Genomic DNA, 144179 nt, shown 5'->3' with positions numbered 1-144179 from the left:
TTTCCTTCCTTATCTCTTTTAATTAGATCAATTTTTGCTTTTGCTTGATCTGAGATAAGGAAAGCTACCCCTGCTTTTTTTACTTCACCTGAAGCATAATAGATTCTGCTCCAGCCTTTTACCTTTACTCTGTATGTATCTCCCTGCTTTAAATGTGTTGCCTGTAAACAATATATTGTAGGGTTCTGACTTTTGATCCAGTCTGCTATCCACCTCTGCTTTATAAGAGAGTTCATCCCATTCACATTTATGTTTAAAATTATTAATTCTGTATTTCCTGCCATCTTATTATCCCCAGATTATGCTTTTCTTTTTCTTGCCCCCCAACCCTCTTTCCCAGTTTTAACTTATGTGCCCCACTTGTACACTGCTCACCCTCTTTAAGATCCTTCCCTCCCCCCTTTGAATCTCTTCCCCTTTCTTGTACCCTTCCTTATTACTATTTTCCTTTTCCCTTTTCCTCTCCCCCTTTTTAATGAGGTGAGAGAAGATTTTCTATACAGCAAGTATGTCAATTATTTTCTCTTTGAGCCAACTCTGATGAGAGTAAGATTCATACAATGTTCCTCCTTCTCTCTAAATTCCCTCAGATATGTTAAGTTTCCTTTGCTTCTTCCTGGGATGTAGTTTTCCTCTTTTTATTCCCCCTCCCCACTTTCCCCCTTTTCTGACATTATCCCCTTTCCATTTCTGCTTCCCTTTTTTATATCAGTAAAATCAAATTATACATGTAGTTTTTTGGTATATCCTCAACAAAAATACAATTCTCAAGAGTTCCTTTTACCTTTTCTGTTTCTCTTGAGTATATGGTTGGAGATCAAATTTTTTGTTTAGTTCCGGGTTTTTTCTTAGAAACAAATGAAATTCATCTGTTTCATTAAATGTTCATCTTCTTCCCTGGAAGAAAATGTTCAGCTTGGTTGGGTAGTTTATTCTTGGCTGCATTCCAAGTTCTTTTGCCTTTCAGAATATCAGATTCCAGGCCCTTCAATCCTTTAATGTGTAGGCAGCCAGTCTTGGGTGATCCTTATTGTGGCACCTCAGTATTTGATTTTTTTTTTTCTGGCTGCTTGTAATATTTTTTTTTAATCTGATATTTCTGAAATTTGGCCACTTCCTTGGAGTTTTTATTTTAGGGTCTTTTTCAGAAGGTGTTTGATGAATTCTTACAATGCCTATTTTACCTTCTGATTCTATTACCTCTGGACAGTTCTTTTTGATGATTTCCTGTAAAATAGTATCTAGGCTCTTTTTTCCATCCTAATTTTTGGAAAGTCCAATAATCTTTAGATTAACTCTCCTAGATCTATTTTCCAGGTCTGTCATTTTTCCAAGTAGATATTTGATGCTTTTCTCCAATTTTTCATTTTTTTTGGTCTTGCTTGACTGATTCTTGATGTCTCAATGAATCATTGCTTTCTATTTGTTCAGTTCTGATTTTTAATGAGTTATTTTCTTCATTAGCTTTTTAATTTATTTTTGTATATGTCCAATTGAGTTTTTAAATGAGTTGTTTTGCTCTATGGAATTTTTTTCCATTTCACTAATTTTTTTTTTTTTTAGTGAATTATTTTCTTTTTCCAATTCACAAATCCTACTATCTTGCAAATTCTTTATCTTTTCCAATTCACAAATCCTACTTTCCTGGGATTTTTTTACCTTTTCCAATTCACAAATTCTGTTTCCCTGAACTTCCTGGGAAATTTTTGCCTTTTCTAATTCATATGCCAGGAAGTTGTTACTTTCTTGCAAAGGTTATCTTTCCTTTCCCCATTTTTCTGTTAACTCTCTTTTGAGACTTTTAATGGTCTCTTCTAGGAGAACATTATGTAAAGGAGGCCAGGTAACATTCCCCTTTGGGGTATTGTCTGGAGACTGTTTGCTATTAGTCTCCTCAGGGTTGCAAACCTGTTCTTTTTCTGTATAGAAGCTATTGATCTTCCTTTTGATTTTTTTCCTCATTTTTTAAAGCCTTTAGGGTCTGCCTTCAGGGAGAGAGGGTTACTAGTTTCCTCTGCTGCTTTCAGGCTGTTTTGTATCTTTGCTTTGGGCAAAAGTTCCTGCCCCCCACCAAATGGAAGTGATTCAGCATAGGCTGAGCTACAGAAGTGCCCAGTGGAGAACTCTGCTGTGTGGTTTAGCAACTGCCCTAAGGCTAGAGACTAAGCAGTGAAAGTGTCACTACCCCAGGCCAAAGCCCCCAGTGGGCCTGTGGGTATTAGCAGCTGACCAGCAAATAGCCCCGCTCAGACTGGAAGTGTCTCTGCCCTGGAAGCAAGTTGTGCTATGGCAGTTCTATTGCTCTAGGCTGAGACCCCACTGTGCAGATTAGAGGCTGCCCCGGGCTGTGCCCTCCTGTTGTGCAGGTTCGCAACTGCCCCAAGGAAAACCCCAATACTGCAGGTTGGGGCTGCAAGGTTGTGCTGTGATCTGTGCTGTCACTTTCTGTTTTGGGTGTGTACAGCCAGATCCTGTTAGGTTCTGGCATTTTTTAGAGTGGCTTTGATTTCTCTGCTGATCTACTATTTTGCAGAACAATCAGTCTATGCCAGTGTCATCTCTGTAATTTTCTAACCACAGAAACCACTCCCGCCTGGTCTGCCCAATATGTTAGCCTCTAGTTCTCTCCCTGCTTACACTGATCTTCTCCCTGGCCCCTCAGGACAAACCTTTTCTGATGAAATTTCAGATTATCTTCAGCTGGCAAGTTGTTGTACTTCTAGTCTTCGTGGGTTTTACCAGTGAAGCACTATTTTTGAGGCTGAATTAAATAATTGGTCGTGAGTTTATGAGAGAGCTTAGAAAGTCACGTGTTCCTTCTCCACCATCTTGGCTCTGCCCCACCTCTATTTTGTATTTGTTAATAGAGATGATAGAGTATCACTGGGGTTTATTGAATGAGTGAAGAACAGGGGAGTGGGACCCAATAGTCCTTTATTTCAAGAAGCAAAAGTCTCATTTTAAATATCATCAGGCTGCTCAAGCTTTATGTTTACAATTTGGAATAACAAGAGAGGAAGCAAGGAGCAGAATAAAAATCTGTACAGCTTGCCTTCCTTTCCACGTTCCTACACTACCTCCAGGGAAAAACCCTTGTGGTTTGAGACCCAATGAAATTTGGCAAATATATGTGATCCATCATAAATTTTTTGGTCATCTGTCTTTTATCCATGTTGTGGTAGACACTTTTTCAGGATTCACTTTTGCCATAGCAGCAGCAAAAGAGACAGCCCTAGTGGTCACTGAATTCCTTATACAAGCATTTGCAATTATGGGTGTGCCACCAGCAATAAAAACAGACAATGGACCTGCACATACTTCTAAACATTTTGCACACTTTTGTGCACATTATAAGATTTTACACACCACTGGCATACCCTTTAATTCTCAAGGACAGGCAATAATAGAGAGGAGAAACAGAGACATTAAGATGCTTCTCCAAAAACAAAAGAAAGGGGGAGCCACAGGTAACCCTAGAAAATTTCTAAATCTAGTTCTTTATACTATTAATTTCTTGATTTTTGACAAAGATGCACCAACTCCAGCAGACAGGTTTTATAACCCAACAGAAGGGCAGTGTCCAATGTGAGCAGCTCCACTATCTTTAGATAATCGCCAGGTGATGTGGAGAGATCCAGAAAGTGGTGAATGGAAGGGACCAGATAGGTTAACTGTTGGGGGAGAGGGTTTGCTTGTATCTCCACAGATGGAGAAGAAACCAGATGGGTGCCAACGAGCCATATTTGCTTTGTCCATCAGAGAGAGACAGTGCAGACCCTTGAAATGAAGGAGAAGACCCAAGAAACATCAGGTGGTTCTGTTGCTGACTGTGCCCACCACTGAATGAGTATGGCAGTTATGGCATTTGACTCATGGACATCAAAAAATTGTTGGACTTCATAATCCTCAGGAATCATTGGCTTCTCAAAAACATGATAAGATTGTTGTAAGACTTCATAACCCTCAGGAATCATTGGATTCTCTGAGACATGATAAGATTGTTGTAGGACCTGAAAACCCTCATGAATTTTTTTATTGGATTTTCTGAGAAATGATAAGACTGTTGCAGGACTTCAAAATCTACAGGAATCATTGGATTCCCTAACACATAAAAAGACTGTTGCAGGACTTCAGAAACTTGCAGGGATCATTGGATTCCCTGACATGGGAAGCAATGGACAATAAATTGGTTTTGGACTATCTCTTGGCTGCTGAAGAAGGTCTATATGTGACTGTTGTTTACATACCCTCCTTCTAGGATTTCTGGAAATCTTTTACAATACCATGTTGATTCATATTGTTTGTTATATCACTACTTGCACGTACAATTCATGTTTGTTGTAATACATTGAGCCTGCACTGGTTGTGGGGAGAATCATCACTAATAGTCTGTGTATTATTGCTATGTGCTTATGTACTATCTCCCATGCTGATGGGTTTGTGCATACCTGTTTCTAATAAGACCCTTCAGCCCAGAAACCCCCTCTAACAATCCCCACTTCCCTTTGGTGTTTTTCATCTCCCTTCCTGAGATGTAAGGGAGGGCGTGGTCTTCTCCTTTTCAGTGTTTTCACCTCATTTCCTGAGAAGTCAGGGATGGCATGACTAACTGTGTCCTAAAACAAAAGAAAGTAGGAGATATAGAGGGCTGAAACTCTTGAGTTGTTGCACTGAGGCCAGTTCAAGCACTTAGGGCTAATTACCAATTAGACAATACTCTATGGGCATGTGCTTAGAAAAATGGCCCTTCCCCCCATCCTGTGCTGCCTTGATGATTGGTGTATACCGAGGATTGTAGGAGGCACTAGGGGATTGAGTAAGACTAGCCAGAATCACTTTGATGGTGGACAAGGAAGAAGGAGGTTGTGGAAATCCTGCTTCCATCCCCTTCACTTCTACCCCTAAAGACCAAGAATAAAGACTAAGGATTTTTGCTTATCCTGACTCTGGCTGATTCTAAGGTATCCTGAGTGCTAACACAGTTATCACAAATATACTTAAGAAATACACTTTCCTAATAATAGTTATTCATATGTGATTTATTTATGACTGAAATTAAAAGTGAAAACAGAATTATTTATTTACAGTAATTATTTATTTAGGCAACTCCACTTCAGCAAACATAAGTTCATCATCATGTTGATTCTGGATAATAATTAAAGATTCAAGAATTTTCATATATTAACTTGTTTTAGAAAACAGGTTAGTTCTTTTTCATTTATCTCTCCTTTGATCTTGACAACAACCATGAGTGGTAGATGCTATTATTTCCATTTTATAGGTAAAAAAATTAAATCTAAGAAATTAGGTGATTTGCTGAGGTTATGCAGCCAACAGGTGTAGTAGTTTATGAGTCTTTGTTCATCTGAAAACAGTGAGTAATCAAGGATGCTTTATAGAGGCCAAAAATTATTGATATGACCAGTGGGAAAAAGGAAGAGGGCCTGAGGGTCAGAGTGGAGTGGATAGTCTGTGTTCTTTTTTAGTGATGAGTTTCTTTGAAATAAGCTAGGCTGGCCCTTATATGACAGACATATAGTTCACCATGCACATGAAACCTTTCTAGCCACATTAGAACTACAGATTCAGTGCAATGGTTGTTGAGAACCTCTACTCAAATGATCAGTGAGAGTTAGTGAAAACTTTGTTGCTGTTAAATTATTTTATTTTCTCTCTGCAGTTATGCTAGGTTTCAACACCATGGAGTGAGATGACCCTATGACCAGTTCTTCATTGTTTTATAACTGCAGCACTTGAAGAATATAAGCTCTTAATAAATGTTTGTTTAATTGAATTGAATTCAAGCTGCCTATCATTGTTTATTAGCATCCCAGAACCTAGCAAAATAAGCTGAATTCTTTGTAAATGGATATACCATACTATCATAGTACCAGTGCATCATGAATGGTACCCCCATGTATTGCAGTCACTTCATTAATGGTTATTGCAAAGTTTGGTTTCACTTGGCTTGGCTTTGCTGAACATAATTTGGTTTAATTTAGAGTGGACTAAATTGAAATGCCAAACCTACATCCACTAGGTTGTTGGTAGCTATATTTTGGTCTAAATCAAGTTTTGGATGAATAAAAGGGGGTTCTTTTTGTCATTTTGCAAGTCTAAAATCTTTCCTTGCAGGATTGTTTTTTATCAATAAAATCATTCATTTTTACAACTATGTGTCAGATTTCACAATATTTCTTCTCCTTAAGAGAATATATGTGCTCTTTTAAAATAGCACCTTTTCTCTGTTCTAAAATTCTAGTCAGTTGTTTATGTTATTTTTTGTATAATGGTGTTCAAGTGTTTTGTCTTGTCATGTTTTTTACATGAATACTTTAAGCCTTAAACTGAAATTACATGTCCTGGTTTTAAGAACATTATTTTTTTTTAATCACTTTCTGAGTCTTTCATCTTTGATGCTGTTTTCCCACATGTTGGATCTCATTAAAGTGCTGCTATCTTCTCTATCACTTTCCTTCAGGCTTGAAGGTATACCCTACAGCCACACATATCAGTCTAGTCCCCGTTTCTCTTTCTCAAGTGTCTGGCTAAATTGTTTTGTGCCACAGAGTGAAGTCATATTGTGCATTCTGTGCAAATTTCAGACCTTTGGATCTCCTGTGGACTAAGAATAGGGGCAGCTGAGGAGGATTTGTACTTGACTTCTTTTGCACTTTGCTACTTGAAGAATCATGGGTGGTGAAGAAAGGGATGTTGAGGGAGTCCATTAAAATCTAGAAATATTCCTCCATTGTTAATTCATTGGAGTTTTTTTTTTTTTTTTTGAGTTCTTGGTGTCATAGACTGTGGAGAAAGCTAAAATAGCCTTATCTCTTGAATATAATACCTAGTTTTGAAAAGTTTATGAGAATCTTTTAAAAAATCCCTATTCCTAGGGAAGTAGCTTCAAAGTTATTGGCAGCTTTTTTGTATTCTTTTTTCTAGAAAAGATAGAAAGGCTTCAGTGAAAAGAAAAATCAAAAGGAAGGTATTATGGTAATATTCTTATAATCTGTATTACTGAGAAGGCTAAGGCAGTTGGGTCATTTGAGCTTGGGAATTCTGAACTGCAGTAGGATTAAAGCATATTGAGGGTCCTCCTTAAGTCTAGTACCAACATGGTGAGCCCTTGTGAATGTGTTGGCAGGAATGGAAGAAGGTACCAAGCTCCTAAAACATGAATGGGCCTAAATCAGAAAGGGATCAAGTCAAAGATTCTATACTTATCAGGACTGATGATGAGTGACAGTTGCTTTTAGTATGAAAGAGATTTCAAGTTTCAAAAAAAAAAAAAAAGAAAGGAAGGAAATGAGCATTTTATAAAGAACCTACTCTGTTCCAAATACTGTCCAAAGTTCTTTTTACAAACATTATCTAATTTGATCTTCACAAGAAACCTGTGAAATAGGTGCTGTTATTATCCTCATTTAGTTAAGGAAAACTGAGTCAAAAATGTTTAAGTGACTTGCCAAAAATCCCACAACTAGAGTCGGAGTTTGGAGTTGAACTCAGAATTTCCTAACTCTAATCTTAATGCTCTATCCCTTGTACCACCTGATGACTCTGGAGAGAGAAGAGAAAGGGAAAAGGAAGGGAAAGGAAGAGGAAAGACAAAGAAAAATAAATGGAATCTAATTTTGATTTTATGAAGTTAAAGGCTGAGTTCATGAATAAAACTCAAAAATAGCAGAAGCAACTAAGGATTAGAAAAAGATCTTCAAAGTCTGGAATGGTCCCATGTTGAAAAATAAAATAAATCATTGCAAGTTGGTTTTTGTCCTCTTGCTCTCCCACATTCTACCCTTTACAACTCTTTTATTAATTGACATTTAGGTAAGACTGAAGAAAACCCAACAATGAATGGACCTAGAGAGCTGATCTAGACCTTAGACTTCTTCCACAAATACAAATCCATAGAATGTGTCCCTGTGGTTTCTTAAGTATAGGATTTTTCACTGTCTTACTGAAATTATACAGACAGAGAAGAGCAATAAAGATTGCCTTCCTTGTAACTTCTTCCCATTCCCCTTATTCCCTCCCAAAGAGGGAATGCATTAGAGAAAACAATCTCCACAGTCATTGAAAGGATTCCCTAAAACTGAATTTTGGTGAATTGGACCATGAAAACAATGGCTCCCTATGCTAGAATGTCATTTGTGAGGGTGGTTTTTGGTGGAAGAAGAAATACAATATCAAATTCACGAGATAAAGAAATGGTCTACAATCTTCATATCTGAATCTATGGGCTGATCATTCTGCACTGTGCTTTCCCAAAAGATCAGGCAAAGCTTAGACACTCCACAGTTATCTCATCTCAGACATTTCTCTAGTCTACCAACATTTCATTATCCTGACAATCTCTGTTGCCCATCTCATAATAGGTATTCGTCTCTGAGTGTGATTCCAAAGAAATGCCCTTGAACATAAGTAGAAAATAGAAGAAATGCCTCTTCTCTATTATATTTCAGGTTCTAAATTATTTTTCTGGTTGTTTCCAAGTTTGCTTACTAAACAAAATTTTAAATTGCCACCATTGACCTGGGGGGATTTATCTGGCTGTAAATTATGAGAATGTTAGTAATATTTCTTCAAGTACCAAAGAAAATAACATAGCATAACCAATAACAAACTGGACTTGGACTTTGATTCAAATCCTATCTTAAACATTTGCTATCTGTGTGGCCATGGTTAAGTCACTTAAACTTTCTTAGCTTCATTTGATTTTTTTAGAAATGGGGGCAATAAGGCCAGTGGTACTTACAAAATTTTGAAATCCATTGATGTTAATTTTTGTTAACAAGAGAGTCACTGTAGGCAATTACAAAAAGGGTAACTGTGAAAGGAAAGAGGATTTTTTAAAAGGGTCAAGGAAATTAAGGAGAGAGAATTTTCAGGACAAATTAGAAAAAAACCAATTATTCTACCTCTCTGTTTATCTCTGTTACTCTGTCTCTATTTCTATTAGGTCTGTCTTTCATTGCTCCGGAAGGAACCCAATCTGCTGAAGCACCTTCCTTAAGGATGATTTTACCTCCTTATTCCTCAAACTATAGATCAAAGGGTTCAGCATGGGGGTGACTAAATTATTCAGGATCTGAACAGTAGCATTCAACCAAGGATTGGGGGTAGGCTGTAGGTAGATGAGAACTACAGGCATATAAAATAGGAGGATGGCTGTTAAGTGAGCACTGCAAGTGGAGAAGGCTCTACGTCGACCCTCTGCTGAACGTATTCTCAAGATGGAGCAAACAATGCGACTATAAGAAGTAAGGATGAGGAGGAAACAACTGAAAGGCATAAGACCCACACTTATGAAACCTACCATCTCCAGGGCTGAGGTATCTGCACAGGCTAATTTCAACATCACTGGGATATCACAGAAGAAATATTCCACTTTATTGGGTCCACAGTAGGGCAACTGGAAAGTGAGGGCAGTGAGGAAAGTGGCCTGAATACAGCCAAAAAATGAGGTCCCCATGGCCAAGATGGCACATACCTTATGGCTCATAATGACTGTGTACCGTAAAGGGTAACAGATGGCAACAAAACGGTCATAGGCCATCACAGTGTATAGGAAACACTCAGTGCAGCCAAGAAAATGATAGAAAAAGAGTTGGCATACACAGCCTCCATAAGAAATGGCATGGCTATATCCAGAAAGAAAGAAGAGCATTTTAGGAGAACTCACTGAAGGGAAAAATATATCAAAAATTGACAACTTGCACAGAAAGAAGTACATGGGAGTGTGAAGACGAGAGGAGGAAATAATAGCCAAGAGAATGGTCAAGTTCCCTAGCAAGGTAAAGAAATAGAAAGATAAGAATACAAAGAAAAGTTCAATCTCCATCCCTTCTGTGTGCGGGATTCCTAGAAGGATGAATTCAGTTACCACTGTATGATTCTTCATCTCCATGAAAGCTTAGTATTGGTGTATAGGACACCAAAGAATGGACACAGACATCAGAGATGCAAGATGAAGTTCAATAGGCCTGAAGAAAATATACCTGCCAAAAGATACACATAGACATATAGATAAAACCACTTTTGGCTTTGAAAGTAGATTTTTGACATATGACTGATATACTATAGTGCATAACTTAAAAGGGAAAAATTGCTCTCATATGGCATTTCATGTGAGAGGGAAAATGGAATTATGGGTTCTGGACTTAAGAGAAAGAAAGAACATTTAAACATTGCTTCAGATGCTTATCAATTGGACAAACTTAGACACAATCTTTCTCATCTGTAAAATAAGGATTATATCAAAAAGTCATTTTGGGGATCAAAAGTGCTTTGTAAACTCTAAAGTGTTATTTAGTTAATTCTGTTATAATTGTTACTATAATCAATCTTCGTAAGAGTTTTGTGATGGAGGTAGAATGATACTATTCTCAATTAATAGAGAAGGAAACTGAAGCTCAAAGAAATTCAAAGATTTCTTCAAGTTTACTTACTTGATAAGTGGTGAAGAGGCCATTGAACCTATGTTTTATGATACTGATATCAATGTTCCTTTCAATACCCAATGGGTAGGTTCACAATGGAGTGAAATCAGTTATCTCTGCAGAATGGGCCTTCCATTGATGAATTCTATTGGCACGTTTTTTATGAGTTGTAAAGGTAGTCAGTTTTCTTCATAGTTTTCTCTATTAAATACATAACAAGACAAGAAATATCACTATGGGTAAGAACCATTCAGGCCAATAGTTTGCTTTTGACAGTGAGATCAAGGATGGTTTGTGGTAGAGCATGACTGTGTATAATATGACTATCAGTCTCAAAGGCTTAGAACTGTGTTTGATTAAACAACCAGAAAAGATCTGAAACCCCAAAGAAGTGGAAAAAATTATTATACATTCAGAAGGAGTGAAAGGTATCCTGAGTCTGGAGGAATTACTCAGATAACCAGATCAAAACAATACACACCCTTCTATGTCACTGAAGAATAGTACTATCTTCTAAGGTAAATAGGTCTGTTATTATGACTTTACTCAATATGTCAAGAGAATTTTGACTTTATACATTTTTATATTAGATTCTGCTCACATCTCTTTTCCAAGATCATTCACAGTCATCATAGTTGCAGTTCTTTAAATTTTGTTTTTTTGTTACTCTTTCTATTTTCATTATGACAATCTTCATTCATATTGTTTCCCTGGTTCTGTTTATTTCACTCTTAATATCTTCCCATTCTCCCCTATGTTTTTAAAATTGTCTTTGCATTCATGTACTTTGTTCAATAGTTCAACAATCAATAGATGCCCATTTTGTTATCAGTTCTTTGCAATGACAAAAAGGGATATTACAAATACTTTGTAGTATATGTAATGTGACATATAAAAAGTTCAAGAGACAATTTCTGGGTAATTAATCATTTTATTAATCATATTAGCATATAATTAATAAAAAGGGTCAGTGTCACTCAAATGCCAAGGATCTCTCTTAGAATCACTCAATGCTAATATGCCCTTAAAAAAGTAGCTATTAATGAGGATGGCAAAGTCTGATTGATTAACAAGTAATAAAAGAGAATGAATATTAGAGATGGATGAATTCTAATGAAAGACTGGGTCATTTACTTCCAAATCACCTCCAGCCTTGGGCACTCTAGACAAAGGAGCTATATTACTTTCCCAAAGCTGCCAGAGTGGAACACAAAGAGCTGGGATTCACCTTAGCTTAAATTATTTTTAAGGTTCTCAAGTTGAATAGGGCAACAACTCCATCTAAATAATGTGGTAAGTGGGACAAAATTTTGGGAAAGATCTTGGATCTTCTCAATAATTTATTATTTAGTAACACTTTTTATTATTTAATAATTTATTCATATATATAAAATTTATTATTTAATAATCACCATTTGATTCTATTGAAGACATGTCTCCTCAATAAATCACTAATTGAAAAAACAAACATTTTATCTGGAATTTCTAATTATGGGCTTATAATAGAAACCAATTTGAGGTGGAAGAGGAAAGAAATTGATGGCACTGACAAAATCAAAGAGGGAAGTCCTCTTTGTTAAGTAAAACTTTAAAAATACATAGGAAAAAGCAAATTTTTTTAAAATGTGATCATTTACGTTATGGAATATTATTGTTCTGTAAGGAATGACCAGCAGGATGAATACAGAGAGGACTGGCGAGACTTACATGAACTGATGCTAAGTGAAACGAGCAGAACCAGGAGATCATTATATACTTCAACAACGATACTGTGTGAGGATGTATTCTGATGGAAGTGGATCTCTTCGATAAAGAGAGCTATGTCAGTTTCAATTGATCAAGGATGGCCAGAAGCAGCTACACCCAAAGAAAGAACACTGGGAAATGAATATAAACTGTTTGCCTTTTTGTTTTTCTTCCAGGGTTATTTATACCTTCTGAATCCAATTCTCCCTGTGCAACAAGAAAACTCTTCGGTTCTGCAAACATATATTGTATCTAGGATATACTGTAACCTATTCAACATGTAAAGGACTGCTTGCCATCTAGGGGAGGTGATGGAGGGAGGGAGGGGAAAAATCGGAACAGAAGTGAGTGCAAGGGATAATGCTGTAAAAAATTACCCTGGCATGGGTTCCGTCAATAAAAAGTTATTTTTAAAAAATGTGATCATTTCATGGAAGTCTCATCTCAAACAGCAGTTTGCTTTTCTGGAAACATCTGGTGCAGCTCTCTATTTTAGGTGTAGTCTCAAAACAGATTCCATCTGACTGGATTCTCTGGTTCAGGTCACTTGTAGAGATGCCCTCTAATAAAAAAAAATCTAAAAAATTTTCTTAACAAAATTTTAAATTTACTTTGCCAATAACCAGGTCAAATAGTGAAAGTTAGCTCAAACTATTTCTCTATCATTAGAAAATTAGTTTTGGAACCTTTTATACCAGAGACTTAACATTTTCAGGTTACCCAATTGCCACATTAATACATCCAAGAAACTAAAAATTAGAACTCAATTTTTATAGTTAGCATTGTGCATTCCACTATTTGGAAGATGAAATTCCATTAAGGAATTAATAATGGAACACATTTTTTATAAAACAAATGGACTCTAATACAAAAATGAATTTATTTAAAAGTTGGCAGATTAACTTCAATTGCAACAACTGTTTCCAGGATGGTTCCAGGTTTTTTAATTCAAAAAATCCTTCTTGAAAGTATTTCTTCTTTTAAAGTAACTTAAAATTTTTCCTAATGTTAAGATAAGCACCAGACTTGCATAAAGTAAAATAGTTAGAACCTTCTAAACTGACAGATTTTTTTATTCAACTATTCAAGCAAAAATAAATCACTAAAACTAGAATTTATCAAAACTAAGCTAATGTAAACTGAATTTGAATATCATAAGTAAATTCCAAAAGTACCATAAAAATAAAATAAATTTCTAGTTATCACAAATTCCTAATTACCACCCTCCTGTAGTCAAAAAGTATTCATAATAGGGAGAAGATTCAGCTTTTCTAAATGAAGCAATGCTAAAAAATATCTAATTTAATAAATGATAAAAACAATATAAATTAGCCTTATTACCATCATAAATTTTACCAGGCCTTTAATTTTTTATTCAATATATTTTTATTCCTTTTGTCTTCAGATAGAATATAAACTCATCCTGGTATAAAAGATTCACTACGAATCAAGAAAACAGTTACTGAAATCCTACATGAAAAATTCATTTAAATCCCTAGAAAAACAACACTGGACATATTAACTCCATATTAACACACATACATACCTTAGATGATTTTACAAAATCTTTTCTTTGTCCCTTTCCCATACATTAATCAATTATCCATTTTCTTTTTAAAACGCCTATGTAAATGTTTGATAGGTTTTAACATTATGAGAATAACTCCAAATATCTTAGTTAATAATCTCTTAATTTTCTAAGTGATAATCAAATAATTTTAGATAAAACTTCCCTCTTACAAGGCAAACTTGAAAGTTTATGCTTTCTTAATTAGACTACTTTAGAGTATTATAGCACATAGTCAGCAGGGCTAAAATTACACAATAGCTTTCAGGCTTTTTTTTTCAATCAATAAAATTCTTAATCTAACAGCACTGAGGTTATAAGAGAAGCACTTTTCTAACAATATTTGATACAATTGTTTACTGAATTTCACCCTATAAGAAAATTTAGAAACATTACAATACCATAAGCAATTTTATGGATTTGAAGCTTAAGTGGCTTCAATTCTGTAGAATGTTTCCAAATTATAATGCAGAAAATCATTCATCTCATCACCCTTGACTGTTTATCTTGATCACATCTAAAACTCCATATACAATTATTGAGTATGGAAGTAATTACATCTAATTAAATAAATGATAAAAACAAACAAAAAAAGTTAATAGCATCTGTCCTATACCAGGCAGTGTGCTAAGCACTTTATATTATGTAATCCTGACAACAACCCTGAGAAATGGGTGCCCTCATTATAATCTCACAAAACAGTAAACTAAGATAAACATATATAAGTAAACTTGCTTGAAGTCACACAGCTAATAAATTTCTTAATGCCAAATAGCTAATGCCTTTTATATTAGATTCAGATTTACCAAAATTATCCCAATAGTAGATCACACTCAGCATTGTTCCTTCAGGAGAAAGTTTGTATTAAATCAAATCAAAATAAATCCAGATTTATAGTTATTGATTGTAACATTTAAATCTCCAAGCATCAGTTACTGTTAACAATTCAAAAGAAAAAAGAATTTTTTACATAAATTTTAATATGTTATACATATGTCTGTATATGTATATACACATTATATATGTATATATATTGTATGCAATTTGTATTATACACACATATACAAGGTCATGACAGTTTCTAGCTCTGTATATTCTTTTCCCCTACTTCTTCAAAGATCAATTCTTAATCTGCTACCTCCTTTATCTGTCTTTGATACTTTCATTTTGCAAACAATTTAAATTCATACCTGTTATTATTAGATTAACTTAAAGTAATCTGGGCTAAAATATTGTAAGATTCTGAGAACTAAGGTATTTTTTCAATTTTTGATTTTAATTTATATTACATTTTATAGAAGGACTATTTAATATATTGTATCTAGGATATACTGCAACATATCCAACATATAAAGGACTGCTTGCCATCTAGGGGAGGGGGTGGAGGGAAGAAGGGGAAAAAAAAATCGGAACAGAAACGAGTGTCAATATAAAGTAATTATTAAATAAAAAATTAAAAAAAAAAGGACTATTTATTCCAAGGATTTAATATTATGAGATTCACTGATTCAGCTAAATCATTGTCAAAGATTTTTTTAATGACATCATATAAGATGCTTTAATTATCACAGTTGTTCATTATCACACATTGCTCATCAAATTTCTTCTAAGCCTCAATAAAATTATGGGGCTTTCCTATTTCCTAGAGACATGAAAGACAGAAGCAACCAACATACTGCAGCAGAAACTTGTCAATCTGATCTCCTGACACTTTCAACAATTCCCAGGCTTATAACAGCTAAGTGAATTGAACTAGATGCTACATCCCTGTTTCTGTCATGCTAACTTTGGTTCTGTATGCCACTGAAAGATCACACAGCTTAATGTCCCTTAAAACTTAGGAACTACCTCTACAGAACTCAAGAATAACTATATTGTCCCCAAAAGACTGTTTGCATGGGCTTACTGTAAGAGCAGTTTACTCAAGACTTAAAAATGACTGAATTGGTCTCACATTTTTGTGGTTTTCATGAATAAAAACCCTACCCCTACTACAAACCATAAGTCCACTTTCTCAAGTGGACTTTAATTTTCAAGCCTATTTTTCTCACTTTGAAATTAAACTTCTGTTTGATTCCTGATTCTCATGTCTCTAGCATGCTTTGTTTGGCTCCAATCATCCAGAGGTCAAAGACTGATTCCAATCTGGTTGACAACACAAATTTCATTTCTTATAAAACTTAATAAATATCTTATAAATTCATTAGCCCCTTAAAGATGAGCCAAACTGCATGGTACTAAGCTTTTTCATGAATTTCAATGCCATCATACATATTCTTGAAGCTTTCCAAGCAGGGATGATTTTTCACCATGTTGCCGTTAGTTTTGTGAACTCAGGGTTACTTAAACTACAAAGAAGCATCAGGGTAGCATTAGCTTGACCACTTCTGATTGATGTTTTTTATAATACCAGAGAATAACAAAAGGGTAGACTTTTTACTTCCACATTTTTTTTAATAGCTAAAACAGAAAGGAGTCTTCATCACCAGCATCTACAGTATTTTCCTTTTGTAAGATTAGTATGGTGTTGATGCCTTGATAAATTGTAGCAAATGGCAAGCCTAATCCAGATGAGAAGTGAGAAGTTCCTTTGATCATCACTGTATAAAATTAGAATCTGTGATATGATATACTGTTGATAACAATTTGGATTCAGTTTGACTCTCATTAGCATTCCTGAAAATGAATTCTAAATATAGCATTCCCTTATAAACAGTAGACTAAGAAATGTGTCACAGCTTCCTCATAGCAAATCTCACATACATGTCTATAAATTATACTTTCTCCTCAAAATTCATGACATCTTTCTTCATGTGAATTTATTTAAAAGTTGGATGGAAGGATAGTATTTAAGTACAATGGAAATAGAAGTACAATATGTAAGCTGTAGATATGTATGTAGAACATATCAACTATGTTCCAAACAGAAAGTTTAGGTAGGAACAGATGATCCTTTGTAGAACAAATAGACAAAAACAAAAACAACAAAAATACCTTTATGTTTTTATTTTTGTTGCTAATCCCTCAAAATCCCAGGATGCTCAAATATAATTATGCTTATTCCAGAAGCAATTGTTATTTGACTGTGATAGCTATGGAAAGTGGAGGTGGGAAGGGGTTCTTAATGAAAGACTGAGTAGAGGATAATCACAAAAAAATTATAAATTTGATTACATGAAGTCAAAACCATTTTCAAGAACATGTTACAATCAGAATAAAAAGGGCAAGTGTAAAATTAGGGGATTTAATTTTTTTTAACATCAAATAGACCTGATAAGGGTCTGATATGCAAGATATATAGGAACTTAATATTAACAAATATATAAGATTAAGAAATATTTCAAAATAAATCATAGCAAATCAACAGTTTGTTTTTAGGAAAATTACAGATTATTAAAAAGTATAGAAAAATTATCTAAACTACTAATAACAAGAAAAATGCAATACATGCATATACATATAACCCAAACTTTATCTTTACACTCAGAAAATTAACAAAGATGATAAAAAAATTGGAAAAGTCATTGCTGATGGGTTGTAGAAAGACATATACTATTGAAGGAGCTGAGTTGGTCTAAATCATTTGGGAAAATATTTTGGAATTATAATAAAAAGAGGGGCTTGAAAGTCACATTGCTAGTCACATAGCTCAAGCACATTAAAAACATAAAAAAAGATTGTGTATACCAAAATAGTCATAACCATAAAACTAGTATGGCAGATACACACCTAACACTATATACCAAGATAAGGTCAAAATGGGTTCATGATCTAGACATAAAGAATGACACTATAAACAAATTAGAAGAACATAGGATAGTTTACCTCTCAGATCTGTGGAGGAGGAAGGAATTTGTGACCAAAGAAGAACTAGAGATCATTATGGATCACAAAATAGATAATTTTGATTATATTAAGTTAAAAATTTTTGTACAAACAAAACTAATGGAGACAAGATTAGAAGGGAAGAAATAAACTGGGAAGACATTTTTACATTCAAAAGTTCTGATAAATGTCTCATTTCCAAATTATAGAGAGAATTGACTCAAATTTATAAGAAATCAAGCCATTCTCCCATTGATAAATGGTCAAAGGATATGAACAGACAATTTTCAGATGAAGAAATTGAAACTATTTCTAGTCATATGAAAAGGTGCTTCAAATCACTACTGATCAGAGAAATGAAAATTAAGACACTCTGAGATGTCATTACACACCTGTCAGATTGGCTAAAATGGCAGGAAAAGATAATGACAAATGTTAGAGGGAATGTGGGAAAACTGAGACACTGATACATTGTTGGTGGAACTGTGAACAGATCCAATCATTCTGGGGAGCAATTTGGAACTATGTTCAAAAAAATTATCAAACTGTGCATATCCTTTGACCCAACAGTGTTTCTCTAGGAGCTCTAGGAGCTCACCAATAACAGATAAAATCAATAAAAAAATTTATGGAAAAATGAATTGATTTTGTACCAAAATGACCAGTGATTTCATATCGGACATTCTCCTTCTTTCTATCAATACAGATCACAACTTGTCTAAAAGTTAATTGAAGGTTTTAACTTTGTTGTGATCAAAAATTAATCATCATTCCACAAACCTAGGGTTATCTCTTCTATTTTGTCTAAGATATTGTACATACAATATAATACTACCATGGCACTCAAAGGTTTCCTGACTAGGTAGGATCTCCCATACTTTACATTATATTAGTACAACTTTTAAGAAATCATGGTAACCTTTGTACTCCATACAGTAAAACATAGGAGAATGATATGCTTATTTATTCATGTAACTTAGTATTGTTTTATGATTTATAAATCATTTTGTGGATATACTTGGTAACTATGAATCAATTCCCCCAAGATTGATCACCTCTAAGTGAACTGATAATATCAAATCCTTGAACTTTCAAGGTTATGAATAAAATCTCTGAAAGACTGATAATAAAAACAACTACTAGGCATTTGATCCAATACACTCTGTAGATCTCCCCCACCTAAGAGCAAGGAAGCATCTATCTACTAAAAGCTAATGCACCCTAGCTCTTAAACCCCAGTGATTCTCAAGAAGAAAGAAGAGATTTCAATTTTCATCATATTTGCTTCCTGATTTCTCCCAGGCCTTACATTCATTCAGCCGTTCATTAGTGATTATTTTTACATGTCACACAGCTCTGATTACCTGATGGAGTGAATTCTGATTATGACTCCAAGTATTATAGGACCAAATTTTATGTGCACATACTATGAAACCAAAATGACATTTTAGGGTCTATGTAAATTGTTATCATCTTGGTTGTTATGGTTATTACCTTAAACTATTTTCAACAGAAATGTCTAGGACAATTTGACTCACCCTATGGTACTTATATTCTAATTTCCTTCTGTTCCCATGCCCTCTCCAAATAGTCAGAAAACATGCAATTGTAGTCATCATCACATATATGTAATCACTTGGGCAGAGGGGTGGGAGGTTGGTTGAAGTGTGGAATAGTAGAGAGAATATGAATTTCTATTGGCTCTGCATTCAAATTTGCCTATATGCTACAGGACAATAGGCAAGTTCTTTAATCTTTAGAAGCCTTAGGCAGCTCCCTAGAACTGTCCCCTTGAAAGGCATAATAGCATAACAGAGAAAATTCTGCTGTTGGCATCAGGAAAAACTAAGTTCAAATCCTGCCTCAAATATGTGTTTTCTGTAACCCCCTATAAAATCATTTAGCTTTTGTGTCTTATTTCCTTAGCTATAAAATAGGTATAATATCACCTACCTTACAGAGTTATTAAAAGGATTGGATCACAGCAGTGTTTCTATTGGGCTTATATCCCAAAGAAATACTAAAGAAGGGAAAGGGACCTGTATGTGCCAAAATGTGTGTGGCAGCCCTGTTTATAGTGGCTAGAAACTGGAAATTGAATGGATGCCCATCAATTGGAGAATGGCTGGGTAAATTGTGGTATATGAATGTTATGGAATATTATTGTTCTGTAAAAAATGACCAGCAGGATGAATACAGAGAGGCTTGGAGAGACTTACATGAACTGATGCTAGGTGAAATGAGCAGAACCAGGAGATCACTTTACACTTCGACAATGATATTGTATGAGGATGTATTTTGATGGAAGTGGATTTCTTTGACAAAGACTCAGTTTCAATTCATAAATGATGGACAGAAGCAGCTACACCCAAAGAAAGAACACTGAGAAATGAATGTGAACTATTTGCATTTTTGTTTTTCTTTCCGAGTTGTTTTTACCTTCTGAATCCAATTCTCCCTGTGCAACAAGAGAACTGCTCGGTTCTGCAAACATATATTGTATCTAAGATATACTGCAACATATCTAACATATATAGGACTGCTTGCCATCTAGGGAAGGGGGTGGAGGGAGGGAGGGGAAAAATTGGAACAGAAGCGAGTGCAAGGGATAATGTTGTAAAAAAATTACCCTGGCATGGATTCTGTCAATATAAAGTTATTATAAAACAAAATAAAATATTTTTCAAAAAAGGATTGGATCAAAAATCATTTATCTTTTGTGTCTTATTTCTTTAGCTATAAAATAGGTATAATATCACCTACTTTACAGAGTTATTAAAAGGATTGGATCAAATGAAATATTGTAATATGTTTTGTAAACTTTATGTTGCTGTTCAATCCTTTCAGCTGTATCAGATTCTTTGGGACCCCATTTGGGATTTTTGTGGCCAGAATTATAGAGCTGGTAAGTGTCTGAGGAACAGAAGTCATCTAGACTCTGGGCTTGATGCTATATCTATTGCACCATGAATTTTAATGAGCTATAAAAATGTAAATTGCTATTATTAATACTAAATCATAAAATGGTTGTAAACTGTATTGGAAATAAATTCCTATATCAGGAGTTATTCCCATTGACAAAATCCCACAAAGTCTTTTACATGCTTATATCTTTGCCCAGGGAATAAAATACACATTGGAAAACAAAAAGATCCTTGGAGTTAGGAGAGAATGTGGTACAAATCCCATCTCTGATACAATATTTCTGTGACCCTGGGCATGTTATTTCCTTTTTCTAAGTATTAATTTCCTCATTTGTAAAAGGGCATAATTATTCTTATATTACTTCATAGTGTTATTAGGAAAGTATTTTATGAACTTTAAAGCAATATACAAATTTTTATATTTGAAGCCTAGAAATGCTTCTGACATATACTCATTGTGTGACCTACGCAATTCAATTAACTTCATAATAATTCAGGATGGCAACTCATAAAAACTATAAGTTTTAGAGAAATTGTCAACCTGCATTGATAGAAGGAGTTTTCTTATCTGAAAATTCTCCATAATAATCAATAATGAATTTACTATTTATCTTAAACACATATGATTTTAAAGTTGGAAAAGATGTAAGTCTAAAATTAAATCATTCTATGTCAAAGAATATATAAACAATATTGTTCCTCACTATATTCAGTATCAAGTAGATAGAAAAATTGGGACTATATTGATCAACATATCCAAAGTAAAAGTTGTTAGAAGTCCAATATCCAAGTCCAGGGAACTCACCCAGAAGTAACTCTGTCACCCATTCCAATATCACTATGGACTTTTTGTATTTTATCAGACTTCCCTGCAGGAATGAAAGTTCTAAAAAATAGCACAAAAATCGTACCCTTCTTAGGACAAAGGATCATCCAGTAGCCCTTTTATTTATGGTTATGTTCTTTCATGTGAGAATGTAGGAAAAATAGAAGAACAAGCAGTTCAGATACTTACTGTGGTCATGGGTAAATGTGGCAGACCTTGGTGAAGGGTTACATCCCCCACCTAGTAATCTAAGAATATCATTTATAACCTAAGGTTCATTGACACCCAGAAACTGGAAAGAGGAAGGCTGTGCTCCCACCAGTGGACCTGCAGTGCTATCTTTATTGATCAACAAATGAGTCTCTGAAGTATTACAAAAACAAGATCCGTCTCTGGCCATACACTCCGAATCGCTTCCTCAGAGACTTCAATAAAGTAAAAAACAAAAATCAAACAACAACAACAACAAAAGAAACTTTGATTTCCTGGTGAAGCTCTTGGGACACAATAAATCCAGTAACTACTCTGAGGGAGCAATTAGCTCAAAGTATCTTCTCCTCTCCCAACACACAGATATTGGATAACAGCAATGGTGAGATCATAGGAAACAAGGATCTAAAATAGGAAATATCTGATCTGTCTTCTAGGTCTGGCTGAATTTCCTTCTACCCTGACCATAATTCTTATAAACTGTACTCTGGCTCCTATTCTATTTTATTTTTACAATTATTATGGTTTATCTCAATTCCACTTCAAGCTGCATTCCTACATCTTGGGTTAGCATAGATTGCATTTATATTTAATGTAATGATTGTCTTGACTCAAGAATGGAAAAAAGAAAAAATGTATTAGAAACCAAAACAAACTATGTTGTTTATAAGAAACACACTTGGAAGAGAAAGATACAAAGACAGTTGAAATAGGAGGCCAGACAACATTAACTCTTTAACTATTCACATCTAGTACCTTCAAACTTTTTTGGAAAATCTTGCTTGTGTTCTGCGTTCATTTTGTGTATATATACACTTTTATGTGTATGTGTGTATGGTAGTTTTACAGAGATAGATTTTTCTGAAAATTGGACTTAGTTAAATCTTAAAATTACTGATTGGTTTCATATATTTCATTTCAATTTGCTTTATTTAGGAAGCAAGTTCAGGAAGCAAAATACTCTTTTTATAGATGGTCAATTTACTGTCTGTTGACCTAAGAAATGCAGGACTTTTTTAGGACTTCAATTATAAAATTTAGCTACAAAACATTAAAATATCTTAAGTTTACTTAAATATTACTGATACATATGTAAACTAGACAGAAAATAAATGAGGAGATGATTGGGTCAAATTCTTTACCTCTTTGTCATTGTATTAAGGTCATAATTGGAATAAAAAGAAAATCTCCTTTTACTTATGGGTAATTGAGAACAACATACCTAAAATTTTAAGTCTTTTATTCAAATTATTTTTAATCCAATGCAGTCATATATAGTATCCTTGAAAAGGAAGAATTTTTTATTGTTTTTCCTACTTCAAACATATCAGATATTTATATTTTCATTCTCATGATCTAAAATATATATTATAAGAATGAAATTTTAAGAGATCATTATTTCTTTATAAAGGTGTTTCATAGTTAAAAATCAATATTACAGTTCAGAATGAAACTTATTCAATTATGAATGTTAACTTCATTTATTTGAAATTAATTCAGTAACATTAGACACTGGTTTTAATATATTGGAGAGAGAGAGACACAGAGAGAGACAGAGAGAGAGAAAAAGAGAAAGAGAGAGACAGAGACAGAGACAGAGATGGAGAAAGAGAGAAGAGAAAAAAGAAAAGGGAGAGGGAGGGAGGGAAGAAGGGAGAGCTTCCTCCAAATCATCAATATTAGACTAATTTAACTAGTCTTCTGTACAATGTAGGTAATTAATAAATGTTTGCTGAATTTAATTAGACTCACAACTTATTTTTCTGTGTGAAGTAAATGGATTTGTGGGAATTCTTCAAATATTTGAATTCATCATCATGTACAATAGTCCAATCAATTCTGTATTCAGTATTTAGAAAAAGGTGTAACTTAAGGGACTCCTTTTTTGAAAATAAATATATTATTATAATTATTTTAAAATCAGTATTAGGGTGGGTATGATTTAGAAAATTCATAATATGCATATAAACGCTTGCATCAAATTGGCCAGTCTCTTTTTATTAACCATCAGATGTTAATGTTCAGATATTTTTTATATCTTGTTGCTGAAAATATTTTTTAGCATTTTAGCCCATCAAGTTACAATAAAATTATTACTTATACAGAAAAAAATTGGGGGTCAGAGCAGAATCCATTATTTTTCAGGTAAAATACAAAAAAGAGAAAAGAAAAAAACAAGGGCAGCAATCATAATCTCAGACAAAATAAAAGCAAAAAAAAAAAAAAGAGATCTGATTTACAAAAATAATCAGAAAAATATCATCTTTGTTAAAAGATACCATAAACAATGAACTAAAATCATATTGAACAAAAATGTGTCAAATGATATAGCATTCAAATTTTTAGAGATGGGGAAGTAAAAAAAAGAAATAAAATTATACTAGCGGAGGAACTCAATTTACTCTTCTCAGACACAGATAAATTTAACAAAATAAACAAAGAAATTAAGAAGAGAATTAGAACAGTTAGATATGATAGACTCTGGAGAATATTGAATAGAAATGAGAGTATAATTTTTTCTTGGTTGTACATTGTACCCTCCCCTAAATTGATCATGTATTAGGATATATAAATATTTCACAAACAATTGCAAAACAGCAGAAATATTTAATGTATTATTTTCAAACCATAATGCAATATAGAAACATAAATTAAAAATTAATGGGGAAGTAAATAATATAATGCTAAAAAATTAGTGAGTCAAAGAACAAATTATACACAATTAATTAGTCACTAAAAATAAAGACATCTATGAAATACATGCCAATTTCATTTCATTGTTGTTGTATGTGATGAGCCATTTCATTCACGTTCAGCTCTTTGCAATTCTGTTTAGAATTTTCTTGATAAAGATATGGGTATAATTAGCTATTTCTTTTGTCATACTTCCCGATGAAGAACCAGACAATAGAGTTAAGAGACTTGCACAAGGTTATATAACTAGTTAGTATCTAAACCCAGATTTGAACTAAGGAATATGAGTCTTCTAACTTTAGACCTGGCACACGATCTACTTTGTCACTAACACAGTACTAAAGGAATTATCTGTGAATGCTTACATCAATAACTAGCAAAGAATTGAGCGTGCTACTAAAAAAAATTGGGGAAAACAAATTTTAAAAATCTTCAATTACATGCAAAAAATAAAAATTGTAAAAATTATGAGATCAATAAAATTCAAAGTTAAAAAATAAATTAATAAATAAAATTAGAAGCTAGTTTATTTTTAAAACTAAAGTAAGTCATTGGCTTTTTTATTTAAAAAGAAAGAAGAAAAACAAATTATCCATGCAAAAATTGAAAAAGATAAATGAACAAACATTGTAGCTTAAACAAAAACAGTTGTCAAGAGCCATTTTTTCAAATTCAATGTCAATAAAACTGACAATTTAACTGTAAAGAATAAATATTTATAAAAATACAAATTACTAGAACAACAACACTGAAAAAAATTATTTAAATAATTCCATCTCAGGAAAAAAAAAATACTCTGAAAAATCCATAAATGAACTCCTTAAGGGGAAAAAAAAACAGGTCCAGATGGACTTACAGGTGGATTTTAAGAATTATTTTTTTTAATTAATTCCAAGAATATATAGAATGTTTTTAAAAATAGATACAGAAATCTAGCAAAATTCATTCTCTGATACAAATATGGCTTTAATACCTAAATCAGGGAACCCAAAAGAGAGAGAAGGAAAGTTATAAACTAATTTTCCTAATGGATATTAATGGGAAAAAAATTAAATAAAATACCAGCAAGAAGCTTATAGCTATATTGCACAAAGATTATACACTATGATCCCTATTTCTCCAGACATGTCAGAAATATAGAACTGCAAAGCTGTGGGATTCTGCTGAGAGGGAGTACTGAAGCCATCTCAATCCCTGAAGCACAATAAGTTTTCTGCCATGTTGTAGAAACGCCCTTGTTGAGCAAGGAGCATTGATTTGTGATTGTGGGAACGAATGTAAGCTGGAGGGTCACAGCCAGTGACTAAATGAACAGGGATGCCTGAGCTGTTTAACTGCTGGATTGGCTCTCCTCCCACAGGCAGATGCCATGCATATGCAAAGCCCATAAGATGCTTCCCTGAATGATGATTGGGGATTGCCTGCTGTTCACCGGCTGATCATACTTGCAAAAATGTGTATCAACAAGGCTGTATGGCATAACAAACTGGAGCTCTTTTCACACTCTGTGAGTCTCCCACCTCATTCATCTCAAGTCTGAGATCAAAGGACTCATATACCATGATTTATCACAATTTATCATTATCCATAACAAAAAAAAGGAAAAAAATTACATTATACCAAAGTATGCATAAAAACCATTTGACAAAATGTAACACTAATTCCTATTTAAAACACTATGAAGCAGAAAAATAAATCATAATTGTTTTTATTTATTATCACAATAAAACCCAGGAGAAAGAGAATGAAAGAGAAACTGAAAGAAAAACTTTGTTTAAATGATTGCAGACAATGTACAACACTGCCAAAATAGACACAGGAACATATGAGCACAATTATAAACCATCATTACACAAATAAAGACAGATCTAAATAACAGGAAATTTATCAATTACTCATGGATAGGTCAAGTTAATATAATAAAAATTATGATACTACCTAAACTAATTTACTTATTCAATGCTATGCTAATCATATTAGCAAAGAATTATTTTACAGAGCTAGAAAAAATAATAACAAAATTCATCTGGAGAAACAAAAGGTCAAAACTATTAAAGGAATCAGTGAAAAACATTTTGAAAGAAGGGGACCTAGCAGCACCATATCAAACTACATTACAAAGTGATAATAATTAAAACAATGTGGTACTGGTAGATACAAAATATAGAGAAGCAAATAAGCACAATAACATGTTTGATAAACCCCAAATCCCAGTCATTTGGACAAGTACTCTTTATTTGACAAAAACTATTGTGAAAAACTAAAAAGTGGAGGATAAATTAGGCATAAACCAATATGCCACAGTGTTTATGTCCAAATAAGAGATGGAAAGGTTTCCAGAGGAGGTAAAATGAATAACTGTGATTATATAAAATTAAAAGATTTTGCACAAACAAAACCAGTGTAGTCAGAATTAGAAGAAAATAGAGGAGGAAACAAAGGAAGGGGAAATTGACAGCAAATTTCTGATATAGGTCTCATTTCTCAAATAGAAGAAGAACTGAGTCAAATTTATAAATATTAAGAGTCAATTTCCAATTGATAAATTACTTAAATGATATGAATAGGAAGTTTTTAGAGGAAGAAATAAAAGTTATCATCATTTTTAAAATGCTCACTATTGATTAGAGAAACGAAAATTAAAACAACTCAGAGGTGCTACCTGATACCTATCAGACTGACCATGATAACAAAAAAGAAAAATGGCAAATGCTATAGGGGATGTGATGGGAATATAGGTTCACTAATATACTATTGGTGGAACTGTGACCTAGTCCAACTATTCGAGTAAGAAATTTGAACCTGTGCCTAAAAGTTTTTAAAACTGCATATAATCCTTGACCTGTAATACTGCTACAAACACTATATACCCAAGGAGATCGAAGAAAATGAAAAAGAATCCATATATATATATATATATATATATATATATATACACACACAAACATATATATATATACATACATACAAATATATTTATAGTATCTCTTTTTTGTAGAGACAAAGAATTGGGATCTGAGGGGATACTCATCAATTGGGGAATGGCTGAACCCTAATTCTTAGGGTTTAATAATATGATGGAATACTCTTATGGTGTAAGAAAGGATGAAAGAGAAAGTTTCAGAAAAGCCTGGGAAGATTATAAAAATTAATGTAAAGTGAAATAACCGGAGCCAGGAGAACAATATAAATATGTATATTTATAAATGCAAACACACCATATCTCTGTCTCTCACTTCTCAGAAAGGAATCCAAACTGCTGCAGCAACTTCTTTAGGGATGCTTTTACTTCCTTGTTCCTCAGGCTGAAGATCAAGGGGTTCAGCATAGGAGTGACCAGATTATTCAGGATCTGAACAGTGGCATTCAGCCAAGGATTGGGGGTAGGTTGTAAGTAAATGAGGACCACAGGTATGTACAAAAGAAGAATGGCTGTAAGGTGAGCACTGCAAGTGGAGAAGGCTCTATACCGTCCCTCTGCTGTGCGGATTTTCAAGATAGAGTAAACAATGCGGCTATATGAAGTAAGAATGAGGAGGAAGCAGCTAAGTGGCATAAGTCCCACACTGATAAAACCCACCAACTCCAGGGCTGAGGTATCTGCACAAGCTAATTTCAGCATCACTGGGATATCACAGAAGTAATAGTCCACCTTATTGGGTCCACAGTAGGGCAACTGGAAGGTAAGGACAGTGAGGAAAGTGGCCTGAATACAGCCCAAAAATGAAGACCCGAGGGCTAATATGACACATACCTTATGGCTCATGATGACTGTGTACCGCAGAGGGAAACAAATGGCAACAAAGCGATCATAGGCCATCACAGTACACAGAAAACATTCAGTGCAGCCAACAAAATGATAGAAAAAGAGTTGACATACACAACCTCCATATGAGATTGCATGACTTTTTCCAGATAGATAGGACAACATTTTGGGTGAACTCACTGAAGGGAAAAAAATGTCCAAAATAGATAGCTTACATAAAAAGAAATACATGGGTGTATGAAGGCGAGATGAAGAGATAATGGCCAATAAAATCATCAGGTTCCCCAGCAGGGTGCAGAAATAGAAAGATAAAAACACAATAAAAAGTTGAATCTCCATTCCCTCAGTATGAGGGATTCCCAAGAGAATAAATTCAGTCACCATTGTATAATTCTTCATCTGTGTGAAAGAAAAATCAACCAATCCCTGGTAGGGAGTACACTGGATGCCAAAGAGTGGGTTCTAGTGTCAGAGATTGAAGGCAAGATTCAATGCACATAATACAAATATACCTGTAAAAGGGGAAAAAAACTCTATTGGTTTTAGAATAGAAGACTTTGGGCTGCTTTCTGACAGAGCAGGTATTTGTAGTGCTATAAGTTACAAAATGTTGTCCTATTTGCTACCTTATATGAGAGACAGTGTAGCATAATGGATAGTGTTCTGGAGGAAGTAAGATCTGTGTTTCAAAACTGCCTTAGACATCTAATGCTAAGCAAGTCAATTATTCATCCTCATAATCATCATTTTCTTCTTCAACATCCTCATTACCAATATCTTCGTTAACCAATTATGCATCTCCAAATATCTCTTTACAAATTGTCTAATCCTAGACAAGCCAATTATTCATCATCATAATCATTATTTTCTTCTACAACATCATCTTCACCAACATCATCATCCAGTTATACATCTCCAAATGTCTCTTAGAACTCTCAAATTGAATGTTTCATAGGCATCTAAAACCCAATGAGTCAAAACATGACTTATTATATTTTCTTTAAAGCCTCCTCCTTTGTGGACTACCCTAATAGTATTTAGTTCATCATCATTTTCCTAGTCATTAGGCTTACAAACTTTACCTCTCTGTCACCCTATATATATAACCCATTGTTAAACTTCTCTTGTACCTTGTTTGTTGAGCTTCTTGTTCCCTTTTCTACACCCACACAGTCACAACATTAGCCCAGGCACTTAACATCTCTCACCTAAACTACTGATACTGTCTTGTATATAGTCTCTCTGGCTTATATCTATCCACTCTAAACTGTACTTCACTCAAGTGTCAAATATTCTTTCAAAAGTAAAGGTCTAGGGGGAAGATTCTGGGAAAGTGTTAAGAGTTGCTCAGTAAATTTGAAGTTCTCCAGATTTCCCCTAAAAATGGAAAAAAAAAAAAATGAGCTTCAGGGAAAACATAGACTGGTGAAAAACAGAAAACTTGGGCAGAACAGGAGTTCTTCTGGAATAACAAAGACTAAGCTGATGATTAACTAGTGTAAAGTGCAAACACCTCCAGGATAGCTCCACAGAAATAGCAAGTGGAGAACTTGCTGGGTTTGGCTGGAGCCTCAGCCACAACCACAGTAACTTTTACCCCCAGCACAGTAGGGGAAATCAAGGGTCTGAGTCCAGAAAGACTGAAGGAATCTTTGCTGAATAGGAACACTATTCCCAGTTGTGCTGAAGAGATGTAACCCTTGTTGAAAAGTTACCAGCACTCAGTGAGTGCAGAAGCAGTAGGGCAGAAATGCTGCTAGCTTTGGTCACTTAGAGGAATGCAGAGATTTTGGTTTGAGGTTTGGAGAGGAGACCCAAGTGAAGCTAGAGGCAACATTTTTCAATCCCATGTTTAGAGGTGCTTATATTAATATTTCTCATTTAAAAAATCAGCAAAGAAAGAATCCAATTGTAGAAAATCACTATGGGAAAAGGGAAGAGCAGGAGGTTAAAAAAAAAAAGTTTTTTCTACCCCAAAGATTAACATTAAATGATTACTTGTCCTAAGAAAATGAATAGAAGAACACAAAAATAATTTTAAAAATTAAATGAGAGAGATTGAAGAAAAAATAAAAATGGTCCAAGAAAAACAATATTATGGGAGAAAAGTTAACCAACTAGAAAAGGAGATCCAGAGTCTTAAAGAAGAAAACAATTTTTTTAAATCAGAATTGGGCAAGTGAAGCCAGTGAAACTTTAAGAGAACAAGAAATAACAAAATGAAATATAAAATATAAGAAAGACAACATCTCGTCAGATCAAAAAGAGAAAATAGTAAGAATAATCAGACTAGCTGAAAGCTGTGACCAAAAAAAAAAAAAAAAAAAGAATCAACCTAGTTGTGTGACCCTGGGCAAGTCACTTAACCATAAATGCATCAGGAAAAAAAAAAAAGAATCTAGACACAATAACACAAGAAAGGAATGAAAGGGTGGTGTAAGATAAGATGAGGTACAGAAGAGTGTTTAGATTAACAGTAGTAGCATGAGGTATGTAGAAGAATGGGGAATGTAAGGGTGGGGGGAGAAGATAAGGGAGGGAATCTATATGTGAGAGAAGTTAAGTAATAGTAAGGCAAATTAAAGAGCAGAATTCAAGTAGAAGAGTTAGCAGAGATTGGAAATAAGAGATATACAAAGACACTACAACACAGACAAGGAATAGAATTTGTTAGGGAAAAAAAGGGTTTGTAATCATTGATCTTAGACAAACAAACTTAAAGATTTACTCGAGAGGAATTTATATTGTATGTCAACTATATTTATATTGTTTTAGATGCATGTTTACAAATGGGTAAACGAATATGCATATATGTGTGAGTATATATGTGTATGTGTGTGTATATGTATATATATGTGGGATATGGGTAGACATGAATACATATATATGAATATATGTGTGTGTATAAATGTATGTCTGTATATGTATAAATACATATACGTATGTATATGTCTGTGTGTGTATGTAACTGTGCTTAACTACAGCCTGCTTGGGGAAGGTTGGGAGGATGAAAGGGGGAAAAAGAATAAAGTAAAAACTGCACAGCAGAGAACAAAAGAATAGCCTACAAGGAAGCAAAGGAAAGATGGACCCTCACAAATATAATCTCTTCTATTATTATATACGCTTTATTGATATGGAAATATATTGTTATATATTTTGAATTCTCCCTGATGTTCTGCTGGGCACAGGACAATGTTTTGTTTTATTTTCCTGTTCTTTCTTTTTCTATTTTGTTTTGTTTTGTTTTTATTTTCTACTTAGTTCAATAAAAAAAGTAAAGTTCTAAATGTTATCCTTTCATCCACTGAGCTCTAGTAGCTCCCTATTATTTCAAGGATCAAATCTAAAGTTAAGTTTGGAACTTACATTTTTTCATAACCTGATCAACGCTCATCTTTCCATTCTTCTTACACCTTAAATACTTCTTACTTCTATTATCTCTATTGTTATATTTTTAGTTTCTCTAACAAGACACTCCAACTTCAATCTCTATGCTTTTTCATTGACTATTCTTGCATGCCTGAAATTATCTGCCCCTCTCATTTTTGCCTGTCTGGATTCCTTCAAAATCCAGTTCAAATTCTGCACTCTGTACAAGGCTTTCTTTCCATTACTTAGATGTTAATATTTCTTTTAAAGTTATTGTTGGGTCATTTCATTCATGTCTGATTCTTCATGACTCTATTTGATTTTTTTAAGCAAAGATACTGGAAGGGTTTGCCATTTCCTTCTCCAACTTCTTGCAAATTGATTTCATCTATTATGTATATATCTTGTAAGTATCTGGTTTTTTACATGTCTCCAACATTCAAATATGTACTCCTGAGTGCAAATTGTTTGTCCTTTTTTTTTGTATTTCTAGAACTTAGAAAAGACAGTAAGAAATTAATGAAAGCCTATTTTTAATTAATGTCTAGGATTTATATTGAGTTTGAACATTTGTCAAGAGATTTGCATGTGTTATCAAATGACTATTTGATACAAAAATTCTGTCTCAATGGTCTGAATAATCAGGTTTCTTGCTAAAGTACCTACGGCAAATTCAGTGACAAGAGAGTGTACAATATTACTGGTTCTAAGGACAACTGAACCCTGCAAGAGTATCTAGAAATTATCCACTGAAAAATCTGACGTGTGCTCCAACAGATGTTTGTGGTAAGTCTTGGGTCCCGGAAGAGAAGCCCTATGGAAAAGGGATCATAGAGGTGTCATGTGAGCAGCACAGATTAGCATTGTACTTTAAGTTGAGATCTGAACCTGGCAGTCACTGCACTAAAAAAAAAAATAATAATAAATTCCTATCGTCATACTCTGGAAATGCTTCTTCTTTGTCAAAGCGATGGAATAAACCCTAGCTACCTCTCATTATTTTTAGTTGTGGTTTATAGGCCTATTCTTTCCCTTCCCTATTCCCAACAGATGATCTAATGATTGGAGACAAATGAAGTGTGTGCAATACAGCTTAACTGTTTTAACAGATGCAATGAAGCTAAAGTTTGGCATTCATGCACAATGGGCAGTGGGAATTCTGAATGAACAGCAGCCATGTCCTAGAAACATTGGTTAAATATGAAGCCCATAGTATAAAAAAAAAAAAATTTAAAAACAGGGAAAGAAATATCCCTTCAATTTTTCTTTTTCATTGCTAAAACTTATCAAAGCTTAATGAAATACAATCACCCTGAAATGAAAAGAAAGGGTTAAAAGTTGATTCCGTGGCATCATGAATACTCTCTAAAACAGGATACACAACTTCACTATATATGTATTTTGCCTCTGCTGATATAAAAGATAACATGTTACATAGCAAATGGTTTCTGAGTTTGCTGTGGCCAGAAATTTCAATATCCTGAAGCCAACTGAGATTAAAATCTATGTAAACTTAGCAAGGCAAATTTTATGTACAATAACTTGACATCTGAAACCTTTCCATTTTGAAGGGATCTGCCAAATCTTACCCTCCTTTAGAACCATTTTGATAAAACCATGGTAATCTCCACACTGGGCAGCCAGGTGACACAATGGATGGAATATCATGCCTGGAGTCAAGAAGACTCAACTTCTTGAGTTTAAATCTGCCTCCTCACACACTTACTAGTTGCACGATCCTGGGCAAGTAACTTAACCCTGTTTGCCTTAGTTTTCTCATCTGTAAAAGGACCTGGAGAAGGAAATGGCCAATCACTGCAGTACCTTTGCCAAGAAAATCCTAAGTAAAGTCACAGAGAGTTGTATGTGACTGAAAATTACTGAAAAGTAACAGATTTTACTACCATTGGGGCACAAGAATATGAGGTCATTATTATATATGTTAATAAAACATTGTTATTCTTACATATAAACCTATTTTAACCTGGGTTAATGCACATTTATATCCCCAAATCTGATTGGTAAATTGATCAAATACAGTAAGCATACAGGTATAAGGAGCAAATGCTGGAATTCCAGTGATTTCTCCATATGCTCAACTGGACTTGTAGTTGCCAATTGTTTTCACTCTTGGCAACCAACTTTACTGCAATAGGAAATAATTGATCTTTAGAATTCTGCCATACTCATCTTATCAACAAGCCTGATTTTCAGATCAACCTGACTGAACATTAGAATGGCATAAATTATTTCATAGTAACTCATTGCCTTAAAAATTTGTAAATGTCTATTATACAGACTTTTTCTTTCTTCGGCCTAGTCTCACTATGCACTAAGGAGGGTATTTCTATTCAATCAATAGTCAATGATAGCAAAGTTTTAGAGCAAACAAAGTTAATAAAGACACATTTTCTACAGCTCCTCAAGACTTTTAATAATTTCATGAGATAAGCAGTACAAATATCCATATATTACAAATGAAAAAATTGAGACTCAAGAAAGTTAAAGGTCTTGTTCAAGATTTTACAAATGGCAAGTATAAGAGTAGAGCTTGGAATAGAAGTTTGTCCTGAAATCAGAGCTAGTACTTTTCCCACTCTGCCATACTACTGATATCTAATTGTGTGGGCTCTGAGGGTAGATCCAGCCTCCTCCTCCTAGGTATATAATGAAAACCTTCTCTGAATTGTGGATGACAATTATAATGTATTCTCTGTGTTTGACTAAAGGGCAACATATGCTTCCTATTGATTACACTCACTCTAAGGCCAATACCCATTCACTGATTGCAAATACACTCCTGGGTGTTCAACCCCAGAGAGTTTCAAGAAAAATTAAGAGATTTTGCTTTTTATCAGTATACCTCCTAATTTCTCTCAGGTTTTCTGCACATTGATCAAGATAATTTCTATGTGTGTTGCAGCATTGATTTCCTGGTATAATGGGTTCCGATTCTAACTCAAAATATCTGTTACATAGCTCCATAAGAGGTCCTCAAACACCTGCTATATGCCATAAAAACATACACATTCTTGAAGTACTATACAGATATGTTCTTTGTGTTGTCAGTATTACTTCAAGCCATTTTAAACAGAGATGTATTACAAAACAGTATAGTTCATTGTATTCCCATATTTTGTAGTCCTACTACCCTCAGGACATGAAGAGGTTACAGCTTCTTGAAATTCCAGAAATACATTAAAGACTGGCTTAAAAGTACCTTCTTCAAGAAATCTTCCTGATTAATCTGTCCCAATCTCCTTCTATCTTTATGTCCCTTCCAAATAGACATAAAACATGAAAGTCGAGTTGTCATTAATCTTATAGCTATAGCATAATATAATATTGTCTTGAGTTTGGAGTTAGGAAGTCAACAATTCAAATATTCCTGAAAAGTGCCTATTGACACAGGTAAGTCAATTAACTACTATGTACTTAGGCAATTCTAGGATTTACGTTCTCTCAAGGAAGCATGACACAGTGAATTGTGTTGGTTTTGGAAACTTAATTTTGAATCTTATCTCAGATCTTTATTAGTTTTATCAATCTGGGCAAATCATAGAATATCTCTGTTCTTTCCTCAGCTATAAAATGAAGATAACATTAAGGAGCAAATGTGTGAATTAAAAGGTTCCAATGCTAAAATGTTGTAAAAATGCTTGATTTTATAATAACTAAGTTAAAAATTAGCTTGAGCTATATTAGAGTGGAATAATTCCCATGAGTTCAACTCCTGGAAAAAATCACATTTTTTGGTCATATTTGTCATTATTCATGCGATAGAATCAGTGTGGAGTAATAGAAAGGTCTTTGTAGTAGGAAATGAATTTGACTTGACTCCTAGCTCTGACATTTACTTTCATTCTTTAAAATCAGTTTTAGTGTTTGTAAAATGGCAAGAATTAACTTAAAATTGTTTAACTTGACACAGCTGTGAGGAAAGTATTTTATAAACTTTACAATGCTGAACAAATGATAGATGCCATCATTAATTTTAAAGCTAAAAGGAACTAAACTCCTCTAATGTTATGATTCTATGGAAGGGTTTATTTAGAATATATTCCTCATTATATTCAGTCAAGGGAACAAGGGGAATGAGATTCTCTAGACCAGGATATCTAAGATAAAATCCTTCTAACAGGTAGGAGAAGTAAGGACTAAATTTATTTCTCTTGCAATATTAAGTGGCTTTACAACGATTAAAGATTCAGGTGTAAAGAAGTCAACCTTCTACTCCCTGTACTTATGAACCAACCTACTGCCCACTTTAATAGATCTGTAGCTTTGCTATATTGCAGTGGACTTCCCAGTAGGATGGAGTCCCTCCATAACCTTTAAATGATCATATGTTCATCTCCTTCTCCTTCTTTCAATAAGTGTGAAAGTAGGGAAGACAGATGGACAATTAATCCAGGTACTTACACTGTTCATCTGTGATTTTGGCAAATCTTGGTAGAAGGTTGTTTCCCCCACCAAATGATATAATACTCTCCTCTGTACCCTAACATTCATTCATTCCTGGCTACTGAAAGCAGGGAAGGTTATGATCTCACTAGAAGAGTCCCAATATTATTATTTATCAGTCAGAGAGCCTCTGAGGGATTGTATAACCAAAACATATCCTATGAATTGATTCCTCAGAGGTTCCAGAAGCTAAAAAGTTCTTTGGATTCCCTGATGTAGCTCTTGGGATATGATGAATTCAATAAATCCTCTGAGGAAGCAATTAGTTCAGAATTTCCCTCTTCTTATCAATCACCCATCCCTTGGGCAACAGTAATAGTGAAATAGATAAAAAGGAACTTCAAAATAGAAGACAGGATCTGAAGAAATGGTTCAAGTATGAAAGCAAAAGAATATAGAAGGAGATGAGCTAGCAACATGATTGAGAGTTTGGATCACTTCACTTAGACTTTCTTACTATGTAACTATAGATAGTCATTAAAAATTCCACTTCAAATTTACTATAAACTATATAAAATACTTGGGATGATACCTGCCTAGACAAACCTAAGAACTATATGAACACAATTACAAAACACTTCACGCAAAAAAAAAAAAAAAAAAAAAAAAAAAAAGTCAATTTTAAATAATTGGAAAAACATTGATTGCTCCCAGGAAGGCTGGGCCAAAATAATTTGAATGACAATTCTGCCTATCTAAATGAATCTACTTATTCAATGCCATACCAATCACTCTAACAACCAAGTAATAGAAATGGAAAAAATAATAACAAAGTTAATCTGAAAGAACAAAAGAACAAGAAAGAACAAGAACATCAAGCAAACTGAAAAAAAATTGTTGAAGGAAGGTGGCTTACTAGAACTAGACTTCAATTGTTATTACAAAGCAGAATCATCAAAACAATCTGGTACTGGCTAAGAAATAGATGGATGGATTAATAAAATATATTGTGTGCACAATACACATTATTAAATGACTATAATAATCTAGTGTTTAACAAATCCAAAGGCCTAATATTTTGGGACAATAAATCACTATTTGAAAAAAAAATTACCGAGAGAACTGAAAAACAATTTGGTAGAAACTAGGTATGTAGACCACCAATTCAAACATCAGAATAATTAAATAAATGCATGTCTAAAATGAAAGTCCTAAAACTTGTAAAGGAACATAACCTTGCTTTCTCAAAAAAAACATATAAGACTTTTTTTTTTGACTTTTGAAAGTAAAAGGAAATTAGACACAAACTTAATAATTTAATCAAACATGTTTAACTCCCTTAAACAAGAGTAGAACCTTCATAAATCCTTGGACAAACAAGTCTTAATTTAAAAAAAATAATAAATAAGGTCATTCAAGTTGTTTTCCCATGCAAAAAAATGACTGTTTTAAACTGGGAGTAAAAGTAGTGTGATAATCAAGTCTTCCAAAAGACAAGAGATAACAAGTGGTACATTATTCTAATAGCAGTCCATATCCAAGGAGCTTCTTCACTCACTTCAGAATCTACTAACAGCCTCCTTTTTTCCTTTTCCTTTTATTTTACTTCTTAAACCTTCACTTATCTGACAAGAAACTTGACTTTTGTTCAGATATGTTCCTAAGGAGAAATAGGAAAATGAATATGAAAACTCTACAGATTAAGGAAAATTATAACCTCCTAAGTTAGCCTGATTCCACAAAAGGAGAGCATGAGTTTCACCTCTCCCTGGATGATGTAGTCCTACCATCCAAAAAAGACACTTCAGGAACCAAGGTAGAGCACAGTGATTTCTTTCCCAAGAAAAAATGAGCCCATAATATCATTTTTTGCTGAATTGAATTAATTTGCACCTCAAATATAGCTAGGACAACTCTCAAATCAAGGCTAGAAATTTACAGAGAGAGATGTTTATTGAAAAAACTGGGCTGACCCCACTGATAGTGTTAGTTCCTCCCTTGATGCTTTGTCCTTTATACCATTTAACTCTAATTACTTCCCCTTTCAGTTCCTTCTGACTTCATTTGAGCCCTTCTCATCCAAACACAGTCATCTAAGTGTTTAACAGTGTTTGACACATAGTAGATATTTAATAAATGCTAATTAGTACTTTTTTCTCTCCCTTCTCTTTTAATAGATATGAATATACAGAATGGAAATATACTTCTATAATGGTATTCAGTATACCTTAATATTTTTCTCCCACATAAAGTAGCTTCTCAAAATCACAAAGGCAGTGGAGGATGAAAAACCTGTTTTCTTATCCCAAGCTCACAGTTGTTCCTCCTGTTCTTGAATAGAATCTTAATTTCCCAAATATTTTCTCACAGTACCCCAGAAGCTAAAATCCTGTTTTAAACTTGCTCATTTCCTTAATGTCCTGAGTATTAGGATTTGCTTGTAGCTTCTATATTAATATCATTTGATAGTTAGCTGGTCTCCATCTCTTAAGATTATTGTAGAAACTACTTTCTTAAAATATTAGGAATATTTCATATTACTTAGTCTTAGGAAAGTTTTTAAAGTCAAGATAATTTTGATATTTTTGTTGGGATTTAGTCATTACTCACTTCATTGTGATTTAATGAGTATCAGTGATTGTTAGGGAATTAAGAAAAATGGGATGAAGTATTAGTTATGTTAGTTAATGCTATAAAAATGAGTTATGATTAATCATATCTTGACTATATTAATTGCATTTGATTTATAAGATAGCCATGCTGTATAGTTAGAACTGTTCTAAGAATATGTATTAACTTGTGTTAAGTATTTGAATTTGCCCCACTCATCCCTAGAAATCACTACTGCCGCTCTTAAGTGACCTTGCTTTAAAAACCGTAATCTGTTTGGTTCACTAAAGTGTGATGGCTTGTGGCAAGTCCTTGCTGTAATGACTTGTAGTTGATGACTTGTGAAAAACCTGTTGACAAAAGTGGTTCTGGTTGACTTAGACATTGTTCTTAACAAATTATGAGAAATCCCATCCTCCCTCTTTTCTGTCAACCCCATCAACCTTACCCCATTGCCCCCAACACAAACTTATTAAGATTATTCTATTATTATATTAGGAGTCTCCACACTTCTGAAGAAACTTCTCAGGGACTAATATAGAATTTATAAGAACCTTCATCCTGTGAGCATCAAGGTCCTTAACCAAGAAGATTTTAGATCTAATTTCTTAGGACCCGCAGACACCCTAAAAAAATTTGAAAAGTAAAAAAGAAAGGTTAGTCCAGTTGAACTCAGGATTGTATATCTTCAACTAAATAGAGAATGTTTCTCCAATATGAGATAACTAGAAAAATATTTTTACAAATGCTAGATCATTCCATTGCTCTTTCTCCTCTACCAATGCCATGAATTGCAGGTTTATCTTGATATTCCTGGAAATTCCTGCCAACCAAAGGTATCCTGAAGCTAAGGGAACTGGAGCTTCAGGATGAATTAGAGAGTGCTACCTAAAAGATTAGACAATTTAACATATAGAGAGGAACAAGAGTGGGAGGAATGAGGTTTCCCCAGTGGGAAGAGCAGGCAATCAGGAGAGCAGATTATGTGTGTAAGGACCAAAATACTGTTAACAGGTAGAAAAAAATACCAGATACCACCAAGAGCAATAATAGGCAAATCATTTTATTCTTGTTACTAGAATATTTGCAGAAAATAACATGGACTGAAAAACTCAAGTACTCATAGCAAGGCAAGTAGGGATATTAGGGCCAACATGCAAACACATTTTCCTTCATATCATAGAGAAAGCTGTTTATTTCTATCGCAGATTTACTTTTATTGCTGTTCAGGAGAGAACAAGGCAAAAGAAACAAAGGGGCAGCAGTCCATAATCATGCACATACATACACAGAGAAATCTCTGTATCTCCAATAGCTTACATCGGTGACATGGGGTGCTCATCAGTGCTTCTAGATGTAGAGGATTTAAAATCTACACAGATAGAATCAGGCTGATCCAGTGCAGTTTGGGTATCTCTTCCCAACCCCATCCCTAGGCACTGAGTAAAGAGAAACCTAATGCCTGCCTTCACCCTCAAGGTCTCCATATTTGGAGTCTTTACCTGCTCACCAAGATTTACCCATGCAATGTGGAAGATAAAGTATTAGAAAAATTTTTAAAGTCATCTAATACAAATAATTCTAGTTCTGCTATACAATTACATATGTTATTGTAGATACATGTCCTATCTTCACCTAAATTTTCACTCTCTTCAAAATTAAAATCTCTATCTACACATAGATTAAAATGGGGGGAAAACACTATTTAATATGCTTTGGGATAATCTAAAAAGGGCAAGGGGAAAAGCTAAAGTAATTGTCAGTTAAAAACAAAGAATAATTTGGTTTAAAGTGTTAATAGAACTGAAAGAGGCCTTTCTTGATTCCCCTAGTTGTTGCTTCTTCCTAGTTCTCCTCCCCCCCCCAAAAAAAATAGTATTTTATTTATTTCAAATATACTTTTGAATGTATAATTTGTATACTTGATGCTTTCCCCAGTAGAACGCGTGGTGCTTGTATGAGAAGGTTATTACTTGTGACTTCATAGCATTAGCTCCTAGCACATGCCCAACTCACAACAGGGCCTTTAATGAGTACTTGAATTGAACCAAATAGAATCTGATTGACCAGTTTCTATGGGGAATGAGTCAGAACAGGGAAGAAAGGCACATGCAGTGAAAGATTTTAGCAGCATAGAGGATAAGGATCAGCAGCCAAAGACAAACATTTTCATTTCTGGTCTCACAGACCAAAGACAGCAGGATCCACAGATGATTTCAGGAGAGAATTGGCAGCTTTGACGTATTCACCCAGGGAAGAATCTATAAACACAAGAAGATGGATAAGAAGAGAAACTAGGAGAAGCAGGAACATAGATTCATTTCATAACTGTATATCCTATTCCCTTTCATATCCCTTGATTTATTCATTCTTTCTTTTCCTTCTAGTAATTCAATATTATTGTACAATTCAATATTATTTAAAACTATAATTCAATAGTTTCAGTAATGTGTGACTGCCAACCAAACCCATTGGCATCACAAAGACACTAGAATGATTGGCCATTCTTTTCTCCAGCTCATTTTATATAGGCAAATAGTTAAGTGGCTTGCCTAGTAAGCATCTGAGGCCAAATTTGAATTCTGATCCTCCTGATTCCAGTGCTAGTGCTCTTATACAACCTAATTAGCCATATTCCCATTCTGCCCTGCCCCAACCATTTCTACTTCCAGCAAACATTCATTAAGTATTTATTATGCATAACAGGAGGCACTATATTACACATTCATTAGCCATTTATGCTTAACAGGAGGCACTGTATTACAGATTCAATAAGCATTTTTATGCTTAACAGAAGGCACTGAATTAGACACTGCTCTATCACCTCCAAGAATCACATTCTTTCTTGTTTCACATTCCTTTAATTCCCCTTTCATTTTTCCTGGCCCCAGAAATACTTCTAGGGTACAATATACTTGAAACCAGAGGAGAGAATAGCTGGTTAGATCAGTCTCAGGCTCACCCTGGGAGCATTGGTGGGACTAATATGTGATTGATGCTAGCAGTCTGGCAAAAGGAAGGAGAAGAGAGCCAAGACTCCTGTGTCTTGATATCTTACCACCCTTTCCCATAAGCATTTCCAACCTTCTTGCATCCCCTTTATGTCCCTCACTACTTGTGAGTCTTTCCTCTGTGTTAGAGATCAAAAAGTGGGACAGAAAGGAATCCGGCAATCAATCCCTCCATCTCCCACCACAGAGAGGAAAATGAGGTAATATCTGAGGGAACAGTAAGTCTTCTGATGTATGAGGAAAAGGTTCTCCAGGCAGATTCCTTACCAGATCGAGCCCGGATCCATGCCACAGCTTTCCTTTCCAGAAGTTCCCATTCTTCTTTCTGGTCCTGACTGAAGTTGTGCATCCACAGCACAGCCAAGATAGTGGCCCAGATTGGAACATCTTTACTCTAGAGAACACACAGAACACAGACCACAGTGTAAGGGTATCCCAGAAATGGGAAGACAAACCTTTGGGTGGCTCCTAATCCACCCAGGACCACAGAAATATTAATTCCAGACAAAATTACTACTTTTCCTTCAGTTTCCTGCCCTTATTGCTTTCCTCCATGTTTCCAGAGCACCTATGTATGAGGAACTACTAAGCTTGCTTTAAGGCCTAAAAAGCATTTCCATCAACCTCTCAGTCATAGGTCACACTAATGGGTAATGACACCCATCCTCTAACCAAAGGCAGATGGCTCTCCCTTGTTCTTTCCTCTGCTACAAACCCCCACCCTCTGCCCTCTTCTCTCTGGGTTCTCACCTGGTCAGGCAAAGCAGCCAGTGCACTCTGAACACTCACACCCAGGACTGAGGCCAGAGCTTCATCCAGTTCCCAGGAGCCATCTGCCTTTTGCAGGGAAATCAGCTGCAGAAGTGGGGACTCTGTAGGGGATACCTCTGGGGAAATAAATTGTAAACTTCAGCATCAATCACACCCCAAAGGCAGCTGAGTGAAATGTCATTCTGTAAAGACTAGAAGATACAAAAGAGAATACATTAGGAGGGGGAAATGGACCCGTCTTCTTACATTAATTCCAGTCTGAGAGCCCCTAAGTTTCATATTCAAGGGGTCTCAGTCAGCCACACAGTCCCCAACAATTCCCCCAAGCCCTTGCTGAATCCCAGAGAAATCTACTAAGTAGACCCCACAGCAGTGCAAACTAGGAATACCAGAGCAGCAAGATAGAAAGGCCCTGATTCCAATGCAGGCTACCATTTAGGCCATGTCCCCATTGCTGATCTGTGGCAATGATCCCCAAACTAGCAGCAAGGCCCTCCCAAAGAACAAGCCAGCTGGAAGACATCCCCATCTAGTACAAGAAAGCAGTTTGGTCCTGAGATCCACTGCAAGTCAGTAGCAAGGACCCAGAGCCAAAGCACCGAGAGTGTAAGAGCAGAGTCCAACACTCTATAGAAACATGTTTTGTCCTCCAAATATTTTAGTAACAAAAATAAAATGACTTGCCCATTCCTGCTCTTTGTTTTACCTAATTTTTTCTGCCTATTCACAATTTAGTTCTTACACCTTTAATCTGCTGACATGATTTCCCACTTTACCAAGTCATGAAATAGATAGAAAAAATGAGCAAAAGAAGAATCTGATTATATATTACTATAGTAACAGGGCGAATCAAGGTATAAACTTAGATGAGAACAACAGTGTCAAAATAATTACATATGAATGAAAGAGTGTTCCAAATCACTATTAATCAGAGAAATGCAAATTAAGACAACTCTGAGATACCACTACACACCTGTCAGATTGACTAAGATGACAGAAAAAGATAAGGATAAATGTTGGAGGGGATGTGGGAAAACTGGGAAACTGATATATTGTTGGTGGAGTTGTGAACAGATCCAGCCATTCTGGAGAGTGATTTGGAACTACGCTCAAAAAGTTATCCAACTGTGCATACCCTTTAATCCAGCAGTGCTACTACTGGGCTTATAACCTGAAGAAATCTTAAAGAAGGGAAAGGGACCTAAATGTGCAAGAATATTTGTGGCAGCCCTTTTTGTAGTGGCTAGAAACTGGAAACTGAGTGGATGCCCATCAATTGGAGAATGGCTGGGTAAATTGTGGTATATGAACATTATGGAATATTATTGTTATATAAGAAATGACCAGCAGGCTGAAAACAGAGAGGCTTGGAGAGACTTGCATGAACTGATGCTGAGTGAAATTAGCACAACACGGCAACAACAATACTGTATAAGGATATATTCTGATAGATGTGTATATCTTCGACAATGAGAAGATCCATTTCAGTTCCAACTGATCAATGATGCTACACTCAATCAGCTACACCCAAAAAAAGAACACTGGGAAATAAATGTGGACTACTTACATTTTTGTTTTTCTTCCCAGGTTATTTTTACCTTTTTGAATCCGATTTTTCTCGTGCAACAAAAGAATTGTACATATCTGTACAAATATATTGTATTTAAGATATACTTTACCATGTTTAACATGTATGAGACTGCCTGCCATCTAGGGTAAAGGGTGGAGGGAAGGAAGAGAAAAGTTGGAACAGAAGTGAGTGCAAGGGACAATGTTGAAAAATACCCATGCATATGTTCTATCAATAAAAAGCTATAATTAAAAAAAAATTAAAAAAATAATTACATATGAAACATCAAAGAAAAATGCAAACTAGCTGAAGTAGAATAGAAGAGTTTGCAGGGATAAGAAATAAGAAATACACATGAACATAATAGTAATGATCAGGAGTAATATTTATTAGGGGAGAAAAGTAGGAATATTAATCATTGATCTCAAAATCAAACTTAAAAAACAATTCAATCAAGACAAAATCTACATTATCTGTAAGTCAAATTAATGTTATTTTAAATGTATGAATGTATTCATGGATATGTAAATATAAATGTCTGAGATATGTATGTGTGTAGGTGTATTATATCAATATATTTGTGTATCTATGTATGTTTGGGTGTATATAAATATATGTATACAGAAATATATCCATGTTTAACTGCTTGGGGGAGAAGGTTGGAGGAGAGGGGAAAAAAACAATAAAATAGACACGACATGGCAGGGAACAAAAGAAAACCTACAAGAAAGCAACAACAACAAAAAAAAAAGACAGTCCTTGAAATGCTTCCTTGAAATGAAATTTCAAAAAACAACAAAAAATTTATTGTCCCATATTTTGAATTCATCCCCTGATGTTCTTCCAGGCACATAATTTTTTTTTAAAGGAGATGAGTTCTTTTTTTTTCTAATTTTTTAAACTATTTTTGCATTGAAGTTTTAAATAAATAAATACATAAAATGGGAGTTGGGGAAGGGAAAGAAAAATGTAAACTAGTAACAAGCCGAAAATGAATTAATGGAAGAACTCAAAAATGGATTTTTTTTTTGCTTAATGATTATTTTTAATACTATTTTTAAATTATATGTCAAGACATTTTTTAGTGTTCATTTTAATAAGATTTAAAATGGATTCTTAAATGCAAATTAGAGAAAGAGAAGCAAAATTGGGAAAATAAATCAGTAATGCAAAAGAATGATTAAAAAGAAGAATCAACACCTTGGTAAAATAAATTTTTAAAGTGGGGAAAATTATATACAAAAATTCCACAAAGAAAATAGCTCCTTTCAAAAAACAAAAGAAAACAAAACAAAAAATTTAATTGACCAAATGGAAAAAAAAAATTGTACAAAAAATGACTTAAGAAAATAAGTGCTTAAAAATAAGAACTGGGCATGTGAAAGCTAATGACTCCATGAAATATCAAGATATGAAAAAACATAGCTAAAAGAATAAAAATTAAAAATGTGAAATTTCTCATTGGAAAAGAAATTAATCTGAGAGAGATAATTTAAGAATTACAGGATTACCAGAAAATTATAATTTAAAAAAATCCCCTGGACATCATATTTCAACAAATTATTATAAACAGGATAAAACAGAATTGGAAAGAATCCACTAATCACTATCTGAAATAATCCCAAAATGAAAACACTAAGGAATGTTATTATAGGCAGAACTTTAAACTTGAAATAAAGGATTCTTACATGGTACTAAGGTACTAACTCTTATTAAAATGAATACTAAAAAATGTCTTGACATATAATTTTAAAATAGTATTAAAAATAATTTAAAATAATAAGTCAGTGGAATTGATAGAGAAAATAGTTACTAATTTAGCATGGTTCAGTATGATTGATTTACTCCTACAAGTAAATGTTATGGGCCAAAACTTGAAACAAGGTACTAAGTGGAATTGAGGAGACAATGGTTATATCTAGTTTAGCAAAGATTTAATCCTACAACAAATAATGGTTTTCTAGTGATATAATGATTGTTGTATACTCAATGTGGGGCATATGAGCAAGAAGCTCTCAGGACCAGAAAGGACAAGCGCACTAGAAGCTGTTGGAGGCTGAGGCAGATTCATTCCATCTTCCACCTTTGTTGTGGCTGGAAGCTGAAGCACAAACCCTTGGAAGTCGGGGAGATTCAGAAGCAGAGAAGACAAAGGATTGGCAGCAGGAGCTTAAGCTCTCGGAAGAAGAGAAATAGGCCTCTAAGAAAGCTAACCGGACCACAAGAAAGGAGACAAGACTTGGAAAGAGGCAATAAAGGATTTGGACTTTAACCCCTGGCAATTCATGTGGCGATTACTGAACTGAAACAAAGGCTGCCTCCAGAGACACTAAGAAAACCCCAACAAGAGAATATTACATTTTAGAGAAGAATATTACAGAATGTGATAGCCAAATTCCAAATGTCCTAGGTCAAGGAGAAAATACTACAAGTAGACAAAAAGAGACAATTAAAATATTGTGGTGACAAAGCAAAACAGTTAGGATTATAATCAAGAACCATCTACCCAACAAAAATGAGTATTAAATGGGAGAAAAAAAGGATATTAAATGTTATAGAGAACTTTCAAGACTTCCTAATTAAAAGACCAAAAATTTTTTAAATTTGTTTCTTTCCAAGACTCTAGAGCAACAGAAAATTAGGAAAGGGAAATAATAAGAGACTTAATAAAGCTAAACTGTTTATGTACATGGGAAAATAATACTTGAAACTCACACAAACTTTCTCATTACTAGAGCATTTAGAAGTATATATAGACAGCACAGATGTTAGGTGAATGTGAAATCAAAATAGCTAAAAAATTCAAATTAAGGGGTGAGAGAGGAATGTTCTGGGAGAAAAGGAAAGGAAGAGTTAGAGTGGGGCAAATTAGCATACATAAAACAGGCAAGAAAAACCTCTTATATTGGAGACGAAAAGGACAGAGGTGAGTGAAGCTCAGAATTGGCTCAAAGAAAAAATAAGATACACACTCACTTGGTACAGAAACTGGGTATAGAGATCTATCTTCCCTATGGGAGAGAAAGAGGGGAGTTGTAAAAATTGAGGGAAATGGTAGTCAGAAGCAAAACACTTTTGAGGAGGGACAAAATGAAAGAGAAGAAACATGGTAAATATAGTTAGCAAAAGTAATTGTGAAAAAACAATATGATGCAAGTTTCTCTGATAAAGATCTCATTTCTTCCTGAGAACTGAATCAAATTTATAAAAATAAAAAGTTTTCAGAGACAATAATCATAGCCAGAATCTATAGCCATATTTTAAAAATTCTTTAACTCACTATTGATTTGAGAAGTGAAATTAAAACAATTCTGAAGGACTACCACATATCTATTAGATTGACTGATAGAACAGAAAAAGAAAATGACAAATATTGGAAGGAATGTGAGAAAAACAAGACATTAATACATGAATGGTGGAATTATGAACCGATTCAACCATTTTGTAGAGCAATTTGGAACTATGCTAAAAAGCCATGCATACCCTTTGACCTAGAGTCACTACTGGGTCTATATCCCAAAGGTGCTGAAAAACAGAAAGGAAAAGGAATTACATGTACAATGGGGGCAAAAAGTTAGAATTAGAGGGAATGCCCATCAGTTGGAGAATACTTGAATGAATTGTGAAGAATATTTATCATGAAATCTATAAGAAATAAGCAGCATGCTCTCAGAAAAATCTGTAGAGACTTCCATGAGCTGATACAAAGTGAAATGTACTATATACAAAGTAACAAAAATACTGTAAGATCATCAGCTGTGAATGTCATAATTATTCTCAAAAATGCAAGGATCCAATTCAACTCTGAAGGAGTTAGTATGAAAAAATGCTATACCTATCCTGAGAAAGAACTGATAGTGTCTGGATGTAATTCAAATCATACTTTCTTATTTTCTTTATTTTTCTCTTCAGAGGTAAAGGGGTGTTTATGTTTTTCTTCACAACATGATTTTATTATGGAAAACATTTTGCATGACTACAAATGTATAATGTATATTCAAATACTGAATTGCTTGCATTGTCAAGAAAAGATGAAAGTGGAGAATCTGGAACTCAAAGTTTTTTAAATGAATATGAAAAACTAAGGATACTGAATGCAAATCAACACACTTATTTTTACTGTTTTTTTTTTTTAATCTCTCCCATGGTTTTTCCCTTTTGCTCTGATTTTTCACTCCCAACATGATTCATAAAGCAATGGGTATTAAAAATAAATTTACTATAATAAAAAAAAATCAAAAAATGAATGTGAAAAATCATTTTTATATGTGTGGGAAAAATAAAATACTAAATAGAAAAAGATTTTTTTTTTACAATATGTTGTTTACATGAAACACATTTCACAGACACACAAAGTCTTTACTAAAGTCTTTTTACTAATAAAAAAATAGATATAGTAATCATGATCTCAAACAAAACAAAAGCAAAAATAAACCTAATTTAAATAGAAAAGGATCTAATTATTTAATTAGAGATGAGGAAACTAGAGTACTGAAAGATACCATAGATCAGGGCTTCTTAACTTTTTTTCCACTCACAATCCTTTTTCACCCAGATAGTTTTTAAACAACTCCAGGTATACAAAATAGGCACACAAATAAAAAAAAAAAAAAATTCTTATAATTAATCATAATTTTGTTACTTACCTATTCAGTTATATGAGGTCACAACCCACAGTTTATAAACTTTCACAATGAAGTAATATCAGTACTAAACATGTATGTACCAAATAGTAAGGCATCTAAATTTTTGAAAAAGAACTTGAACAAATTATAAGAAGAAACAGATAATAAAATTATAGTAGTGGGGGACCTCAACTTCTTTCTCTCAGAACTAGATTAATCAAACCACAAAATAAACAGAAAAAAAGTAAAGGAGGCAAACAGAATTCTGAAAAAGTTAGATATGATAGCTCTCTGGAGAAAACAGAATAGAAAGGATTATACCTTTTACACATTAGTACATGATGCCCACACAAAAAAATGACCACATATGAGAACATAAAAACCTCATAACCAAATATAGAAAAGAATAAATAGAAAATATAAGCTTTTTAGATACTAATGCAATAAAAATTACATTCAATAAAAGGTAGTGGAAAAAGAGATTAAAAATTAATTGGCAACTAAATAATCTAACTCTAAAGGAAAAGTGGGTCAAAACATAAATCATAGAAATAAACAATAATTTAATTAAAGGAGCAACAATGAGATGACATACTAAAATAGGATGCAGGACAAAACTGTTCTTAGGAGAAATTTTATAGAACACATCAATGAATTGGGCATGAATATTAAAAAAAAAAAAAACTAGAATAAATTCAAAATCCTCAAACTCCAAATTGGAAATCCTGAAAGTTGAGAAACTAATAAAATTGAAAGTAAGAATACCACTGAGTTAACAGAAACATTTAGAAACTGGTTTATAAAGAAAATAATGAAGTCTATAAACCATGGGTTATTTTAATTTAAAAAAAAAGAAACCAAAAAAATCTACCAGTATCAAAAATGAAAGGGGAATATTTGAATGTAAAAGAAATTAAAACAATTAGATGGAGTTATTTTGTCCAATTATATGCCAATAAATCTGACAATCTCAATGAAATGGATGAATATTAAGAAAAAAGAAGTGGTACATGAATGTTATGGAATATTATTATTCTATAAGAAATGACCAGCAGGATGAATACAGAGAGGGTTGGAGAGACTTACATGTACTGATGCTGAGTGAAATGAGCAGAACCAGGAGATCATTATATGCTTCAACATCAATACTATAGAAGGATCAATTCTGATGGACACGGCTCTCTTCAACAATGAGAGGAGCCAAATCAGTTCCAATTGATCAGTAATGAACAAAACCAGCTATACCCAGTGAAAGAACACTGAGAAATAAGTGTGGACCACATCATAGCATTTACACTCTTTTTATTATAGTTTGCTTGCATTTTTGTTTTTCTTTTCAGGTTATTTTTATCTTCTTTCTAAATATGATTTTTCTTGTGCAGCAAGATAACTGTATAAATATATATACATATATTATATTTAACATATACTTTAACATATTTAACATGTATGGGACTACCTGCCATCTGGGGGAGAGGGGAGGTGCTAATAGGAAGGAAGGGAAAAATTGGAATAGAAGCTTTTGCATGGGTCAATGTTGAAAAATTACCCATGCATATGTTGTGTCAATAAAAAGCTATAATAATATTTTTTTAAAAAGAAAAAAAAAAAAGGATAACAGGGTCCAATAGAAAAAAAAAAAAGGAATGGATTAATATTTACTAAAATATAAATTGCCCAATTTAACAGAAAAGAAAACAGAACACATAAATAATCCCATTTTAGAAAAAGGAAATTGAACAAGCCATAAATGAACTTCCTAAGGAAAAATCCTCAGGGTCAGATAGACTCACACATGAATTCTACCAAATATTTGAAAGAACAATTAATCTCAATACTATATGAATTATTCAGGAAATATAGCTGAAGGAACCCTACCAAATTATAATGTTGATACCTAAAGCAGGAAGAGAGAAAAAAGAAACTGTAATTTCCCTATTGAATATTAGTACAAAAATTTAAACCAAATACCAAATTTAAATAAAAATACCAATAAGGAGATTACAGCAATATATCATGAAGATGATATACTATGAATAGGGAGGATTTATATCAGAAATATACCAGGACTGGTTCAATAAACTAAAACTATCACCATAACTCATTCCATCAATGACAAAACCCAACAGAAATCATATAATGATCTCAAGAGACGCAGAAAACAGCCTTTGACAAAATATAACACCAATTCCCTATTTAAAATACTAGAAAGCATAACAATTCAACCTTTCTTAAAATGATAAGTAATATTTATCCAAAACCATCAGCAAATACTAACTGTAATAGGAATAACCTAGATGCCTTCTCCAAGCAAAAGAGATGAAGAAAGGATACCTATTATCACCATTATCATTCAATACTACACTAGAAATGTTGATTATAACAATAAGAGAAAAAGAAAATGAAAGACTTAAATAGGCAACGAGGACCAAAAAAAAAAAATCACTCTTTGCAGATGATATTTTCAAATACTTAAGAGAGTCCTTGAAATTGACTAAAAAACTAGTTGAAATAATAAACTTTAATAAAGTGGCAGTATACCAAATCAATCCACATAAATCACTAGTATTTCTATATATTATCAACAAAGTCCATCTTCATAACCTCTACCAAACTGATTGTCTGCTCAGTGAAGTGGGTGGGGAAGGAAGAAGAGAATTTGAAAATCAAAATTTTAAAAAACAAATGTCAAAAATTATTTTTACATAAAACTAGAGAAAAGTAAAAACGCCAAATTAAAGAAAAATAACATAAGTAGACATGCATGGGGAGGGCGGGGGGAGAGGAAGGGAGTTTCCCTAACAAGACAAACGCAGGAAAAAAATTACAAAACACTTTTCATATTTGACTGTATTAAGTCGGAACTAAACAACAGAAAAAACTATTACCGTATATACTCGAGTATAAGCCGAGTTTTTCTGTCCAATTTTTGGGCAGAAAATCCCCTCCTAGGCTTATACTCGAGTCACTAGATAAAACATGTGTAAATATCCCTTTGAATGCCCCCCTGCTGTGTAGTATACAGTGCGATTTTGGGGTTAAAATTAGGGGCCTCGGCTTATATTCAGGTTGGCTTATACTCAAGTATATACGGTAATTGTTTATGGTTAAGTTGAGCCAATATGCTAAAAATGACAATTCTACTAAAATTAATCTATTCATATTCAATGATATACCAATTCAAACACACACACACACACCCCACATATTTTTTTTACAAAGCTAGAAAAAATGTAATTCAACTGGAAGAATGAAAGGTGAAAAATATCAAGGTAATGAGTGAAGAAAGATATTTTAGCTGTGTCAGATCTCAAACTGTGCTAATAAAGCACTGATTATCAAAATAATAGGGTACTGACAAAGTACTGAATTCATAGAGGAGATTAGGTATACAATATATTATAGTATAATTTTAAAAATGTTTTTAATATGTAACTGGAGAAAAACATTTTTTTTTAAAAAAAGATATACAAAAAAATAAGTTTGATAAACCTCATAATCTAAATTTTGAGAAAAAAAATCATAATTTAACAAAATGTGCTAGGAAAACTAGAAAACATAATGGCAGAAACATAGTTACAAACCAATATCTCATACTGTATGCCAAGATAGGATCAAAATGAGTACATGATTTAGAAAGGCGATATCATAAGCAAAGTAAGAGAGCAAGGAATAGTCTGTCATACTTAAGTATATGAGAAAAAATTAGGATCAAATAAGATATAAAGAGCATTACAAAATGTAATATTTTTGATTACATAATATTTAAAAATTATACAAACAAAACCAATGTAACCAAAATCATAAGGAAAGTAGAAAATGATGAGAAATTTTTCATATCAAGTTTCTCTGAGAAAGGCCTGATTTCTCAAAATGAGAAATATATAGATATATAAAGAACTAAGTCAAACTTAGAGGAATTTAAGACATTCCTCAATTGATAAATGTAAAAAGAATATGAGCAGTTTCCAGACAAACTGATTAGAGTTATCTATAATCATATGGGAAAATGTTCTAGTTCCAAGTTCAGTAAAGAAGAGAATCAGCTACACCCATAGAGAAAACTATGGGAAATGAGTGTGAACCACAACATAGCATTTCCACTCTTTCTGTTATTGTTTGCTTGCATTTTTGTTTTTCTTTCTTTCTTTCTAGATCTGATTTTCCTTATGCAGCAAGATAACTGTATAAATATGTATACATATATGAGATTTAACATATACTTTAACATAAAAAAATTTATTTTCCATTAAAAAAATGTTCTACATTGCTACTGATTAAAGAAATGTGAATGGAGACACCTCTGAGTTACCACTTCATACCTATCAAATTGCCTAATATGGCAGAAAAGGAAAATGACAAATGTTGGAATAGATGTGAGAAAACTGAGATGATAATGTACTCTAGGTGAAATTATATAGCGAGTCAATCATTCTGTAGAGCAATTTGAAGCTATGATCAAAAGCCTATAAAACCATGCATATCATTTGATCAACCAATACTACTATTTGGTCCGCATTCCAAGGAGATAAAAACAATATGCAACCAAAAAAATAATTTTGTAGTAGTTCTTTTAAAGATGATAGAATTAGAAATTAAGAGCATATACATCAATTATACTATCTTAAGACAATGCTAAAATGGATTCATGACGATAAATACCGTCTGCTTCCAACAAAAGAACTGATGCTGACAAAAGCATATTATTTTTCTTTTTTTTCTTTCAAGTTTTCTTACACAAAATGACTAATATAGAAATGTTTTCCATAATTGTATATAGATATAATTTATTTAAGTTTCTTCCTGTTTCAATGCGGCAGGAAGGGAGGGAGGAATAAATTTTGGAATTCAAAACTTTTTTAAATGTTAAAAACTGTTCTTACCTATAATTGGGGAAGCATTAAAAGGCAAACAGAATAAAGAAAAACAGAACATTATTCAAGAAGACAAAATTTTTACATACATACAGGTGAAAATAATACTTGTAACTCTTGAGAAATGTATCTCTATCAGGGCAGTTGGAAGGAGTATATATAAACAGAGGGTATGGGTATAAGCTGATTTGAATGTGATGACTGTACTGGGAGAAGAGGAAAGGGGAAGGCAATACAGAGTAAATTATAGAGGAAAATAAAAGAAGAGGTGAGCATTGTTTAAATCTTACTTTCATCAGATTTGGCTCAAAGAGGAAACAACAAATGTACTTAGTTGGGTATAGAAATTTATCTTATCCTATAAAGAAGTAGAAGGAGGAAAGGAAAAGAAAAAGAATATATAGAATGATAGAAAGAAGGCCAGAAGTAGGAAGGGAAAGAGGAAAGAAAAAAGAGAATGCTGATAGAAGGAAAGAGAGATTGAAGGAGGTGATGGTCAGAAGCAAAACACTATTAAGGAGGAACAGGATGAAAGGAGGGGTGTGGTGTTCTTCTTTTTCTATAATATGATTGTTCTCTGTGGGCAGGTTTCTTGGGAAGATTTTCTGGAGGCAGCCTTAGTTTCAATTCAGAGTAATAATCACTTCAAATGCAGCCATCTGATAAAATCCAAACGTTTATTTTCTCCTTCCAAGCCTTATCTTTTTCCTTGGGCTCGGTTAGCTTTCTTAGAGGCCTCTCTCCCTCCTTGGTTCCGAGAACTCTTGTTGCTAATTCTTTGCTTCTAGCTCTGCCAGCCTCAGCTTCTAGCTCAACTCTGACTCTTGGCGATCTTCCGAACTGACTGACTGACTGAAGCTCTAAGAGCTTCTTATATATGATCTCTTAAAGGTGTGAACCCAAAGGTTGACTCCTCCTCTAAGAGAGTGGGATTGTTGTGAATTTTCCAAACTTGTGAACTCCAATATGTAAGCCAATGTGTGAACTCTCAAAGGTGCAAACACAAGCATTGTTTCTATCAATACTAGTGACTTAACACCTTGTAAGGATTTGCTCTAATGTGTGAACCAATAAGCATTGTATCAATTCCACTGAGCAAACACTAGGTTTCTAATGGAGGGGAAAAAAGCATAAATGGGGAAAATGGAATGGAGGGAAATACACAGTTAGTAATCATAATTATGAATGTGAATGGGGTGAACTCTCCCATAAAACAGAAACAGAAAACGGTGAATTAAAAACCCAAATCCTACAATATGTCCTTAACAAGAAACATTTTTGAAGCAGAGAGTCGCACATGGAATAATGATAAAAGGCTGGAACAGAATATATTATGCTTCAGCTGAAGTTAAAAGAAAAAAAGAAATGAATAGCAAAACCATACTAATGGGTGACCCTCCTCTCTCAGAATTAGATAAATCTAACCACAAAACAAACAAGAAAGAAGTTAAGGGGGTGAACAGAATTCTAGAAAATTAGATATGATAAATCTAGGCAAATAGGCAGTGAGGAAAGAAAACTATCACTCTTTGCAGATGATATAATAGTATACTTAGAGAATCTTAGAGAAACAACTAAAAAAAATTAACAACTTTAGCAAAATTGCAGGATATAATAAAATAAACCCACATAAATCATCAGTATTTCTATAAATTATTTACATAGTCCAGCAAAAATAAATAGAAAGAGAAATCCCATTTAAAATAACTGTAGATAATATAAAGTATTTGCTAAGACAAACTTAGGAACTATATGAATACAATTATAAAACAATTTTTACACAGTCAAATCTAAATAATTGAAAAAATATCAGTTGCTCATGGGCAGACCAAACTGAAATAATGAAAAAATTATAATTTTGCCTAAATTCATTTATGTATTCGGTGCCATATTTATCAAAAGATTAAAATATTTTGTATAGCTAGAAAAATAGTAACGAAATTCATCTAGAAGGACAAAAAGTCAAGGATATCAAGGGAATTAATGAAAAAAATACAAAGGCGGGTGGACTATCCATACCAGACCTAAAAGTGTATTACAAAATAGCAAGCATCAAGGCCAATTAGCTATGGCTAAGAAATAGAATGGTGAATCAGTGGAATAGGTTAGGCACATAATTTATAGCAGTAGATGACTATAGTCATCTACTGTTTGATAAATCCAAAGCTTCTGAGATAAGAATTCATTCTTTAATAAGAACTGCTGGGAAAACTGGAAAGCAGTTTTTCTATAATATGATTGTTCTAGAAACTAGACATAGAACAAAATCTCACACTGTACAGTAAAATACTTTATCTTACTAAAGTCAAAATGAGTATGTGATTTAGACAAAAAGGGTGCCATATGCATATTAGGAGAACAAGGAATAGTTCACCTGTCAGAACTTTGGAGAAGGGAGGAATTTATAACCAGACAAGAAATACAGAATACCATAAAATGCAAAATGAATAATTTTTTTTAAGTTTTTGCACAAACAACACCAATACAGTCAAGATTAGAAGAGAAATAGAAAGTAGAAAAACAATTTTTATTGCCAGTGTTTCAGATAAAAGACTTATTTCACAAATATGTAGAGAACTATGTCAAATTTATAAGAACACAAGTCATAATTGGTAAATGGTCAAAGGATATAAACAGGCAGTTTTCAGATGGAGAAATTAAAGCTATCTATACGCATATGAAAAAATGCTCTAAATCACTACTGACTAGAAAAATACAAATTAAAAAAACTGAAATACCATCTGACTTCCATCATATTGGCTAATATGATAGAAAAATAAAATGATAAACGTTGAAAGAGGTTTGGGAAAACTGGGATACCAATCCACTGTTGGTGGAATTGTGAACTGATCCCAACCATTCTGGAAAGCAACTTGAAACTATGACCAAAGGACTATGACACTGTGCATATCTTTTGATTCACTATATACCAATAATAGGTATACATCTGAAAGAGATCATTAAAAAATTGGGGGGGAAGGGAGGGAAAAACCTATATGTACAAAAATATTCATAGCATTCTATGGGGGCAAAGAACTGGGGATGTGGAACCAAGATGATGGAGAGGAAACACATTTCTTTCTGACTTTCTCCCATGACCCTCAAACTAAATACCAAATCCAGCCTCTGAATTAGTTCTGGACTGGCAGAACCCACAAATATTGGAAGTATAACAAATTACCAGCAGAAGATAATTTTGAAGACCACCAGAAAGGTCTGTTTCAATTGGGCACTTAAGGAGACGGGCCAAGCACAAGCAGGCCAAGTACAGAAGCCAACTCAGGCAGGCAGATCTAGGACACCCTGAAGAATCTACAGGAAGGAATCTATAGCAGTATTGGCTACTCTTCCCTGGTTGTAAGCCAGTAGATCAGCAGAGAAGTTATAAAACATCCAACCCAAACACAAAAGGTAAACAATGAACCACAAAACACCAGAATCTCATGGGACCTGGACACTCCACTAACTCAGTGCAGTTAGTGTAGAGGAAGCTTGTAGAGGAAGCTTAGACAATCCCTCTTGCCCTAAAAGCAGATCTCAATTTTCTTTAAAAAATGAATAAAAAAGCAAAAAGAACTCTGACCATAGATAGTTTTTATGGTGAAAGAGAAAAACAGACTTCAAACCCTGAGGAGACTAAAAGCAAACTGTCTCCAGATAAAGCCCCAAAGGGAGATATAAATTGGTCCCCCATTACAAAAGGCTCTCCTAGAAGAAATAAAAAAGGATCTTAAAAGAGAGCTAGAACAAAAATGGGGAAAGGAAATGAGAACTTTGCAAGAGGGTTTGGCAAAGGAAACACAAAAATTACCTGAAGAAAATTCATTACAAAATAGAAATAGAACAAATATATAACTTCTTAAAAGCAGATTTGACAAAATGGAAAAAGAAAACAACTCCCTGAAAAACAGAATTTGTGAAATGGAAAAAGAGAATAACTCCTTAAAAAACAGAATTTATGAAATAGAAAAAAAAATCCACAGAATAAAACAACTCATTTAAAAATTCAACTGGGGAAATAGAAAAAGAACTAAAAAAGGTAACTGAAAAAAATAATTCACTAGAAATCAGAACTGAACAAATGGAAATGATTGACTCAATGAGACATCAAGAATCAATCAAGCAAAATCAAAAAAGAAAAAATAGAAGATAATGTAAAATACCTACTTGGAAAAACAACAGACCTGGACAATAGATCTAGGAGAGACAATCTAAGAATTATTGGACTTCCTAAAAATCATGATGAAAAAAAGAGCCTACACATTATTTTTCAGGAAATCATCAAAGAGAGCTGCCCTGATGTTTTACAATCAGAAGGTAAAAGAGCCACTGAAAGAATTCACCAAACACTTCCTGAAAAAGACCCCCAAATTAAAACTTCAAGGAATATTGTGGCTAAATTTCAGAACTATTGGAACAAGGAAAAAATATTGCAAGCAGCTAGAAAGAAACAATTCAAATATTGAGGAACTACAATAAAGATTACCCAGGATCTAGCAGCGTCCATCTTTAAGGATCAATGGGCCTAGAATCTGATATTCCGAAAGTCAAAGGACCTGGAAATGTAGCCAAGAATAAACTACCCCACTAAACTAAACATTTTCTTTCAAGGAAAAAAATGGACATTCAACAAAACAGGTGAATTCCATTATAGATGATGAAAAGACCAGAGCTGAACAAAAAATCTGACCTCCAAATACAAAACTCAAGAGAAGCAAAAAAAGGTAAAAAGAAAAAACGCTTGAGAACTATATCTCTGTTATGGGTATACATAGAGAGTACATATATAATATGATTTTACTGTTATAATATAAAAACTAGAGGTGGAAAAGGGATTGTGCCAGAAAAAGGGGAAAGCGGAGGTAAAATGAGGGAAATTACATCTCACAAAGAAGCAAATAAAATGTATTATAACTGAGGGAAAGAAGTGAGGTAGATGAACATTGTGTGAATCTTACTCTTAACAGATTTGGCTCAAAAAGAGAACATTAGACAATATTTGGTTTCACAGAGAAACTTCTCTCACCTTATAGGAAACTGGGAGGGGAAAGGAGAAAAGGGAAGGAGTAAGCTAATAGAAGGGAAAAACAGAAATAGTAGGGGAAAGATATAAGAAAGGGGGAGGGCACTAAAGGGTGAAGGCTGCTTGATGCAAGTGGTACTCATAAGTAAAATATAGGGGAGGAGGGAAAGGGGAAAAGGATACATACAGTGATACATACAGAGTAAAGGTAAAAGGCTGCAGCAAAATCAATTATGCTTCAGGTGAAATAAAAAAAGCAGGGGTAGATATCCTGATCTCTTATTAAGCAAAAACAAAATTGCTTCATAACTAATATTTGGGAATCTATCTGCCAAGGGAAAGTCAGGAACTATATGAGCAAAACTACAAAACAGTTTCCACACAAATAAAGTCAGATTTAAACAACTGGAAAAATATCAAGTCCTCTTGACTAGGTCAAGGAAATATAATAAATATAATAAAAATTACAATACTATATCAACTAATCTATTTATTTACTGGAATACCAGTCAAACTCCTAAGAAACTATTTTACTGACCTAGGAAAAATAATGACAGAATTCATCTGGAAGAACAAAAGGTCAAGAATTTCAAGGGAATTAATGAAAAAAAATGCAAATGAAGGTAGCCAAGCTGTATCAGAGTTAAAACTATATATAAAACAGTAGTCATCAAAACCATTTGGTCCTGACTAAGAAACAGAGTAGTCAATCAGTGGAATAGGTTTAGGTTTACAGGACAAAACAGTTAATAACTATAATAATCTTGTGTTTTGACAAACCCAAAGACCCCAACTTTTGGAACAAGAATTCACTATCTGACAAAAATTGCTAGAAAAATTGGCAAGTAGAATGGCAGAAACGAGGCACTAACCCACACCTAATACTTTATAGCAAGACAAGATCAAAATGTTTCATGATCTAGACATTAAGAATGACATTATAAACAAATTAGAAGAGCATAAAGTAGTTTACCTCTCAGATCTGTGGAGGAGGAAGGAATTAGTGATCAAAGAGGAACTAGAGATCATTGTTGATCACAAAACAGATAATTTTGATTATATTAAGTTTGAAAGTTTTTGTACAAACAAAACTAATGCAGACAAGATTGGAAGGGAAGCAATAAAGTGGGAAAACAGTTTTTACATTCAAAGGTTCTGATAAAGGCCTCATTTCTAAAATATATAAAGAATTAACTCAAATTTATTAGAATACAAGCCATTCTCCAGTCAACAAATGGTCAAAGGATATCAACAGACAATTTTCAGATGAAGAAATTGAAACTATTTTTAGTTATATAAAAAGGTATTCTAAATCATTACTGATCAGAGAAAGACAAATTAAGACAACTTTGAGATACCACTACACATCTCTCAGATTTCACTAAGATGACAGGAAAAGATAATGATGAATGCTGGAGGGGATGTGGAGAAAAAGGAACATTAATACATTGTTGATGGAACTGTGAACGGATCCAACCATTCTGGAGAGTAATTTGGAACTATACTCAAAAAGTTATCAAACTGTGCATATCCTTTGACCCAACAGTGATACTACTGGCTTTATATCCCAAAGACATCTTAAAGGAAACAAAGGGACCCACAAGAGCAAAAAATATTTGTGGCAGCCCTCTTTGTACTGGCAAGAAACTGGAAACTGAATGGATGCCCATCAGTTGAAGAATGGATGAATAAGTTATGGTATATGAATGTTATGTAATATTATTGTTCTATAAGAAATGATCAGGAGGATAATTTTAGAGAGGACTGGAGAGACTTACATGAACAGATGCTGAGTGAAATGAGCAGAACTCGGAGATCATCATACATAGCAACAAGAAGATTATAAGATGATCAATTCTGATGGATATGGCTCTCTTCAAGAATGAGATGATTCAAACCAATTAAAATTGGTTTTTTTTTTTTTTGCTTGCTTTTCCTGAGGCAATAGGGGTTAAGTGACTTGCCCAGAGTCACACAGCTAGGAAGTGTAAAGTATCTGAGGTCAGATTTGAACTCAGGTCTTCCTGACTTCAGGGCTGGTGCTCTATCTACTGTGCCACCTGGCTGCCCTGTTAAAATTGTTTAGTGATGAAGAGAGCCATCTACACCAGAAAGAGGACTGTGGGAAGTGAGTGTAGTTCTCAACATAGCATTTTCACTCTTTCTGTTGTTGTTTCCTTGCATTTTATTTTGCTTTTTTTTTTTTAAACTGGTCTGATTTGATTTTTCTTTTGGGACACAATAATTGTATAAATGTGTATGCATATATTAAATATATATTTCTACTATGTTTAACATATATTGGACTACTTGCCATGTAGGGAAGGGTATAAGGGAAGGGGGGTGGGGGGACTGGAACACAAGATTTTGCAAGGACTAATGTTTAAGAATTGTCCATGCATATGTTTTAAAAACTAAAAAGCTTTAATAAAAAAAAAAAATGGGGATACTCATCACTTGGAAAATAGCTGAAAATGCTGCAGTCAAATGGATGTAATGGAATATTATTGTGTTAATATATATTAATATAATATATAATAACTTTATATGAAGTGATAATAAGTAAAAGAAGTAGAAAGCAACATTATGTGATGATCAACTATAACGTACTTAGCTCTTCTCAGCAATAGAGTAATTTAAGAAAATTCCAAAAGATTTGTGATGAAAAATGTCATCCATATCTAGAGAAAGAATTATGGAGTCTTTATACAGATTGAAGCATAGTATTTTCACTTTAAAATTTTTTTTCTTTCCCATTTTTCCTTTTCATTTTGATTCTACTTTCACAACATGACTAAGATAGAAAGATGTTTAACATGATTGGACATGTAGAACCTGTATCAAATCATTTCCTGTCTGGCAGAGCAGGGACTGAAAAATTTAGAACTCAAAATCTTAAGATAATGTTGAAAACCATCTATACATGTAATTAAAATATATTTACATTATTATTATTAAAAGAAAAAAAAAAGAAAGAAAAGGATGGGCCTTAAAGGATTCATAAACAAGATTATTCTCCTTTTACTGGGAGTCAAACTTTTGATGAAGACTGGAGCAGAAAAGAGAAAACAAAGAAATGATGCTTAGCTATCAGGAAGAGTATATCTTTGTGAATAAATTATGTAAGTGACTAAAGAACAAGGCAGGCAAGAAAGGTCCACAGGAGCAATTTGAAAACAAATCAACTCCTTTCACTTGCCTGATACTTTTCTGAGATAAAACTTCAAAGACACTCAAAAGTATAATGACTCAAAGCAGAGTCCAGTCCCTCTTTCCTCTATGACAGACTCCTCTGAAACCATGAGATGGGACCTACTTTGGGATGAAGCCATTTTAGAAGAAAGCCCCTCTGATTTGTACAATTATGGCAGTTTTCTGTTTTTTGAAGAGAAAGCAGCCATCTAGAAACTCCTATAGGAAGACCAAATGGAATCTTACCTCTGGGAGGCATGTCTGTGGAAGAGTCAACTTCACAGAGAAAGTGATTTTCGCAGTCACCAATAACAAAACAGAAGTCTACGGGAGATGTACTACATAAAGGTGTAGCCCAAAAAGATGCTTCTGAAACTAGAAAAACAGAAGTTAAGATCAGAACAGCTTCAGTATCCTTGGGTCAGACAGGAAATCCAGAGGAAGGATAACTATTCTTCAAAACTATGTATGATCCCTGACATACTTTCTCTTTAGCAATAAGATCCTTTCTCAGGAGTCTCAGTCACTAGGTGTGAAAAGTAGTCCCCACACTAGCTGTTAAATGAGTTTCTAAGATTTTCTTGGTAACTAAACCTATTTTTGGCACCCATCTATATAACTTTAAGGGATTCAGGAATAAAATGGCTATAATTTTAGTAAGCATGTCTTTCTTAGTCTATAGGATTTGTGTTTCTTTAATATTTATCCCCTCTCCACATTTTTATTTCTTTCTTCTCTATGATTTTCTATCCCTCTTCCACCCAAGAGATGATTTCACTTCCCCCTTTCATATGGCAGCAGGAAAGCTACTCCAATAAAGAAACTTAAAATTTCACCCAGGATTTCCAGATATGAAAAAGACATTGATCCAACCTCTTTCTTCCTAAATAGTGAGACAAGGAGCTCACATCCACTTTACCTGGCATAGATAAAGAGTGGCAGACTGGAGCCCCCCAGTAAGAAGCACTCAGTGGAATGTCTCTCCGAGTCAGGGGCCCTTGAATGGGTTGATTGAGCTCCTTATTGATAGCAATATAGGCAGTGTGAGAGGAGACAACTCCTGACTGAAGGCTGATATCCACCACTTTTTTCTTGTCTTTTGCAGCATCCTCTAAGTTTCCATCAAGGGTCTGGATCATGGACTTGGCAGCCAAACGGTGAATGGTAAGTCTGAAAAGAGACAATCTTCTATGCTACCCATGAGGACCTGGGAAGACAGTTCTAACCCCCAAATCCAAGGCTTCCCAATACAGATAGGGAAAAGAAGGATGTGTCAATATGAGGGAAATTAATGAGAAATTAAAGAGATTACTGCCTCAGGAATAGGCAGGTAATCAGAAATGCTTGGAAAGACTTGTACGAATTGATACTGAGGGAAGTGAGCAGAACCAGGAACACTCTGTACATAGAAAAAGATTATGTAACGATCAACTATTAAACACTTAGCTTTTCTCAGCAACATAATGATCTAAGACAATTGGAACTTGAGATAGGAAATGTTATCTGTACATAAAAAAGAACTATAGAGAATAAAAGCAGATTGAGGCATGCTATTTTCACTTTTTTTGTTTGCATTTTTTTTCTCATGGTTTTTCCCTTTTGTCCTGACTTTTCTTTTACAACATGACTAATATGGAAATATGTTTAGAATGGTTATACATGTATAATCTATACCAGATTGCTCACTGTCTAAGGGAAGGGGAAATGAAAGAAGAGAAGGAGAAAAAAATTTTGCAACTCGATACCATATGAAAAATGAATGTTGAAAGTATCTTTACATGTAATGAGAAAAATAAGCTACTTCTGAAATTAAAAAAACAAAAAACGAATAAACAGTAAAAAAAAAAAAAAAAAAAAAAAAGAGGCAGAAATCACCAAGGATTCTTACTTGTCATCTGCTTTGAGATTCAGGGAGAATGGCACTGTGTTCCTGAAGCCTTCACTTTGGATCTTGTATTGAAGACATACCTCACCTGCTGCCTCTTTGGACTAAAATAGTTTAAGTAGAAAGGTCAGGTAGTAGATAGCCCATTAAAGGAAGTGTCTAGGTCTAAAACACAAGCATAGATATTAATTCAAGAACTTGCAGTGATCTAAGAGGCCAAAGGAGATCAAGTTCTAGATCATAAGTCATAAGCATCTGAGATGAGATTTAAACCCATGTCCATAGCCATTACTCTGTCCCATGTACCATGCTAAATCAGAATGGAGTAATGTTCAGGCAAAAAAAAAAAAAAAAATTTGGAACCAGGTACCCCACAAGGGAAAAGAAATTAAAACATCTGTTCATCCCTTATACATGCTAATTTCTAGATAAACCATAAACCCACCCACTAACAAAAAAAAAAAAAAAGCCTAAAATAATGTTTAAACATTGGCTGCTATACCCATGGAATCCAAAAGTAGAATGAAGACTTACTGCATTTGTCCCTTTCAACTGGGCATAGACAATTAACCTCTGACCCTGGAAGATGACAGCAGGAGCCAGAGAGAGTAACGTAGTCTCCAGCCCAGGGGGGAGAGTCCAGGTCAGGGAGACATCCTGGACCACCGGCTGCAGGGCCCGCTTTAGAGACCGGAGGGCCTGAGGGAACAGTGTGAAAGCTGCAGAGATGGAAATAGAAGGGACTTCTAGAAAAGAAGGGTTTAGAAGAAGGGATGGGTCTTGAAGGGAGAAAATAATTAAGGCTTGAAAAGATATTTCCTCCTCCATAGTCAGGTGAGAAATCAGGCTTCAGTCTTCCAAACAACTGAATACATCATCGCTCTTTCTTTGTTTTCCACAGTTCTTTTTTGTCATTTCAAGGGATACTAGGATAGTGGGATTTTTACAGTTGAAAACAATGGTAAGTCTAAGTGGCAGAAGCAGAACCTCCAGGAAAGCAGGGAAAGGTCCTGGTCTCTGAGGTCTTTACACTGGTCTTTATACGTTTCAATCCCTTCATGTTTATTTCCCTTAAGCATTCATCTGTCATGACCAGAGATTTTTCCAGGGAATATCTTTGATCCCTTTCAATACACAAAATGAAGTCAACCCTGCTCCACACTCCAGAGCTCTCAGATCTACATCTATAAAGTCCCAAGGCCCAGAAAGGGAAAAAGTTCCATTTCACCCGTCCCAGGCACATTTTCCAAGCACCTAAATACACAAAAAGAGCTACAGCCCAGAACATGGGGATAAGGACATATCCGTGCTCTGGTAGCTATTGTGGTGCCTCAGTCTGAAATAAGTGCTTTTGAAGGAAAAAAATAAAATAATCATGCTACCTTGGGCTGCATTCTGTCCTTGCCTGTGATGAATTCTGCAGTACCTCCAGCTGCTCGAGCAATGCCTTTAATAAGGCTGGTGGAAGCCCCTTCTCCAATTCCAAAAGAGAAACATCTGCAATGAGAAGACAGCAGGTGGCCAAAGGAAGTCTTGGGGAAAAGTTCCTGACTCCTACTTAGTGGGGAATTAAAGGGTAAGTGTCTTAGGAGGGATTAGAGTCATTTTTTTAGATACCCAGGCAGTTCATCATCATAGAATCATAGTCGGCAAATAAGAAAGAACCTCAGAGGCTCTTTGGCCCCAATCTTTCATTTTATAGAAGAAACTGAGGAACACAGAAATGATAAGTATTTGTCAAAGGCTAAATCCCAAAAATCAAACCTGTGATTCTGGTTGTTTTGCTGAACTTCAGCAATGACCTTCCATGTATCACATACTTCTCCATCTGTGAACACAAAGAGCTGCAGAGGGAAACAAGAAGTTAGACTCTACTAAAGCCACTGCAGGTTGCTCAGCCCAGAATCTCCCATCGTATACTAATATTAACAATATCATTATCATTTATATATCATATATATAATTTCACATTTATATCGCAATGACATAAATCATAATTAGATCAATATATCATAATATAAAGTTTTAACTATTATTGTAGCACCAAGTGCAAAGGATGAGACTCACCTTCTGGGAAGGGAAACTATTAAACCTCTCCAGTGTGTTGTTACTATTGATTTAAAATGAGGCAGTTACATAGTACAAGTCCTGGAGTCTTTTGAAGAAGTTCAAATCTAACATCAGGTACTTATTAGTATGTGATTCTGGGCAAATCATGTAACCCCAATTGCCCCAGAAAACCAGATCACTCCTGACTTCAGACAGAATTAAGTGCTGAGGACATATCAACAAAATTTGTGTCTTCCTTGCTCCCAGTCTAAGTTCCTTACCTGCCGAGGGTGGCCTGGCCTGCAGGATTTTCTATAAATGTCCTTCAGTGGCTCTAAGATTTCAGTTCCTCCCAGGTCAGCATCAAGAGCTTTTACTCTCTTCATGGCTTCCTCCATAGACTGCTGTGTGTATACCACACTCTCTCTGAGATACATACATAAGAGTTCCATGAGAGACATTTTCTAACAATGTTAGAAATTTAAACCTATTGTCCAATTCTTATGGTCCCCAAAGCTCCAAAGACAGATTTTATACTACCTCTTCACAAATTCTGGGATTATATTGTTTATAATATCTCCCTTAAAACTGTCCTATTTAATCTCCATCCTCTTCCTGACCTCTGTGACTCTAGCTAGACTCACGGAAAGAATGAGTCAAAGGATGATCCAAATCCATAGATATTAAAAAAACAGCCAAGGGGTAAACTCTTCAGCAGCAGGACCAGAGTTTCCTGAGTGAGAAAAAAGGTAGAGAAGATTTTTTTTTTTAAATAGTTTGACAATTTTCACCTTTATGATATTTCAGTTTCACCTGTTCTCCCTCCCTTCCAGGATTTCTATCCCAGTGAAATGACCCTTAGTCACATTCACATTTAGCCCACCAAAAGGAAATAGTAGTAATTTAATTAAGTAATTTAAGATTAGTTTAATCCTATAAATTTCATTTTTACTCCTGAAAAAAGTATATCTAAAACGAGTATAAAAGGAAAAAGAATCTGGTACCTTTGCACTCTCTATGCGCGACTGGACACCTCCTTGATTATGCATTGGACAGGACATGCTCCCTGAGCGGTCCATGAGGAAGATAAATTCACCAGTGCTCTCGCCCTGAGACTCAGGGATGCTAGGATAGAAACTCACCATCACAGCTGGATCTCCCATCAGGGAACCTACCCAGTGGTAAAAATAAAGGCGGTCATTTGGAATTGAAATTTACAAATCTGCCTGACTGCAGAAGACAGTCTTAAACTTTTTCTACTAGTGAGTCATTTTCACCTGAGAAATTTCTATGTGACCCTGGGTATACAGCTATATAAAATACATATATAATCAAATATATATTAATAATAAATCATAGTTTTGCAATCCCCACATTCAGTTATGCAATCCCATAAAGGATCACAACCCACAATTTAAGACTCAATGAATGGATAATACTTTCTGAGGAGTCAGGTCAATATAAAGAAATAAAATTCCTTTTAAAACTGTCAAGTAGAACAGGTACCCTAGGAAATAGTGTGATTGTCCCTTCTGTGGATAACTATTTGTTGGAGTTGTTTGCTGTCAAGGGATCATGAATAACTTGTTACTGATGGCCTCCATGAGTCTTTCTAGTGCTGAGATTCAGTAATAAATACTAGATATTTAAAGAAAAATAGCTGAACAGCTGGGTCAGTGATCTCTGAAAAACCTTGGCAAATAGGACAGGAAAGACATAGAATGATAGATCAGAGAAATGACATACAATTCTTGAATTTGAAGAAGATATTCAAAGCTTATGTTATTGCTACACAAAATAGTTATACAGGCCATGATAATAGTGATAGGCATTCCTAACTGCTTACTCCCTACGTGTAAATCCTATGAATGATCAGCTCCCAACTGTGTGCCCAATGTACTCATCTTAAATAAAATGTGGATAAAATGTAAGATCCTAACAACAAAACAAACCATATAAGCATACAACAGGGAAGTTATAGTTAGACAACACCTTCTATAAAAAAATCCTGCATTAGATAATAGCATCTGGTCTTACAATTCTGGGATCCTGAGTTTGTGATTGTATTCACATTATGATTTTATATTAAGTCAAAGGACCAGACAATAATATTCAACAATCAGAACAGTCTCTCTGTTCTTTAAGCCTTAGCATTTCTACATTTAGTATAATTTTTATTATACTAAATTTTCTCTTTTAGTAAGCTAATGAATCTCCTTCTTTGCATTCCTGAGAGCACCACCACATCCCATAGTTACAACCATCCTATTTCAATATTTCTCTGAAATCTTTATTTCACAAGAAGAAGAGTAACAGAAAGTAAGACACAGGACAAATGTCAGCATGCCTGGGAGGCATATCCTCAGCAAGGTAACAACCTCCTGAGATTGGCTCACCTGGTTTAGCATCAGCCTGGCCCAGCTCCACAGAGACACTGGGTGTGTTCACCTCTCTGTAGTAAACCAGAATCTCAACATCCCGATCAAACTTATGCCCTTCAGCCAAGGAAACCTGAATGAGTATGGGCCAGAGAAGAACAATGATGGGAAAAGAAGGAAATTCCAAGAGTTTTTTCTGGGTTTCCAGATGAGAGCAAGGGGCTGGAGAGTTACCTTCCCATTGTTGAATGACACTCTGAGATGGAGTTGGTATGAAAAAAAAAAAAAGATTTAGATCTAACAGAAGGGGAAAGGGTACAATATGTCCATCTTGTGGGTAAAGTTCAGGACAATGGACAGTAACTACAAACAAAAGGGAAGGATTCAGGTTTGGAAGTGGGCAGAGGCACCAAGGCAATGGTATTGCCTATCCACTTACCTGGGCAACTGTCTTGTCATCTTCCAGGTACCGCAGAGGACTCAGAGGACAGTTGGACTGGACTTTCTCAATGCCATGGGGAGAGCAGACATTGACACTGACGGTAAATGTGTAGGGCAGCTCCTTGCCAGGAAGTCGGGGAATTTGAGAGGTGATATTGTCTGCCTCAGCTGACTCTGCAATAAGTCATCAAATATTTTAGTAAGCGGTGATTGTAACAGGAATTAAGGTCCCTTTTCTTACCTAGGCCACAGGATCCAGGTAAAACCAGATGCCCCCAGTGTTCTTCCATCCCCAATCTGCCAACCCCTTGTTACCAGAGGAGGCCAGGGTTCTTCACCTTGTAAGAGATAGCGTGGATTCAAGACAGCTGGCAGGACAAAGCGAACAGCCCCATCTGCCTCCAACGATAGCTCTTGAACATAGCTCAAAGTAACAGCAGCCTTTTGATCAGGGGGCAAATTTCCTATACTGCAGCTAAAGATGTCACCAGAGCTGCTATCCTGCTCCAGAAGGAAGGCTTCCTGACCTTGGGAGATAGCATTCTCATAATTCTCCTGGGCCTGAGGGGCAAGAGAAAAACCAGGAATGAGGAAGTCCTAGGAACAAATAAAAGAGGAAAAAATAGTTTTGGAGAGAAAGCCAGAAGGAGAAATAATGAAAGGGGTAAGGCAGTCAGAAAGAAAAAAATCACAAAGTTGAGGGTAGAAGCAAGAATCACTCAAGTTGACTTCTCTCCAAATAGTTTCAGTGAAGATACAGAGACTTAGGGTCAGAAAATGATGACTACCTAGTTCAACCCCTTCATTTTTCAGAAAAGAACACTATGAGAAAAACAGCAGTTCAAATGAGGACAAAAGCAACTCAATATTTCCAGAGGAGACTACAATAAAACATACTGAATTAATATGATGAATGCAAGAGGGGAGCCCTGTTGACCCCTAATACCTGCTTCTTCTCTTGTATTTCTGCCACTATACTCTTCCCATCCACCTGTGCCTGGAAGCTATAAACAGCAGAGTCTTCATCCATGGGAAAGACAAAGAATGCTTCCACAGGTTCTTTTTCCTCATTCTTGTAGTCCAGGGTTGCACAAACATCTGCCACGAACTCATGGACAGACACATCCACAGAGATGCTCTTAAGAGGCACTGGAGAAAGGAAATGAATATCAGCCCTCAATTCTCTGCACCAGACTCCACAGAAGACCTATAGGGATTTCAGAAGACCTCTCTCCTTTCTTTTGTCCTTGTTTGACTCGTAGTAGATTTACTTACCTGGCTGTTTGGAGTTGGTGAGAAGACCACAAGGGGTCATGATGAAACTCTATTTAAAAAGAAAAAGAAAAAAGAAAAGATAAATCCCAAAGAAATCCATAGATGCTGTTCCAATGACACTGTTAATTCAACTTTTAATTGAAACTAGAATTCTCTGCTAGAAACAATCCACAAGTTTGAAGATAGGCAAAAATGGCAGGAAAAGGGAATGACAGGATCAAAGAAAACAGGAATGTCTCCATTCAATCTGAGAGCCCAAAGTCCAAGTTCCTCTAGCCTCAGGTCAGTGACTCCCATACTTTCTATACTTTCTTGACGACAGTGAACCTTAATTAGTGATAGAATTGTATGAACGACTACATATAATAAATCTACAAAAGGCTAGAAGAAAAGTTGTGGCTTCAGCCCCAAACTTTTAAATGAAGTGATGATTAATGACAAGTGAACATTCCCTCCTTTATTGAAGCAAGAACTATTAAGTCAACATAAGGGTCTGTAGGTAGGGGTTGTAGGTGTTTCCAAGGAAGGAATTATTGTTATTGCTGAACTACCCTCTCTAAGTCTTATCAAGTTGTGACCTAAACCCTAAAGAAAGCTCCAGATTCTTTTTTTCCCCCTCTTTGGTTGCTTTCTTTTCAACTTAATCCATATTTCAGCATACTTGAATATTACTCTTATAAGACAAAGGCAAGGTTTTGAATTCATCCTTCATTATCTGACCTTGCTTTTACTTTCTTAGTAAAGTTAGAGTTTTTCTTAGTAGAGTTCTTCAAGCATTCATAGAGATTTTTCTTTACTTTATCCCTCTTTCTCTTCCTCATGGGAATCATTTTTGAGAGCAGTCTTGAACTGAGGTCAACAATAATGACTGGTTGAATAACAAAAAAATTCTTAAGCACTTAGGAAGTATGATACAAGTTTAAAAAGAAAGACAGTTCCAGTTTTCAAGGACCTCACAGATTAAAATTAATCTCCAATAGATTTAAGAGATTTCCTACAGCTCTGGAAAATTTGTAGAAATCTGGGACATAAAATTCAACTTTTCTGCCTCTTTAATCCTTGAAGTCTACTCTTAAAATCTAAAGCATGTGTCAAACTCTGCCTTGTCTTCCACTTCTCTATCAAAAATTCTAAGCTAGCATGATCACTTCTCCACCAAAGTTTCTGTTCCCACCAAACCCACAAGCAGTTCTTCCTTATTAGTGAGCATCTGATTAAAAAATGGAATTTCTCCTGTTGATTGTTCCACTTTTTGAAGGATGAAATTGTCACTAAAGTTTAAAAAGGATGAGTTGTTGGGTTGGAGAAGGGGAGGGAGAAGGAAAGGATTCCAGCAGATTTTTATATTACTGAAATGTCTGACTCAAATTAGTGATGTGACTCAATCTCCCCATTTATATTTTCTTTAGGATTTGCAATATTCTTTGAAGACAATATTCCCTGCACCTTTTTCTGTTACCACTAGATACATTCCTACTCTTAGAAGACTGAGCCGAACTATACTTTTAATCCCCAACCAGTCAAACTGAGACCTGTTGAAGACTTTAGCTAAGAAAGGCCAAAGTCTCCCATTTCACCCAGGGTCATCTCCAGTGTTCCTGAATTACATCTTGCCACTGCACCCAGAAAGCTCTGGAAGGGAAAATGAAGCTGGGGATCTTGCACAGACCTTCTTACCTCAAATCCAATTCACTTACAATTCATGACATCACCTTACTGATGTCATGATCCTCTCGAGAACAGACAAACAACAACAATTTAATTAACATTTTAAAATATTTTAATAAATAACTTCTAGGTAACTGCCTGTTTTCTTTTCTCCGATACTATGAGCTTATTGAGAGCACGAATTGCTTTTGCTTTTCCTTATAAACTCAACGTTCAGCATAATGCTTGGCCCATTTTTTGTTGTCTTTCAGATTCCCATCCCACTCTTCCTGATCCTACTTGGAGTTTTCTTGGCAAAGATACTGGAGTGGTTTGTAATTTCCCTCAGTGGTATGTGACTTGCCCAGGATCACATGTATTTGAACGAGATGAGGTGAGATCTTTCAAGACAGTTGTGAAAATGGAGTAAGGCTTCATCTACTTCAGAGTTTGCATAGGCTCGCAGGACTTTGAAGATTGAGTGCAGGGCATACCTAAGTCCCCTTCCTGCTATCCTCTCATGACATCATTTTCTCCCTATTTCAGTCAAATATGGGCAACTATGTCAGCCAATAACAATGAGGGTCAGAGGTGGGAGGGGATATTTGCATTAGGGATTAAAAGTGTTAACCCTGTCCCGGAAGGTGCTTCTTCCCTTCCACTGTCGGCTGGATGGGTGGGATGCCCTTCTTGCCAGAATGTATAATAAACTTTGCTTTGCTTCTAGATATCTTCCTCACCATTTCTGAACCACATATATTTAATAAATTAGCTAATTATTGCTGCAAATTGGTTAAAGCCCAGACTCACGCTGAGAAATCAGCTACAGACGTCCACATTTACTCCACATTACACCCCCAAGTCAGCTCTATTCAAGAAGCCTAGTCAAGTTTCCATAAGAATGGGGAAGAATCCGGCAAATCAGAACTAAACTTGGGTGGGGCCTGCACAAAGTTATCAGCACTGGGAGAGGCCAGCAGAACACCAACTTTAGTAGATTGGGTTGGAACCAGAACTGCCCCCAGGGCAGCTCTAAGCAAAGAATAGGAAGAGACAGAGAAATAACCAGAGCTAAGAAGGGCAGTTTTCTTAATGGCAGAGTGTTAGAATTGGAAGGTTCCACAACAAATACACCCTTTTCATTTTAAGAGAGGAACCGGGTCCAGAGTTGGAAAGTGAGGATTCCTAGATCACACAAAAATAACGACAGAAATTGGATTCAAATTCAGACCTTTTGAATCTTGATTCCAAGTCTGGAGTTCTTCCAACACTCAACTCTTCCACTCAAACTTAAGAGATTAGGAAGCGACTGAAAAGGAGGTTTGTCAATAACAGTGGGCGCCAGAGTCTCAATCCTTAAAAACGAGTCCAGACTCGGAGACTCTCCCCTTCCAGGTTGGTGACACACCCTCCCTCCTTTGCATTGGAGGTCCCAGCGGGCCAGAAGCAGCCAGGGTCCCGTAGTACACAGGCCCGTGTTTAAGGGGGACCCCACAGCCGGAGACAAGGGTAAATGCAGGTCCAGGAGACCTGGCGCTCAGGACTAGGAAGGGCCAGACACCGTGTAAATGACTCATGCCCGTGAGCAGCACCAGAGCTCAGCAGCAGGAAGAAGGAGACTGCACCCTTTAGTCCCAGCGCAGATGGGGGAGTAGAGGGAACGGACACAGGAGGGAGTGAGCCATCAGGAAGAAATGGCCTGCCCTGGGCCCTGCTCCTGGGGTTCCCATAAAGGGGCAGAGACAAATCTGAACCCCAGAACCTGAACTGGAAGCCCGACTTACTGGGGGGTCACTTACGCGGGGTGACAGTAGGGACGGGGGGGCTGGAGGGAAACTCACGCACGCCGTTAGCTGAGGCACCAATATCCTGGGGGAGAGCGTAAAATCCCAAATTATGGAGAAGGAAAGTCAATTACCAGCCAGTTCCACAGTATTTACCAACAGAAAGCTTGGCTGCAAAGTGAAAGCATCTGTTTGGGCTTTCCGAGAAAGCCCCGCCCTCCGCTAGGCTCCTCCGGTAAACTAAGCGCAACATTCAAGAGATTGTCTGCCCCGCCCTCCTCTAGGCACCGACTGCAAACATGTGCTACGTTCAAGGGACTGTCTGCAAATTCATTACACCACATTTAAACGTTTTCCATAAATGGCTCCTATAGTCCGGCAGAAGCCTAACAGGTGTGTTCTACGCCTGGGGTTCTCTAAACTCTTTTCAGCATGTCCTCAGGGATGCTCTTTTCATGATACTAACAGTACTTCTCCCTTGTCCAATTACATCGCCATGGAAAGCTGGATTTTCTTCATAAACTTCCACCGAAACAAATTCGGATTGAATGCAGAAGCTGATAGGAGAATCTAGCTGACAGACATGAGAGATTTGCACTCCGCCCCCCCCTCCCCCGCCTCCAACAAAAAAGCAAAATAATACCATTTTTCTTCTTGTTTTTGTTTTGGAAAAGAATTATTTCTGTAAAATTATGTCATTTGTTAAACTTGTGTGTTTGTTATTGTTATTTTATGAATTTATATATATATAAATATATGTATATATAAATTTACGATAAATTACATACATTTCAAATCCCACATTCTACAGGAAATCTTGACAAACCCCTTACAGGGCAGTATTAGCCCTTTTAATTATTTCCTATTTATTCAATGTATAACTAGTTTTGTGTTCATTTGTTTGCTTGTTTTAAGAGCAGGGACTATCTTTTGCCTCTTTTTTGTTTGAGAATGGCTTAGCACAGTGCTTTGCACCTAAGCAGGAGCTTAATAAATGTTCATTGATTAAACAATGAATTTCTAATAGTCCATAAACATTTATTATATTGACCACTTCTCTAAGAGTAAACACACAAAAAAAGAAGCTCAGTCCTTGTCCTCAAGGAGTTTACAATCTTAAGGGGGAAGAGGGAGTTTTAAAAATGAGGAAGCTGAAAGGCAAGGAGGAGAGGAGAGGAGAAAGTATGGCAGAGATGGAAAAGATCATCTTGGGCAAATTAAGAATTGATGGCCCTGGGAGGATTGGGTAGGAAACCTTTGCTCTCCAATGAGGAGGCCTGATGCTGGCTCCTGATGGATAAGGCTCCTGACTATTAAGTTCCTGAAAGTGTGATGGAAAAGGAAAGCAGCAACTATAAACTATAAACAAAGTATCTTGGAGAGACTCAATCTTCTAAATGTAAAAGAGTGCTTAGATCATAAAGTTTGAAACATACTGCCTTAAGCCAATCCTGAAGCAAGGAGGAAGATGAGCAGCAAGACAGCAAATTATGGAGTTGGACAGAAAAACAAAATCTATAAAAGTAATAGTCTTGATTTGTTTGTAATTCTATAGTCTCTCTTCATCACCTGTATCAACCTCTTCCCCTGTGATTTACATTCTTTGGTCTCAGGGGTGAAGGGAGAGAAAGAGAGAGCAGGAGGACAGTCAGCCAGAATTTGCATTACCAAGAAAGCTCAAATTGCACAGCATAGCAGAGTTTATGCCATGACTCTACTATGTGTTTCCTCTGTATAAAATTATAAGGTGTGTTTCCTCTTACAACTGATAAAGTGTCACAAGTCTTATAACGAAGAACATTTCTGGTCTGGGATTTCCTTGATATAGGGACCTCTAAGGCACTATCAGAAACTGCTTATAATAGCTTTCAATCAGGCCTTTTGGATCAGGAAGGCAGTCAATAAATATTTATTACATTCTACTGTGTGCCAGACACTAGCCTAAGTGTTGGATCATAAACAGGTTTAAGATCCTGCCATTTTGGAAGATGTATATCTTAGTTTTTGTTTTCTCTACTATTGTTTTTTTATTTCCTCTGTATAAAATCATAAAGGTGTGTTTCGTATTAAAACTGATAAAGAATAACATGCCTAAAATTTAAAAAGTTCTTTATTCAGATTATTTTATGCCAATATAATCAGTCATATACAGTATTCTTTTTGTCCATGGATAATTTAACAACCTTGACCCTTGCATAATCTTGTGTTTCAGATTTTCTCTTTCTTCCCCCAGCCTCTCCCCTAGATGATAATCCAATATATGTTAAATATGTTAAAATAAATGATAAATCCAATATGTATAAACATATTTATACAATTCTCTTGCTGCACAAGAAAAATCAGATAAAAAAAGAAAGTAAATGACTAAAAGTGAACAACAACAAAAAGAGCGAGAATGTTATATTGTGATCCACATTCAGTTCCCACAGTCCTCTTTCTGGCTATAGATGGCTCTCTTCATCACAAGATCATTGAAACTGGCATCAGTCATCTCTTCGTTGGATGGAGTCACATTCATGAAAAATGATCATCATATAATATTGTTGTTCCTGTGTATAATGATCTCCTGGTTCTGCTCACTTAATTTGTATCAGTTCATGTAAGTCTCTCCAGGCCTTTCTAAAATCATCCTCCTGATCATTTCTTATAGAAAAATAATATTCCATAACATTCATATACCATAACTTATTCAGCCATTCTCCAGCAGATGGGCATCTACTCAGGTTCCAGTTTTTTACTACTACAAAAAGAACTGCCACAAACATTTTTGCACATGTGAGTTCCTTTCCTTCTTTTACGATCTCTTTGGGATATAGGCCCAATGAAACACTGCTGGATCAAAGGGTATGCACAATTTGATAACTTTTTGAACAGAGTTCCAAATTTCTCTCCAGAATGTCTGGATCCATTAACAGTTCCACCAACAATATATGTGTCCCAGTTTTCCCACAACCCCTCCAGCATTTGCCATTATCTTTTCCTGTCATCTTAGCCAATCTGAGAGGTGTGTAGTGTAGTATTTCAGAGTTGTCTTAATTTGCATTTCTCTGATCAATTGTGATTTAGAGCATCTTCTCATAAGATTAAAAATGATTTTAGTTTCTTCATCTGAAAATTGTCGGTTCATATCCTTTGACCATTTATCAACTAGAAAATGGCTTGAATTCTTGTAAATTTAAGTCAATTATGTTTTAGAAATGAAGCATTTATCAGAACCTTTTAACGTAAAAATGATTTCCCAATTTATTGTTTTCCTTCTGAACTGATCTGCATTTGTTTTGATTGTACAAAAACTTTTTAACTTAATATAATCAAAATTTTCTATCTGGTGTTCAATTATGAGTTCCAGTGAGTCTTTGGACACAAATTCCTTCCTTCTACACAGATCTTATGTTCTTCTAATTTACTTATAATATCACTCTTTATGTCTAAATCATGAACGCTTTTGGATCTTATCTTGGTATATGGTGTTAGATGTGGGTCAAGCCCTAATTTCTTCCATACTAATTTCCAATTTTCCCAGCAGTTTTTGTCAAATAGTGAGTTCTTATCCCAAAACCTGGGGTCTTTGTGTTTGTCAAACCCTAGATTGCTATACTTATTGACTATTTTGTCCTATGATATTAATCTATTCCACTGATCGACTACTCTATTTCTTAGCCAGTACCAAATGGTTTTGATGACTGCTGCTATATAATATAGTTTTAGTTCTGGCACAGCTAAAGCATCTTCATTAGCATTTTTTTTTCATTAATTCTCTTGAAGTTCTTGAACTTTTGTTCTTTCAGATGAACTTCATTATTATTTTTTCTAGATATGTACAATAATTTCTTGGGAAATTGATTGGTATGGCACTAAAAAAGTAGATTAATTTAGGTAGTATGGTCATTTTATTATATTTACTTGGCCTATCCATGAACACTTAATATTTTTCCAATTGGTTAGATCTGACTTTATTTGTATGGAAAATGGTTTGTAGTTTTGCTCATATAGTTCCTGACTTTCGTTTGGCAGACAGATTTCCAAATATTTTATACTATCAACAGTTATTTTAAAGGGAATGTTGAAAAGGCTGAAACTCTGAGTTGATGAACTGGGGTCATATAACTGAGCATTTAAGGCTAATTGTGTAAAAGGGATTACACGATCAATCAGCCAGGAAGCAACCTGATGGGAGAAAGGGATTACAGTTGGAGAGAATAGAGTTGTTGTATGCAGCTGGGACAACTGAGATACCTCCTAGAGAGGTGAAATCTGTTCCTCTCCAACCTATAGATCCCTCCATAGGCACAGTAGGCTTGACCATTTCACCTCCTGAGAGCAGTTACAAAACAGTGTCCACCCATACACTGCTGTGGGAAACTGGGGAATGTGCAGATAATATCCCAGTCACTAATACAGGTAGACAATGAGTGACTTATCAACCAGGAGAAGTAGTAGCATCAGGTTTACTGATACAGATTCCCAATAAGCAATCTGTTGATAGTCTCCCAGATTCTGACTCCAAGCAACAAAATCCAGGAATATATTTGACAGCGGCTGTGACAGCTGACCAACCTATGCTCACTATCTATATAAATGGCATACCATTAGAAGGATTGGTAGACACTGGTGCAGATTGTACAGTCATTAGAGGTGCCAACTGGCCTAGTCTCTAGACAAAAATTAAGGCAGACACCTACATGTCTGGCATAGGAGGATCAATAGCAGCTGAAGTTAGTGCTATCCCTTTGAGATGGACTTTTGAAGGCAAAACAGGAGTTTTTACTCCTTTTATAGTTGAAAAAATCATCATCAATCTGTGGGGAAGAGACATTTTAAGACAATTAGGATTACAAATGAGCACTTTGGTTTTTTAGGCAGGGCTGCTGTTGAAGGCCTGCCAACACTTTCCCCTGTTCGTATACAAAGGAAAACTGATATACCAGTGTGGATAGAATAGTAGCATTAGCTAGCGATAAAATTCAGGCCTTATTCTAGTGCAAGAGCAACTTGACCAAGGACACTTATAACCTTCTCTAAGTCCTTGGAATTCCCCAGTAGTTGTTATAAGAAAAAAAAATTGAAAAATGGATGATGTTGAATGATTAAAGAAAAGTAAATGAACAGATGGAAACTATAGGAACTCTTCAGCCTGGACTTCCAAGTCCTACTCAATTGCTGAGAGAATGGCCTCTTTGGGTTATAGATATTAAGGATTATTTCTATTCTATCTCTCTAGATAAGGAGAATATGAAAAGATTTGCCTTTTCAGTGCCCAGTGTTAATTTAGATTTAGGTCTTTATACAATTAACTTCTTGATTTTTGATAAAGATGCATTGGCTCCACCAACAGGTTTTATAACCCACTGGAAGGACAGTGTCCTGTGCGAGCAGCTCCACTATCTTCAGATAATCACCAGGTGATGTGGAGAGACCGAGAAAGTGGTGAATGGAAGGGACCAGAGAGGGTAACTGCTTGGGGGAGAGGGTTTGCTTGTATCTCTACAGATGGAGAAGAAATCAGATGAGTGTCAACAAGCCGTGTTTGCCTAGTCCATGGGAGAGAGACAAAGCAGACTCTTGAAATGAAGGAGTAAACCCAAGAAACATTGGGTGGTTCCATTGCTGACTGTGCCCACCACTGAAAGAGCATGACAGTTATGGCATTTGACTCATAGACATCAAAATTGTTGGACTTCAAAACTCTCAGGAATCTGTGGAATCCCTGAGACATGAAAAGATTGTTGTTGGACTTGAAAACCCTCAGGAATCATTGGATTCTCTGAGACATGATAAGATTGTTGTAGGATCTGAAAACCCTCAGGAATCATTGGATTCTCTGAGACATGATGGAACTGTTATTGGGCTTGAAAACCCTCAAGAATCATCGGATTTTCTGAGAAATGATAAGACTGTTGTAAAACTTCAAAATCTGCAGGAATCATTGGATTCCCTAACACATAAAAAGACTGTGGCAGGACTTCAAAAAATTGCAGGGATCATTGGATTCCCTGACACATGAAGCAATGGACAATAGATTGGTTTTGGAATATCTCTTGGCTGCTGAAGAAGGCGTATATGTGACTGTTGTTTATATACCCTCCTTCTAGGACTTCTGGAAATCTCTTACAACACCATGTTGATTTATATTGTTTATTATATCACTACTTGCATGTACAATTCATGTTTGTTACACCACATTGAGCCTGCACTGGCTGTGGGGAGAGTCATCACTAACAGTCTGCGTGTTATTGCTATGTGCTTGTGTAATATCTCCATGCTGATGGGTTTGTGCATACCTGTTTCTAATAAGACCTTCAGCTCAGAAACCCGTTAACAATATCTGGCTTGACTCCCCACTTCCCTTTGGTGCTTTTTATCTCTCTTCCTGAGAAGTTAGGGAGGGCGTGATCATCTTTTTAGTGCTTTCACCCCCCTTTCTGAGAAGTCAGGGGAGCATGATCACCTCCTTTTTGGGGTTCTCACCTCCCTGAGAAGTCAAGGATAGTGTGACCATCTTTGTTCTAAAACAAAAGAAAGTGAGAGATGTAAAAGGTTGAAACTGAGTTGATACACTGGGGTGGGACAACCAAGCACTTAAGGTTAATTACTGATTAGACAATACTCTCTTAGCATATGCTTGGAAAATGGCTCTTCCCACTATTCTGTGATGGTTCAATCTTTTGGTGTATACAGAGAATTGTGGGAGGGATCAGGGGGTGGAGTAAGACAAGTCCGAGTCACGTTGGCAGTAGGCGAGGAGAAGGAAGGTTGTAGAGATCCTGTGTCCATTCCCTTCACTTCTACCCCTAAAGGCCAAGAATAAAGACCAAGGACTTTTGCTTATCCTGACTCTGGCTGATTCTAAGGTATCCAGGGCACTAACTCGGTTTTCACAGAATGTGTTTGTATTTCTTACAGCTGCACATTGTTAGTAATATATAAAAATGCTGATGATTTATGTGGATTTATTTTGTATCCTGCAAATTTTCTAATGTTGTGGATTATTTCTAATAGGTTTTTAGTAGACTCTCTGGGGTTGCCTAAGTATACCATCATATCATCTGCAAAGAGTGATAATTTGGTTTCCTCATTACCTACTCTAATTACTTCAATCTCTTTCTCAACTCTTATTGCTGAAGCTAGCATTTATAATACAATATTGCATAGTAATGGTGATAGTGGGCAACCTTGTTTCACTCCTGATCTTATTGGAAATGGTTCCAGTTTATCCCCATTACATATGATGCTTACTGATGGTTTTAAGTAGATGCTACTGACAATTTTAAAGATAAGTTCATTTATTCCTATACTCTCTAGTGTTTTTAATAGGAATGGATGTTGGATTTTATCAAATGCTTTTTCTGCATCTATTGAGATACTCATATGTTTTTTGTTAATTTGGTTATTGATATAGTCAATTATGCTAATAGTTTTTATAACATTGAACTAGCCCTGCATTCTTGGTATAAATCCTACTTGGTCATGGTGTATTATCCTGGGGATGACTTTCTGTAATCTCTTTGCTAATATTTTATTTAAGATTTTTGCCTCAATATTCATTAGGGAAATTGGTCTATAATTTTCTTTCTCTGTTTTCATCCTACCTGGTTTAGGTATCAGTACCATCTCTGTGTCATAAAAGAAATTTGGTAGGAGTCCTTTACCTATTTTTTCAAATAGTTTATATAGTATCAGATTTAATTGTTCTTTAAATGTTCATGTAAATCCATCTGGCCTTGGAGATTTTTTCCTTTGGAAGTTGATTAATAACTTGTTCTATTTCTTTTTCTAAAATGGGATTATTTAAGTAATGTATTTTCTCTTCTATTAACCTAGGTAATGTACAGTTTTGTAGGTATCTCTCCATTTCAATTAGGTTATCAAATTTATTGGAATAAAGTTGGGCAAAATAACTCATAATTATTGCTTTAATTTCCTCTTCATTGGTGGAAAGTTCTTCTTTTTCATTTCTGAGACTAACAATCTGATTTCCTCTTTCCTAATCAAATTAACTAAAGGAATATTTATTTTGTTATTTTTTTCATAAAACAAACTCAATTTATTTATTAATTCAATAGTTTTATTTTCAGTTTTATTAATCTCCCCTTTTATTTTCAGAATTTCAAATTTGGTATCTGAGAATTTTTGATTTGTTCTTTTTCTAATTTTTTTTTTAAGCCCAACTCATAGATCTTCTTTTTTCTGTATTTTATGCAAGTAAGCATCTAGAGATATAAATTTTACTCTCATTACTGCTGTGGCTGCATCCCACAAATTTTAATATGTTATCTCATTATTGTCATTCTCTTGGATAAAGTTGTACCAATCATTTGCTGTGTCATCCATTCATTCTTGGATTAGATTATTTAATTTCCAATTAATTTTTGGTCTATTTTCTCTTTTCCTTATATTGCATGTGATTTTTATTGATTATGATCTGGAAAAAATACATTTACTATTTCTGTCTTTCTGCATTTGATTTTGAGGTTTATAATGACCTAATACATTGTCAATTTTTGTATAGTTCCATGAACTTCTGAGAAAAAAATAAACTCCCTTCTGTCTCCATTCAATTTTCTCCAAAGATCTATCATATCTAATTTTTCTAACATTTTGTTTACTCCTTTAACTTCTTTCTTATTTATTTGGTGGTTCAATTTATCTAGTTCTGAGAGAGCAAGATTGAGATCCCCCAGTAGTATAGTTTTGCTGTCTATTTCTTCTTGCATCTCTCTTAACCTTTCCTCTAGGAATTTAGATGATATACCATTTGATGTATATATGTTTAGTATTGCTATTGCTTCATTATCTATGGTACCCTTTAATAAAATATAGTTTCCTTCCTTATCTCTTTTAACTAGATCTATCTTTGCTTTTACTAGATCTAAGATCAGGATTGCTACCCCTGCTTTTTTTTTTTTCTTCACCTGAAGCATAATATATTATGCTCCAGCTCTTTACCTTCACTCTTTATGTATCACTATACTTTAAATGTGTTTCTTGTATACAATATATATGGTTCTGGTTTTTAATCCAGTCTGCTATCCACTTCCATTTCATCCCCATTCACATTCACAGTTAATTAATTCTGTATTTCCTGCCATCTTATTTACCCTCAGTTATGCTTTTCTCTTTCCTTTCCCCTTTCCCTTCTCCCCAGTATTTTGCTTTTGAGGACCATCTCGTTTAAACAGCTCTTCTCCTTTACAGCTCCTGCCCCTTTTTTGTACCTTTCTCCTAATAATTCTGTTTTCCCTTCTATTCGTCTTTCCCTTCCTTTTCCCCTTTTTCCCTCTTACTTCCCTATAAGGTGGGATAAGTTTCTCTGTGAAACCAAATATGTCTAATATTCTCTCTTTGCGCCAAATCTGATGAGAGTAAAATTCACACAATGCTCATCCCCTTCTTTTCTTACCCTCAATTATAATAGGTTTTCTTTGCCTCTTCATGAGATGCAATTTCCCTTATTTTACCTCATTTTTCATCTTTTACCCCTTTCTATCTCCAGTTTCTTTTTCATATTATCATAATAAAATCAAATTATACCTGCACTCTCCAAGTATTCCCATAACAGAAATAAATTCTGAAGTTCCTTCCTTTTTACCTTTTTGTTTCTCTTGAGTTCTGTGTTTAGAGATCAAATATTTTGTTCAGTTCTGGTCTTTTCATTAGAAATAGGTGAAATTCATCTTTATCATTGAATATCCATCTTCTTCCCTGAAAGATAATGCTCATTTTAGCTGGATAGCTTATTCTTGGCTGTAATCCAAGTTCCTTTGCCTTTTGGAAAATCAGATTCCAGACTCTTTGCTCCTTTTAAATTGGAAGCTGCTAGATCCTGGGTAATCCTAATTGTGGCTCCTCAGTATTGAAATTGTTTCTTTCTGGCTGTTGCAATACCTTTTCCCTGATGCAATAGTTCTGCAATTTAGCCACAATTTTCCTTGGGGATTTAATTTGGGAGTCTCTTTCAAGAGGTGATCTGTGAATTCTTTCAATGGCTATTTTACCTTCTAATTCTAAGATATCAGGGAAGTTTTCTTTTATGATTTCCTGTAACATAATGTCCAAGTTCTTTCTTTCATCATGGCTTTCAGGAAGTCCAACCATCCTTAGATTTTCTCTCTTAGATCTATTTTCCAGGTCAGTTGTTTTTCCTAGGAGGTATTTCATATTTTCTTCTATTTTATAATTTTTTTTGTTTTGTTTGACTAATTCTTTGAAGTCTTATTGAACCATTTGTTCAATTCTTATTTTTAGTGTATTATTTTCTTCAGTTACCTTTTTTAGCTCCTTTTATATTTGGCCAATTGAATTGTTTGTTTGTTGCATTTTTTTTTCCCTTTCAGAAATTTTGTTTTTCAATGAATTGGTATCTTTTTCATATCTATTTTGTAGAGCATTATATGCTTTTCCCATTCCTTCTTGCAATTATCTCATTCTCCCCCTCCACCCTCCCCTTTTTTCTTCTAACTTTCTTTTAAGATCCTTTATGCAATCTTCCAAGAAAGCCTTGTGAAATGGGAACCAGCTCATATCTCCCTCTGGGGCTTCATTTGGAAGTGATTTGCTTTTAGGAACTTGACGTCTGTTCTCGCTCTCTGTAAAAGCTGTCTATAGTTCTTTTTGTTGTTTTGTTCATATTTTTTTAAGTGTTGAGGTTTGCTCTTAACTGAAAGGAGTAACAGCTGTTTCAGTTTGCCCAGGTTGCTGGTTGACTTCAGGTGCTGGGTAATTGCAACTAGGTCTCTCAGTCTTCCAGGGCTCAGTGGTTTACAATTTGCCTTTTGTAGCAAATCCACCAAACTACCTGCTTGTAACCAGGACAGAGTACTCTAAGAGGCTCACAGAACATTCCCAGATACATGGAAGCTGCAGTGTTCTGACTTCCTGTCCCAACTTCTTGTCCCATCTCCCTGTACTGCAATCTGGGTTAAGCTGACTGTCCCCTTGCTCGTTTGAAACAGACCTGTTCTGAAATTCTTCCAAGGTATCTTGCTCTGGGAATGTAATGTACTCCAAATATTTGTGAGTTCTTTGATTCCAAAACCAGTTTAGAGGATTAGTCTACTTGTTGGTTTGAAAGAAAGTCAGAGTTGGTTTGAGAGAAGGTCAGAGGAGGGCACAGAAAGTCCTGTCTGCTCTCACCATCTTGGCTCCTCCCCCCTAATATGCAGTATTCATGATGAGGAACAATTTTTGTTTATTTATTCTAATACAAACATGACAGGTATTTATATTTGCATTCTCATGATCTTAAATATGCATTTTAAGAATGAAATTTTAAGAGACCATTATTTCTTTGTAAAGGTGTTTCATAGTTTAAAATCAATTTTACAATTCAGATTGAAATTTATTCAATTATGAATGTTAACTTTATTTGAAGTTAATTCAGCAATACCAGTCACTGGTTTCAATATATTGGAGGGAAAGGGAGAGGGAGAGAGAGAAAGAGAGAAATAGAGAGAGAGAAGAGAGGGAGAGGGAGAGGGAGAGGGAGAGGGAGAGAGAATGATGAGAGAGAAGAGAAAGAGGGAGGGAGGGAGAGCTTCCTCAACATCATCAAGATTAGACTAATTTAACCAGTGCTCTGTACATTGTAAATGCTTAATAAATATTTGCTGAATGGAATTAGACTTACAGCTTATTTTTCTGTTAGAAGTAAATGGACTTTATATTTGTAAGGGAATTTGTGGGAATTCTTTATATGTGTATAGACATTTGCATCAAGCTAGACTCTTTTTAAAAATCATCAGATGCTAATGTTCAGATACTTTTTGAATCTAATTGCTGAAAATATTTTTTCAATTCACAAAAAAATTATTATTTATGGAGAAAAAAATGGGGGTGTCTGAGCAGAATTTATTATTCTTACTTAGGTGAAATACAAAAAAAGGAAAAAAAAAACAAGGGCAGCAATCATAATATTGAACAAAATAAAAGCAAAAAAAAAAAAAGACAGATCTGATTTAAAGAAATAATCAGGAAAATACCATGTTTGTTAAAAGACATAGACAATGAACTAAAAATCATACTGAACAAAAATGTGTCAAATGTCATAGAATCCAAATTCTTAGAGATGAAGAATAAAAAAAAAAGAAATAAAATTGTACTAGTAGAGGACCTCAATTTACTTTTCTCAAACCCAGATAAGTTTAACAAACTAAACAAGAAAGAAATTAAGGAGATGATTAGAATTATAGTAAAGTTAGAGATGATACTGAGTAGAAATGGAATATAATCTTTTCTTGGTTGTGCATGGCACCTTCCCCTAAATTGATCATGTATTAAAAAATCTCATAAACAAATGTAAAATACCAGAAATATTAAATATATTCTTTTCAAACCATAATGCAATAAAAATATTCTTGATACAGAGCCTTGGAAACATAACTTCAAAATTAATTTGAAACTAAATAATCTAATCCTAAAAAATTAGTGGGTCAAAGAACAAATTATAGATAATTAATTATTCATTAAGATAAAGAAAGCCATGAGATAACATGCCAAACTTTGTTTCATTGTTGTTGTGAGTGTTGAGTCATTTCATTCACATCCAGCAAGTTAAAGGACTTGCACAGAGTTACATAGCTAGTTAATGTCTAAAACCAGATTTGAACTAAGGAATATGAGTCTTCTGATTTTAAACCTGGCACTCTACTTGCTTTGCCACTACCACAGTACATAAGGAAAATTTTTACTTCTGAATGCTTATGTCAATAAACTAGTAAAATTAAAATACAGAATTGGGGATGCTACTGAAAAAGACTGGAAAAACAACAAATTTTAAAACATACAATTAAAGGCAAAAATAAAAATTGTAAAAATTATGAGAGATTAATACAATTTAAAGTTAAAAATTAAAATAATAAATAAAATTAGAATTTTTAAAAATAGAGTAAGCCATTGGAGTTTTTTAATTTAAAAAAGAAAGAAAAGCAAATTATCAATACAAAAATTGAAAAGCATGAATGCATAAATATTGTACCTGAAATTAAAGGAATTGTCAGGAGCAATTTTCCTTAGCTCAATGCCAATAGCATTGACAATTTAACTGAAAAAATTAATATTTACAAAAATATAACAGAAATGAAAAAAAAAAAAACAATTCCATCTCAAAAAAAAAAAAAAAACAAACAAACAATTCCATCTCAAAAAAAAAAAAACAATTCCATCTCAAAAAAAAAAAAAAAAAAAAAAAAAACAAGGGCAGCAATCATAATATTGAACAAAATAAAAGCAAAAAAAAAAAAAAAAAAATACAATCCATAAATGAACTGCTTAAGGGAAAAAATAAAATAGCAGGGCCAGGTGGATTTACAGGTGGATTTTAAGAATAATATACTACCTAAACTAGTTTACTTATTCAATGCTATGCTAATCATATTAAGAAAGATTATTTTACAGAGCTAGAAAAAATAATAGCAAAAGCACAATTCATCTGGAGCAACAAAAGATCAGAACTATTAAAGGAATCAGTCAAAAAAAATTGAAGGAAGGGATCTAGTAGCAACATCTCAAACTATGTTACAAAGTGATGATAATTAAAACAATTTGGTACAAAATATAGAGAAACAAATAAGCACAATAACATGTTTGATAAACCCCCAAGTCCCAGTTATTGGAACAAGTACTCTATTTCACAAAAAAAAAAAAACAATTCCATCTCAAAAAAAAAAAAATACAATCCATAAATGAACTGCTTAAGGGAAAAAATAAAACAGCAGGGCTAGGTGGATTTACAGGTGGATTTTAAGAATAATATTTTTTTTAATTAATTCTAAGAGTATAAAGAATACTCTTTAAAAAGGGTATAGAAATCCAACCAAATTCATTCTATGGTTTTAGTATCTAAACTGGGAAACTAAAAAAGAGAGAGAAAGAAAGACATAAACTAATTTTCCTGGTAGATATTAATGGAAATGAATTAAACAAAATATTAACAAGGAGCTTATAGCAATATTTCACAAAGATTATACACTATAACCCCACCCCTGAGACATATGTCAGGAATATAGGACTTGCCAATATGAGGAAAAGTATCAATATAATTTATACTATGAATAACAAAAAAAAATTACAGGATTATACCAAAGTGTGCATAAAAAGCTTTTAATAAAATATAACACTCATTCCTACTTAAAACGCTATATGAGCAGAGAAATAATTCATCAATGTTTTTATGTATTATCCAAAAAAAAAACAAAAAACCGAGGAAGAGATAGAAAGAGAAACTGTGTTTAAATGACTGCAGACAATATAAAATACTCCTAAAACAGACACAGGAAGATGAGCACAATTATAAACAATGTTCACATGAATAAAGACAGATCTAAATAATTGGAGATTTATCAATTACTCATGTATAGTTCAAGCTAATATAATAAAAATGACAATACTACCTAAACTAGTTTACTTATTCAATGCTATGCTAATCATATTAACAAAGATTATTTTACAGAGCTAGAAAAAATAATAGCAAAAGCACAATTCATCTGGAGCAACAAAAGATCAGAACTATTAAAGGAATCAGTCAAAAAAATTGAAGGAAGGGATCTAGTAGCAACATCTCAAACTATGTTACAAAGTGATGATAATTAAAACAATTTGGTACAAAATATAGAGAAACAAATAAGCACAATAACATGTTTGATAAACCCCCAAGTCCCAGTTATTGGAACAAGTACTCTATTTCACAAAAAAACTGTTGGGAAAACTGGAAAGTGTGGGATAAATTAGGCATAAACCAACATCCCACAGAGTTTATGTCCAAATAAAAGATGGAAAAGTCCAGAGGAGGTAAAATAGGTAACTTTAATTACATAAAATTAAAAGATTTTTCACAAATAAAACCAATGTAGTCAAACTTAGAAGAAAACAGGAAGAAACAGAGGAAAGAAAAATTGACAGCAAATTTCTCTGATATAGGTCTCATTTCTCAAATAGAGGAAGAACTAGACCAAATTTATAAATATTAAGAGCCAATTTCCAATTGATAAATGGTCAAATGATATGAATGGGAAGTTTTTAGAGAAAAAAAATCAAAGTTATCATCATTTCAAAATGCTCACTATTGATTGGAGAAATGAAAATTAAAACAACTCAGAGGGTACTACCTGACATCTCTCAGAATGACTAAGATAATAAAAATGGAAAATGACAAAGCTAGAGGGGATGTGGTGAGAATATAGGTTCACTAAAGCACTGGTGGTGGACTGTCACCCAACTATTTGAGTGAACAATCTGAAATTACCCTTAGGGCTTATAAAACCTCACATACTCTTTGACCTGTAATACTGCAGCTAACATTATAGCCCAAGGAGATCAGAGAAAATGGGTAAGGACTATATATACAAATATATTTATAGCATCTCTTTTTTATGGTGTCAAAGATGTAGAATCTGATGGAATGCCCATCAATTGGGGAATGGCTGAAAAAATTATGATGGAATACTCTTGTGGTGTAAGAAAAGATGAAGGAGATAATTTCAGAGAACCTGAGAAGACTTATAAAAACTGACAAAAAGTGAAATAAGCAGAACCAGGAGAACAATATAAATAGTGATAACAATATTGTAAAGAAAGGGGATCAAAAGGATTGGAAAAAATTAAAGAGGAGAAATAAAAGATTTAGGAAAATCTGTTGAGTAAAATATGCAAACACACCATCTCTATGTTTCTCTGTCTCTCACTTCTCAGAAAGAAATCCAAACTGCTGCAGCAACTTCTTTAGGGATGCTTTTACTTCCTTGTTCCTCAGGCTGAAGATCAAGGGGTTCAGCATAGGAGTGACCAGATTATTCAGGATCTGAACAGTGGCATTCAGCCAAGGATTGGGGGTAGGTTGTAAGTAAATGAGGACCACAGGTATGTACAAAAGAAGAATGGCTGTAAGGTGAGCACTGCAAGTGGAGAAGGCTCTATACTGTCCCTCTGTTGTGCGGATCTTCAAGATGGAATAAAGAATGCAGCTATATGAAGTAAGAATGAGGAGGAAGCAGCTAAGTGATATAAGTCCCACACTGATAAAACCCACCAACTCCAGGGCTGAGGTATCTGCACAAGCTAATTTCAGCATCACTGGGATATCACAGAAGTAATAGTCCACCTTATTGGGTCCACAGTAGGGCAATTGGAAGGTAAGGGCAGTGAGGAAAGTGGCCTGAATACAGCCCAAAAATGAAGACCCGAGGGCTAATATGACACACACCTTAGGGCTCATGATGACTGTGTACCACAGAGGGAAACAGATGGCAACAAAGCGATCATAGGCTATCACAGTACAGAGAAAACACTCAGTGCAGCCAACAAAATGATAGAAAAAGAGTTGATATATACAACCCGCATATGAGATTGCATGACTTTTTCCAGACAGATAGGACAACATTTTAGGTGAACTCACTGAAGGGAAAAAAATGTCCAAAATAGATAGCTTATACAGAAAGAAATACATGGGTGTATGAAGGCGAGATGAAGAGATAATGGCCAATAAAATCATCAGGTTCCCCAGCAGGGTGCAGAAATAGAAAGATAAAAACACAATAAAAAGTTGAATCTCCATTCCCTCAGTATGAGGGATTCCCAAGAGAATAAACTCAGTCACCATTGTATAATTCTTCATCTGTGTGAAAGAAAAATCAACCAAACCCTGGTAGGGAGTACACTGGATGCCAAAGAGTGGGTTCTAGTGTCAGAGATTGAAGGCAAGGTTCAATGCACATAATACAAATATACCTGTAAAAGGGGAAAAAACTCTATTGGTTTTAGAATAGAAGACTTTGGGCTGCTTTCTGACATAGAGCTCATATTTATAGTTCTAAGTTACAAAATGCTCTCATATTTGCTACCTCATATGAGAGACAGTGTAGCATAATGGATAGTGTCCTGGACTTGAAGTAAGAAAGATCTGTGTTTGAAAATTACCTTAGACATTTACAAGTCATCTAATGCTAGCCAAGTCAATTATTCATCATCATAATCATCATTTTCTTCTTCAACATCATCACCAACATCATCATCCAGTTATGCATCTCCAAATGTCTCTTAAAACTCTCAAACTGAATGTTCCTTAGGCATCTCAAACCCAATGAGTCAAAATATGATATGATATTTACTCTAAAGTTTCCTCCTTTATGGACCACTCTAATAAATAGTATTAAGGGCACCATCATCTTTCTAATCACGAGGCCTACAACCTTGATTTCTCTATCACCCTATATATACAACTCATTGTTAAATCTTCCCTTCTACCTTGTTTATTGAGTTTTTTGTTCTTTCTCCATACCCACACAGTAACAACACTAGCCTTATTGATACAGTCTTGTATGGTCTCTCTGGCTTATCTCTCCACTTTAAAGCATCCTTCACTCAGTGTTAAAATATTCTTTCAAAAATAAATCTGGAAATTCTAGCCAGGATTTCCATATTTTCTGAAAAAGGTAAAAGACATTGATCCAACCTCTTTCTTCCTAAATTGTGAGACAAGAAGCTCACATCTACTTTACCTGGCCCAGATAAACAGCATAAGACTGGAGCCCCCCAGTAAGAAGCACTCAGTGGAATGTCTCTCCGAGTCAGGGGCCCTTGAATGGGCTGATTGAGCTCCTTATTGATAGCAATATAGGCAGTGTGAGAGGAGACAACTCCTGACTGAAGGCTGATATCCACCACTTTTTTCTTGTCTTTTGCAGCATCCTCTAAGTTTCCATCAAGGGTCTGGATCATGGACTTGGCAGCCAAACGGTGAATGGTAAGTCTGGAAAGAGACAATCTTCTGTGCTACCCCTGGGGACCTGGGAAGACAGTCCTAACCCCCAAATCCAAGGCTTCCCAATACAGATAGGGAATAAGAGGAAAAGAAGGATGTGTCAATATGAGGGAAATTAATGAGAAATTAAAGAGATTCCTGAGGAAAAGAAGCCTCAGGAATGGGCAGGTAATCAGAAATGTTTGGAAAGACTTGTACAAATTGATACTGAGGGAAGTGAGCAGAACCAGGAACACAGTGTACATAGAGAAAGATTATGTAACAATCAACTATAATAGACTTAGCTCTTCTCAGCAATAAAATGATCTAAGACAATTGGAACTTGGGATGGAAATGCTATCTGTACATAAAAGAGAACTATGGAGAATAAAAGCAGATTGAAGCATACTATTTTCACCTTTTTGTTTGCATTTTTTTCTCATGGTTTTTCCCTTTTGTCCTGACTTTTCTTTGACAACATGACTAATATGGAAATATGTTTAAAATGGTTATACATGTATAACCTATACCAGATTGCTTACTGTCTAAGGGAAGGGGAAATGAAAGAAGAGAAGGAGAAAAAAATTTTGCAACTCAATACCATATGAAAAATGAATGTTGAAAGGTATTTTTACATGTAATGAGAAAAATAAGATACTTCTGAAATAAAATAAAATAAAATAAAATAAAATAAAATAAAATAAAATAAAATAAAATAAAAAATGAATAGATAGGTTATAAAAGAGGCAGAAATCACCAAGGATTCTTACTTGTCATCTGCTTTGAGATTCAGGGAGAATGGCACCGTGTTCCTGAAGCCATCACTTTGGATCTTGTATTGAAGACATACCTCACCTGCTGCCTCTTTGGACTAAAATAGTATAAGTAGAAAGGTCAGGTAGTAGATAGCTCATTAAAGGAAGTGTCTAGGTCTAAAAGACAAGCATAAGATATTAGTTCTAGAACTTGCAGTGATCTAAGAGGCCCAAAGGAGATCAAGTTCTAGATCATAAGTCATAAGCATCTGAGATGAGATTTGAACCCAGGCCCATAGCGAGTACTCTGTCCCATGTACCATGCTAAATCAGAATGGAGTAATATTCAGGCAAAAAAAAAAAAAAAACCATTAAGAATCAGGTACCCCACAAGGGAAAAGAAATTAAAACATCTGTTCATCCCTTATACATGCTAATCTCTAGATAAACCATAAACCCACCCACTGACAAAAAAAAAAAAAAAGCCTAAAATAATGTTTAAACATTGGCTGCTATACCCATGGAATCCAAAAGTAGAATGGAGACTTACTGCATTTGTCCCTTTCAACTGGGCATAGACAATTAACCTCTGACCCTGGAAGATGACAGCAGGAGCTGGAGAGAGTAACGTAGTCTCCATCCCAGGGGGGAGAGTCCAGGTCAGGGAGACATCCTGGACCACCGGCTGCAGGGCCCGCTTTAGAGACCGGAGGGCCTGAGGGAACAGAGTGAAAGCTGCAGAGATGGAAATGGGAGGGACTTCTAGAAAAGCAGGGTTTAGAAGAAGGGATGGGTCTTGAAGGGAGAAAATAATTAAGGCTTGAAAAGATATTTCCTCCTCCTTAGTCAGGTGAGAAATCAGGCTTCAGTCTTCCAAACAGCTGAATACATCATCGCTCTTTCTTTGTTTTCCACAGTTCTTTTTTGTCATTTCAAGGGATACTAGGATAGTGGGATTTTTACAGTTGAAAACAATGGTAAGTCTAAGTGGCAGAAGCAGAACCTCCAGGAAAGCAAGGAAAGGTCCTGGTCTCTGAGGTCTTTACACTGGTCTTTATACATTTCAATCCCTTCATATTTATTTTCCTTAAGCATTCATCTGTCATGACCAGAGATTTTTCCAGGGAATACCTTTGATCCCTTTCAACACATAGATCTACATCTATAAAGTCCCAAGGCCCAGAAAGGGAAAAAGTTCCATTTCACCCGTCCCAGGCACATTTTCCAAGCACCTAAATACACAAAAAGAGCTACAGCCCAGAACATGGGGACAAGGACATATCCCTGCTCTGGTAGCTATTGTGGTGCCTCAGTCTGAAATAAGTGCTTTTGGAGGAAAACAATAAGATAATCATGCTACCTTGGGCTGCATTCTGTCCTTGCCTGTGATGAATTCTGCAGTACCTCCAGCTGCTCGAGCAATGCCTTTAATAAGGCTGGTGGAAGCCCCTTCTCCAATTCCAAAAGAGAAACATCTGCAATGAGAAGACAGCAGGTGGCCAAAGGAAGTCTTGGGGAAAAGTTCCTGACTCCTACTTAGTGGGGAATTAAAGATTAAGTTTCTTAGGGGATGTGGTTCTGGTTAGGGATTAGAGTCATTCTTTAGGTACCCAGGCAGTTCATCATGACAGAATCATAGTCGGCAAATAAGAAAGAACCTCAGAGGCTCTTTGGCCTCCATCTTTCATTTTATAGAAGAAACTGAGGAACACAGAAATGATAAGTATTTGTCAAAGGCTAAATCCCAAAAATCAAACCTGTGATTCTGGTTGTTTTGCTGAACTTCAGCAATGACCTTCCATGTATCACATACTTCTCCATCTGTGAACACAAAGAGCTGCAGAGGGAGATAAGAAGTTAGACTCTACTAAAGCCACTGCAGGTTGCTCAGCCCAGAATCTCCCATCGTATAATAATATTAACAATATCATTATCATTTATATATCATATATATAATTTCACATTTAAATCGCAATGACATAAATCATAATTAGATCAATATATCATAATATAAAGTTTCAACTACTATTGTAGTACCAAGTGCAAAGGATGAGACTCCCCTTCTGGGAAGGGAAACTCTATTAAACCTCTCCAGTGTGTTCTTACTATTGATTTAAAATGAGGCAGTTACATAGTACAAGTCCTGGAGTCTTTTGAAGAAGTTCAAATCTAACATCAGGTACTTATTAGTATGTGATTCTGGGCAAATCATGTAACCCCAACTGCCCCAGAAAACCAGATCACTCCTGACTTCAGACAGAATTAAGTGCTGAGGACATATCAACAAAATTTGTGTCTTCCTTGCTCCCAGTCTAAGTTCCTTACCTGCCGAGGGTGGCCTGGCCTGCAGGATTTTCTATAAATGTCCTTCAGTGGCTCTAAGATTTCAGTTCCTCCCAGATCAGCATCAAGAGCTTTTACTCTCTTCACGGCTTCCTCCATAGACTGCTGTGTGTATACCACACTCTCTCTGAGATACATACATAAGAGTTCCATGAGAGACATTTTCTAATGATGTTAGGAACTTAAACCTATTGTCCAATTCTTATGATCCCCAAAGCTCCAAAGACAGATTTTATACTACCTCTTCACAAATTCTGGGATTATATTGTTTATAATATCTCCCTTAAAACTGTCCTATTTTATCTCCATCCTCTTCCTGACCTCTGTGACTCTAGCTAGACTCACGGAAAGAATGAATCAAAGGATGATCCAAATCCATAGATATTGAAAAAACAGCCAAGGGGTAAGCTCTTCAGCAGCAGGACCAGAGTTTCCTGAATGAGAAAAAAGGTAGAGAAGAATTTTTTTCAAAAAGTTTGATAATTTTCACCTTTGTGATATTTCAGTTTCACCTGTTCTCCCTCCCTTCCAGGATTCCTGTCCCAGTGAACTGTCCCTTAGTCACATTCACATTTAGCCCACCAAAAGGAAATAGTAGTAATTTAATTAAGTAATTTAAGATAAGTTTAATCTTATAAATTTCATTTTTACTCCTGAAAAAAGTATATGTAAAACAAGTATAAAAGGAAAAAGAATCTGGTACCTTTGCACTCTCTATGCGCGACTGGATACCTCCTTGATTATTCATTGGACAGGACATGCTCCCTGAGCGGTCCATGAGGAAGATAAATTCACCAGTGCTCTCACCCTGAGACTCAGGGATGCTAGGATAGAAACTCACCATCACAGCTGGATCTCCCATCAGGGAACCTACCCAGTGGTAAAAATAAAGGCTGTCATTTGGGATTGAAATTTACAGCTCTGCTTGACTGCAGAAGACAGTCTTAAACTTTTTCTACTAGTGAGTCATTTTCACCTGAGAAATTTCTATGTGACCCTGGGTATATAGCTATATAAAATATGTATATAATCAAATATATACTAATAATAAATCATAGTTTTGCAATCCCATAAGTGGTCATAATCCACAATTTAAGACTCAATGAATGGATGATAGTTACCCACAGAAGGGATAATCACACTATTTCCTAGGGTATATGTTCTACTTGACAGTTTTAAAAGGAATTTTATTTCTTCATATTGACCTGAAATCTGTTCAGAAACTATTTGTTGGGGTTTCTTGTCAAGGGATCATGAATAACTTGTTACTGATGGCCTCCATGAGTCTTTCTAGTGCTGAGATTCAGTAATAAATACTAGATATTTAAAGAAAAATAGCTGAACAGCTGGGTCAGTGATCTCTGAAAAACCCTGGCAAATAGGACAGGAAAGACATAGAATGATAGATCAGAGAAATGACATACAATTCTTGAATTTGAAGAAGATATTCAAAGCTTATGTTATTGCTACACAAAATAAGTTATACAGGCCATGATAATAGTGAGAGGCATTCCTAACTGTTTACTCCTACGTGTAAATCCTATGAATGATCAGCTCCCAACTGTGTGCCCAATGTACTCATCTTAAATAAAAGGTGGATAAAATGTAAGATCCTAACAACAAAACAAACCATATAAGCATGCAACAGGGAAGTTATAGTTAGACAACACCTTCTATAAAAAAATCCTGCATTAGATAATAGCATCTGGTCTTCCAATTCTGGGATTCTGAGTCGGTGACTGTATTCACATTATGATTTTATATTAAGTCAAAGGACCAGACAATAATATTCAACAATCAGAACAGTCTCTCTGTTCTTTAAACCTTAGCATTTCTACATTTAGTAAAATTTTTATTATATTAAATTTTCTCTTTTAGTAAGCTAATGAATCTCCTTCTTTGCATTCCTGAGAGCACCACCACATCCCACAGTTACAACCATCCTATTTCAATATTTCTCTGAAATCTTTATTTCACAAGAAGAAGAGTAACAGAAAGTAAGACACAGGACAAATGTCAGCATGCCTGGGAGGCATATCCTCAGCAAGGTAACAACCTCCTGAGATTGGCTCACCTGGTTTAGCATCAGCCTGGCCCAGCTCCACAGAGACACTGGGTGTGTTCACCTCTCTGTAGTAAACCAGAATCTCAACATCCCGATCAAACTTATGCCCTTCAGCCAAGGAAACCTGAATGAGTATGGGCCAGAGAAGAGCAATGATGGGAAAAGAAGGAAATTCCAAGAGTTTTTTCTGGGTTTCCAGATGAGAGCAAGGGGCTGGAGAGTTACCTTCCCATTGTTGAATGACACTCTGAGATGGAGTTAGTATGAAAAAAAAAAAAAAAAGATTTAGATCTAACAGAAGGGGAGAGGGTACAATATGTCCATCTTGTGGGTAAAGTTCAGGATATTGGACAGTAACTAGAAACAAAAGGGAAGGATTCAAGTTTAGAAGTGGGCAGAGGCACCAAGGCAATGGTATTGCCTATCCACTTACCTGGGCAACTGTCTTGTCATCTTCCAGGTACCGCAGAGGACTCAGAGGACAGTTGGACTGGACTTTCTCAATGCCATGGGGAGAACAGACATTGACACTGACTCTAAATGTGTAGGGCAGCTCCTTGCCAGGGAGTCGGGGAATTTGAGAGGTGATATTGTCTGCCTCAGCTGACTCTGCAATGAGTCATCAAATATTTTAGTAAGCGGTGATTGTAACAGGAACTAAGGTCCCTTTTCTTACCTGGGCCACAGGATCCAGGTAAAACCAGATGCCCCCAGTGTTCTTCCATCCCCAATCTGCCAGCCCCTTGTTACCAGAGGAGGCCAGGGTTCTTCACCTTGTAAGAGATAGCGTGGATTCAAGATAGCTGGCAGGACAAAGCGAACAGCCCCATCTGCCTCCAAGGATAGTTCTTGAACATAGCTCAAAGTAACAGCAGCCTTTTGATCAGGGGGCAAATTTCCTATACTGCAGCTAAAGATGTCACCACAGTTGCTATCCTGCTCCAGAAGGAAGGCTTCCTGACCTTGGGAGATAGCATTCTCATAATTCTCCTGGGCCTGAGGGGCAAGAGAAAAACCAGGAATGAGGAAGTCCTAGGAACAAATAAAAGAGGAAAAAATAGTTTTGGAGAGAAAGCCAGAAGGAGAAATAATGAAAGGGATAAGGCAGTCAGAAAGAAAAAAATCACAAAGTTGAGGGTAGAAGCAAGAATCACTCAAGTTGACTTCTCTCCAAATAGTTTCAGTGAAGATACAGAGACAGGGTCAGAAAATGATGATTACCTAGTTCAACCCCTTCATTTTTAGAAGAGAGCACTATGAGAAGAACAGCATTTCAAATGAGGACAAAAGCAACTCAATATTTCCAGAGGAGACTACAATAAAACATACTGAATTAATATGATGAATGCAAGAGGGGAGCCCTGTTGACCCCTAATACCTGCTTCTTCTCTTGTATTTCTGCCACTATACTCTTCCCATCCACCTGTGCCTGGAAGCTATAAACAGCAGAGTCTTCATCCATGGGAAAGACAAAGAATGCTTCCACAGGTTCTTTTTCCTCATTCTTGTAGTCCAGGGTTGCACAAACATCTGCCACGAACTCATGGACAGACACATCCACAGAGATGCTCTTAAGAGGCACTGGAGAAAGGAAATGAATATCAGCCCTCAATTCTCTGCACCAAAGACTCCACAGAAGACCTATAGGGATTTCAGAAGACCTCTCTCCTTTCTTTTGTCCTTGTTTGACTCATAGTAGATTTACTTACCTGGCTGTTTGGAGTTGGTGAGAAGACCACAAGGGGTCATGATGAAACTCTATTTAAAAAGAAAGAAAAAGAAAAGTAAAATTCCAAAGAAATCCATAGATACTATTGAATGAGTTCAACACCACTGTCAGGTCAACTTTTTAAACAATCCACAAATTTAAAGATAAGCAAAAATGGCAGGAAAAGAGATTAACAAGATCAAAGATAAGAGGAATGCCTCCATTCAATCTGAGAGCCCAGTGTCCCAAGTTCCTCTAGCCTCAGGTCCAGTGACTCCCATACTTTCTTACCCACAATGAACTTTAATTAGTGATAGAATTGTATGAACGACTACACATAAGAGCTAGAAGAAAAGTTGTGGCTTCAGCCTCCAAACAGAAATTAAAGAAAAGATGATGATTAATGACATGTGAGCATTCCCTCCTTTATTCAGGGAGAAACTATTAAGTCAATATAAGGGCTCTGTAGGTAGGGGCTGTTATGTGTTTCCAAGGAGGGAATTATTGTTACTGTTAAACTACTCTAAGTCTTATAAAGTTGTGACCTCAACTCTAAAGAAAGCTCCAGATTCTTTTTTTTTTTTTTTTTGGTTGCTTTCCTTTCAACTTAATCTATGTTTCAGTATACTTCCATATTATTCTTATTGGACAAAGGCAAGCTTTTGAATTCACCCTTCACTTCCTGACCTTGCTTTCACTTTCTTTAGAACTATTTAAAAGTCTAAGTTGAAGAGTTCTTCAAGCATTCATAGAGGTATTTCTTTACTTTATCCCTCTTTCTCTTTCCAGATGGGAATCATTTTTGAGAGCACTCTTAGACTCAGGTCAACAATAATGACTGGTTGAATGAATAAGAAAAAATTTCTTAAGTACTTAGGAAGTATAAAAGACCATGATACAAGTTTAAAAAGGAAAATAGTTCCAGTTTTCTAGGACCTCACAGATTAAAATGAATTTCCAACAGATTTAAGAGGTTTCCTACAGCTCTGGAAAACTTGTAGAAATCTGGGCTATAAAATTCAACCTTTTCTGTCTCTTTAAGACTTGAAGTCTACTCTTAAAATCTAAAGCATGTGTCAAACTCTGCCTGGCCTTCTATTTCTCTATCAAAAATTCTAAGCTACTATGATTACTTCTCCACCAAAGTTTCTGTTCCCACCAAACCCACAAGCAGTTCTTCCTTATTAGTGAGCATCCTATTAAAAATGGAATTTCCCCCGTTGATTTTCCACTTTTTGAAAGATGAAATTGTCATTAAAGTTTAAAAAAGATTAGCTGTTTTGCTTGGAGGAAAGGATTCCAGCAGATTTTTATATAACTGAAGCGTTTGACTCAAATTTATGATGTGACTTAAATCTCCCCATTTGTGGCTTCTTTTAGGGTGATTTGTAAAATACTTTGAAGACAATATTTCCAGCATCTTTTTCTGTTACCACTGGATACAGTCCTGCTCTTGAGATATTTATTCTAGATAAGATTGAGTTGAACTATTCTTTAAATCCCCAACCAATCAAATTGAGATCTTTTGAAGACCTTAGCTTAAAAAGGCCAAGGTCTCCCATTTCACCCAGGGCCACCTCCAGTCTTCCTGATCTACCGTGTTTCCCCGATAATAAGACTATCCCGAAAATAAGCCCTCCCCTTACTGTGTAAGATTCCTCTAAAATAAGCCCTCCCCTTACTGTGTAAGATTCCTCTAAAATAAGCCCTCCCCTTACTGTGTAAGATTCCTCTAAAATAAGCCCTCCCCTTACTGTGTAAGATTCCTCTAAAATAAGCCCTCCCCTTACTGTGTAAGATTCCTCTAAAATAAGCCCTCCCCTTACTGTGTAAGATTCCTCTAAAATAAGCCCTCCCCTTACTGTGTAAGATTCCTCTAAAATAAGCCCTCCCCTTACTGTGTAAGATTCCTCTAAAATAAGCCCTCCCCTTACTGTGTAAGATTCCTCTAAAATAAGCCCTCCCCTTACTGTGTAAGATTCCTCTAAAATAAGCCCTCCCCAAAAATTAAGCCCTATTGAGATTGCTACTGTAGTGAAGGTGATCCCCTGTGCTACACACTACATTACGGTACCCTCTGTATGCACAGTCCCCCTCTATCACCCCCCCCCCCAGGTGAAATGCACGCCACGCTCCGAGCTGCATCCAATCAGAGCTGCAGCAGTGAGCGCGTCATCCTGTTCTTCCCCAGTGATTTGCTTGCTGGCGCCATTGAGAGCAGTGCTGCGGAGGAGAGCTGAGGCAGGACAACATTAAAAACCTGGTATGTAAGTGGGAGTGAGGGGGCATGATGGAGGATAAAAGGGGCATGATGGAGGATAAAAGAAGAACTCAAGGGGCATGATGGAGGATAAAAGAAGAACTCAAGGGGCATCATGGAGGATAAAAGAAGAACTCAGGAGGCATCATGGAGGATAAAAGAAGAACTCAGCCAGCACTCACCACGCTAAAGAAATGAAGAACTTCCTTGCAGAGAGAAGAATAGATCAAGTAATGATTCCTGCAGGAATGACTGCCTATCTCTGGACCCTTGATATTGCAATAAACAAGCCATTCAAGGATCATTTGCGCATGGAAGTCAATGACTACATTGAAAATAGAATGGAAAGAAATCAGCGTGGAAACTTTGTGAAGCCCTGTCTACAAGAACTTGTGACTTGGGTGAAAAAGTCATGGGATAAAATTACTGACAGCTGTGTCGCCAAGGCACTACGAGCAGGTTACCTGGACAAGACATGTTCATTTAAAGAGAGCTATATTGCTGGACATGACAGATTGGGTCCACTTCTTCTGAAGGAAATAGAGGCGCAAGATATCCAGGACAGAATTAAGGGTATGGACACTTACGATGATGTTGTTGAAGAAGATGACATGATCATTATTGAATAAAGGTACCTTTTTTTGTTCACATTTACCTGTTTATTAAAATTGCTGTCAATGTTCATTAAAATCAGCCCTCCCCTGAAAATAAGCCCTCTGGTGTTTTTCTGTCCAAAAAAAATTAATAAGACAGTGTCTTATTATCGGGAAAACACGGTATATCTTGCCAATGAACCTAGATAGCTTTGGAAGTGAAAGTGAAACAGGTGTTCTTGCATAGCCCTTCTTCACTCAAATCCAATTCACTTGCATTTCATGGCATCACCTCCCTAATGTTATGATCCTCTTCAAGAATTATGGACAAACAATGGCAATTTAATATTTAATAATATTTTAATTAATAAATTCTAGCTAATTGCCTGTTTTCTTTTCCCCTAGATTATGAGTTTACTGAAAGAAATATTTTTGCTTTTCCTTATAAACTCAACATTCAGCATAATGTTTGGCGCATTTTTTATTGTGATTCAGATTCCTGTCCCACTCTTCCTGACCCTTTTTGGAGTTTTCTTGGCAAAGGAAGTGGAGATGTTTGCCATTTCCCTCAGAGTCATGGGACTTGCCCAGGTTTACAAGACTAGAAAGTGTCTGAGTATAAATTTGAATTTAAGAAGTCTTCCTGATTCCAGGCTTAGCTCTCTATCCCAAGTCTTCCTGATTCCAGGCTTAGCTCTCTATCCCAAATCTTCCTGATTCCAGGCTTAGCTCTCTATCCACTATATCACCTAGCTGCCTTGGTACACAGTATTTAATGTTAGCTAATTATTGCTGCAAATTGGTTAAAACCCAGACTCAGGCTGAGAAATCAGCTACAGACGTCCACATTTACTCCACATTACGCCCCCAAGTCAGCTCTATTCAAGAAGCCTAGTCAAGTTTCCATAAGAATGGGGAAGAATCCGGCAAATCAGAACTAAACTTGGGTGGGGCCTGCACAAAGTTATCAGCACTGGGAGAGGCCAGCAGAACACCAACTTTAGCAGATTGGGTTGGAACCAGAACTGCCCCCAGGGCAGCTCTAAGCAAAGAATAGGAAGAGACAGAGAAATAACCAGAGCTAAGAAGGGCAAAGTTTTCTTAATGGCAGAATGTTAGAATTGGAAGGTTCCACAACAAATACACCCTTTTCATTTTAAGAGAGGAACCGGGTCCAGAGTTGGAAAGTGAGGATTCCTAGATCACACAAAAATAACGACAGAAATTGGATTCAAATTCAGACCTTTTGAATCTTGATTCCAAGTCTGGAGTTCTTCCAACACTCAACTCTTCCACTCAAACTTAAGAGATTAGGAAGCGACTGAAAAGGAGGTTTGTCAATAACAGTGGGCGCCAGAGTCTCAATCCTTAAAAACGAGTCCAGACTCGGAGACTCTCCCCTTCCAGGTTGGTGACACACCCTCCCTCCTTTGCATTGGAGGTCCCAGCGGGCCAGAAGCAGCCAGGGTCCCGTAGTACACAGGCCCGTGTTTAAGGGGGACCCCACAGCCGGAGACAAGGGTAAATGCAGGTCCAGGAGACCTCGCGCTCAGGACTAGGAAGGGCCAGACACCGTGTAAATGACTCATGCCCGTGAGCAGCACCAGAGCTCAGCAGCAGGAAGAAGGAGACTGCACCCTTTAGTCCCAGCGCAGATGGGGGAGTAGAGGGAACGGACACAGGAGGGAGTGAGCCATCAGGAAGAAATGGCCTGCCCTGGGCCCTGCTCCTGGGGTTCCCATAAAGGGGCAGAGACAAATCTGAACCCCAGAACCTGAACTGGAAGCCCGACTTACTGGGGGGTCACTTACGCGGGGTGACAGTAGGGATGGGGGGGCTGGAGGGAAACTCACGCACGCCGTTAGCTGAGGCACCAATATCCTGGGGGAGAGCGTAAAATCCCAAATTATGGAGAAGGAAAGTCAATTACCAGCCAGTTCCACAGTATTTACCAACAGAAAGCTTGGCTGCAAAGTGAAAGCATCTGTTTGGGCTTTCCGAGAAAGCCCCGCCCTCCGCTAGGCTCCTCCGGTAAACTAAGCGCAACATTCAAGAGATTGTCTGCCCCGCCCTCCTCTAGGCACCGACTGCAAACATGTGCTACATTCAAGGGACTGTCTGCAAATTCATTACACCACATTTAAACGTTTTCTATAAATGGCTCCTATAGTCCGGCAGAAGCCTAACAGGTGTGTTCTACGCCTGGGGTTCTCTAAACTCTTTTCAGCATGTCCTCAGGGATGCTCTTTTCATGATACTAACAGTACTTCTCCCTTGTCCAATTATATCGCCATGGAAAGCTGGATTTTCTTCATAAACTTCCACCGAAACAAATTCGGATTGAATGCAGAAGCTGATAGGAGAATCTAGCTGACAGACATGAGAGATTTGCATCCCCATCCTCCCACCTTCCCCACCCCCCCACCCCCCGCCTCCCGCCTCCAACAAAAAAGCAAAACATACCACTTTTCTCCTTGTTTTAGTTTTGGACAAGAATTATTTCTGTAAAATTATGTCATTTGTTAAACTTGTGTGTTTGTTATTGTTATTTTATGAATTTATATATATATAAATATATGTATATAAAAATTTACGATAAATTACATAAATTTCAAATCCCACATTCTACAGGAAATCTTGACAAACCCCTTACAGGGCAGTATTAGCCCTTTTAATTATTTCCTATTTATTCAATGTATAACTAGTTTTGTGTTCATTTGTTTGCTTGTGGTTTTAAGAGCAGGGACTATCTTTTGCCTCTTTTTTTGTTTGAGAATGGCTTAGCACAGTGCTTTGCACCTAAGCAGGAGCTTAATAAATGTTCATTGATTAAACAATGAATTTCTAATAGTCCATAAACATTTATTATATTGACCACTTCTCTAAGAGCAAACACACAAAAAAGAAACTCAGTTTCTTTCTGTCCTCAAGGAGTTTATAATCTTAAAGAGGAAAAGGGAGTTAAAAAATGAGGAAGCTGAAAGGCAAGGAGGAGAGGAGAGGAGAAAGTAAGGCAGAGAGATGGAAAAGTCCATTTTGGGCAAATTAAAAGTTGGATGGCCTGGGAGGATTGGGTAGGAAACCTTTGCTCCCCAATTAGAGGGCCTGATGCTGTTTTTCAGGAGGATGAGGCTCCTGATCATGAAGTTCCTGGAAGTGTGATGGAAAACTCCAAAGGAGAGGAGGAACTAAAAACTATGAACAAAATATCTTGGAAAGCCTCAATCTTTTTCTATTTTAAATGTAGAAGAGTGCTGAGACTATAAAGTTTGAAAAATATTGCCTTAAGCCAACCCTGAAGCAAGGAGGAAGATGAGTAGCAAGACAGCAAATTAGGAAATTGGGCAGGAGAACAAAATCTATAAAAGTAATAGTCCTGATTTGTTTGTCATTTCTCAAGTCTCTCTTTGTCACCTGTATCAACCTCTTCCCCTGTGGTTCACATTCTCTGGTCTCAAGGGAGAAGGGAGAGAAAGGGAGGGCACTAGGACAACTAGCCAGAATTTTCATTACCAGGAAAGCTCAAATTGCACAGCATAGCAGAGTTTATCCCATGACTCTAGCATGTGTTTCCTCTGTATAAAATTATAAGGTGTGTTTCCTCTTACAACTGATAAAGTGTCACAAGTCTCATGACTAAGAACGTTTCTGCTCTGGAGTTTCCTTGATATAGAGACATCTAAGACACTATCAGAAACTGCTTATAATGCTTTCAATCAGATCTTTTGGATCAGAGAGGCAGTCAATAAACATTTATTACACTCCTACTGTGTGCCACACTAGGCTAAGTGCTGGATCATAACCAGATTTAAGACCCTTCCATTTCGGAAGATGTATGTCTTGGTTATTGTTTTCTGTACTATTGTTTTTTCATTTCTAAATCCCCACCACAGTGGAAATTTAATTAATTGGTCCCTCTGCTCAGTGGGCTCCCAGTGTCTAGGGATGGAAACCCAGAGGGAGACCAAGACCATTTAAGCTTTTGGCAATATGGAAGCATTACAGCAACTCCTGTGTGCTAGGAATTTGCTGTTGTAGATGAGGGGGGGAAATTTCAACATTTTTGTCACTATGTCTGAAGGATGATGAGAAAAAAGGAACATTTGGGGTCTCAGCCAAGGACCAGGCCTTGGCCCATGGAACCTAAATAGGTTTAGCTGAAGAGTTATATCTACCTTTGAAGAGAAAAATACATTTTTCAGATTGTTCAGTCATCCTTCTTGGCCATGTAAGTATTCTGAACTTTCCTTAATCCTTTTGGTCCTAGGTTCTTAGGTCCATTATGGAAGAAGAAATTGTGTCCAGATAATGTAGAAAAGGAGATAGTATGTCTTCAGAATCACCCAAGGTCATTACTGAAATGTCAAAGACAAGAGTAGAACACAGTAGATACTGTGAGCCTCTTTTTATCCAGGGTTTTTAATATTTTGATCCTGTTGGCCAAACTTTTTAAAAGTTTGAATAGACTGTAAGTGCTTTGCTCTGATTTCTCAAAACAGTTCCTACTTTCCCATTTCTACTATAACTCCTTTTACTTCTTTCGAGGAATCTGGAAAGATAATCTAAAAGTTCTCCCTGACTCCCTGTCTTCCTGATGAGGGATATGGGGTACCTAAATGAAATTAGGGTTTAGTTGAGTCTAATGGCATGTTTGGGGTACAGGGAGTCAAATAGAGCTCCCCTGCAACCCCATTGGATTCGGCGCAAGTATTTGGAGTTAAATGAAGTCTAGTGGCAGTGCGAGTTACCAATAAAAGCATTTATCAGCCTGAAAAACTAGATTGATAAAAGAGGTTTATTATGGAGTTTGGAAGTAAGGATATAGATGAAGGTAGAGATGAGAAGGGCACCGGACAAAGGGTCCAGGGGACAGAAGAGCCTCACATGGCTAGCATGTTTGGGACTTCTGCAAAGAGGGGGGTCCCAGCGTGGCCCTTTTATAATGGGAGATTTAGCTAGAGGGGCCTGTGGGTATAGCCCAAAGTTGGCTCTTATCCTGGTGGATGTGGGACAGGTCTGGATCTTCTTTTGGAATTCAAAGGGACCAGGATTTGTGAATCAAATGGTAATTACATTAACTAGGAGGGGTTGGGAATCAGAAAGAAAGGAGTCTTAAAGGGATCACAACCGCATCATTCCCAGTCCACACTACCCCCATCCTACAGAGATTAACCTTTCAGAAGTATTTTGTTGTTGTTGTAAATTCATGTTCAACTCTTTTTGATGACCCTATTTGGAATTTTCTTGGCAAACATACCAGAGTAGTTTGCCATTTCCTTCTCCAGCTCATTTTACATTTGAGGAACTGAGGCAAACATGGTCAAGTGGCTTGCCTAGGACCACACTATTAGTAAGTACCTAAGGCTGGATTTGAACTCAAGAGAACTCAGCTTCCTTATTCTAAGCCCAGTGTTCTATCCACTGACTCACCTAATTGACCCTCCTTAGGTATAGCTCTGAACAAAGTATTTTCAAAGCATTTTAATTTCTCTGAATGAAAACCTCAGTCTGACTTAAAAGCCCTATTATAATCTAGCCCTAATTTTGTTACCTAACCCTATCTACTATTTCCCTTCACAGATCCTACATTTCAGTCAAAAGGAATTATTCAACATTCCCTAAATACAGTCAATAAAATAATGTTGAAAGAGATCTCACACCTTTCAATATACAATTGAAGAAGCTACAATTCTTGGTTTCATTATATTCATCCCAAAGTCCTTTCTTACTCCTGTTAAAATTCTACCTATCCTTCAAATCTCAGATTAGAAACCATCTCCAAAAAACCTTCTTAGCTTTCCTATTGAAGCAGGTTGTGATCCCTTTAAGAAACTGTATTTCCTATTGATTTGTGATTCCTTTCAGATTCCCAGCCCCTCCTAACTGAGGCATTTCAGTCCAGGAAGCCAGAGCCTTTGATTCACAAATTCTGGTCAAAAGCACCCCTTTAAATTCCAATAGGAGATCTGGGCTTGTCCCAGCCCCCACTGGATCTGAACCAACTTGGGCTCTCCCAGCCCCCACAGGTTCTGATCTGTTCCAGTTGTCCCAGTCCCCATTCTGACGATCTACTCGGGTTTCCCAACCCCCACCAAGACAACCAATATAATGAGCTTCCATCAACTAAGGTCTTTGCAGATAGACATCGGTGGCTTACACAGCTTCTGGGTCTTTCTGCCCACTGAGAACTGCATTCTTAGTGTAAAACTCCATTTTCCATAGATCTGCCCACTGGAATAATATTCTTTTCCAGTGCCATCCTCTCTTTATCCTCACCTATTTCCCTAACCAGACTTTATGCTTCCAATCCCCACAATAAACTTTTATCAAGCTAGGTTTTCGGGTCTGTAAATTCCTTTACAGGGAGCCTCTGAGTTGCCAGAAGAGAGTTCCCCAAAACTCCCTACCCTTGTGCCGAATCCCAAGGGGTTGCAGGGCAACCAAACCTCTCCATTTGGTTCTCTGAATCCTGACTAGCCCTTATCATTTAACTCCCTGACCACCAGAAATCCTAATTTCATTTTGGTTCCCTAAATCTAAATCTCAACCCTATTCTAGGATGTTCCTTTAAATGAGCTCTTATCAAGCTTTTTTTTCTGTAACAGGGTCAGAAATCTAGAGTTGAAAGGAATCTCATTCACTTTAGAAAGTCCCTCTAATTTTACAAATGAGAAAATCAAAACCCAGAAGAAAACTAATTTGCCCAAAATAAAAAAATTACTATCAGAAGTAGTATTTGAACCAAAACCCTTGGACTCCAGAGTCAGGTTCTTTCTGCTATTTATACCCTTTTCTCCTGCTTTTTTTTATTGTGGTTTTCTCCCAGAGGTTGGTATTGGTGTTGGTGTTGGTCCTTCTCTCTTGAAGAGGATCATAACATCAGGAAGGTGATGCCATAACATGCAAGTGAATTGGATTTAAATGAGGCAGACTGTGCAAGATCACCGGCCTCACTTTCCTCTCCAGAACCATCTGGATCCAGTGGCAAGATACAGATCAAGACCACTGGAGATGGCCCTGGATGTAGTGGGAGCCCTTAGCCTTTTTGAGCTAATACCTTTGACAGGTCTAAGTTTGATTAAGACAAGACCCAATCAGTGATTAAAGCTAGGTTAAAAAAAAAAAAAAAATGAAGCAGAGAATGGTCTTTTTTACTTAGTCAAAAAAAAAAAAAATCAATTTGGGAAAGAAAGACCTTCAGGATTTCTGGCCAAAACAGAAATAATTGCTATTTATATTCACTATGAGGCAATCAGATCTATATCTGGCTATTGGATCCAGACGTGTCTGGAGAACAAGATGGTGACTTTGTACAGATCTTCTTCACTTAAATTAATTCACTTGAAAATGTAGGCATCACCTCCCTGAAGTTATGGTCCTCTTCTAGAACAAAGGAGAAACAATAATCTCTGTGAACAGGAGTTGCCTCACTGAGGACCAGGCTTCTTCCTTCCTTTCTTCTTCCCTCCCTTCCTTCTCATTCTCATTCATTCTCATTCTCTCTCTCTCTCTCTCTCTCTCTCTCTCTCTCTCTCTCTCTCTCTCTCTCTCTCTCTCTCTCTTGTTCTTTTTCTTTCCTTTTCTCCCTTTTTTCTTTTCTCTATTTCTTTCCTTCCTTCCTTCCCCCTCCTTCCTTCCTTTCTTTCCTCTTCCAGAACAAAGGAGAAACAAAAATCTCTGTGAGGAGGAGTTGCCCCACTGAGGACCAGGCTTCCTTTCTTCTTTCCTTCCTTCCTTCCTTCCTCCCTCCCTAAAATCTCAAAAAAATATCTTATGATTCACAGGCTAGATTTCTTTCTTAAAGACCTTGTCTTAAACCCAAATCACTCTGATTTTCATTGACTGACCACAAAAGTTTCCAGGTCAAGCCTTACTTGGCCTTTGTTTGTCTTGGTTGTTCTCTTTGTCTATGTCCTATCTCCTCGATTGGATCATAAGCACCTTTAGGACAGATACTATTTCTTTTTTTTTTTTTTTTTGTCTCTACTCAACACAATGCATTATACAAAGTAATTAACCAATCAATAAACATTTATTAAATGACTATTGTGCCAGATATTGTGCTAAATGCTGAGATACTTAATAAATAAAAAGAAAGACAAAAAAGAGTTTCTGCCCTCAAAGATCTTACAATCTAATAGGGGAGACTACTGAAAACTACTATATGTATAAGATGAATGGGAAACTATTTACAGAGAGCTCTTTTTAATTAGACATCCTTTAAATCTTCACATCAGCTATCCATGATTGAACCCCAAATGAATTTTTCATTTCTATGACAGGAGATCATTCTTCTTTACTTTCTGAGTTGACAACGCAATCTTTAGCCTCTATATCTGTCCCCCATTTTTCTTCTCTCTTTACAAATCTGTACCTTAGTAATCACATTCAATCCCCCTCCCTGAATTGTCAAACTTCATTTTACAGATGTCTAACACCTTTCAGAGGAGTGTTTAGGACTTATCTAAATGTTATATTCAGTACCTAGTACAATGCCTGGTACATAGTAGGTACTTGATAAATGCTTGTCAGTTGAACAATTAACTATATGTCTACTGGTTTCTAACATAAATAATCTTCTATTATAGCTGAGGCTATTAAATGAATTTTTATTGTGTCCCATTATTTTTATTCCAAGAGGTTTAAGAAAACTGCCTCAGGTTTGCCCATTTGTCAAATGTAGCTCCATTTATTTTGAGAGAAAATTATTATTGCCACATTTATTGCAAGTATCTACTTGTTCACTTAATTCCTTTTAAATATTTTGTCATTTTTCTAAAATGTTCCCAGTTTTCTCTTTACATTCTCTGAGGGAAGGGGATAAAGATAAAGACCACAAGACATGTCAACAAAGGCCCTGAGTTTGTGCCAGCTCTGCTTCCTACCATCTGGGTGAATTCAGCAAAGTGACATCAACTCTGAGCCCTAATTTACTCTACTGTAAAACAGTAAGAATAATATACACACTATCTCTAAGTATTTTGGGGTGTTTTGTAAATTCTAATGTGCTAGATAAATGTCAACTGTTGAAACAACTGAGGATGTTATTTTTTAATGGTATAGAGCAGATTTGCTTTCTCAGCCTATTGGTGTTTTTTTTATTTTCAGGATCATAAATTATGAGATAAAACTGTTGTCTTTATCCAAAAATATAATTTATTGACCTCACATATATTTGTATCTTGCTCATCAAACTCATCTTCCATTTCTGACATCTTCATTCACATTTTGTGGTTTGTTGTCTTCCTCCAGGACTGACTTTCCTGTGAAGATGAAGAATTACACAGAAGTGACTGAGTTTACCTTACTGGGAATCCCTCACACAGAGGGTCTGGAGACTATACTCTTTGTCCTCTTCTTTTTCATCTACCTCTTTACCCTGATAGGGAACTCACTCATTCTCATGGCCATCTTATCCTCTTCTCGCCTTCACACTCCCATGTATTTTTTCTTGGGACTTTTATCTATTTTTGATGTATTTTTCCCTTCAGTGACCTCTCCAAAAATGCTATTGTATCTCTCAGGGCAAAGTCAAACTATCTCTTATAGGGGTTGTGCCTCTCAGCTCTTCTTCTACCATTTTTTGGGGTGTACTGAGGGTGTTCTATATTCTGTAATGGCTTATGATCGTTTTGTTGCCATCTGTCACCCACTGAGATATACAGTCATTATGAACCCCAGACTTTGTGTGGTCCTGGTTATCATTGCCTGTTTGATGGGTTGTACTGATGCCACCATTTTGACTACATTCACTTTTTCATTACCCTACTGTGGCCCAAATGAAGTGGGTTATTACTTCTGTGACATTCCTGCTGTCTTACCCCTTGCCTGTGCTGACAGCTCCCTAGCCCAGAGGGTAGGTTTCACTAACGTTGGTCTTCTGGCATTAACATTATTTTTCACTATTCTTGTCTCCTATACCCGCATTGGGATAGCCATTTTGAGAATTCGTTCAAGTGAAGGCAGGCGCAAGGCCTTCTCCACTTGCAGTGCCCATCTCACTGCAATTATGTGTGCCTATGGACCAGTTATCATTATCTATCTACAGTCTACACCCAATCCCTTGCTTGGTGCTGTGGTTCAAATATTGAATAACCTTGTCTCCCCTATGCTGAACTCTTTAATCTATTCTTTGAGGAATAAGGAAGTAAAGAGAGCCTTGAAAAAAGTGTTGGATAGATCAGGAATCATTGTAAAGGTATAATTAATGGGCAGGTCTGTTTTTCACAATTTTCTCTTCAAATATTGTTCTATCTTTTTTGTTCTTTCTGTATTCTCTCTAGGGAATAAAATGATAAAAGAAATTTTTTCCTGTTATTTCCACTTTCTTCTGCATTTAAGATCTGAGATTTTAATAACATTATTTTCCTACAATGAACCTTAGATACAAACAATTCTTTGAATATGGAAGCCATGTTACAGATGTGAAAGCTCTAGAAGTGCTAAATAGACACTCAAAAAACCCACAAGTTTTGCCTTATATACTTCAGCAACATATCAATGATGAGGCAAGTGAAAGAAGTTAGGAATTGGAAACAAAGGTTCAATCTTCTAAGCATATCAATTTATTAATCATTGCATGCCAATTGCTCAACAAACTAGAAGAAAGCCCCTTCTTCAGCTTAGGGCTCTACCCTGAATACAAGGAATGAGATGTGTTTTTATACGTTAAATATATTTTATATATTAAAAATAATTAACCAAAATAAAATCATTACAATTGAATTAAAGTTATAGTTGAATAAAGGAGAAAAGATCTAATCATAATATAACATAAAAATGAAAGTAAATTAGGAGATGCAATATATTATCTGTTATATCAGAATAAAGAGAGAACATTTATCTTGGGAGCAGCAGGGAAGTTTCATGAACTCCTCATTCCAAAACCATATTAGTCCTAATTTTAATATTATTGGTGTCAGGAAGAGAACAAGGTATGAAGCAAATTCATGTATGTGAAGTTATGCTACTCATGGATAATCATTTTAGAGAAGACAGCACAAAAACAAAATCTTCCTACAGATTAATGGCTGCCAGAGATATTTCTTTACTTTAGGAGTACAAGTAGCAAATTAATCTGAATCTCTTTAATACTGCTATGAAGAATAATTATTTGATAATTATGACTCTTGCATGAGTCACATTTTCCTAATCAATCCATCAACAAGCATTTATCAAATGCTTCCTCTGGGTCAAGTGTTATGCTAAGTGCCAGGAATAGAAAGATAAGACAAAAACTACCCTTGCTTTCAAGGAGCTTAAATTTGAAATACATAGTCATTATACAGATACATACGTATATACAAGTACATAATGACTAGATATAATGTGTAATGAATACTCTCTTGACTCATTCTCCTAGATCCCAAACAATTCTGGGAGACTGTGGTTTTTCTTCTCTAAATGCTATTGACTGGAACTCCCTCCCTTCACCCAGACCAATGACTGACACTGAAGTTTTGTTTCACCAATTTATATCAATTCACTTTTACCAAGTGATATTTACTTTAAAGATATAGAAAGACTACAAGTACAAAGACTCATATTTCCTATACCACCTCATTCTCTAGGGCTGGTTTGTTTGGATTTAACATACTTCTTACAAAATGCTGTTCCCAACAAGGCTCAAGTTCAACTGGAGAATTAATGTCAAAATGACTCATTGTTTATGATGTTGAATTGGTTTCAAAAGGTCACTTTTCACTCCTCCAGGCTTTGAGGCAGGACTAACTACAAAACATGGCCTAGACTCAATTCCAGGATACCTGAATACCTGGTCATCTAGTCACCATCATGACCTCTAGAAATTCACAAGGATGTAACTTTGAATTCCTCCATTAAAAATGAAAGAACAAATGTCATTGAAAGAACCAAGGTCTCTTTTCAAGGGCCATAGTTGACTTTGGAGAGAAAAGCCTAAGTTTCTCTCTTTACATCATAGTGTCTTACTGGAAAATTTCAATATAGGACTCAAATCAAAAATAGACTTCATGAGAGATAGCCAAGGTCTTTTGAAAAGCTACCCATACTTTCACTTCCACAACTGTAGCCAGAATCTACTGTTTGCCACACAATTAGTAGACCTAACTCAGTTACAGCATATCTGCTCATAAAGTTTCTCCAAAGCACTTCCCATTACATGTTATCTTGAATATCTTAGAAATAGGACTCACAGCTTCTTCCACATAAAGAGATACGTTGTAGATATTCTCTGTAGGCACCAGTCTTTTACTACCTTAGAGGAGAAGGCATTAGCAACTGAGAGAAATACTAATTTGAAAGTGAACAGTGCTTAGTTGTTTTGTTTTTTTTAAAGCATTTGATAAATTTTATTTTTAATATAAATTTCCTTGATTGCAACAGAGTTTACTCAGCTAAGCATTAAAAAAATTTTGGTGATTTCTGTTGCCCAAACTTGCTGAATATTTCAAATTAGTTGTTATTACTGCTATTTGTATCTTTTTTTATGTGTACAACAAAATCTAGCAGCAATAACAACAAAAAAAGAATTATGATTCTATGCAGTTTTTAGTTTAATAATATGAAAAATTGCATGGAAGTTATTAGATGTTATTAGAAGGCTTACCCTTCTAGATTTTTAGGCATTTTTGTGCTATGAACCTGGCAATGCTTAATAAATGTTATTTGATCAATTGATTACTTTTATCTTTGAGAAAGGGTCAAAAATAATAAGAAGCAATAATAGAATTATTTTTAGTCGTTTTTTATTTTGATTACTGTATTGGGAAATTAATCTTTACAATCTTGTTTGGATTTAGAAAATGTAAAAATGCTAGCAACATTTCCTGACTCCTAGATGAAGATCACAAATGAGGTACACAGCTAGGTGACATTCAATGTGCCTTTGATGCAGAGTAAGGTTAGTGAATGGGGACAAGCATAATTGGGTTCAAGTTCTCCCTCAGAAAACCAATTATGTGACCTTGGACAAGTTACCCAACCTATCTAAGCCTTCAGTTTCCATATTTGTGCAATGGGGGAACTGAACTTGATAATTTCTGAGATGGGTTTGAGGTCAAACGTTATTATCCTGACCTCCTGCCTCAGAGGCCAAGCCCCTTTTTACCTCCTGGGCCCGCCCCACCAGCTGACAGATGTTGAATCTTGTGAAATGTCATGGAAGCAAACTTTCTAACAAATGGAGAAGAGGATTGTAGTCAGAACAGACATTTTTCTAAGACTCTCATCAGTCTCCTGGTTCAGCTCTTTGATGTGTTGACCCATTTAATTACCCTGCCTGAAAAAGTCTTATTAGATCTCTTCTCCCTTTCCTTCCTTGTGAGTTACAGAAGAAACTCTCCTGCGAGGATCCTACTCACAAACAGCTCTCAAGCGCTGCTGCTGCTTCTTTGTTTCTTGTGCTTTTTGTATCCCTGTTCAGGTGCCATTTGTTAAGGAGCAACCAGCTAGTGGCTGCTGGGAATCTGATTCTGACCAGCAGAATGTATCCCTTCATGTGAGAGGATGATAACAGTACAAGGAGACTGAGAGGCAATTGCATTCTCTGGCTCTCTCCTCTTCCCTCTGCCTCCAATTTATTTCATTCTCAATTCACAAGCAATATCTGCTTCAGTAAAGGCTGATTTTCAACTCCTTCAGAGGTGTTATGATTCACAGCTGTGGGGGCTTCTGTAAAATTATACTGCTCCTTCACATTTAGGTGTGGTCCTTAACATACATGTTTAGAGAGAGCAATGCCTCATCACCCCAACACCTAAGGACATATATCTGTTTTTTTTTTTTTTAACTTTTCTTTTACAAAAAAGACACACATATACACACATATATGTCTATTCATATCATTCTGTGCATGAGTGTGCATGTGTATATGTAAAGCAAAAATAAATTCTACTCATCTAATCTGGGCATTGGATCAAAAAGTTGGCAATCAGAGTAGATGGAAGAAATATGAGAGAAGCTAATTCCTTTCTTTTTTCAATATTTTCCAGATTAACCATCATAATTATACTGACAAAAAAAAGTTGGGAATAAACCAAGAATTTAAATCCAGAGGACACTTCATATTATCTTATTTGATTGATTCTCCTAATAATAATCCTGCAAGGTAGATGCTTAGGCAGCAGTTATGAGTCTCAGAATAATGCAGTGCCAAGATATAGGCAATTAATCAAAGAGGGTCTACATTAAAATATTTTTTCTTTTTCTTTGTTGTTGTATATTTAACAAGCATTGATGAGCATGAATATTTTCATAGGTAATGAAAAATAGAAAATGAAGATTGTATATGAATGAATGAATGAATGAAGGTCTTTTTAAGTCATTACTATGTACTGAACCCTACCCTAGACATTGAAGATAGAAATAAAAAAACAATGACAGAAACTAAAATTCTAAATAGGAGGATAACATACATAGTGGAATGATAACTGGAAAAGAGTTATTTTGGTCTGGAAATTACAGAAATGTTGAGTTGGATCATAGAAGAGTACATAGAATAGCCACACCCCATTGGTAAACAATAACTGGGTTCATTTGATCATAGTTCATGATTCCAGAAATGGGAGAAAAGGGGAACAGGAGGAATGTGTATGCTGACATCAAACTGTTGGTGAGAAAGCTATGGGCAAGGGGTTTATAGAGAAGGGAAGAAATAAGAATATGAAATTGAACATGTACAAAATGTACTTTTTTCAAACCAAATATTAAATTTATATATAAATATATATGTATAAATAAAATATAAATAAAGAACCCATGCTGCCTTGTTTATCTGTGTCCCATTCTGAATTTTCTTCTGCTGTCTTTATATATTTAAAAAATATTTATGTTCTTGTTCTTTCTTTTTGTACTACCTTTGATTTCTCTCCACAATTTTCCAGAAATAAAACAGCAACAACAGCAGCAAACAAAAGCATTCCCTTATAATCCTTTATAATCAAGCAAAACAAATTTACACCTTGATCATGTGGAAATATGTATTTTATTTTGCATTAATAGTCCATCATTATCTGCTGAGAGTCAAGAAGAATTCTTAATTATAAATTCTGTGGAGTTATGAAAAGTTAAAGTTTTATGTCATTCTTTTTTGTCTTTAAAATGTAGTTATTGTATAAATCATTTTCCTAATCATGCTTAAATTCCCTCTGGACCAATTCATAGAAGCCTTTCTAGATTGCTCTAAATTCATCTTTCATTATTTTTGTTTCTGGATTATTTTTTCTTTGCAAGGCAATTGGTCAAGGTCACACAGCTAATAAGTATTAAGTGGCTAAGGCTGGATTTGAACTCAAGTCCTCCTGACTCCATAGCTCAGGCTGTATCCACTGCACCATTTATCTGCCCCTTTCATTTTTTCCTTATGACATGACAATATTCTATTACATTAAAATATCTCAATTTTTTCAACCATTCTTCAACTAGTATCTCGTTTTTTTTTTTTTTTTTTTTTTTTTTTTTTTTTTTTCCCAGCTCTTTACTACAATAAAAATGGCTGAAGTAAATATGGGTGGGGGGGGGGGGAGGAAGAAGGTTTACAGGTGGAGAGGTTAAGGGAGAGTACTTTCCCTCTGTATCTGATCTTTTGAAAATAATTGTCCAGTGTTGGTATTTTGGATCTAAGGTTATTCTCAATTTAGAGAATTTGGAGTAAAGTGCCAAAGTGTTCCCAGAAAGATTTAACTAATTCATAGCTTTACAAAAAATACATTTACTTGTCCTCCTACATCCTCTAACAATTGTCATTTTCCTTTTTTTTTTTTAACCACTTTTAGTCAATGTGGCATGTAAGGTAAAATTTAGGAATTCTTTTCATTTAAATTTCTCTTAATAATAGTATTCTTGAGCAATTTGTCATTTGGCTACTGATAGCTTGCTTCTATGTTTTTAAGAATATTGTTAATATCCCTATATTATTTATCTACTGAAGAACCTCTATGCTCTTTTAAAGATCATTGATAGTAACTCAAAAATCTATGTCCTTAAATTTTGGTGACCAAAATTAGAAGATTTAAGTCTATAAAATTCTAGTTAACATCACCGGCTTGATAACTCAGAACTATGAAGACCTTGATGATGTCTGAATTGTGTACCTTAATGCCAAAGTTTTTAAATCAATCACATTCCAGGGCTTTAGTGGAAGCCTGTTGCCAATTAAATTAAGGCCAAATTCCTTTTCCAAGCAGTTAAAGACTTCTTTTAGATTTCTACCAGACAGAATGGATGACTCAGAATTGCTTAGTAATACACAACGTCTTATTTTTCCATTTATTGCTATTATGAAATTAGATAAGCATTCCAACAAACCACCTTTGTCCTCAGGAATAATAAAATCACTTAGGATACTTAATTATATTTAAGAATTCAGGAAATATTTTAAAGAATCACTTTTGTATTTATTCTCATATTTGCTATTTATAACTATATCCCTATATAATGTAGTTAATTTAGTTAATTTCCCAGCAAACTGGATTCAAATCAACTTTTGGTTCTTCTTAATTTTGTAAGCATGCAATAATTATTAAGCTTTTTGAGCCTCAGTGTCCTTATTTGTAAAATGGAGTTAATAATAATGTAACTTACTTTAGCTAGTACAGAGCATAGAACACTGTGCTTGGGGTCATGAAGACATGACTTCAAATATGGCCTCAAAGACTTACTAGCTATGCGACTTTTACCTTATCATACTTAATCTTCTTTACCTCAGTTTCCTCATATATAAAATAAATAGAAGTAAATAGCAAATTACTCCAGTATCTTTGCCAAGAAAAACCTAAATGGAATCCCAAAGAGTCAAACACCATTGAAGTGACTACACAAGAAAAAGAATAACAGTAAGTTTACATGACTGTCATGAGTCTCAAATGATATATTGTATGTAAAGTGCTTTGTAAACTTTAAAATGATAAAAAAATCAATATTTTATCTTTTTATATGATACAGGGATGGGTAAAAATTCTTAACTAGTGTAATCATCTGAAATTTTTTATTAAAATTTATTTTTCTTAGAAATTATTTGCTAGAAATTTTTATTAGAAATATTTGCTAAAAATAGAGTGGGCAATCAGTGGAACAGATCCAATGCACTGAGAAACAGTTGAACACTATAACATAGTATGTGGCATATGTAGTGTGTAGCATAGTATACAGTACTCCAGCTACTAGTGTAAAAACTCCTGTTTGACAAAAAGTATAAGGAACATTGAACTGACAGAAATTAGATATGGACCAATACCTAATACCACATACCAAGATAAGTTCCACTGGGTATATGCCTTAGACATAAAAAATGGTATTATAAAGTGAATAGAGGAGGAAGAAAGAAATTATGTTTTGAACCTATGGATCAGACTAACTAGAGAGGATCACAAAAGATAAAATTGAAATTTGAATTATACACAAATTTTAAAAATATTTTTATACAAAATCAAGAAGGAAAACAAAGAACTGCAGAAAAACAATCTTTGCAACAATGTTTTTTCTGATAAAAATCCATATCTAAGAGGCATAAGGAACAAATTCGAATCAATAAAAACAAAAGTTATTCCCCAATAAAAGATTGATCAATGGATATGAGTAAGTAGTATCTAAAGGAAGACATACAAATTATCAACAACCATATAAAATGCTCCAGATCACTAATAATTAGAAAAATGCAAATTAAATCAACCCTGAGGTTCCACATCATATCCATGATGCTGGCAAAGTTGACAAAAAAAAAAATATTATTGTTTGAAAGAGAATGGATAATCAAAGTTAAACATTACTGGTAGAAAGTCATTCATGAAAGCAATTTGGAATTCTGTCCCAAAAGTCACTAAATTGTGTATACTTAGATAGCATGAGAGCTTTCTGCTTCTTTTTTTGAAATTGAGGTCATTCAGTCATGGCCTATTCTCCATGACCTCATTTGGAGTTTTCTTGGCAAAAATAATGGAGTAATTACCATTTTCTTTTCCAGCTCAATTTGCCTGATCCTTAATGACTCGATTTCCCCTTAAATGTTAACATCTCAAACTGCTACATCTGCAGCAAACAAAAGCATTCCCTTATAATCCTTTATAATCAAGCAAAACAAATTTACACCTTGATCATGTGGAAATATGTATTTTATTTTGCATTAATAGTCCATCATTATCTGCTGAGAGTCAAGAAGAATTCTTAATTATAAATTCTGTGGAGTTATGAAAAGTTAAAGTTTTATGTCATTCATTTTTTGTCTTTAAAATGTAGTTATTGTATAAATCATTTTCCTAATCATGCTTAAATTCCCTCTGGACCAATTCATAGAAGCCTTTCTAGATTGCTCTAAATTCATCTTTCATTATTTTTGTTTCTGTATTATTTTTTCTTTGCAAGGCAATTGGTCAAGGTCACACAGCTAATAAGTATTAAGTGGCTAAGGCTGGATTTGAACTCAAGTCCTCCTGACTCCATAGCTCAGGCTCTATCCACTGCACCATTTATCTGCCCCTTTCATCTTTTCCTTATGACATGACAATATTCTATTACATTAAAATATCTCAATTTTTTCAACCATTCTTCAACTAGTATCTCGTTTTTTTTTTTTTTTTTTCCCAGCTCTTTACTACAATAAAAATGGCTGAAGTAAATATGGGTTGAGGGGGGGGGGGGGAGGAAGAAGGTTTACAGGTGGAGAGGTTAAGGGAGAGTACTTTCCCTCTGTATCTGATCTTTTGAAAATAATTGTCCAGTGTTGGTATTTTGGATATAAGGTTATTCTCAATTTAGAGAATTTGGAGTAAAGTGCCAAAGTGTTCCCAGAAAGAGTTAACTAATTCATAGCTTTACAAAAAATACATTTACTTGTCCTCCTACATCCTCTAACAATTGTCATTTTCCTTTTTTTTTTTAACCACTTTTAGTCAATGTGGCATGTAAGGTAAAATTTAGGAATTCTTTTCATTTAAATTTCTCTTAATAATAGTATTCTTGAGCAATTTGTCATTTGGCTACTGATAGCTTGCTTCTATGTTTTTAAGAATATTGTTAATATCCCTATATTATTTATCTACTGAAGAACCTCTATGCTCTTTTAAAGATCATTGATAGTAACTCAAAAATCTATGTCCTTAAATTTTGGTGACCAAAATTAGAAGATTTAAGTCTATAAAATTCTAGTTAACATCACCGGCTTGATAACTCAGAACTATGAAGACCTTGATGATGTCTGAATTGTGTACCTTAATGCCAAAGTTTTTAAATCAATCACATTCCAGGGCTTTAGTGGAAGCCTGTTGCCAATTAAATTAAGGCCAAATTCCTTTTCCAAGCAGTTAAAGACTTCTTTTAGATTTCTACCAGACAGAATGGATGACTCAGAATTGCTTAGTAATACACAACGTCTTATTTTTCCATTTATTGCTATTATGAAATTAGATAAGCATTCCAACAAACCACCTTTGTCCTCAGGAATAATAAAATCACTTAGGATACTTAATTATATTTAAGAATTCAGGAAATATTTTAAAGAATCACTTTTGTATTTATTCTCATATTTGCTATTTATAACTATATCCCTATATAATGTAGTTAATTTAGTTAATTTCCCAGCAAACTGGATTCAAATCAACTTTTGGTTCTTCTTAATTTTGTAAGCATGCAATAATTATTAAGCTTTTTGAGCCTCAGTGTCCTTATTTGTAAAATGGAGTTAATAATAATGTAACTTACTTTAGCTAGTACAGAGCATAGAACACTGTGCTTGGGGTCATGAAGACATGACTTCAAATATGGCCTCAAAGACTTACTAGCTATGCGACTTTTACCTTATCATACTTAATCTTCTTTACCTCAGTTTCCTCATATATAAAATAAATAGAAGTAAATAGCAAATTACTCCAGTATCTTTGCCAAGAAAAACCTAAATGGAATCCCAAAGAGTCAAACACCATTGAAGTGACTACACAAGAAAAAGAATAACAGTAAGTTTACATGACTGTCATGAGTCTCAAATGATATATTGTATGTAAAGTGCTTTGTAAACTTTAAAATGATAAAAAAAAATCAATATTTTATCTTTTTATATGATACAGGGATGGGTAAAAATTCTTAACTAGTGTAATCATCTGAAATTTTTTATTAAAATTTATTTTTCTTAGAAATTATTTGCTAGAAATTTTTTATTAGAAATATTTGCTAAAAATAGAGTGGGCAATCAGTGGAACAGATCCAATGCACTGAGAAACAGTTGAACACTATAACATAGTATGTGGCATATGTAGTGTGTAGCATAGTATACAGTACTCCAGCTACTAGTGTAAAAACTCCTGTTTGACAAAAAGTATAAGGAACATTGAACTGACAGAAATTAGATATGGACCAATACCTAATACCACATACCAAGATAAGTTCCACTGGTATATGCCTTAGACATAAAAAATGGTATTATAAAGCGAATAGAGGAGGAAGAAAGAAATTATGTTTTGAACCTATGGATCAGACTAACTAGAGAGGATCACAAAAGATAAAATTGAAATTTGAATTATACACAAATTTTAAAAAATATTTTTATACAAAATCAAGAAGGAAAACAAAGAACTGCAGAAAAACAATCTTTGCAACAATGTTTTTTCTGATAAAAATCCATATCTAAGAGGCATAAGGAACAAATTCAAATCAATAAAAACAAAAGTTATTCCCCAATAAAAGAATGATCAATGGATATGAGTAAGTAGTATCTAAAGGAAGACATACAAATTATCAACAACCATATAAAATGCTCCAGACTACTAATAATTAGAAAAATGAAAATTAAATCAACCCTGAGGTTCCACATCATATCCATGATGCTGGCAAAGTTGACAAAAAGAAAAAAATATTATTGTTTGAAAGAGAATGGATAATCAAAGTTAAACATTACTGGTAGAAAGTCATTCATGAAAGCAATTTGGAATTCTGTCCCAAAAGTCACTAAATTGTGTATACTTAGATAGCATGAGAGCTTTCTGCTTCTTTTTTTGAAATTGAGGTCATTCAGTCATGGCCTATTCTCCATGACCTCATTTGGAGTTTTCTTGGCAAAAATAATGGAGTAATTACCATTTTCTTTTCCAGCTCAATTTGCCTGATCCTTAATGACTCAATTTCCCCTTAAATGTTAACATCTCAAACTGCTACATCTGGAATTAAAATCAGATTCAATGAATTTGCAGACTCCATTTTTGTCTCTTTCAAATCTAGAAGAACAGGTTGATATTTGCTTTTCTCCAATACTGTGAAGTTTCTCTAATTCTCCAAAGTCTTTCAAAGAGCATAGACAGTTTGTCAGCAATCAAATTCTTTTAATTCCTTGGGATTCAGATGAGCAACTTTAAGGCTATAAAACCCTAGTCAACATTACTGATTGAGCTTACCCAGAACTAGGTAATATACTTTTGTTACCTGAATCTCTTAACTTAAGAGATATAGTTTATATTAGTCACATGCATAACTTTGAATGCAAATCCATTAAATAAACTTCAAATTTTTTGGTTGACATTTTTAGACAAGTAGATAAGAGGAATTTTCATGTGAAGCTGAATGGCTCCTATTTTTCCTAAATGACTCATATTTTCCCATCCACTTTTTAGAGACATTTCCACTTGACAGGTCTTTGTTTTAAATTACAAATATGATTAATTGACATTTGTAACCATTCTTAAAAATTGAGAGAACCTCTTACAATTATGTATTGTATTTATTCTGATAATGTTTGCTTTAGAAAATCTCAGTTTCTACAAGAAAGAATGATGAACAAATGAGTGAAAAACTATTTATTCCATGTCAGGTATTGGGGATCCAAATTAGAAAAGCAAGTCATACAGATAGATGAGAGTCAGCAACAGGACAGATAGAAAAGCTCAAGGTGAATTTGCAGGACAGAAGGTAATTCGTGAAGTTCTGGTAAGATCTGAAAGGCATCACAGTAGGAACTTGTGAAGTTCTGGGGTACAGATGTCATTTTAGGACAGAATTATAATGGTTAACTCCTACCTTCTAGCATTACAAGTGGTCATTCCACCTGTCAGGAATTAGGAGGAGTGGTGAAAGGATCAAGGGTCCACAGACTTTGAAAAGAAGGAGAATGGAATTAAGAATTGGAAAAGGACTAGCATCATGTACTTCCTCCTGTGTCAGTAGGGATAATGACACTTGCATTCAACCTGCAAGGAAAAAGCTAAAAGTTTTGGTAACAAAAAGTAAGAGGAGAAGAAGAAATCCTAGTAAAGATCTTACATCCAGTGATTTAAAAACCTTTTCTTTTGTACTTGCATCTTTAAAAAACAGGATATTAGAATGGAAGAGTGAAAGAGGGAAGAAAAGACACTGGTTAATATGAGAAGATAGGAAGACAAAATTTCTGACACTTTAGAAGTTCTATTCCTTTTATTGAATATGTAATAATGCATTCCTTGTAGAGTTTGAATTGGCTATGAAAAGACAACTCTGTTATTTAATAATCATTCATCATTGAAGAAAGCCTCTGTCCTTACTCTAATTATTAAACTAGGCCTTTACAGAGTTGATAAGAGGAAAGCATTGTGAACATACTTAAGGTTGTATAGTTTAAAAAATGCAAAAAAAAAAAAAATTTGCTAGCTGAGCCCTTTTTCAGATTCACCTCTTTCCTACCTTGGAGATGTTGGAGCCCTTTAATTACCTTGTATTATCTATACTTGACGATAATATTGAAGAGAAGAAGATGGGGGAACTAGCAAAGTCAGAAGAAGAGTTAATGAATTTATATCACCCCAGAACCTGATTTACAAGAGAAATATAATGGGATTCATTTCTGCCAGTGTGCTGTTTCTTTTCTAAAGTCTCAAAACACCCAAGGTCTAATTGCTCCCCATACTCAACAGATTCCTTAAGTTTGTGATATATCTGAATATGAGATACCAAAGGGACATTAAGGCCAATTATAACCCTACCACCATTCCTGTATGAGCTGTGATCCTCTGAAGTATAGAAGAAAGTCACTGCAATGGATGGAGAAAGAGTTCTGTGAGGTCCAAAGTGAGTGATTTGTCCTGATAATAAAGTCAGGGAGGAGAAAGAAGAGGAGAAAAAGAACAGGGAACACAGCCAAAATTGAGCATGAAAATACTTGAGAAAAGGGACAGTTCAAAATATGTGGCAATCAGAAATAGAATTTTAAACAAACTTGGTGGGGATAAATGTTGCCATTTTCTTGGGCTATTTCATTAAATGCCACTTCTGTGAACTGATTTATTCCCCTTGATGTATAATAAAAGCAAATACATGTCAGGATGTTTAAACTATGGACTGACTGGGTGCAAAACCATTCTGAAATTGGGGCAAATTTTCTGGGGAATTCTGAGGGAAAATTCTGAGGAATGATGTCTCAGATGCTAAGCCAAAAATTGACAAGATTTTGATTCAACCAATCTGGAGAGCAATTTGGAACTCTGCCCAAAGAGCTATCAAACTAATTGTGCATACCCTTTGATCCAGCAGTGTTTCTACTGGGTCTATATCCCAAAGAGATCATGAAGAAAGAAAGGGGACCCACATGTGCAAAAATGTTTGTGGCAGCCCTTTCTGTAATAGCTTTAAACTGGAAACTGAGTGGACGCCCATCAGTTGGGAAATAGCTGAATAAGTTATTGTATATGAATGTTATGAAATACTATTGTTCTAAAAGAACAATTCCAAAGCAGGATGATTTCAGAGAAGCCTAGAGAGATACTTACATGAACTGATGCTAAGTGAAGTGAGAAGAACCAGGAGATCATTATACACAGCAACAAGAAGATTATACGATGATCAGTTCTAATGCACATGGCTCTTTTCTACAGTGAGATGATTGAAGCCAATTCCAATGGTCTTATGATAAGGAGAGCCATCTGCATCCAGAGAGAGGATTGTGGGAACGAAGTGTGGATTATTAACATAATATACTCTTTTTGTTGTTGTTTGCTTGCATTTTGTTTTTTTTCTTGTGTTTTCTTTTTTGATCTGATTTTTCTTGTGCAGCATGATTGTGGAAATATGTATATGTTTTAATATGCATATCTATATATTTGCATAGAAGAATTAATTGTACATGTTTAACATATATTGGATTACTTGCTATGGGGGGAAGGAAGGGGAAAAAGTGGAAATCAAGGTTTTGCAAGGGTGAATGTTGAAAATTATCTATGTATATGTTTTGAAAATAAAAAAAAAACTTCATAATAAAAAGAGGTCATTAAAAATAAATTTGCAAGTTCCAGTCTTATTATTAAAAAACACAATAAAACAAAACAAAAAAGTTGAATTTTTTCTCCAGTTTTGTATTGCCTCTTTCATTCTTCAGATTCTTTCAAAAATCATTGACAGGATCAATCAGACAATAAAATATTTATTAAGTGTTAGAACTATGGGTCAGCATGGGGATATAAAGAAAGATAAAAATCTCTGCTCTCAAAGAGCTCACTATTTAAGGGAGGAAGAAGGGCAGAGGAGAGAACTGTGCAAACAAATATAAGCAAGATATATTTTTGATATATTGGGAGTAATCTCAAAGGGAATGTGTTAAAATTCAGAAAGACTAGCTGAGACATGAAGGAAGGCAGAGAAACCAGGAAATGGAATAAGGAGAAAGACAATTCCAGGCATGGGTGTAGTCTATGAAAACATTTGTAGATGGGAAATCAAGTGTCATGTATGAATAATGCCAATCAATCAATGAACATTTATTAAGCATTTACTATATATCAGTGACTATGCTAAGTACTGGGAATAAAAAAAAAAGAGGCAAAAAACAGTCCTTACCTTACAAACTAATGTGAGAGAGAAAAAGCAAACAAGTGCATACAAAGTAAGCTTTATGCAGGATGAATAGGAAATAATTAATGAAGAACTAGAATTAAAAGGTGTTAAGGAAGGTCCTGTAGAAGATGGGATAAGAGTTGGGACTTAAAGGAAACCAAAGAGGCCAGTAGGAGTGGACATGAAAGAAGATTCCAAGCATGTAGAATTATACTCTGTGATGTCTCATGACTTTTATACTGCCATCTGTCATCCATTCAGCTACATAGTCATTATGAGCACCAGATTTTGTGTGATCCTTGCCATACTCATTGATAACTTGCATTGATGCCCCTATATGGACATTACTCTCCTTTTAGCTTTGTCCTGACCCAAAAGAGGTAGACTTTTTTATGTGACATTTGGCTTGTGCTGACAGCTCACTGACTCAGAAGGTAAGTTTTATTTATTTGACCTTCTGGCTCTAATCTTATTTTTCACTATTGTCTCCTATATCTGCACTGCAATAGCCATTTTGATAATTAGTTTAACTGAAGACGGGTGCTTCTTTACCTTCAGTATCATCTCACTGCAATGTGTTTATGGACCACTTATCATTATCTGTTTGCAATTTATATCTAATCCCTTACTTGGTGCTGTGGTTCAAATTTTGAATAACATTGTCTCACTCTTGCTGACCTTTTTAACCTATTCCCTGGGGAATAAGAAAGTAAAAAGAGCCTGGAAAAGAGTTTTGTGCCGGTCAGGACTAAATGCAGAGGCCTAAATAAGGAGACCTTATTCTTTCTGGTCAGTCTCTGTTACCATCTTAGTGTAGAAACTATAGATCAGATTCCTCCTGAATCTCCTGATTCCTCCTGAAATCAGTAGCCATGTCTCTACTCTTTTTATGTGTCATCATTCCTTCTTTTCTGTGTGGTGTATGACATAAATTAGGCCAACATGAGAAAAAACCAGGTAAATGTTTTTTTTCTTCTGTAAAAGAGCATTTAGACTAAGATTCATTTTCCTTTCAGAGTTTATGAAATGTTTATTATGATAAATGCAGTGCTTTTTATTTGAAATAATTACCTTAAGAGAAACTCATCTTTGAATGTACATGTCTTTCTCTTGGGTAATAATTTTGAATAGTGTTACTTTGGGGGAAGTTAGGAACAGTTTAGACCTATGATTTTATTGGCATAGAGTATACTGATGGGCTCTCCTTTTTCCACTGTTTTATGTTACCAAATTTTTAGATTTTATCTCTCATTCATGCCCCCTTTACTTGTCTCTGATGAAAAAAGTGGCCATTCTTTTTGCCAAGGTTTTCTACTAGTACCATTGATCTCATATAATCTTTTCTTGTGTCTTCTGACAAATTATCCCCCTTTCTTACTATTCTATTTTTTTTTTTTAATCTTCTGGTTCAATCCCTGCTGCCCTCCCCAAATGCCCTTTCCCCCCAATTAAAAAAAAAAAAATTTAGTTTGCTTATTCCACCCATTCCTTCAAGGCTTCATCCCTTTTGTGGCTAAATTCCTGTAAAAAGCTGTCTACATTTCTGCTCTCACTTTTTACAAACTGGCTTCTAAGTTTATTATTCAATTATTATGTCTCTATCAAGTTATCCGGTGACTTTTTGTTAATTGTCCCCATTCAATGGTCTTAGTCCTCATTTTTTTCTCCCTCATTTTTAAACTCTGCATTATCCTACACTGTTAAAGACTCTTTTTCCTTGGATACTTTTTCCTCCTTGGCTTTCATGATAATTTTCTCTTCTGATTCTCCTCCTATCTGTCCCCATTCCCCTCTTTGTTGGTCCATCATCCCTATCTTACATACTAATTATGCATATATTTCAAGTCTCTGTTATGGAAACTTTTCTCTCTGTATCCTCTCTCTCTTTGTACCTTTTTTAGATCCTATGGATTGAATTATATCTCAACATTAACTAATCTCAGACTAATTCACAAATTCAGTCTCTGAATTAGCTCTAGACTGACAGAATCCCCGAATATTGGGAGTGCAACAAATTACCAGATTTGATAATTACCAGAGAAGATAATTTTGAAGATCACTAGAAAAAAGGTCTGTTTTCTGAGGCAGGGGAGGAGGCAGGCCAAGCACAAGTAGGCTGAGGATAGATACCACTGCAGCATTGTAGACCCGGGATGGTGGGCCAAGGGGCAGAGAATCTATAGGGAGGAATCTACCACAGTGTGGCTATTCTGCCCTGGCTGCAAGCCAGTAGATTAGCAGAGAAGTTATAAAACATCCATCACAGATACAAAAGATAAATAGTAAACCCCGAATTGCCAGAATCTCACAGGACTTGGCCACGCCCAACTAGCACCCAGAATGACCCAGGGCAGCTGTTAACTGAACAACAGAAAAGGAGTAAGTAGCTTTCAGAAAACTGATGTACAGCACTGCATTTGTTCATCTGGGTCTGAACACTGGTAAACATCAGACTAGCAAGCAAGCTGCTAAATAAAAAACAAGAACTCCATAGGGTGTACCAGCAGTATAGTTCATCTAGATCTGAGAATATACTGCAGTTAATTCCATCAAAAGTAAAGTACAAGCAAAGTTTAGAGAGATGCAGGATTCTTGGCTTGGTAAGAAGGTAGATGAATTTAATTTTATGCAGATAGTGACAATCCAAAGCACATTTATAATGATCCTCCCTTGTTGAAATTCCAACTTAGGAAGCGGTTTTGAATACTGCCCTTTGTGTGATAGAACACCTGGTGTTGATTCTATTTCAGCTGAAATTTATAAGGTAGGTGGCCCATTGATCATACAAAAGCTGATTGAAATTTTACAGATTATATGGCAAGTCATTTCCCAAGAGTTCAAGGATGCCTTCATTATCCATTTCTATAAAGGTAAAGGGAATAGATTACCCTGTAATAATCACAGGGATTCTCTATTTTAGTAATTGATGGTAAGATTGCCAGAGTTCTCGTTAATTAAAAACTGCCTTTTTATCTGGAAGATAATTTTGTACCTGAAAGCCAGTATGGCTTCAGAAAGGACCAAAAAAATGGTCAATATGATGTTGCCTGACTACTCCAAAAGAAATCCAGAAGCAAAACAAAGGTCTGTACACGACTTTTACAGACCTGACCAAGGTTTCTGATATTGTTAGTTATAAAGACTTATAGAAAATTGTGTACAAATTTGGTTGCTTGAAAAAGTTCATCAATATTAAATGTCAATTTCATGATAGCATGCTTGCTCTGATTCTGGATAATGGATGTGGGAGAGAACAGATGTTAGATTGACCACAAATTAAATGTCTAAAGAACCATTGTGCTGACCTCATTGCTGTATGCCTGTGAAACCTGCACAGTATACCAGTGCCATCCCAGGAAACTGAATTGCTTCCATTTGAATTGTCTCAGGAAGATTTTGAAGATCACCTGGTAGAATAAGATACCAGACTGTGAGGTCCTTTCTCAAACTAAACTATGCAGCATTCCAACTCTACTGCAAAGAGAGCACTTCATTAAGCTAGCTACAGTTTTTGAATGCCAGTGTACACTTGCCAAAAAATAATTTTATGGAGAACCAATTCAAAGCAAGTGCTAACATGGTGGTCAAAAAAAAATACAAGTATACTCTCAAAGCCTCTCTTAAGAACTTTGAAATTAATTGTGTGACATGGAAGTCACTGGCATGGGACCTCCCAGCTGGCATGTTTTTATCAGAGAAGGTTCTATACTCTGTGAGCAAAGCAGAACCTCAAGGTGCTCAAATTCAGAGAATCCTATCCAAATGTTCACACAGACTATTTGTGCATAATCTGTGGTAAAGCATTGCAAGATCCTATTGATCTGATCAACTGTACCTGGACAAACTATCATAATTCAACTCTAAAATAATGATGTCATTTTGGTTCTCTTCAAAAGTGAAGGACAATGACCCCACAAGGTTTTACAAAAATTACATTATTTTATTCTTATAACAATTACGGGAGGAAATTACTATTAATATTTTCATTTTATAGGTAATTTGCCCAAGGTCACATAGCAAGTAACAAAAATTTAGTACTCTAATTTTTGTGTGACTTAGCTGCTTTACAAATGAAATGTACGGGAAATTAGCTGTTACATAACAAACTACAGTTGTTTGAGATAAGCAATGCCAATCATTAGCATCTCCTTATGTGATATATATCTGATTAAGAGAAGATGATTACACAAATTTGACCGATATATATACACTCTTCAATTAACAAATAATATTTGTAAACACCAACTATTTATAAAGCACTATGGTAGGTGTTATGGAAGTAATATGAAGTACAAGTCATAGTTCCTATAATTATAAGCTATTTGAAGAGAAAGACATATATGTGTGTGTGTGTGTGTGTGTAAGTATACATATATATACATATACATATATATATATATATATATTTATGACAAAATGTTGGAATATTTGTCAGTAGGGAATTCAAACAAAAGAATTATAATGTCCAAACAAAACCTGGCTTACAGATGCTATGTCAATGTTTTCCCACTTCTCATGTCCCATAATACCCAGATTTTAATTGATCCCTCTGCTTCAGGATTGTTGAGTATCAAAGATAGGGTCCCAAAGGGCTGACAAGTGAATTTAAACTCTAATGTATATGGAAAATGTTTCAGTTCCTGTAATCTGAGAGGTGCTTGATGTGGAGGCAAGTGTACTGTCATATTTTTGTACTATTCTCTTCCTGACTAAATGTCTGAAAAAGAGAAATTTTTAAACTCACTGACTGCAGAGTTGATTTTTATAAGAATCTTGCATTTTCCTGTTTTTGTTGCATGGCAGGGAAAACCTTGAGAAAACAATAATCTTATTTCTCAGCTTCAATCATATCTAAAGCTGTTAGTAATGTGAGTGCAAAAATTTTACCCTCTTCTTATTCTCCTTCTTGATCCTCTCCTCACTCAATACTCCATCCTTTTTTTTTTTTTTTTTTTTTTTTCCTAGCTTTCTTACATTTACTTAAATACTGGACCCTGGGGAAATGAGTCTGCTAGTATTCAGAGGCTTGATTCCTAGTAATTTGAAAGCCTTGAGTCAAATGTCTCTCTGAATCCTCTGATTCTTGGAAGTAGCTAAAATTCTAAAGGTTCCCAAGAATCCACTGGCTCTTGGAAGTGGCTAGAACTCTGCATATTCAACTTGAATATGCATGAACTAAAACCAAGGATGGATTCTTTCTTAGGTTGTTAAACACTGAATCTTTGTTTTCCCATTCTGTTATAGTGAAGAAGAATTTGGAATAATGCTATAGGTTTGGTTGTATGTAGTGTGTCAAATCATGACAATTCTACTTCCACAATATCTTTGAAATATACTTTTTTTTCTATGTACAGTAGTATTTCTATAGTTTGGGGCTGCAGTTCCTTGAACTTAGACTATATCAATAATTTCTTATTTGATGTTCTTGCTGCCTTTCTCTAATCTATCTACTATATAGCTGCCAAAATAGTTTTTCTAAAGCATGATCTCATAATATAGCTTCCTAGATCAAAAACTTCCAGTGACTGCCAGTGGCATTTACAATAAAATGAAGCTGTCACATCCTGGTATTTAAAGTATCCCACAGTCTGGATCCCTTTTTGCCTGAGAAATTTTTATATCACCCTGGGTATATAGGTATGTAAAATAGATATATAAATAAAATATTTATTGATAATAAATCATAATTCTGTGACTCCTATATTTAGTTGAGATTCCATAGGTATTGCAACCCACAATTTAAGAAGCTAGGCTTTGTGGATATCTGTTTCAAAGAGATCTTGGATCTTTAGTGCTTAGTACTCAGAAGTTTTAAGACCTTGAGAACAGCAGTCGTTTTCCTGGGACAAGTTAAAGAATTTTTCTGTATGGTTCAAAAGCAGTGTATTTTTTTTTTAATAAATTAAATTGTATATTTCTTTTCAGACAGCTAAGCATTGATTTTTCTATGGAAATGAAGAACTACACAGTCGTGACTGAGTTCATCTTGCTGGGAATCCCTGAGACTGTGGGGCTAGAAAGAGTGCTCTTTATTCTCTTCTTATCTTTGTACCTATGCACACTGTCAGGGAATGTGCTCATCCTCATGGCCATCATTTCTTCCTCCCGCCTTCATACCCCCATGTATTTCTTCCTGGGAAACCTGTTCATATTTGACATGGGTTTTTCCTCAGTTACTTCACCCAAAATGTTATTTTATCTTTCTGGCCAGACACCAGTCATCTCTTTCCAGGGATGTGCAGCCCAGTTGTTTTTCTATCATTTCCTGGGCTGTACTGAGTGCTTCCTGTACACTGTAATGGCATATGATCGCTTTGTTGCTATCTGTCACCCTCTACGTTACACAATTATTATGAATCATAGGTTGTGCTCCATTCTAGCAACAAGCACCTGGATGGGTGGGTGTGTTCATGCTACTATCCTGACCTCCCTTACTTTCCAGTTACCTTATTGTGACCCCAACCAAGTAGGTTACTATTTCTGTGATATTCCTGCTGTCTTACCTCTGGCCTGTGCAGATATATCTTTAGCCCAAAGAGTTAGTTTCACTAATGTTGGTCTTTTATCTCTCATATGCTTCTTCCTCATTCTCATTTCCTACACTCGCATTGGGATCTCCATATCAAGAATACGCTCCACAGAAGGCAGACGACGAGCCTTTTCCACCTGCAGTGCACACCTCACAGCAATTCTTTGTGCTTATGGGCCCATTATCATCATCTACTTACAGCCTACTCCTAGTCTCTTGCTTGGGTCAGTGGTTCAGATATTAAATAATCTTGTGACCCCTATGTTGAACCCTTTAATCTATAGCTTAAGGAATAAAGATGTGAAATTTGCCCTCAACAAAGTATTAAATAAAATGAGACTCACTGCTGGAAGTGAATAAGCTTTTAAATACTAGTGGACAATGCCTGACTCCTTCTTAGTAAGCCTAATTCTCAAGAACATCTTTTAAATCTTTTTCTTAAGAAATTACAAACCACTATAAATTATTGTATCTTTTGAGCTTGCTGATGACAATATGTGTATGTGTCTATACATTTCTCCATGTTTTATATGAAATTGCTTGTTCATAGAATCACATATTTTTAATAATGAGTATTTTCTTTTTATTATGAACTTAATAGACATAAAAAGCATTAATATTTCAATATACAAAAAAGTACAGAAAAATACATATGGAAGTATAAACATGTCATGTACAGTCTTTAAAACATATCAGTCTCATATAGTAATAACAAATCTGTCATATTAATAATGGTCATTGTATAACTTATTTTCCTAGCTTTAATTCATTTTGCATCTGTAATAATTATTCAGAAAATGCACTGGTTGGTTGATTTTCCCCTATAAATAAATGACTCCTTAGTTCCTTAATCCTGTCAGAGGGAATGTAAAGGTAAACATATACAAACATATGCATATGTTCACACACAGAAGCACATGTATGCACATACACATGTCTTTCAATCAGAGATTTATCACATATCTTAGAAGGACAGAAAAAAAAGCAATAAAAAAATGAAAAAAAAAAAAAAAGCTGTAGTGGAATACTGAAACTATCCCTGTTTTTTTCCTTTCTTCTCAGTCCTTGATAAGGAAATAAAATTGAGTCCCTCAGTAGAAATTATAAAACAATTGTACCTAACCATGCCAGTTTGAAATATCAATGAGATTTATGATGTCAAGTGGTTAAAATTCCTACCCATTGATTGGTGGTATATGATTCATGGTGACACAATAAAGTCACTGAGAGATGCTACATCATCATTATTATTAGCAAAACAAAACAAAAACAAAAACAAATTTATCCAAATTGTAGCAAAACAGAAATTAGAGAAGGTGTACAAAGGAGGATATATACCAGACAATACAGAGGAAAGGCGCTTTCCAAATGGAAGCATGGTGGCCAACTAGGAGAAACAGGTCTAGACCCAATGCAAGTGAAATTCTCTAAAACAGTAAAGACATTGCATTTGAACCTCAAATAGGAACTAATCCATGTGATATTTCAGTATTGAATGTATTCAGAGATAAGAACTTGCAAAATGGAAAAGTTAAACATTTATCAAATAGTAAAAGAATGATAATGATTTTATTGCTCCTTATCTTTTTACACACACTAAGCAATTTAACCATTCTCTGATGCTCACAAGTTATTATGTTTAATAATATGTTCACAAAGTGCCATGATCTTAATTTAAACTTAAAACCTTTATCAAATGTCATTCTTTTGTCTTCTCTTTGTTTCTTTGTATTATTTAGTGCAAAAGTGTCAAAGCCTGAAAGTTTCATATGTGGCCACACTTCCCAAATATAGCCTGAACTAAAGTAAAATGTAATTGGAAATATTTTTAAAATAAATAAAAATACAATAAAACATGTACAATGTTTATATGGTTTTCTAAGACAATATATTTCTACAGAGATCATTACTGTGGTTTAGTAACCTACCCCCATTCTATTTCTTTGATTATGATTTACTGTATACCCGATTTGAAAAACGGTTATCTGGGATAGGAGGAATGGAAAAAATTAAAGAGGAAAATGAAAAAAAGCAAAGCTGTGATGGAATATTGAAATTTTTTCATATTTCTTTCCCTTCTCAACCACTGCAGAAGAATGAGAATTGATTCCCTCAGTGGAAACTTGATAACAATACTCAGCCTATCATGGCAATTACTATCAGTATGATCAAGTGACAAACTCAAGAAGGAAGTCATAGAAAGGGGACAATTTTATGTCCCTTTCATAATATCATAGGCATCCACAGACAATCCATGTAGTTAGTTTTCATGACAAATCAAAAAAGTTTGTATATATATTTTAAAAGCATAGAAAACAGGTAACTCAAAAATATTGCAATAGGTAAGTGGAAAGAATTTTTTTCTAATCTTCTTTAAGTGCTACCAAAATGAATTAATTCCTTGCAGTAATCCAAAGAAAAAGCTTTTTTAAACAGAAAAAAGAAAACTGATCTCTTTCTCACAAGAAAGGAGAAAATCAGTCCATTGGAGCTCTTAGAATGAAAGGAGACTCAGGTGCAAAATTGTGTCCCCTCAAGTGAAGCTTCTTAGCAGTCTTGAGATATTTTTGTGGATGTGAGCTCCTTGTTAGCCTTATTTCTGTCTTGGTCTTCCTCTTCTCTACCCAGCATAGTCAATCCCTCTGGAACTCCACTCTCCTCTCACTCTACTAATATTTTGGGGGGTGGGGAGGGAGAGAACAGGAGATAAAAAAATCTCATGACATTTTTAGTTCACTTTGTTTCCTGGAGAGATCTTTGTGCAGGTAGTGTTGTATAGTCAAATGCAAGTTATAGATGGGATAAATTGGGAATAATTCCACAGAGGAAAGATTTCCTATAGAAGGCAAGATTTTGGCTGAGGAAGAGATCAGGAAGCAGAGATAAGAAGGGAGAACATTTTAAACAGCCTGTGGATATTCTTGAAATTGAGAGAAAGAAGATCGTGTTCATAAAACAGCAAGGAGAACAGTGTCACTGGTTTACAAAGTGTATGTGGAAGATACTGTAAGTTGTCTGGTCTGAAAGCTGGAGATCATAAGATTGTCAAAGGATTTGAATGCCATATAGATGATTTTATATTTGATGTTGGAGGTGAAAGGAAGCCACCAGAGTGTATCAAGGGAGTGACATGTTAAGATCTGTACTTTAGGAAGGTAATTTTGTTTTTTGATTTTTTTGTTATTTAGATATGAGATATGTGTGTGTGTATTTTAAATTTTTCAACATTTACTTTTATAAGATTTTTATTTCCATCTTTTCCTTTCTCCTTCCTTTCTTTCACCATCCTTTGGTCAGAAAGCAATCTGATATAGGTTGACAATATACAATCATATTGAACATATTTCCATATTAGTCATGTTGTGAAAGAAAAATCAGAGCAAAAGGGAAAATATGTAAAAAAAAAAAAAAAAACTATGCTTTTATCTGCATTCAGACTCTAAAATTCTCTGGATAGGAATAGTCTTTTCCACCATGAGTCCTTTGAAATTGTCTTAGATCACTGTATTACTGAGAAGAGTTAAGTCTATCAACATTGATCATTGCACAGTGCTGCTCTTACTACGTACAATGTTTTTCTGATTTTACTCATTTCATTCAATATCAGTTCATGCAAGTTTTTACAGGTTTTTCTTAAATCTGCTTGCTCATCATGTTTTAAAATACTTTTCTCATCATTTCTTATAGAACATATTTGTTATTTGTTTGGTCTTTGTTCTCGAATAGGGCCATGACATTAGGAAGGTGATGCCATGACATACAAGTGAACTGGATTTAAGTGAGGAAGAGCTGTGCAAGGTCACCTGTTTACTTTCCCTTCCAGAGCTATCTAGATTCAGTAGCCAGATATAGATCAGTATACGTAGAGATAGTCCTATATTATTCCATTATATTCATATAACACAATTTGTTCAACCATTTCCCAATTGGTGGGTATCGCCTTGGTGTTCAACTCTTTGCCCCCATAAAGGGAGCTGATGTAAACATGTTTGTATATGTGTGTCTTTTTCTTCTTTTTATGATCTTTTTGGGACCCAATAATGTGGTATTACTGAATAAAATGATATGCATAGTTTTATAGCCCTTTGGGCATAGTTGCAATTGCTCTCCAGTATGATTGGCTCAATTCACAATAACACAAATGTACCAAAACATTAATATTCTAATTTTCCCACATTCTCTCAAACATTTATCATTTTTCTTTTTTTGTCAAATTTTCTGTTTATTCTGATCTTTTCCATAGAGTTTTATTATATCTATTTTTATTGAATCATAATCTGAAAAGAATGTATGTAACATTTCTGCCTTTCTGTACTTGATTGTGATGCTGTACTTGTTTTTGTTCTAAAACTTGATCAACTTTTGCATAGGTTCCTTGTACTCTTGAGATAAAGATATATTTCTTTTTATCACCTTTCAATTTTCTCCACAGGGCTATCATATCTAACTTTTCTAAAATTCTACTCATCTCTTTAACTTCTTTCTAAGTATTTTTGTTCATATATTTGTTTGTTTTTGTGGCTAGCTTTATCCAGTTCTGAAAAGAGGAGATTGAGGTCCTCTACTAGTATAGTTTTGCTGTGAATTTCTTATTGTAACTCACTTAACTTTTCTAAAAATTCAGATGCTAAACCATTTGGTGTATATATGTTTAGTACTGGTATTACTTCAATGTCTGTGGAACCTTTTCATAATATGTAGTTTCCTTCCTTATCTCTTTTTGTTAGCTCTATTTTTGCTTTTTCTTTGTCTGAGATCAGGATGACTATTCCTGAACTTTTTTTTTTTTACTTCAGTTAAAGTATAATATATTCTGTTCCATTCTTTTGCCTTTATTTTGTGTGCATCTCTTTCTTTCAAATGTGTTTCTTGATTCTGGTTTTTAATTCATTATCTATCCATTTTCATTCTATGAAAGAGTTCATCCAAATCACATTCATAGTTACAATTACCAGCTCTGTATTCCCTTCCATCCTTTTTTCTCCCATATATTTTTTTTTTATCCTGTTCCTTCTCACCAGTAGTTTTTTTTTTTTTTTTTTTTTTTTTTTTTTTTTTTTTTTTGCTTCTGACCTCCCTCAATCTATTCCCAGTGCTATCACCCTTCCACAACTTTTCTTTCCTATTTTCTCCTTTTCCCTATTTTCTCCTTTCTCCTATTCCCTATAGGGTAAAATAAATTTCTACATCCAACTGGGTGTGCATGTGGTTCTCTCTTTGAGCCAAATCTGATAAGACTGAGATTCAAATAACGTTCATCCCTTTCTCTTCTTTCCCTCTATAGTAATAGGTCTTTTGGACTTCTTCACATGATATAATTTACTCCAATTTGCTTTCTCTTTCCTCTTCTCTCAGTATAATCCTTTTTCACTCTTTAATTCCTTTTTTATATTATCACATCAAAGTCAACTTATGCCCACACCCTTTATTTACTTATACTCCTTTCAGTATAATTGATTTTTGGTTGTAGTCCAAGCTCTTTTGCCTTCTGGAATATCATATTCCAAGCTCTCAAATTCTTTAATGTAAAAGCTGCTAAGTCCTATGTAATTTTGTCCTCTTTATTTATTTATTTTTTCTAGTTGCTTGCAGTATTATCTCCTTGACCTGATAATTCTGTAATTTGGCTATAATATTCCTTGTAGTTTTCATTTTGGTATCTCTTTCAGGAAGTGATCAGCAGATTCTTTCAATGACTATTTTGCCCATTAGTTCTAGGATATAAGTACATTTTTCCTTATGAAAGATGGTGTTCAGGCTCTTTTTTTGATCATGGCTTTCAGGTAGTCCAATAATTTGTAAACTATCTCTCCTGGATCTATTTTTCATGTCAGTTTTTTTTAATAAGGTATTTTATATTTTTTTTCTTTTTTCTTTCTTTTGATTTTGTTTGACTGATTGGTAATGACTCAGACTTATTAGCTTCCATTTGCTCAATTCTAGCTTTTAAGGAATGATTTTCTTTAGTTACCTTGTGTATCTGCTTTCCCATTTGGTTAATTCTACTTTTTAAGGAATTTCTTTTTTCCAGTTGACTTGTTTTCCATTTGATCATATGTATTTTTTAAAATTTATTTATTTTTAATAAATTTTCATGTTGAGAGAGGAAAATCAGAGCAAAAGGGGGAAAACCATGGGAGAGAAAAAAATAAACAAACAACAACAAAAAAGAAGTGAACCTACGGTAGTATGTGTTGATTTATATTCAGTTTCTTTAGCTTTCTTTTTTTTTTTTCTGGAGGCAGTTGGCATTTTCTGTTCAAAGTCTATTGGGGTTGTGTTAGATCACTGAACCACTAAGAAGAACCAAGTTTTTCATAGTTGATCATCACACATTCTTGCTATTATTGTGTATAATATATTCTTGGTTCTGCTTGTTTCACTCAGCATCAGTTCATGTAAATCTTTCCAGGCCTTTCTAAAGTCAGATTGATCATCATTTTTCATAGAACAATAATATTCCATTATCTTCATATACCACAACTTGTTCAGTCATTCCTCAATTGATGAGTCCTTATTCATTTTTTAATTCTTTGCTACTACAAAAAGAGCTACTACAAACATTTTTGCACATCTGGGACCTTTTCTCTTCTTTATGATTTCCTTGGGATACAAACCCAATAGTGGCCCTGCAGGTTCAAAGGGTATGCAAGTGTGATAGCCTTTCGGTATGGTTCCAGATTGCTCTCCAAAATGATTGGATCATTTCACAACTTCACTAATACATAACATTATATTTATCCCACATCTCCTCCAACAGTTATCATTATCTTTCCTGTCAACATAGCCAGTTTGAGAGGAATTTTGTATTTCTCTAATCAATAGTGATTTACAGCATTTTTTTTTTCACATGATTATAGATGGCTTTAATGTCTTCATCGGAAAATTGTCTGCTCATATCCTTTGACCCATTTATCAATTGGGGAAAATCTTGTGTTCTTATAAATTTGACAGTTTTTTTTTATATAGTTTAGAAATGAGACTTATCAAAAACACTGACTGTAAAGATTTTTTTCTAGGTTTGTACTTCCCTTTTAATCTTGTTTCTGTTGGTTTTGTTTGTGCAAAACCTTTTTAATTTACTGTAATCAAAGTTGTCCATTTTATCTTTCATAATGTTCTCTAGTTTTTCTGTGGTCATAAATTCCTCTCTTCTCCAAAGATCTGATAGGTAAATTACCCCCTTGATCTCCTAACTTGTTTATGGTATCATTCTTTATGCCCATCTTGACCTTATTTTTGTAATTAGTGTGAAACGTAGATCTATTCTGAGTTTCTGTCACATTATTTTCCAGTTTCCCCAGCAATTTTTGTCAAATAATGAGTTCTTATTCCAGAAGATAGAGTTCAGGGGTTTTAACAAATACTAGATTGCTATAGGCCTTGATTATTGTGTCATGTGTTTCTAATTTATTCCACTGATCCACCACTCTATTTCTTAGCCAGTATCAAATGGTTTTGATGACTGCTGCTTTATAATATAGTTTTAGATTTGATACTACTAAACCACCATCCTTTGTATTTTTTCCTTAATTCCCTTGATATTCTTGATCTTTTATTCTTCCAGATGAATTTTTAAATTATTTTTTCTAGTTCTATAAAATAACGTTTTATTAGTTTGATTGGTATGGCACTGAACAAGTAGACCAATTTAGACAGAATTTTCATTTTTATTATATTAGCTCAGCCCAACCACAAACAATTGATATTTTCCCAATTGTTTAGATCTGCCTTTATTTGTATGAGAAGTGTTTTGCAATTGTATTCATATACTTCTTGAGTTTGTCTTGGCGGTAAACCCCCAAGTATTTTATTTTGTCTATAGAGATCAAACTTCAGACAATGCTCATCCCTGTCTCTTGTTTCTCTAAATCGTAATACATCTTTTGAGCTTCTTCATGTGATCTAATTTGTCCCATTATACCTCTCTTTTTGCATTACAGACCTTTACCCTTTTTTTTTGATGTAATCACATCAGAGTCCATTTTCAACCATATCCTTCATTCATATGATGCTTACCTCTATCTGCCCCAGTCTTAAATACAGTTCTCAAAAGTTACAGATATCATTTTCCCATCTAGAGATGTAAATAGTTTAATTTTTAAATAATATATATACATTTTCCCTTATCTACCTTTCTATTCTTCCCTTGAGTCATGTGTTTATAGATTAAATTTTCTGTTTAGTTTTGATTTTTTTCAATAGAAATAATTGAATGTCTCTTACTTCAATGAATATCCATTGCTTCCCTGAAAGATGATGCTAAATTTCTCTGGGTAGTTAATTCTTGGTTATAACCCTAGGTTTTTTGCTTTCCAGAATATAGTATTCCAGGCCTTCTTATCCTTTATTGTAGAAATTGCCAGATCCTAGATAATCCTGACTGTTGCTCTTGATATCTGAATTATTTTTATCTGGCAGCTTGCAGTATTTTTTCCTTGAGATTGTAGTTTTGAAGTTTTGCAATAATGTTTCTTAGGGTTTTCCTTGTGGGATCTCTTTCTAAAGATGATTGATGGATTCTTGCAATAAATATTTCCCCCTTCAGCTTTTAGAATCAATTGGGGGCAGTTTCCCTTAATGATCTTTTAAAGAATGCTATACAGGTTCTTTTTTGGGTCATGGCCTTCAGGGATACCAATAATTTTTTAAATGTCTCTTCTGGTTCTATTTTTCAAGTCAGTTGTTTTTCCAATGAGGTATTTCACATTTTCTTCCATTTTTTTAATATTCTTTTTAGTTTTTTTGACTGATCCTTGTTGTCTCATTAGTGTCCATTTGCCCCATTCTAATTTTTAATCTGTGATTTTCTTCAGTTAACTTTTGTATCTTTTTCCCCCATTTATTTAATTCTAATTCTAATTTTGAAGGTGTTGTTTTCATCAGTGGATTTTTTTTTTTTTCATTTGTCCAATTGTATTTTTTAAGCAATTGTTTTCTTCACCCAATTTTTTTCCTTCATTTTTCAAGCTATTGCCTCTTTCTTGCGTACCTCTCATTTCTTTTTTTCATTTTTTCTTTTACCCCTCTTATTTGCCTTTTAATATCTTTTATGAACACTTCTAAGAAGCTTCTTTGTGTTTAAGACCAATTTATATCGCTCTTTGAGATTTCCTCTGTGGACATTTTATCCTCATCTGAGTTGATTTTTTGGTCTTCCCTGTCACCATAGTAGCTTTCTATGGTCAAAATTCTTTTCTATTTTTTGCTCATTTTCTTTCTTTTTGTTTTGTATTTTCCATTTTTTAACCTTTATGGTTGAACACTGCTTCTGGAGTAAAGAGGGCACTGTCCCAAGCTTCCTGTTCAGGCTTGAAGCTTGGTTTTGAGTACAGGGACCATTTGTATTTTCAGAGGGTAGCTTTGCCTGCTCTTTTCAGGAAACAGCCTGCTTTCTTTGAGTTTGCCTTCTGAGCAGTGACTGGAGGCTCTCACACTGATCTACTCCTCTATTGAGCCAGGTCTTAGTTGCCAATTTGCTGTAATTAAGACCTCTCATCAGCTTTCCTAGAATTTGTCACTGGGCTAAACCCCCTTTTCATCCCAGTGAGAAGAACCTTTGTTGAAGTTTTTCTAGTCTACGTTGAACTAAGGAGTGGTTTCATTCCATCAGACTATGTTCAGAAGTTTGGTTTCATATGGCTTTTGAGGAAAAACTGGGAGAGTTCAAACAGCTTCCTGCCTTTACTCCATTATCTTAGCTTGATCTGTGGAAGTCTCTAAGTGTATTTTTGAAGGAATTATTTTTTTCAGCCAATTTGTTTTCCTTCCTTTTCCAAACTATTGATGCTAGCTTGCATACCTCTCATTACTTTTTCCAATTTTTTAAATTTATGTTACTTGATTTTAAAAATTCTTTTTGACATCTTTCAAGAAGACTTTTTGGACTTGAGACCAATTTATATCTCCCTTTGAGATTTTGTATGTATGCATTTTGTTCTCCTCTGAGTTCGTATTTTGATCTCTGTCATCACAGAAGTGTTCTATGGTTATAATTCCTTTTTGTTTCTTGCTCATTTTTTTTTTTTTTTTTTTTTTGCCTATTTCATGTATTTTAAAGTTGAGCTCTGCTCTTGGAGTATAGAGGGCACAGTCCCAAGTTTCTTTTGCTGGGGGGACTACAGGTGGGGTCACTTTCTTTGAACATTGGGGCCTCAGGTGCTTGATGGCTTACTCACTGAACTGAATAGCCCAACTCAGTCGTGCCTATTATTGCCTGATTTTCAGGACTGGCAAGTTGCCTTTAGTTCCAGGAATGAGGATCTACAACTAGCCTGTAATGCCACTGCTAGGGTCTCAGTTGCTGATCTATGATGAGGTTAAGAGCCTCCCACTGGCTTTCCTCCCAGATTCTGTTTGCCTTGGACTGTGTTCCTCTTTTATGCAAGTAAGACATCTTTCCTAAAGTACTTCCAAGCTATCTTAAGCTGAAAGATTGTTTTATTCCATCTCTTTGTAGGTTCTGTTGCTCCAGAATCTGCTCAGAGGTTTGATTTAATGTTGTTTTCAAGGCAAATTGGGAAATCTCAGACAACTTGCTGACTTCTCTCCACCATCTTGGCTCCATATCACCAAGAAAATCATTTAGAAAAATTGAATAGAAGATGGGATGAAATAGAAAGATTTGTGGCAGGGAAACCAAGCAACATCCAAATTCTTCAATGAAATTGGTCTATTATAATCTTATTTCTGTTTTAACTCTTCCTGATTTAGGTCGGTATCATATTTGATTCATTTTAAAATTGATAGGATTTCTTCTTTACCTCTTATTTCAAATAATTTGTTTAATATTGGAATTAGTTCTTTAAATGTTTGTTAGAAGTAACTTGTAAAAGCATCTGGTCCTGGTGCTTTTCTCTTAGAAAGTTCATTTTTAGGCTATTCAATTTCTTTTTCTAAAATAGGTCTGTGTACATACTCTATTTCCCTTTCTGCTAAGATTGGTAATTTATATTTTTGTAACCATTCTTCCATTTCACTTAAATTGTTAAATTTGTTAATATATAATTGGACAAAATAGCTCCTTATAATTTTTTTTAAAATTTCATCTTTGTTAATAGTATATTCATTCTTTTGATTTTTTATTTTAGTGGTTTGGTTTCCTCTTTTTAAAAATAAAACCAAGCAATTGCTTCTCTTTTTATTTGTCTCTTTTTTCATAAAACTAATTGTTAGTTTTATTTATTAATACAATGACTCTTAAAATTTCAATATTTTTAATCTGACCTTTATTTTTAGGATTTCCAATTTAATGTTTAATTGGGGATTTTTAGTTTGTTTTTCTAGTGGTTTTTAAATTGTATATTTAATTCATTGACCTGCTCTTTCTGTATTTTAACATTATAAACATTTAAGGATTGTAATTTTACTCTTAACTGCTATTTCTGTAATTTGTTTCTTAATTCACTCTTTTAAAAAATTATTATTGTTTATTGTGGAGTTTGTTTTTAATCTATTTCCTTCATGATTTATTAAAATATTATTCTTGTTGCATTAAGATCTGAAAAGAACATTTTTAATATCTCTTCTTTTAATTATAAAAAAAAATATATCCTAAGATATAGTCAATTTTCATAAAGGTCCCATGAACCATTGAAAAAAAAATGTATATTCCTTTCTTTTTTCCATTCACTTCTCTCCAAATATCTATCACTCTAGATTATCTAAAATTCTATTCACTTCCTTAAATTTTTACTTATTTATATTTTGGTTCAATTTGTCTAGTTTGGAGAGGAGAAGATTAAAGTCCCTTCCTATTATAGTACTACTATATATCTTCATCTAGAATTCATTTCATTTTTCTCGGAAAAAAATTGATGCTTTTAGATTTGGTGCATTTTTGGCTTCATTGTCTGTGGTAGTCTTTATCAAAGTGTAGTTAACCTATTTATATCTTTTAATTAATTCTATTTTAACATTAGCTTTGTCTGAGATCATCATTAACACCCCTGCTTTTTTGTGCCACAGTTCCCTTTTGATGTCCTGACCTAGTTTCTCTAATTTTCTTATTTAGTTACTCTGCCTCCGGTTATGACCTTTCCCTCTTAATGTTTGATAAAATAAAGGTCTACCTCAGTTGCTCTGCCCCAAAATCCCAGGCTATAATCATTCCCTCTTAAATGGTTGATAAGATAAAGGTTTTATATCTTTAGGTTATAGTCATTCCTTCTTGATATTTGAGAGGATAAAGGTTTATCCATTTTAGATGTCATTAGAATATCAGGAGCCTCTCTAGTACCTCCCTCCATTGTGTCATCCCAAATACCACCCCCATTATGTCATTGTTCTTGTTATCCTATAAAAAAGCTTGCTCTGTGATACTTAGGGCTTGATTCTGTGAGACGATAGTCTCATCCAGTCCTGAGACCAAGATCCATATGGTGTCAGTATATCTCTCCATTTAATAAACTATTAAAGTGGTCTCTAATCTCTGTCTTGCTTAGTCTCCCCAGCATTACAATAGGACCAAACTCCTGAGACAATCGTGATAATATGTTAGTGAGAACCAAATTCTGGAGACTACTCCCT

General features: G+C 35.1%; 6 protein-coding genes across 30 annotated transcripts; 2 read left to right on the top strand and 4 right to left on the bottom strand.

The window, feature by feature from the left end:
• Positions 1–8974: 8974 nt before the first annotated feature.
• On the bottom strand, positions 8975–9913 carry LOC127557988 (olfactory receptor 149-like). The gene has a single exon (XM_051991237.1). It carries the CDS (start codon positions 9911–9913, stop codon positions 8975–8977), a length of 939 nt encoding a protein of 312 aa, XP_051847197.1.
• A 17350-nt stretch (positions 9914–27263) lies between these two features.
• On the bottom strand, positions 27264–28402 carry LOC127557987 (olfactory receptor 149-like). Its single transcript, XM_051991236.1, has one exon. It carries the CDS (start codon positions 28400–28402, stop codon positions 27470–27472), a length of 933 nt encoding a protein of 310 aa, XP_051847196.1. The 3' UTR covers positions 27264–27469.
• Positions 28403–39436: 11034 nt separating this feature from the next.
• On the bottom strand, positions 39437–102425 carry VWA5A (von Willebrand factor A domain containing 5A). Of its 25 annotated transcripts, XM_051985891.1 has the most exons (19): positions 102181–102419; positions 97518–97566; positions 97187–97389; positions 96582–96804; positions 96242–96417; positions 95818–95932; positions 94476–94613; positions 66394–66422; positions 66034–66122; positions 65671–65815; positions 65105–65184; positions 64723–64837; positions 63875–64039; positions 63344–63444; positions 62375–62625; positions 61702–61830; positions 42151–42287; positions 41668–41794; positions 39437–40650 (listed from the first exon to the last, which is right to left on the bottom strand). In XM_051985891.1, exons 2-19 carry the CDS (start codon positions 97555–97557, stop codon positions 40571–40573), a joined length of 2343 nt encoding a protein of 780 aa, XP_051841851.1. In that variant the 5' UTR covers positions 97558–97566; positions 102181–102419; the 3' UTR covers positions 39437–40570. The 25 variants fall into 25 exon arrangements, with proteins under 25 accessions (XP_051841851.1, XP_051841860.1, XP_051841852.1 ...); XM_051985900.1 differs by lacking the exons at positions 63875–64039; positions 64723–64837; positions 65105–65184; ... (1 more) ...; positions 66034–66122; positions 66394–66422 and adding exons at positions 91951–92115; positions 92761–92875; positions 93158–93237; positions 93726–93870; positions 94089–94177 and having other exon boundaries at positions 94447–94613; positions 102322–102425; XM_051985892.1 differs by lacking the exons at positions 94476–94613; positions 95818–95932; positions 96242–96417; ... (1 more) ...; positions 97187–97389; positions 97518–97566 and adding exons at positions 67786–67900; positions 68207–68382; positions 68547–68769; positions 69155–69357; positions 69484–69532 and having other exon boundaries at positions 66394–66560; positions 102322–102422.
• Positions 87458–89545, bottom strand: LOC127554413 (olfactory receptor 149-like). Its single transcript, XM_051985904.1, has one exon. It carries the CDS (start codon positions 89518–89520, stop codon positions 88588–88590), a length of 933 nt encoding a protein of 310 aa, XP_051841864.1. The 5' UTR covers positions 89521–89545; the 3' UTR covers positions 87458–88587.
• Positions 102426–109640: 7215 nt separating the features above from the next.
• On the top strand, positions 109641–110573 carry LOC127557262 (olfactory receptor 148-like). The gene has a single exon (XM_051990644.1). The coding sequence runs from the start codon at positions 109641–109643 to the stop codon at positions 110571–110573; it is 933 nt and encodes a 310-aa protein (XP_051846604.1).
• Positions 110574–131069: 20496 nt separating this feature from the next.
• On the top strand, positions 131070–132011 carry LOC127557985 (putative olfactory receptor 10D4). Its single transcript, XM_051991235.1, has one exon. It carries the CDS (start codon positions 131070–131072, stop codon positions 132009–132011), a length of 942 nt encoding a protein of 313 aa, XP_051847195.1.
• Positions 132012–144179: the final 12168 nt, after the last annotated feature.

Source organism: Antechinus flavipes, chromosome 3 (genome assembly GCF_016432865.1).
Source record: "Antechinus flavipes isolate AdamAnt ecotype Samford, QLD, Australia chromosome 3, AdamAnt_v2, whole genome shotgun sequence".
Lineage (NCBI taxonomy): Eukaryota > Metazoa > Chordata > Mammalia > Dasyuromorphia > Dasyuridae > Antechinus > Antechinus flavipes.
This window is presented reverse-complemented; position numbering and strand designations above follow the sequence as displayed.

What these genes read in the sequence shown, in the direction of transcription:
- LOC127557988 (XM_051991237.1), bottom strand. Translation starts at nt 9,913, where the DNA reads ATGGAGATGAAGAATCATACAGTGGTAACTGAATTCATCCTTCTAGGA.
- LOC127557985 (XM_051991235.1), top strand. Translation starts at nt 131,070, where the DNA reads ATGGAAATGAAGAACTACACAGTCGTGACTGAGTTCATCTTGCTGGGA.
- VWA5A (XM_051985900.1), bottom strand. Translation starts at nt 97,557, where the DNA reads ATGACCCCTTGTGGTCTTCTCACCAACTCCAAACAGCCAG. An exon ending in TCCACGCTATCTCTTACAAG is followed by an intron (nt 96,418 to 96,581) that starts GTGAAGAACCCT and finishes GACTCATTGCAG; the next exon opens with AGTCAGCTGAGGCAGACAAT. An exon ending in CACAGACATGCCTCCCAGAG is followed by an intron (nt 42,288 to 61,701) that starts GTAAGATTCCAT and finishes TTATTTCCCCAG; the next exon opens with AGGTATCCCCTACAGAGTCC.
- LOC127554413 (XM_051985904.1), bottom strand. Translation starts at nt 89,520, where the DNA reads ATGAAGAATTATACAATGGTGACTGAGTTTATTCTCTTGGGAATCCCT.
- LOC127557262 (XM_051990644.1), top strand. Translation starts at nt 109,641, where the DNA reads ATGAAGAATTACACAGAAGTGACTGAGTTTACCTTACTGGGAATCCCT.
- LOC127557987 (XM_051991236.1), bottom strand. Translation starts at nt 28,402, where the DNA reads ATGAAGAATTATACAATGGTGACTGAATTTATTCTCTTGGGAATCCCT.